The sequence below is a fragment of the Somniosus microcephalus genome, chromosome 1 (assembly GCF_052327205.1).
Source record: "Somniosus microcephalus isolate GS21.2 chromosome 1, FLI_Smic_1.0, whole genome shotgun sequence".
NCBI lineage: Eukaryota > Metazoa > Chordata > Chondrichthyes > Squaliformes > Somniosidae > Somniosus > Somniosus microcephalus.
In genome coordinates this window covers 407,929,228-408,061,864 of record NC_140987.1, presented here as the reverse complement: position 1 = coordinate 408,061,864, position 132,637 = coordinate 407,929,228, and the positions used below count along the sequence as shown (strand labels likewise).

The window sequence follows — 132,637 nt, the reverse complement described above, 5'->3', positions numbered from 1 at the left end:
AGCGTGCAGTGGGGTTTGCAAGAATAGCGGGCTTCCCCATGGTGCAGGGCGCCATTGACTGCACGCATGTGGCTTTGCGGGCACCTCTTGAGCATGCCGAGGATTACCGCAACCGGAAGGGCTACCATTCCCTCAATGTACAGCTGGTGTGTGACCACAGGCAGCGCATCCTAGCTGTCAATGCCCGCTTTCCAGGCAGCAGCCACGATGCCTTTATCCTGCGACAGACAACTGTGGCTGACATGTTCCAGGCACAGCCTCCCCCAAGAGGATGGCTTATCGGGGACAAAGGCTATCCTTTGTGTACCTGGCTCATGACCCCGCTCCGCGCGCCCACGACCCCTGCTGAAGAGGCATACAACGAGAGCCATCAAGCGACGAGGAACCTCATAGAACAAACAATCGGCATGCTCAAGCAATGGTTCCGCTGTCTCGATCGCTCCGGGGGAGCCCTCCAGTATTCGCAGGATCGAGTCTCCCAATTCGTCGTCATTTGCTGCATGCTGCACAACCTGGCTATCCGCAGGACTCAGGCACTGCCACCTCACGTTGGACCACCACCTCAGGAGGAGGAGCAGGAGGAGCATGAGGACAACGAGGACGAGGAGTACCAGCCCAGGAGGGACGCACAAGGTCCAAGGGCCGCCCGTCGTCGGCTTATTGAACGTCACTTCTAGGCCCCCTGTCAGGGAATGGCTTGTGCCAATGATAGAACATGATTGCAGCCGCTCCGCAAGCCCTCAGCCGGTTAAGCCAACAAACACTTCAAAGATCAAACATGGACAATGTGAATAAATAAAATGCTTTATTGTACAAACTCTGGGCCCTTCCCACATGAAAACCAAAAACAGAGGAAACCCCCAAAAAACAGTCAAACACATTACTCGCTCCCACAACCTGGGGAGGATTAACAAAATAGGGCAACTAAAATGGCCGTCATTGTCGGCCTTCGTCCAAAACAAACATCACATCATCGGCCTTCAAAAAACTAACATCCAATTCTCGGCCTCAAGAAACAAACACAAATGGCCACACATTCGAATATTTGGCCCGCTAGGGCGATGCCTTGGCTATCTTTGGGTGGCCCCTGCCCGCCCTGCTGCTCCGCCTCAAAGTAAGGCCATTGGCTGCTGCAAGGCTGGGGGCAGGCTCCTGAGGGGCACATGTCGTGATGGCAGATGCCCTTGGGGGTCGGCCTAGTCGAGGTCTGGGCGTCGAGCGGCCGGCTGTTGATTGCTGCAGCTGTGGCTGGCCAGCATCAGTCGCTGCAGCAGCTCCTGGCAGCTCCAGTGGGGGAGTGGCAGTGGCGGCTCGAGGAATGGCGGCAAGCTGGCGGATGGCAGGCGCTCGCTGGTCGCCTGAGACACTGGCACTCGCCCGGGCCAGCACTGCAGCATGCGCACCAATCTGCCGAGGGACAGACCGATGTGCTGCTGCAGCGCGCCGGGTGCCCTGGCGATGCCTGGCTGACACAGCGAGTGTGGCAGCAGTGAGTGCCCGTGTTGACCTGTTCACTGCCCGCAGCAGAGCAGCCAGTGACTGGACGGCACCACTAATCACCTGGCCAGTCACTGCAAGATCTGCCCGGTATTCCGCCCGACTGGTGGCCTCTAAGGGCCCGAACTCGGCCACACTCCGAGAGAGGGAATCGATGGACTCAGGCAACCGTGACACTACCGCCATGAGCTCCGTGTGCCGGCGCTCCGAGTCCGCGGACAAGTCTTCGAGGCCTTCCATCTCCTCGGCGAAGAGCATCTCCTGACTGGAGGCCGGACTCTCCCTCTGGGGAGAAGGCCGCCGAGCTGGCCGACCCTTCCTGCGTTGCTGGAGGCCGCTGGGCCCAGCAATTGGACTTCAGTCCGACGCATCCCCCCTCTGGGGAGAAGGCCGCCGAGCTTCCACCCCCCTCCCACCTTTCTGCAGCACGCAGGTCCCAGGAGCTCCCCTCCCCTTCGACACTTCCGCCACGCTGCCCTCCAGGGAAGACATGTCCCCTACATTGGCCTGGGTGGCCGCGGCTGAGGGTTCCCCTGATGGGCCGCCTTCCTCTTGCTCCTCCTCCTGCTCCTCCTCAGAGGGTCTGTCACTGGCAAGTTGAGGGACCTCCTCTTGACCATCTGAAAGCAGGAAGGCACAAGAGTAGCTTTAGAGTGAGGAGAGGGCGTCAGTGCGGGATGCATGAGTGGTGGCATTCAGCGCATTGGTCGGACAGTGGCAAAGCATGTAGATCTGATGCGCAAGTGGGACGAGAGAGGTGCAAAAGGTGATGTCCTTACCATTGCTTCCCAGAACAGGGTCGGCATCTCCACATGCAACGGGCCCAATCACCCGGCGACCCATGAGGCGCTCCACGCGATGTTGCAGGTCAGTGAGTGGCTGGATATGGGGTCGTCCTCCCCCGGTCGCAGTCCGGCTCCTGCGATTATTCGCCAGCTTGGCCTGCAAGAGAAAGGACGGCCTCTAAGTACAGTGTGTCGCCGTGATCTTGTGTGCACTGCCTCCCATGGTGGAATAGCCTGGCCAGTGTGTCGCCATGATCTGCTGTGCACTGCCTCCCACGGTGGATTAGCCTGGCCAGTGTGTCGCCATGATCTGCTGTGCACTGCCTCCCATGGTGGAATAGCCTGGCCAGTGTGTCGTCATGATCTGCTGTGCACTGCCTCCCATGGTGGAATAGCCTGGCCAGTGTGTCGCCATGATCTGCTGTGCACTGCCTCCCATGGTGGAATAGCCTGGCCAGTGTGTTCAGTGCAGAATGTGCAATTGATGCTCATGCCTGTGCCATAGCTGCTGGATGAAGGCTGGCCATTAGAGCTTTCAGGTCCCTTTGCCCATAATGTGAGGTGCACATGCAAGGATGAGGAGGTCATTGGAAAGGGTACTCACCCTGACAATGCGTGTGAGGTCATTTATCTTTTTGCGGCATTGGGCATCGGTCCTGGGGACGTCGCTGTTGGCTGACAGCTTGCTGGCGACATGCCTCCAGGCTCTCCTGTAGACGCGGACCGTCGCCTTCTTGCCATTGTCCGGGTACAAAACATGGCGCCTCTTCTCCACAGCAGCAAGCAGCACACTCAGATCACGCTCTGAGAAGCGCTGCGCACGTTCACGGGCCTTCTCCATGTCTTCAGGCGATATTTGGGTCCAGCAGCAGTGTTCAGGCCTAGCTGGAGGGCTCCACTATCCAGGGCGTGGCAGCAGACACAGTCGACCCTTCCCCCTTAAGAGCTGGCCGGCGCCAGGGTGTCTGCTGTCAGTCACGAGATGGCCGCACCTGCGCTGCGCCCGGCCTCGGCGCTATCGATCACCACCTCCGGCTTAGCGCCCAAAGAGAGGCGTCCAACAGCAGTTTTAGCGCTCGCCCGAACTAGTAGGGCGAAGCTAATGAATATCGGAGAAGTGGCCTAGATTTGGAGGCGGCCGCTAACTTTCGCGGACGCCCCACTTTAGCGCCCCAAAAGTGGCGTCAATGAATTTCTAGGCCATAAGATTCTGAGGGGGATTGACAGGGTGGATGCTGAGAGGATGTTTCCTCTAGTGGGGGTATCTAGAACTAGGGGGCATAGTTTCAGAATAAGGGGTCGCCCATTTAAGATGGAGATGAGAAGGAATTTCTTCTCTCAAAGGGTCGTGAATCTTTACCCCGGAGAGCTGTGGAGGCGGAGTCACTGAATATATTCAAGGCGGAGATTGACAGACATTTGAACTACAAGGGAGTCAAGGGGTATGGGGAGAGAGCGGGAAAGTGGTGTTGAGGACAAGATTAGATCAGCCATGATCTTATTGAATGACGGAGCAGGCTCGAGGGGCCGATGAGACCATAATAGATAAGACCTTAAGTTTGGGTTCAAATGTGAGGTCCAAGGAGTTGGATAGTGCAGTTGGCTAGAACAACTTCATGACCTGAGTTTCAATCTAGCCAAGAATGAAGAGTTGAAGGTCTCTCAAATTTGACAGGAGACTGGATGGCACTGGTACACCAAGAATGATAAGGTGTATCCTGGCCTCCAAATGATGCAAGCAGTTCCCATGATGGAGAGGGATGGGTGGTGGGGGTGGCGGGGGGGGGGGGTGCGGGTCAAGGCCAAGGGAAGCCCCGAAGATGGGCACATTTAAAAGAAAAAAAATCTGCATCAGTCCCAGAGCACTCCACCGGGTTCACTTGGGAAACCCTGCCCCAAAGTAGGCAGACACAAGTTTCCAGTAGCATGGGGAAGGAGAGTGCTGGAAATGCACAGATAGCGGTGTGAGCACCTGCTGGCCCTATGCAAATAAGGTGCCCTCTTACCGACCTCACAAACTATGGCATGGTCAGCACTGGAGTCCTAGCAGAACTGCTGGGATCGTGGCTCACTGATTTTCGCAACCAAAGAATCTTTGGATAGTTGGATGGCCCTGATGATGTAGCCAAAATTGAGAGATTCACTGTGCAAGGAACCACGTGTTAACTCAAGTCCTCTTGCTCTGTGTCACCACATAGTGAAATACCACAGTGCAACACTAAAAGTAGCATCTTAAATTCAGTACCAGTATCTCCATTTAAGTATTTTCCAGGGGTGTCAACAGATTAAACAACACTGGAGCAATGAATCTGCTGCACTGAAAACATTGGAAGCACTCTCATGGTGAGTCCCAAACTCTACCTCATTCCATCAGTAAATTATATGTAAATTGTAACCTCTGGATCAACCCCACAAAGCCCGATATTGACAGAAATTCCTATTCTCTCTTTATCAAGGCAGCTCAGTTTTCACCTCTGGTTACTATCATGCTTGTACTGTGTCTGTTGATTTTGTGAGGGGGTTAACTTTCCAAGTGATTTCATGTACATCTCCATAACCATCTTCACAATGCCAAGCATGCCTTGGAACATAGGGCGCGATTTTGCCAGCCCTGGGGAGGCAGGTATGGAGGCGGGACTGCCGGGAAAATGGCAGAATCTGGGGGCGGGTGCCCAACCCGTCTCCGTGTCATCTTGCCAGGAGGCGGGTAGCCGTCCCGCACCGGGTCCCATCTCCTTGGAGGCGGGAAGAGGATTAGTGCCATTTATCTGCCCGTTAACAGGTAGTTAACAGGCAGATAAGAGGATTATCCCCATTTTACCCACACAAGTGCGGGCTTCCTGAAGGCTCCGAACCCCGCCAGGGTCACCAAGCGAGCAGTGGGTCTGCGGGGGTCGGAGGGGTACAAAAGTGCACTGTGAAGGTAAGTGATGGGTGCAAGTGTGGAGAGGTGAGAATGTGAGGTAAGTGGAAAGTGTTAGTAAAAGTTTACTTACCTTTGTTTCCTTCCTACAGGCTTCAATCGGTGGGTATGTGGAGAGTCTCGCACCTCCGCGGCAGAGATGACAGATGGCCGTTGCACTCTCCAATGCAACAACCATCTAATTTCTGCTAAATAAAGAGGTTTGATGAGTCTTGAATTCAAGAACTCATCAAACTACAGAGAATGTCAGTGTTTGACAGCTTCACAGAGCTGTCAAACGATGACAATTCATCTGTCAAAAATTTTTGACAGATGAAATGTCATACATTGACGTTCTCTATAATCAGCTTTCCCTTAATTGGCCTGCTAAGCCCACTGGGCGGGCTTAACAAGGTCAATCAAGGGAAAATAGCATGGGTTGGCCAGAAGTTGATGGAGGCGGGACTAAAACCTGACAAGTGGGAGTCCCGCCTCCAAAAGCTCCCCATTGGCAAAATCCAGCCCATAGCTCCAATCCTCTACGCTGACCTTCTGTCTATGCATTAAACAGTTTGGAAACCTGTTGCCTAATATATCTTCTGTCCATCTTCTTGTTTAAAAAGGAGCAAACCACCATTAAAATATTTAAAACTTTTGCAATTTGATGTCCACACCTTTGCCAAACCCCGTAACTTTTTTAAAAAATAATAAACTTCTGAGTGGCCTGCTGTGATGCCTTTAAGGACCTCTGGTTAGGCTGCTCAACACCAGCTACCAATGAGTGGAGCAGGCTCGATGCATTAGCACCTAAAATTGCATCAAGGATGTACGTATGCCATAGGACCCCGATTAGCATAATGGACTGAGGCTCCCTCCCGAAACAGACTGGCGCCTAGGCCGCCCATGCGAAGGCTCACAGGAAAATGGCTGAGGTGGGAATAGGGCGGTAAGTACAGAATCACGATTTTACGGACCACTATCATGCGGAGGAGCAACTTAAAATTGGCCTTTAAGTTTTACCCCACTCTTTCAAATCTGTTGTCTATAAAAGTTTGTTATAATGCATTTTAACCACAAGAATGGTTGTTGTAATATCCCACTGTTAGCCTGTAATATGAAGGACTTTATTCAAATAATACTGTACATTGCTAGAGGGATACTTTTTTTAAGGTCTTGCACCATAAAGGTATTCAGGTACAGTACATTCTTCTTGCTGCATGTTGCTCTCTGTGCACGTACTCACATGCATATACCCGTGTCTGTAGATTGAGTTCTGGGAACTCAGCACACGGTATTCCAGAGGAAGATCATGTTACAATGTTCTTTTCCCTGTCTGTTGGACATTTATGCACAACGTGCAGTGCAACTGTGGTTTGAAGTTACAATTTGTGATCTGTTCAAAATTTAGCAAGTATTAAGAGACCATTTAAGGATGTCAAGCACCTCAAGTCTCCCACTGTTTGAGCTGCAGACTCACCAGTGTAACTGCAAACAGTGAGAGACCACCTTTTGAAATGTTATGTTTAAAGTTAATGAATTCATTTTTTTTTAATGTTTGACATTCCAACAGTAGGGAGCTGAGCTCTAACTAAACATTCAGGTACTTTTGCAGGCATTCCGTTTGCCCAAATACAGAACAGTGAAGGCTTGGTAATTTAAGTTGATGCTATATACGACCATACAAAAAAAGATAGGAAAAGACCAAGGCCGTGATTTTGCCGGTGCTCAGAGGGCGGGTTTGGAGGCGGGTCAGAGGTTAAATTCGGTTTGATTGACGGCGGGTTCCGAATCCGCCATCAACCCGCCTCCAAACAGCTTTCCCATGTGTTGGGTCCCTGATTTGCGAATGGACCCGACACCTAGCGGCGGGAAGTGGATTAAAGGCAATTACCTGCCTATTAACAGGTCCTTGCCAGTAGTGTTCAGCCTGTTTTTGGATTTTCCCGCTTTTGGGTCGGCTTTCCCAACGTCCAGACACCACGCCAGGTAAGTGTGGCGTGTTGTGAGTCTGCTGTAATGTTTGTGGAATGATGACAGCTGCAGAAGTGGTGTGAAGGATCCAATGTTGCATATGATGGGCTAAAAATTGAGTAGTGCCCCATTTGGGGCGCTAACTTCGCCGGGGCGCTATTTTTAGCGCCCTGGAAAAATTAGCGCCCCACGCTGGAAATTGAGTGGTTGCGCCCCAAGAGGGAAGTGGGGCACTAATGGAAGCTCCCTGCATCCCTCTTGGGGGCGCTGCGAGTCAATATCGCGGTGCTATGTGGCGCTACAGCACGTCGCGCCGCGGTATTGCAGGCCTTCCTCCTCTTCTTAAAGGGGAGGGGCCTTGCGCAGCGTGACCCGGGGCCCAGCTGGGCCCCCGGGGATCGGGTGTGCCGGCAAAAGAGCCCGGCACTCAAGAGAAGTGCTGGGCTCTTGGAGCGCAGCCGGCACTCCGTGGGGGGACGTTCATGAGGCCAGGGATGGGAGCGCAGGCAGGTGCTGGCAGGCAGCCAGCAACAAAAATGGCCGCCCGGCACCTCGCCTTTAAATTGCGTCTCCCCGGTGTCTTGTTTTACACACTTTGGCCTAGAAATTAGGTATGGCCCCGCCAGCTCAGTTGCACCCAAAAGTTTGCGCAGCGCCCGGAGCCCGTTGCACCCGCCAGAAATTAACTTTTAGCGCCCCAAGTCGGAACCGGGCGCTGTTCCAGGGTGTGCCCGCCTCCGCTTGGGGCGCTGAAAGTGAATTTCAGCGCTCCAGCTGCCGCTGCGCCACCCGATGCGGTGCGGCAGGCTGGGGTACTGCAGGCCTCCTCCTTCTCTTAAGGAGGAGCTGCCTGCAGCCGTGAGATCGCCGCTGGATTCTGCCGGCAAATGAGCCCAGCACCACGGAGAAGTGCCGGGCTCGCGGGAATCAGCCACCAATGCCATGGGGGGGGTGGTGTAGGAGGCCGGGGAGGGAGGTGCGGGCAGGCGGCTGCCGAAAAAGCGGCCGGCCGCACCTCCACCTTTATGCGCCCCACTAACGCTGCATGAAAGCCGTGTTTCACGAACGTTATTTGCGGCCGCTGCGGAAGAGGCGGCTGCAACTGAATATGGGCGTCGGGCCGGCATCGGGGTGGAACCGGGGCGCTGCGCACACCGATGACGTCATCGGTGCCGGCGCAGCGCTACCGGCTACCGCCACCATTAACGCTGCACTCAATTTCCGCGCTACCAACCCCGCCGGCGCAGAAGACCACTTTAGGCGCTAAGTGGGCGCAAGGCCCACTGAATTTCTAGGCCTTTGTATAAAAATAATAAATTGCAGGACAACGGTCAAAGTAACTTTTCAGTAACTTTGCTTTTCAACAGACCCGAGAACATCAACTCCACATGTTGCTTGAACTTGCGCCATTCTCCAGGTAAGTTCAAAGATTCCCAATCCATTCGAGGCAAGGGAGCTCCAACGATGTCCATTTTACAATCCCTATTCTGACACCATGTCTTGTTTTACACACTTTGTATAAAAATAATAAATTGCAGGACAACGGAGTATTACAGTTTAACTCTTTTATTAAGCATTAGGTCTGTGATCTTAGTCATAGCAGCACCAGTGGGGGAAGAATGGCATTAGGACCCCTAGCCTGGGTCTTCCAAACAATAGTAGTCCTTACAGATGCCTGCAGGCCAATGACAACTCAGCATGTGATCACATGTGAATAAAATAGGTATTCCTTACAGATGCCTGAGGGCCAATGATAATTCAATATGCAAATGTTACACCCGGCTGCAGGTAGGCTCCCCTGACCCCGTCAGACATAGCATTTGGTGGTAAGTCAGGGGGTGCTCCCGAAGATCGTGGCTGGGGCGCGAGCGGGGCGCTACCGGTACACTGCTAACCTCCCACTGAATTTCGCAGGAGGTGTGGGCGGCGACGCGCCTGAGCGCTTGTTGCTTTGCACCCCGTTAGCGCTCTAAGAGGTGCAAAACAACCCAATTTTTCCCCCGGTGAGTTTTAGAGCAAAGAAAATGTTGGTTACTGCATTTTTAAAACATTTACAGATTTCTTTAGCTTACAAGTTTTTTAATCCATGTCCAGTGCCACCTCACTGGAAGAACCTGTCTCACCAGTGACAGATTGCTTCAGTCACCTCACCTGCAGCTGCCATCTATTCCAGCATATGGAAGGAGTAATAGGAGAGCCTGGGTGCAAGGGGTCACCTTTGTGCAGTGATTGTCAGTATTTTCTGCACCTCAATGCTGTCAAACACTGAGAAATCAACTGTCAAAATAAAATTGTGCGTGGTCCCTTTAAGGAAACTGACAGCTGACGCGTCATCAAATGACGTCATCAGACCCGCTTCCTGGTAATTGGCCGGTAAGCCTGCAGGGTGGGCTTAACAAGGTCAATCAAGGTAAAATCACGTCTGTGGAGCGGAAGCAGCTGGGGGCGGGACTGGAAGCCGGAAATCAGCTGTCCTGCACCCAACCCAACACCAATGACAAAATCATGGCCCAACTGTTTCATTCAGCCTGTTCTATCCAGACATGGTGCAGCCCATGGGCACCACCAACCTCGCAGGAGAGGCAAAAAAAAACTACCTTAAGCTAGCTTGCACACTCCCAAAGCCAGTTGCAATCTGGTACCTGCTGTATAAAAAGACCATTTGTATTCTTCCCGTGGTTTGATTTTAATAACTTCTATCTAAGTCCAGTGGTTAATGCCAAGCCCCACTCCTCCTCTTTGCACTGACCAGCACTACTGGCTCTGATTGCAGGCTCCACACACTGTGAGCAGCTCTGTATACTGCAGGCAGACACTTTGCCCCTTCAAAAATGTCTAAATCCATCACTGCAAAAATTGTACTTATGTACTTGTTTTTTTCCCTCTAATGCAGCTGATGGAATATTGGATATAGCTGTAGATTAAGTTCAGTTCAGCTTAGCTCTCACTGCAACTATTTATTTTTGTATGCCATATATGGGCCATTGGGTTTCAGTTTTTGCAGAAAAACCAAACTGAATTGTGGAAGGTGATCTCATAATAGTAATAAAAATCCTGAACACAAAAGTAATAAAAAGGAATATAACTTATTTGGTTGCCTTGACTCAGTAGCCTTGGCCATAGAGTGTTATTCAGGGTCATTTCAGTTGTGCCTTGTTCTTGGAGTTGTCAGTTTTTTGAAACTGTTCATCAGCATTTGAGTCTTGTAGGTTGGCACGTATGAAGTAGAACATCACAAAGGCTCCTCCACTGGATAGAGATAAAAGCTAATAAAGGATCAATCACACTAATAGATGTAGTCTACAGACCACCCCATAGTGGAAGGGAGGTGGAGGAAGAAATATGCAAACAAATTAGGGAAAGTAGTAAAAAACATAGAATAATCATCATGGGGGATTTCAACTACCCTGATATTAATTGGACAGAATTGGTAGGTAAAGGGGATAAGGGAATAGAGTTCCTACAATGTGTACAGGACTCCTTTCTAACCCAGTATATAAAAAGCCCAACAAGGGAGAATTCATTATTAGATCTAGTGATGGGGAATGAACCAGAGCAGATAACAGAATTAAAAGTAGGGGAACATCTAGGCAATAGCAACCATAATATAACATGCTTTAAGATAAAAATTGAGAAGGACATAAGTATGACGAAGACCAGGATAATAGACTGGAGAAAAGCTGATTTTGAGGGGTTGAGACTAGAACTTGGGAAAATAAAATGGACAACAATATTGGCAAACAATGACATAGAACAGCAAAGGGAAACATTTAAAATGGTGTTCAACAGAGTCCAGGAAAAATATATGCAGCTAAAAAAATACAAACTAAACACTAATGGGACACAGTGGATGAATAAAGCCATAAGGGAAAAATTGTGGGTAAGGAAAGAGGCATACATTAAATAGATGGACAGCAGGGGAGAGCATGATAAGGGAGAATACTAAGAGATTAGGAGAAAAGTCAAAAAAAATTAGGAAGGCATAGAGGAACTATGAAATTAAGTTATCAAGGAACATAAAACAAAATAGTAAAATATTTTACAGACACATAAATAAAAAAAGGAAGGTCGGGATGGGAATAGGACCACTAAGGGATGGTCAGGATAATACCACAGGCAGCGATAGAGAGATGGCAGAAATATTAAATAATTACTTTGCTTCAGTATTTACCAGGGAGATAGAACAGGTGAACATGACACTGGAAGGTGAGATTAGAAATGAAATTAAAAAAGAGGAGATATTAAATAAACTAATCAAACTCGGAGGAAAAATTCCCTGGTCCAGACAGATTACATCTGCGCATTTTAAAAGAATCTAGGGAAGAAATAGCAGAGGCATTACTACACATAGTTAATAATTTGTTAAAAAAAGGTGTAGTGCCAGAAGACTGGTGGATAGCTAACATAATACTTATATTTAAGAAGGGAGATAGAACATGTCCAGGGAACTATAAACCAGTCAGCTTAACATCGGTGATAGGATAATGGAACCCCAATAAAGGAGAAAATAGAAGAACATCTAGAAGCCAAAAATATAATAATGAATAATCAACATGGATTTCAAAAGGGAACGTCTTGCTTGACCAATCTCATTGAATTTTTTGAAGAGGTAACAGAGAGAATAGACAAGGGTAATGCAGTAGATGTAATTTATCTAGTTTTTCAAAAGGCCTTCAATAAGGTACCATATAATAGACTAATGAATAAGGTCAGAGAATGCGGTGTCAGGGGACAGGTAGCAGGCTTCAAGGCAGAAAGCAGAGAGATGGGGTATAGGGTAGTTATTTGCAATGGCAGAAGATGGGTAGAGGTGTTCCACAAGGATCAGTGCTGGAACCACTGTTGTTCACAATTTATATTAACTATTTAGACTTTGGAATCAAAAACACAATTTCTAAATTTGTGGATGAAACCAAATTGGAAGGGGTGGGGGGATAGTCAATACTGAGGAGGACTACAACAAATTACAGGAGGACATTAATAAACTTGCAGAATGGGCATATAATTGGCAAATGAATTTCAACACAGATAAATGTGAGGTATTACATTTTGGTAGGAAGAATAGGGAGGTCATTTATTACTTGGAGGGTGTGAGTCTAAGTGGGGTAGAGGAGCAAAGTGATCTGAGTACAAATACACAAATCACTAAAAGTAGTGATACAGGTTAACAAGGCCATTTAAAAAAAAAAGCAAACCAAGCACTAGGGTTTATTTCTAGAAGGAAAGAATTGAAAATAGTGAAGTTATGCTAAACTTGTATTGAACCTTGGTAAGACCACACTTGGAGTACTGCGTACAATTCTGCTCGCCATATTATAAAAAGGGTAGAGAGGCACTGGAGAGGGTGCAGAGAAGATTTAAAAGGATGATACCGGAAATGTGAGGGTTTACCTATCAGGAAAGGATGAACAGGCTGGGTCTCTTTTCTCTTGAAAAAAGAAGGCTGAGGGGTGACCTAATAGAGGTCTTTAAAATTATGAAAGATTTTGATAGAGTGAATACAGAGGGAATGTTTCCACTTGTGGGGAAGAGCATAACTAGAGGCCCTCAATATAAGATAGTCACCAAGAAATCCAATAGGGAAATCAGAAGAAACTTCTTTACCAAGAGGGTGGGGAGAATGTGGAACTTGCTACCACAGGGCATAGTTGAGGCAAATAGTATAGATGCATTTAAGGAGAGGCTAGATAAGCATATGAGAGAGAAGTGAATAGAGGGTTATGCTGATAGAGTTAGAGGGAGGAGGCTTAAGTGGAGCATAAATGCAAGCATGGACTGGTTGGGCCGAATGGCCTGTATCCTATGTAATCCATACCCAAGTGGCAGTAGAAAAAAAATAAAGAAAAGCGGTGCAGAAATGTCCTGTAAAATGCTGAAATTACTAGTCTTTGAATTTCTGTAAAAGAGAAAACACATCCATTCCCAATCATTTAATCAATCACCACCTCTTTCCTCAAGTAAGCACCATCTCTTTAATAAGATTTTGTGCAATGATAGAACAGGGAAGTGGCATACAACTCAATATTAAAAAAGGTAGAAGTCACCTTGGAACATCTGATTAAAAAGGAACTTTCATTGTATGTTCTATACAGTTTGTTTAATACAAAAAACTGGATAAAGGGATCAGTTGTCAGGCTCCCCCAATGGCTCACTGTTTATCCAGTAAATAGTTGGGCAAAATACATCGCTCTATATATAGAGTGGTACTTCTGTCCTTCTGTCTGTCTGTCTGTCTGTCCGGCTATACACTCTCAAGTTATAGAGCGTACCTACACGTGCGTTACATCAAAAGAAAGCTTACGATTCCGGAACGGTCATAAGCATATTTACTTTTCGGTCGGACAGAAATTGCACCCACGGTATCCAAAAAACTTTCAAAATTCCGCTCATTACCGCTCATTATTCAAAATTCCGCTCATTATCCGCTCATTAGCATCGAGTGACGTCAAGGTCGACCAATCGTACAGTCGAGCGACCCGACGGTCGACCAATCGCTGCGTCGCGAGGGCGGGTTCGTCGCGCGGGCCGTCCTAGAGTCGAGTGACAGGACAATTGACCAATCCTACACTTCAGTGACCTGACGGTTGACCAATCGGTGCGTGTGTGGGCAGGCCTAATCATTCTCAACCGAGGGGAGTGGCCGCCATCTTGATTCCAAACTCTTTGTTTCTTTTTCCCACTTTCTGCATGTTTCTTTTCAAATCTACATTTCCAGCAAAAAAAAAAGTTGCTTTTAAAACACAAATTGTTTTTTAAAAAAGTTAATTAATTTGTACATCTTTTCTCTAACTTCTATAATTTTCCTACCTTTCACCGTTTTTGCAGGCCTGGAAGCCTGGGCCTCTGTTGCCCAGCCACGTCCGAGCTAGGCACCGCCCCTCCCGCTGGGCCCGCCCCGCGATTGCCGCCATCTTGGTAAAGGCTGGCGGCGCGGGACCGGGCCGAGCGTAGCCATCGCCGCCATTTTGGTAAAGGCTGGCAGGGCGGGAGGGAGCCTAGCGGGAGGTGAGTTGTGGTCACCGCGGGGCTCGGGCTCAGCTGATCGGGCGCTCATCAGGGGTCGGCCCGCAACACATCGACCGGAGGAGCGGCGGCTCTCTCACTCCTTCGCCCCCACGGCTCGGGCGGGGGGCCGGTGCTCGGGAGGGCAGGGCTTGGGAGGCCGGTGCTCGGGAGAGCGGGAAGGGGGGCAAGGGTTACCCCGGCAACGGGGCTCGGGAGGGCGTGGGGTGGGGCTCGGGAGGCGGGGCTCGGGCTGACCGGGGTGTAGGATTCGAAAATTTTCATTATATAATCACACAAGACAACAGGATTAATAATACAGCTTTATTGACCAAAAGAAGCTTGTACAGATAAAAACCTTTGATAAAAGGGCATACAAAATGGCCGCCGGACCTCGTGATCAGTTTCTTGGACCATTTGATTTCTGTTACTGCAAGCCAGACAGGCTTATGGATTGAGAGCAGTAAGCCCGCGAAAGCCAGTATCGGGAAACCGAAACTCAGGGAAACAGCATACATATTCAATTGGATTCTAAGCACAAGACAGTTTCAGGCAACAGGATGGGGCCCATCAAGATATGGGCGGACAATGAATGAACACTTAAACCCATTTAATGTACAAAGGAGAAACCGTTTAACAGCCATCAAGGGAAATCTCCAGACCGATCAATATGCGAACCGAGTTACGGTGACAAAGGAAAAGACATTATCGGCCAGGAAGGCCAGTTAAGCTATCACCGGCTCCCGTTACAAGACAAAGCGCCCCTGCAGAGATTTCTGCCCGCCAAAAATATTACAAAGACTGGACTATGATCTGGCGGGAGATAAGGCTGGCCCAAAAGGGTATAACTATGGATTTTGAAAAGTCCATCAGCGCCTCTTCTACCTCGGTAGCTTCGGAATTCGATCAGGACGTTTCTTCTTTTAAAGACGCTTCGGACGGACATTTCGGAAAAGGACAACGTGGTCGGTGTTCAGCCAGACAAGGCTCGGCCACGACGGGAAGACGACGAGAGTGGCCCGGGTACCGTTGTCGGGAGAGCATCGACGACCCAGGCCGAAGAAGAAGACACCCTGAGGAAAACCGACGATCCAGGCCGGAGAAAAAGGACATTCCGGGCCTAGCACTCCCGTGCCTCAACATCCCATTCTTGGGGTTTTTCCTCACTGGACTCTCCCATGTGCATCCAGTTATTCAACTTCACATTGGTGGCAGAGACTGCTCCATGAATCCAAATCCACAACAGATTTAACTGATTCATCCTTGACGAGCGCTCATCAAGGCTGTGTCCACTGCCTCATCGCCGGAGAAAGAGAGAGAGAAAAACAAGCTGCGCCAGAAGTTTCCAAATCCACGTGACGACGGAAAGCTGTGCCGAAAGGCTGCGAACCCCCTCTTTTGCGAATCTGAAAGTGGTGAGCATGATCCCGAGTTCCTCAAGTCGAAATTTAGTTTAGGTATAAGGGGAGGGAGAGGGTAAGGGTAATCATAATGTGTTCCCCCCTTTTTCGATGTGCCGTGTGTTTCCCATTTCCATGGAATCAAGTTTATAGATATGTGCATGCTTGTAGTCACTTTGATTTGTGCTTATGATATGTATTTTGTAATGCTGCAAACTGTTTAATAATAAAAGCATCCATTTCGTGCTATTCAACCTGGTCTATTGAGTCTTTCTCTGCACTACAGTTCCCTGCACCTAAGTCCAAGGTCTAGAACCGTAGGGAAGAGTGGGTCGAACCACTCAAGGGTAATTATTGCACGAAGCCTGGTAGGAGACCAGAACGAGCAAGAGAAACCCCCTACAGAAATGGCGACCGCGGCAGGACCTTGGCAGCAGGAATGTAGCGTGTTAGATCAAGGTTTAAATAAACTAAATGTGATGGATGAGAGGATAGCGGATTATGTTTTTGGGAAGGTGAACCTTACAAAACAGTGGATATCTGACCTGTTAAGAGATAGGCGCCCGCTAGACGCAGCCATCAAGTGGACAGAAAGCAAAGAGCACAAAAGATCTGTAGAAAAGGCGGTCTGGCTGATGTATTACAAGAAGCAAGTCCAGCTTTTGGACCAGGTCGTTGTAGCACAGACAGCCCAGATCAAAGGGCTGCTTACAGAAGTAGAGGAAAAGGTTGCGGGAGGTCAGAAACTGATTCAATCGCTCAACGCGCTGAATCAGGAACGCCAATCCGCAACCCACCGCCATGAGACCCGGATAGAGTATTTGGAATGTCAGGTCATTGAGGCCAAGGCCAGTGAAGGTAGAATGAGAGAGAGATGTTTCCGCCTAGCCAAGCAGGTAGCGACACAGGAGGAAAGTATCTTGGGGGCCAGGGCAGCCTATAAGATGGCCATGCAGGATAGGTCTGAGAACACCGACCATAGCGCTTGCCACCGGGAACTAGGGGACCTGAGAACGGCCCTAGCCAAGGCAAACGGATTGGTGTGTCTCATAAACCCACCAGCGAGCCAGCTACTGTTAGCCAAGGAATCCAAAAGACCGATTCCACAAGAGACAGTTAGGGTACCAACTCCCGAGCCCACAGCACCTCCTGCCTATGATGAGTCTTGGACTCCGGGGAAGGAAACGGAGGAGTCGGACACAGGGGTTCTTGAGGTAGAGCAACACCAGGTAGTAGGGTCGGGACCGGCGCTGATGTGTCCCACGCGACACCAGAGGCTCAGTCCGAACGAACAGGATGGCGCGGATGGACCCCTTGTGAATCAGATCATAATGCCCCATAGCGCACGACAGCTAAGGTAAATGATCAGTGACATCACAAAACTCTCCGAGTCAGGAGATCCCTCAGTGCATTTTCGGGACGTGGAGCAAACCGCAGCAGTTAACGACTGCGACGGGGCCAAAATGTCCAAAATGCTGCTGTTCTCCCTGGACAGCTCACTCCTCCAATGTCTCCCTGACGAGAGCAAGAGAGGGCGAAAAACGTACGAGGAAATACGGAATGAGATCCTGGAGATTATAGGGGAGGGTGATGGAAGTCCGTTCCTCCGATTGGAAAGGACGATACAGCTAGAGGGAGAACCCCCACGGGTTTTCGTCGGAAGGTTGAGGCCAGTGTACCGGCGCAGCTGCCCGGGAGGACCGGACCGGGACGCGCTAAATGATGACCAAAGGGCTCATTGGCTCCGGTGTCTGGTCGCCAATTGCTTGCCGTCGATGAGGGAGCAGGCCAAAGCATGGTTTGACCCCACTAACCCCCGCTCCACGGAGGAAGTAGTACTTGATCAGCTCACGATAGGTTACAGGAACAACAAGAGTAGGAGTGTGCCTTCCTCAAAGGGAAAGGTGCATGAGGCGAGGCCTGCAGCTCCTGCTAAAAAGGAATGGCATCAGGAGGGGAATCGCGCCCCCCAAGCCAAGAGCAGTTGTTACGGGTGTGGAAAGGAGGGTCATTGGCGCCGGGACTGTAGAAATCCGTGGAAGGAAAATAGAGGGAAATTTCCCGCAGTCCAAGCCCAAGCCCAGACCGCTGCCCCAGCACCAGCCAAAAACCAAACCGTAGCTCCTGCCCCAGCACCAGCCAAAAACCAAACCGTAGCCCCAGGAGCTGGTGCAGTTGTGGATCCCGCTGCGATTGAGTCGATTTTACAGACAATGCGGTCTCTAATGACCTCGCAGGGGAAGGTGGCAGTTGTCAACAACCCTGTTGCTCCCCCAGCCCCAACCGCAGCGCCCCAATGACTGAAGCCCGCGCAGCCCGTCTACCTGTGTCCGCTCCGTTATGGCGCGTGGAGAAGACCCGTTGTGGAGATGGAGGTGGAGAAGGAAAAGGGTAGTTACCTGTTGGATACGGGAGCATCATGCACCGTGATCCACACAGCTAGGCCTTTTGCCTCACCTCTATCTACCCAGGCTCCATTCTCAGTAGCGGGTTTCACAGGCAGAGAACAGGCTGGAGCGTACTCCATCCCGCTCTCCATTCATTTGGGAGCACTCCACACCACATGGACGTGCATCCTATTGAAGTGGAATGAGGGGGGTGGGAAAGGCATCCTCGGGGCTGATTTCTTGGTGGAACACGAGATCCTCGTGGACCTTAGAAATCACTGTCTCTGGGGAGCCGAGAATGGGTTAGGTAAGGTAGTTGTGATCCCAGGGAAGGGAGAAAAGGGGACCCTGTGTACCATGAAGCCGTCAGGGGGTTACAACCTCGAGCTTCTGGTCGCGTACGTCCCAACGGACTTGCAAGCGTTTGTGTCGGAAAATCTGACCGCGTTTGCCACCCACAAGCACGACTGCGGGAGGGTCACCGGATTTGAGGTCAGCGTAGACGGAGACCCCATGATCCGGCCCCAAAAGCAGTATAACTTCCCCAAGGAGGCAGAACCCGACATGGAGACAGCAATATCTTCCTTGGTGCAGCAGGGCGTATTGAGACAAATAGCCACTCACGTGAACTCCCCATTATGGCCGGTAAAGAAGCCGGACAATTCGTGGAGGGCCACGGTGGACTATAGAGTCCTCAACAGTAACATCCCGGCCTGCGCGCCCACGGTAGCAGCAGTTGCCGACCTAATAGGGAGTATTCCAGCATCAGCGACCACGTTCACAGTGTTGGATATCTCGAACGGTTTTTGGTCCATTCCGTTGCGGCGGGAGGATCAGTACAAGTTTGCCTTTACTTTTAAAGGGCAACAGTACACTTGGAACTGCTTGCCACAGGGTTTTCACAACAGCCCCAGCATTTTCCATCAATGCATGGCGGGATGTTTAAAAGAATTTAGCCAGCCCAATCAGATAGTGCAGTATGTGGACGACTTACTCCTGTTCACGGACTCAAGGGAGGAGCATGGCCCACTATTAGCCGAATTATTGGAACTGCTAGAAAGGAAGGGTTTCAAAGTAAACCCAAAGAAAGCCCAGATCGGCCAGCAAGAGGTGAAATTCCTGGGTCTGGCCATCCGCGCTGGAGAAAGGGCCATAGATAAGGCTAGACAGGAATCGGTGCAAGATCTACCGATCCCTAGCACAGTAACGGGTGTAAGGTCCTTTTTGGGGTTGACCGGGTACTGCAGGGATTTCATCGAGGACTATGCAGCCACAGCAGCCCCGCTACTCCGACTCTTACACAAGGGAGTCGAGTGGTCTTGGGATGAGGGGTGTCAGGCAGCATTCGAGAAGTTGAAAAGGGATCTGCAGACCGCGCCAGCCTTAGGGGCCATAGATGGGGGAGAGGAGTTCTTCCTGGAAGTAGCCGCTAGTGGGGACAGCCTGAGCGCCGTGCTGCTCCAGGAGCGACACGGCAAGCTGAGACCAGTGGTCTATTCCTCCAGGGTACTCACGGATGTGGAGAGGAGTTTTTCCAATTGCGAGCGGCATCTCCTGGCCACGCATTGGGCTGTGAACAGATCAATGATCTTCACAGGAACCTCTCCCATCACTCTCCTCACCCATCACACCCCCACAAAGATGCTTCTGGATGGAAGGATTAAGGATGGGACTGTAAGCAGCGCCCGGATTGCGCGCTGGACCCTCCTCCTTTCCCAGATGGATCTCAAAGTTAAAGGTCTCTGCGAGCCGAAGCTCGCAGCCAACATGGTATATCCCGGGACAGCCCATCGGTGTTCCGTCGAAGGGGTATGGGAGGTTAACATAGGTTTACGGGCCGGGATACACCCCACAGGCCGCGAGATCTATGTAGATGGTTCCAGCACGGTATCTGCTGGTGAACGACTCACAGGGTGTGGAGTTTATGACCCTGCGGCAAACATTGCCTTGGCAATTAAGCTCCCCAGCATTATGAGCGCACAGCAAGCTGAACTGTCCGCGGTGGCGTACGTGGTCACCCACCCCGAAATCTTCCCGACCCCATACACTATTTGCTCGGACAGCATGTTCACGTGCAATTCGTGTACGGAATACCTCACCATCTGGTCCCGCCGCGGATATACCTCCGCGGACGGACGGCCTTTAACAGTTAAGCCCTTGCTGGAAAAGATCCTGGCAGCTGTGGGGGAGGAAGGGGAGGTGTTCATCCATAAGGTGAAGGCTCATTCCACCACAGAACCCCGCAGTCAGGGTAACCAGCAGGCGGATGCGCTAGCCAGAGAGGGTGCCCGCAACGGCATTCTCTGGGACCCCTATGGACCCGGACCCGTGGCGGCGATCCAAGGCGGGGAGGGGACTCCAGGGAACACAGGGGTGACACCGCCCCTAGACCTAAAAACCGTCCAAACCCTGGATCCCGCCCTCAAAACGGTCCTAAAAGCCATTGCTGAGGGCAAGCAGGTAGAGGGTCCGTACAGTACGGCAGCCCTCTCAGTCAAGGAAGGCATGCTGTTCCGAGAGGAGCAGTGGGTTGTGCCGCAGCAGCACCGGAGGGAATTCCTTCAACTGGCCCATGAGGGTCCAGGGGCAGGACACCCCGGGCCTGAGGTTACTTGGCAATGGGTAGAGCAGGCGGGATGGTGGCCGGGACTTAGAGACGATGTCCGCGAGTTCTGTGCGAGCTGTCTTGTGTGCGCTGCAAACAACCCAGACCCCCAGAAAAGGAAGGTGCCCATGGGACACATCAGGAGGGTAGAGGGACCGTGGCAGTCGATTCAGGTCGACTACATAGGGCCCCTGCCTGCCGCCCAGGGTGGGTATAAGTATTGCCTTGTTCTGGTGGATGTGTTCACCAAATGGGTAGAAGCTTTCCCGTGCAGAACAGCTGCGGCACTGGGTACTGCCAAGATCTTGATCCGGGAAGTGTTCTCACGGTGGGGACTCCCCCGTTTTGTTGAGTCCGATCAAGGGAGTCAGTTCACCGGTCAAGTGATGCAGAACACCCTCATGCTCTTGAGCATTGAAGGGAAGTGGCACGTAGCGTACAATCCCCAGTCATCCGGGATTGTTGAGCGCATGAACCGGACCCTCAAGGAAAAGCTGAGGAAAGAGACAATGGGCTCGCCCCAGAAATGGGCGGAGGTCCTGCCTTTAGTCCTCATGGGGATCCGAGCCAGCCAGTCCAAAAGTACGGGGTACTCCCCGCACGAATTAATGACTGGGAGGATCATGCGAACACCCACCCATGTACTTGCCCCGGTGCTCACTGAGGGCCAACTCCAAGAGGTGAAACGAGACAAGTTCGTCCAGACCCTTTTGGAGCGCCTGAAACAGATTTATGGGCAGGCGGCTGGGAACATGGGAAAACAGCATCAGGGCAATCGACTGTTGCTGGAACCTCGTAAGCAACAAGAGTGGGAAGTCGGAGACCAGGTCATGGTTAGGAACTATGCCCGGGTGGGAAGTTTTGAACCACTGTACATGGGGCCTTACAGTATTGTAGACAAGGCCAGCCCCATGGTTTATGCAGTGAAGGTGCCCCGACGTACAAAATGGTTTCACATTAACCAGTGCAAACTGTTTAAGGCGGGTGCACAAGGGCCAACAACAGTGGCCAGGTCTGAGGACAAAAATCCCCAGCCTGCGACAGAGTCACAGACCACACAGGCTGGAACAGTGGCCTGCGTGAGGGGAGGAGTCATCCCATTGGAGTGGGAGGTCTCCCCCCTGATTTGGGATTCGGACGGGGAGGAGGCCGAGCAGCTCGACCCCGCCCTTGACCCGATCACGGAGGAGGATGAGTCAGAGGACGAAGATTCCGCCCTCGACTCAAGCTTAGGGGAGGTAGGGATTGGGGGAGGAGACTCACTACCTGTAGGGACAGGTGAGGTGGAGTCGGATACCACAAATCCCGGCCCCGGGGGGGCGGAGCCAGAGGGAAGGGAGCCGGAGCCGGCAGCTGTGGTGGAACCACAGGCTGTGACGGTGAAAGTCCCAACCCCCGGTCCGTCAGCCCTGGGAGCCTCACCCAAGGCAGCCCCTCGTAGGTCGACTCGAACGCCCCAGCCCAGAAAGCAATGGTCCAACTCTCCCTATCTTGCCCAACCTCGATACAGAGCAGCCCGAGAAAGGCACGATTCCCGTTCAGCAGCGACAGGCTGCGGGGGATCAAAGCAAAAGCTCAGTGCAGCCCCGCCACAGGAAGCGGCGCGCTGCAGCCCTCACAGGAATTAGGTAGGCCGCCCGAAGGAGGGCGGCGCTGTATATAGGTTTAGGTGATGATGTTAAGTATAAGTCATTTTAGTGTTAGTTTAAGATGGGAAAAGTTTGAAATGACGGAATGTTTAAAGGATAGTTTTCAAAGTCTGCCCAGTATGTGTGGTTGTTTAGAAGCGGGGTCAAGGGACCCGCGCGTCCGTTTAATTAAGCCAGTGTGGTAAACCACTGTTATAGTTATCACTGTATATTGTTCTCACTGTTCTCACTGTCACATCACTACACGAGGTCGCCTCTTGTCGCACTGTTATACCTGGGCTGACCACCTCCGACTCCGCCCATTACCTGCCCAGGTATAAAGGTAGCTGACTGGCTAGTATTCCTCCCTGTTGGATCGGATCACCCACGAGGGTGGGCTCTGTTATTTAGCCAATAAAAACCTTCAGTTACGTTCTTAACTCGTCGCCTTTTATTGGACTAATTGATAGGCATATCAATTTTATTGGCTAAATTTTAAAGATGTCTGATAATGAACAGCAACAGCAAGGAGCTCACCCAGCAGCACAGCAACAGCAGCCTCCAGACAACGGGCCACACCAGCCGGCTTGGCTGCAAGCCTTGAAACCACCATACCTGGATCTAAACCCACAGGCACCAAACGCAGCCCTCAACTTCAAACACTGGCTGGACTGCTTCGAATCCTACCTGGAAGAATCCGGCGCCCCGCAGAGATCCAAACTAAGACTTCTGAACGCCCAAGCGAGCCCGAGAGTATACGCACTCATACAGGACACGACTACGTACGAGGCCGCTATCAACCTACTGAAACAGCAGTACCGCAGCCCGGTAAATTACATGTACACCAGGCACCTCCTAAGATCCCGCCCGCAACAGCCAGGAGAGTCTGTAGCTGAATTTTTACGGGCGCTAAGAGCACTCGGCAGGAACTGTGACTTTAAAGCGGTGACGGCTGTTGAAAATACGGAAGATAATATCCGCGATGCCTTTGTGAAAGGCCTACGGTCCGACTACTCACGGCAAAGACTGCTTGAAGCTAAAGACCTCGACCTGGACAAAGCTGAAGCCCTCGCTCTCTCCCTGGAGGTGGCCCATCAGGACCAGGAGGCGTTTTCCAGGTACTGCTCGCGACCCTGGGACTCGGGCCCGACCCCTACCGCAATACCCTTCGCAGCGCCGCCCCCGGGACCTACCTCAGCGTCGGCGTCCCGGACCCGACCGGGCCCGCCACCCCCGGTACCGGCTCCGACATCGGGCACCCGCGATCGGGCCGCCGGCTGCTTCTTTTGCGGCCAGGAGAAGCACCCGAGGTCGCGCTGCCCAGCCAGGAACTCTACCTGCACAACCTGCAGGAAGAAAGGCCATTTCTCTAAGGCCTGCAGGAGCGGATCTTCAGAGGCCAGCAGTGCCTCATGCGAACTGTGGGGGCGGCCATCTTCTTTCACGGCAACTGAGGCCAGTATCCCCACACGTGAGTCATGGGGGCGGCCATCTTTGATCAAGGCAACCGACCCCAATAGTGCCTCATGTGAGTTATGGGGGCAGCCATCTTCTCCGCCATTTTGTCCTACCTCGTGGGAGACGCCATTTTACACACCACGCCCGACTGCCACCGGGCCCCCGGACCCGACGACCGCCTCGCCCGCAGACGACAACGACTCGCTTACCTACACGCTAGCCTCCGTCACTCTGGATCAAGCCCGCCCACACCACCTGTCCAAGTCGATGATGGACATCAAAGTAAACGGCCACGCCACGACCTGCCTGTTCGACAGCGGAAGCACGGAGAGCTTCATCCACCCAGACACGGTGAGCCACTACTCCCTCCCTGTCCTGCCAACGCGCAACCGAATCTCGATGGCATCGAGGTCCCACGCCACGGACATTAGCGGCTACTGTGCTGTGACCTTGTCGGTTAAGGGTACAGAGTATAAAAACTTTAAACTCCTCGTCCTCCCCCAGCTCTGCGCTGCCGTCCTACTAGGGCTGGACTTCCAATCCCACCTCCAAAGTGTAACCCTAGCATACGGTGGACCCCTCCCCCCACTCACAGTCGACAACCAGCGAAGGTTAAACCGCCCACCGCGTAACACCTGCAGCCTATCCACCCTCAAGGTGCCGCCACCTTCCCTGTTCGCTAACCTCACCCCCGACTGCAAACCCGTCGCTACCAAGAGCAGGCGGTACAGCGCTGGGGACAGAGCTTTCATTAGCTCTGAGGTGCAGCGTCTCCTGAAGGAGGGCATCATCGAGGGGAGCAACAGCCCCTGGCGTGCCCAGGTCGTGGTCGTTAAGACCGGCGATAAAAATCGCCTGGTCATCGACTACAGCCAGACCATAAACAGATACACCCAGCTGGACGCATACCCCCTTCCCCGCATATCTGACATGGTCAATCAGATTGCACAATACCGCGTATTCTCGACCATCGACCTTAAGTCGGCCTACCACCAACTCCCTATCCACCCCGAGGACCGCCAGTACACCGCCTTCGAGGCGAATGGGCGCCTATACCACTTCCTTAGGGTCCCCTTCGGTGTCACCAACGGGGTCTCGGTCTTCCAAAGGGAGATGGACCGGATGGTTGACCAGAACGGACTGCAGGCCACATTCCCCTACCTAGATAACGTCACCATCTGCGGCCGCGACCGGCAGGACCACGACGTGAATCTGGAGAAATTCCTCCGTACGGCCCAACGGCTGAACCTCACCTACAATAAGGAGAAATGCGTGTTTAACACAGCGCGCCTTGCCATCCTTGGCTGTGTAGTAGAGAACGGAGTCATCGGCCCCGACCCCGAAAGAATGCGCCCCCCTCATGGAGCTACCCCTCCCCCACTGTCCAAAAGCACTTAGGAGAACCCTGGGGCTTTTCGCCTACTATGCCCAATGGGTACCCAATTATGCGGACAAAGCCAGACCCCTCCTGAAAACCACATCCTTCCCCCTCACGGAAGAGGCGTGCGCGGCCTTCTCCCTCATTAAGGGAGACATAGCCAAGGCCACAATGCACGCAGTGGATGAGTCAATCCCCTTCCAAGTGGAGAGCGATGCATCCGACTTCGCCCTAGCCGCTACCCTTAACCAGGAGGGTAGGCCGGTAGCCTTCTTCTCAAGGACCCTACAGGGCCCCGAGACCCGACACTCGTCGGTCGAGAAGGAAGCCCAGGCAATTGTGGAGGCAGTACGGCGCTGGAGGCACTACTTGGCAGGCAAACGATTTACCCTCCTCACCGACCAACGCTCGGTTGCCTTCATGTTTAATAACAAGCTGAGGGGCAAGATCAAGAACGACAAAATCTTGAGGTGGAGAATCGAGCTTTCCACCTATGATTATGAGATCTTGTACCGGCCCGGTAAACTGAACGACCCCCCTGATGCTCTTTCACGCATTACATGCGCCAGCGCGCAAAGTGATAGACTTCAGACCCTCCACAATGACCTCTGCCACCCCGGAGTCACCAGACTCTACCATTTCATTAAGGCCCGCAACCTGCCATACTCCATCGAGGAGGTCAGGACCATGACCAGGAACTGCCAGATCTGTGCTGAGTGCAAACCGCACTTCTATAAGCCGGACAGAGCAAGCCTGATCAAGGCCACCCGCCCCTTCGAGCGTCTGAGCATCGACTTCAAGGGGCCCCTACCGTCATCCGACCGTAATGTGTACTTCCTCAACATCGTTGATGAGTACTCCCGTTTCCCCTTTGCCTTCCCCTGCCCAGACATGACCAGTAACACGGTCATTAAATGCCTGAACAAACTCTTCGCCTTGTTCGGGTTCCCGAACTATATACATAGTGACCGGGGCGCCTCCTTCATGAGCGAGGAACTCCGTCAGTTCCTATTGGAGAGGGGTATTGCAGCAAGCAGGACCACCAGCTACAACCCCCGAGGGAACGGCCAGGTGGAAAGAGAGAACGCGACGGTATGGAAGGCCACCCTCTTAGCCTTAAAGTCTAAGGGCCTCCCAACCTCCCGCTGGCAAGAGGTCCTCCCGATTGCGCTGCACTCCATCCGGTCACTACTTTGCACTGCCATTAACACCACCCCCCATGCCCGAATGTTTGTCTTCCCCAGGAAGTCGACTACGGGAACCACCCTACCAACCTGGCTGACCTCTCCGGGACCCGTCTTGCTGCGAAAGCACGTGAGGGCCCATAAAACGGACCCCCTGGTCGAGAAGGTGAACCTCCTGCACGCCAACCCCCAGTACGCCTATGTGGCTTACCCAGACGGACGGGAGGACACTGTCTCCTTACGAGACCTCGCACCCTCACCCCCCCCTCCCAACCCCCCGAGTCCAGCCGAGGTAGACGGCATGCCGGAACCCCACGAGCCTTTGCCGACTACGCAGACACCAGCTTTAACACCGGATAATGTAACACCGCCGCTGCGACGATCGGAGAGGCTAACGAAGCCTCCGGACAGACTGACATACCAGAGCTGGTAATACACTTCACCCCGCCGGACTCTAATCTAAACAAGGGGTGAATGTGGTAAACCACTGTTATAGTTATCACTGTATATTGTTCTCACTGTTCTCACTGTCACATCACTACACGAGGTCGCCTCTTGTCGCACTGTTATACCTGGGCTGACCACCTCCGACTCCGCCCATTACCTGCCCAGGTATAAAGGTAGCTGACTGGCTAGTATTCCTCCCTGTTGGATCGGATCACCCACGAGGGTGGGCTCTGTTATTTAGCCAATAAAAACCTTCAGTTACGTTCTTAACTCGTCGCCTTTTATTGGACTAATTGATAGGCATATCAGCCAGCACCTGTTGGGAGCCTGGCTACATCATCTTGTCGATTACAGGAACCAGGGATACAATGGAAAGGATTCTCGTAGGGATCGCGGTGATCGGGTGCGGGCTGGCCTACCGGGGCCGCACCAAGGACGTCATCGTATTCGGGTGTTCCGGGGACACAGCCCCCATCACGACGGATGGGACGGGGAAGCGAGAGGTTGAGGAAACCGCCACCTACTTCCACCAAGGGAGATGGCCAGGATGGCTGGGGACAAATTCTACGGAATACTCCAGCAATTTCGGTTTCGCCTACCAAGAGACTTCATTAATGTGCCCTCGGGTGAGGATCCTTGCACCCAGAGTCAGCGTTACCGTGGGAAAGAAGATCTGTTTGGTGTGTAATGGGAACGTACCACTAAGTCGATGGTGGTGGTTACGAAAGCTGGGAAAGGACATGAAAAACTCTACTATCGAGTGGGAGCGACTGGGTAACAATACCCATCGGACAATTACGGGGACTCACGGACAATTACGTGTGTGTTGGGACAAATGGTGGGAACCAGATGAAGGAATATATGTCTGTATGTGGGGTTTGAAACGCGTCTGCCCCAAGGGCGTATCCATCTTTTTCCAGAGGCAGTGGCAGGACGAAGGAAAGGGGATGAGATGGGATGTCAGCAATCGGGCGTGCGGAGCCCCATACTCCCCGATTCCGGTAAACGCCACTGAACCCATCACCCGCCCACGCAAGCCCCTGCCCACGATCCCGGTAGCACTAGCCCAGAAGGAAGGGTGCCCCACCACCACAAAGGGACCCGGGAACGGGTTAGTATTGGTACCCACCGGTCAGGTGCTGTACCAAGGGGTACACTACGCGGTGGCCTCAGTGATTTTAAACCTCACTGAGGTACGATTGCCGGAGTGGTGTCCCAGAGAGACGGAACAGTTGTGCCAGGTACTGTTAACCCGAATGTTCAGACAATTTTACGAGTTTGACTTTGCCGACATCGACAAGGCCAAATTATACACCACACCACAGGAAGTTTTGGATCGGGTAGGGAGGCAAAGAAGGGGTACTGTAAATGACATTTTCACTGCTTTTAACACCGGAACGTCTGTTGTCAACGCTCTAGACAACGTGGAGCTGCAGACACAGATCAATGGTTTAAAAACCCAGTTGAGGAACATACTGACAAGCGAAAATAAGGTCGTGGGTTCTGAGCTGCATGAAGACCAAGCCATGACACTACATTTAAAGGAAATAATTGCTGAGCTGGAGAAACACGCTAGGACAGTAAATGCGCTCATTAAGGAGGATCGGAATGCGTCCGATCAGGCTGCGCAGAACGAGGCTTGTGTGCTATACGGGGCGTGGTTACTGGGCGAGGGCCGCAGTAATCTGGAGGATTTAAAACAAGGTTTGGTCCCGTCCTGGATCAGCAACAAGCACTTGCAAGCGCTCCACCCTTTCGAGAACGCATTAAGTCCGTGCCAGCTCAGACTAGCTGCAGAGGCGTACCCAGTCCCAGTGGACTGCGGACGCTCGAACCACACTATCATGGGAATCGTAATAAGGATGCCGGTGTTGGGTCCCGCAGCAAGGCCCGCCCCGGTATACAGGGTGGAGAACATTGGAGTCATTCAGGGGGGTGCGCACATTCGTTACGCAGTGGTCCCGCCTTATGTCATCAGATGGGAGCGTACAATGACAGGCACCGACCTCTCGGGGTGTCGTAGCCGGGGAGCACACATCATCCTGTGCCCCCAGCATTTGAATGCCTTTTTGAAACCACAGTGCGGATTCAGAGCCACTAGCGCGAAGCCGATAAATTGCACCATGGAGGCAATGGCAAAGGACCATGTGCCCCCGCAGGTGGCATATATCGGAGGTGGGACATGCTGTGTCACCACTGCAGCGCCTCACTACCACCATGGACAGCACAAGGGGTGTCCGGTCAGTGACAGCAGTTTCTGTTTCAAACCCAGGGCTGAAGTTCAAGTGGCACAACAACGGATTGTCCCCATTCCTACACCCTCCACCGTTCACCTCACTGTAAAAGAGAATTTCACGGACTTGCAGCGATTCGTCGCGCATTTTGGTTATGTCATTCCCCCTCTCCCCGAACACCTCACCAAGATTTTAAAGGCCGTTATAGTTTCACAGAAACATTTCTACACACTGGAGCAGAAGACAATAGAGATAGGGAAAGACATATTGGATATAGTCACCCCACCATGGTGGGACCTGTTCACCAATATAGAAATCCCGGCCTGGATTAGAATAGCATCCCACATCCTAGTAGTATGTCAGGTTTTAATTGTAATATTTTTATTGTTCGTGCATTGCAAGAGAGGCAAACGCCTCCAGAGGCACGAGAACACAGGAGAATGGAGAGAACGCTATGTCCGAGTGGGGGAGGAGGACACCCCAGTGTAAACAGCTAGCGTTAAAAGTTACAAGGCGTCCCTCCATTTTTAGATTTACAGACACTGCAGGGTTTAAGTGTGTGAATATTGTAATGTTACAGCCGTTTTGGTAAAGTCTGTTTTTTTGATTAATAAAAGGTGTATGCAGGTGGTGCAAGGAGCATTGGGCCCTTCACATCTGAAAGATTAATGTGTTATAGTTTAAGGTAATACTGCCTATGATTGTCCAATTGTACACAGGGTAATTTTCTGAAATGGGAACTGCATGTGTCATGGGGGTCATAGATAGTTAATTACCGGGAATGTTTGGACGTGAGGAGTCGGGAAAATTTGCTCACCAAGGATTCTTGATACTGTAAGCAAGCTATCAGTATCACAGGGCAGACTGTAAGATTCGAAAATTTTCATTATATAATCACACAAGACAACAGGATTAATAATACAGCTTTATTGACCAAAAGAAGCTTGTACAGATAAAAACCTTTGATAAAAGGGCATACAAAATGGCCACCGGACCTCGTGATCAGTTTCTTGGACCATTTGATTTCTGTTACTGCAAGCCAGACAGGCTTGTGGATTGAGAGCAGTAAGCCCGCGAAAGCCAGTATCGGGAAACCGAAACTCAGGGAAACAGCATACATATTCAATTGGATTCTAAGCACAAGACAGTTTCAGGCAACAGGATGGGGCCCATCAAGATATGGGCGGACAATGAATGAACACTTAAACCCATTTAATGTACAAAGGAGAAACCGTTTAACAGTCATCAAGGGAAATCTCCAGACCGATCAATATGCGAACCGAGTTACGGTGACAAAGGAAAAGACATTATCGGCCAGGAAGGCCAGTTAAGCTATCACCGGCTCCCGTTACAAGACAAAGCGCCCCTGCAGAGATTTCTGCCTGCCAAAAATATTACAAAGACTGGACTATGATCTGGCGGGAGATAAGGCTGGCCCAAAAGGGTATAACTATGGATTTTGAAAAGTCTATCAGCGCCTCTTCTACCTCGGTAGCTTCGGAATTCGATCAGGACGTTTCTTCTTTTAAAGACGCTTCGGACGGACATTTCGGAAAAGGACAACGTGGTCGGTGTTCAGCCAGACAAGGCTCGGCCACGACGGGAAGACGACGAGGGTGGCCCGGGTACCGTTGTCGGGAGATCATCGACGACCCAGGCCGAAGAAGAAGACACCCTGAGGAAAACCGACGATCCAGGCCGGAGAAAAAGGACATTCCGGGCCTAGCACTCCCGTGCCTCAACATCCCATTCTCGGGGTTTTTCCTCACTGGACTCTCCCATGTGCATCCAGTTATTCAACTTCACATTGGTGGCAGAGACTGCTCCATGAATCCAAATCCACAACAGATTTAACTGATTCATCCTTGACGAGCGCTCATCAAGGCTGTGTCCACTGCCTCATCGCCGGAGAAAGAGAGAGAGAAAAACAAGCTGCGCCAGAAGTTTCCAAATCCACGTGACGACGGAAAGCTGTGCCGAAAGGCTGCGAACCCCCTCTTTTGCGAATCTGAAAGTGGTGAGCATGATCCCGAGTTCCTCAAGTCAAAATTTAGTTTAGGTATAAGGGGAGGGAGAGGGTAAGGGTAATTGTAATGTGTTCCCCCCTTTTTCGATGTGCCGTGTGTTTCCCATTTCCATGGAATCAAGTTTATAGGTGTGTGCATGCTTGTAGTCGCTTTGATTTGTGCTTATGATATGTATTTTGTAATGCTGCAAACTGTTTAATAATAAAAGCATCCATTTCGTGCTATTCAACCTGGTCTATTGAGTCTTTCTCTGCACTACAGTTCCCTACACCTAAGTCCAAGGTCTAGAACCGTAGGGAAGAGTGGGTCGAACCACTCAAGGGTAATTATTGCACGAAGCCTGGTAGGAGACCAGAACGAGCAAGAGAAACCCCCTACAGGGGCGCTGTGCTCGGCTGGGCCATGTCAGTGCGTGGGGCGGCACAGAGCTCCGCGGAGCCATCGCCGGCAGAGGGGAGAGGGTCTGCTGGCTCCCCCCTCCCTTTCTCGCTTCCCCCTACCTCCCTTTCTCCATTCCCCCCTTCCCCCCCACACCCTTCCCACCCCCCCACACACCCCCTTTCCCCCCCACCCCCCCTCCCCCTTCCTCCCTCCCCTCCACACACCCCCTTTCCCCCCCACCCCCCTCCAACCCCCCTCCCCCTTCCTCCCTCCTCTCCCCCTCCCCCCGTCGCTCTCTCTCTTCCCCCCAGTCGCTCTCTCTCTTCCCCCCCCAGTCGCTCTCTCTCTTCCCCCCAGTCGCTCTCTCTCTTCCCCCCAGTCGCTCTCTCTCTTCCCCCCAGTCGCTCTCTCTCTTCCCCCCAGTCGCTCTCTCTCTTCCCCCCAGTCGCTCTCTCTCTTCCCCCCAGTCGCTCTCTCTCTTCCCCCCAGTCGCTCTCTCTCTTCCCCCCAGTCGCTCTCTCTCTTCCCCCCCAGTCGCTCTCTCTCTTCCCCCCAGTCGCTCTCTCTCTTCCCCCCAGTCGCTCTCTCTCTTCCCCCCAGTCGCTCTCTCTCTTCCCCCCAGTCGCTCTCTCTCTCTTCCCCCCAGTCGCTCTCTCTCTTCTCCCCAGTCGCTCTCTCTCTTCTCCCCAGTCGCCCTCTCTCTTCCCCCCAGTCGCCCTCTCTCTTCCCCCCAGTCGCTCTCTCTCTTCCCCCCAGTCGCGCTCTCTCTCTTCCCCCCCCCCAGTCGCTCTCTCTCTTCCCCCCAGTCGCTCTCTCTCTTCCCCCCAGTCGCTCTCTCTCTTCCCCCCAGTCGCTCTCTCTCTTCCCCCCAGTCGCTCTCTCTCTTCCCCCCAGTCGCTCTCTCTCTTCCCCCCCAGTCGCTCTCTCTCTTCCCCCCAGTCGCTCTCTCTCTTCCCCCCAGTCGCTCTCTCTTCCCCCCAGTCGCTCTCTCTCTTCCCCCCAGTCGCTCTCTCTCTCTTCCCCCCAGTCGCCCTCTCTCTTCCCCCCAGTCGCTCTCTCTCTTCCCCCCAGTCGCGCTCTCTCTCTTCCCCCCCCCCCCCCCCCCAGTCGCTCTCTCTCTTCCTCCCAGTCGCTCTCTCTCTCTCTCTCTCTTCCAACAACAACATGCCCTCAAAAATCCCTCGGCACCGCCGGGCACTTCAGCTAGTTACTAGGAAACTACCTTGCTGATCTCAGTCAGGGTGACGATAGTAGTGCTAGAAAGCAGCCTCCATGGACTGGTCTAGCTGAGGGGCAAGAATTGTAACCAGGATGCCTGTTCCTGATGACTGTCCAATAATCCTGCTGGAAGTTAGAACCACAGATGTCTACAACAAAGAAGCCCTTTATTCTTGTATCTTATGACATCATTTATAGAACTCAAATGCTATATTCTTCTAATAGAGGGAGAGGCTCACGAGTGGCGTGTGGAAAAATCCGAGGTATGAGATTTTCAGTCACGAGTCAGCCGCAGACCCAAGCCATCATCGCAACCCGAAATAGATATGTAAAATCAACAAGTAAGACATGGGCAGGACTAAAAGCCTGTTGTAAAACTTTGGGTTGGCTACATTCCAGGGCATTTCATCAGTTTGCAAATGCTATTGCATTTACCTGAATGGTTTGGTCCCCTGTATTCGAGTGTCTTCGCTGGCACAAACAACATTTTTAGAATACAAAATAGTTAAAGTATACTTATTGATGCCCCTTACCTTCTCTCCATGCTCACTTATTCTTGAGTGTTGTTTTGACAGTTACCAGGCCAGTGCCCTGGAAATCAGCTCCTGTAGGAGCAGATGACCATGTGCTGATATATTTATGAAATAAAGATCTTTAAATGTGACTGCACAATATGGAAGCCTGACATGTTTGGCCTAATTTCAAAACACAAAAATTAAGTCTTCAAAGCACTTTCATGCCCCTGAAGAGCCCCACAATTATACACAACGAAACTGAAAAATGACCATATTTTGTCTTTGTTAATGTGTGATCAACTTTAAAGTGCTGCACAAGAGCAACACTCAGTTCAGCCACAATAATCACCGACATTCAACCTGCACAAAAGGACCAATCAGCAAGTGCTTGCAGGGCTAGAACTAGAACCCTGCATCAAATATGGTGCCGCACTGCACACACCTCTGTATGAATAAGTTGCTTTTGAAAAATTTCACTTATCCTCGTACACTTGTCATCCTCCTGAGGCACACATCCTTACCCGCATTCGCTTTGGCTTCCGCCAGGTCCCATCATGACATTGTGATGCAGGAATATATTGCCCAAAGTTACCTCATCTACTGTAAGACTCCAACATCTGAAGGAAATTACCTATAACTTAAACTAGATCAAGTAATTAGTTAAAAAAAATAAAAACTATAAGCTTAGTTGATTAAATATATACATTCTAATTAATTAAATAAATAAAACAAGGTTAGATAGGGATGGCAATGCAGGAGGTGTGCCATAACTGCAGCATGTGGGAGTTTGTGGAGAGCATCGCAATCCTGGACAACCGCATTTGCAGTAAGTGTCTGCATCTCGAGGAACTTCAGCTCAGAGTTGTTGAGCTGAAGTCTGAGGTGCAGACATTGCGGGGCATCAGGGAGGGGAAGAGAGCTACCTGGACACTTTGATCCAAGAGGCAGTCACACTCCTTAGGCTAAGTAGTGGTACAGGTCTGGTTAGCGGTCAGGGACAGGAGGGTGTGAGTGCGAGTCAAGTAGGTAAGGGGGCCCCAGGTGCAGTGCTGGAGGAGCTTCAGCCTTTGCCCTTATCCAACAGGTATGAGGTTCTTGCTACCTGTGTGGATGAGAGCAATGTCTGCAGGATGGATGAGCAAGCTGACCACAGCACTGTGGTACAGGAGGCCATTCAAGTGTGGGGAGTGAAAAGGAATGTTGTAGTGGTAGAGGACAGTATAGTCAGGGGGATAGATACTGTTCTCTGCAGCCGTGACCGGGAGTTCTGAAGGCTGTGTTGCCAGGGTTAAGGACATCTCTCGGCTGGAGAGAATAGCCAGAGAATCACCTGCAACAGCTTCTCTTCCCGCTCCTGCATCGTTACCTCTAGTCTCCCCCAAGGATCTATCCTTCACCCCCTCCTATTTCTCATCTACATATTACCCCTTGGTGACATCATCCAAAAACACAGCGTCAGTTTCCACATGTACGCTGACGACACCCAGCTCTACCTCACTATCTCTTCTATTGACCCCTCCATGGTCTCTAAATTGTCAGACTGCCTGTCCGACCTACAGTTCTGGCTCCAGCTCAACCGCTGCTGAAACCCTCATCTATGCTTTTGTTACCTCTAGACTTGACTATTCCAATGCACTCCTGGCTGGCCTCCCACATTCCACCCTACGTAAACTGGGTCATCCAAAACTCAGCTGCCTGTGTCCTAACTCGCACCAAGTCCCGTTTGCCCATCACCCCTGTGCTCGCTGACCTACATTGGGTCCTGGTTAAGCAGCGCCTCGATTTCAAAATTATCATTCTTGTTTTCAAATCCCTTCATGGCCTCACCCCTCCCTATCTCTGTAATCTCCTCCAGCCCCACAGCCCCCTGCGATATCTGTGTTCTTGAGCATCCCTGATTATAATCGCTCAACCTTTGGTGGCTATGCCTTCTGTTGCCTAGGCCCTAAGCTCTGGAATTCCGTGCCTAAACCTCTCTACCTCCTTTAAGACGCTCCTTAAAACCTACCTCTTTGAGCAAGCTTTTGATCACCTGTCCTTATGTGGCTCGGTGTCAAATTTTTTGTCTTAAAATACTTCTGTGCGGCGCCATGGGACGTTTTACTATGTTAAAGGTGCTATATAAATACAAGTTGTTGTTGTTGTTGACATACTCAAATCCGAAATTAGAGTCTTAAACTTAAATAAACATAGGTATGAGGGGCGAGTTGGCGAAGGTAGATTGGGAAATTAGATTAAAAGGTATGACAGTAGATAAGCAGTGACAATCATTTAAAGAAATATTAATGGGACTAAAAGTCGATAAATCCCAAGGACCGGATGACTTACATCCTAGGGTTTTGAAAGAGGTGGCCATTGGGATAGTGGACGCATTGGTTGTCATCTTCCAAAATTCTATAGATTCTGGAATGGTTCCTGCAGATTGGAGGACAGCAAATGTAACCCCGCTATTTAAGAAAGGAGGGAGAGAGAAAACGGAGAACTACAGACCTGTTAGCCTCACATCAGTAGTTGTGAAAATGCTGGAATCTATTACAGGAAACTCTTTGGTATCCGGCACTGACGGGACCGGGATGGTGCCAGTTGATTAAAAATTCCAGATAAGGAAGAAGGGACATGGAGTGACAATGGCCCAAGGTACGAGAGCCCCGTAGCATAGCCAGAAGTGCTGGAGCCCCGATCACACAGCCAGAAGTGCTGGAGCCCCGTAGCACAGCCAGAAGTGCTAGAGCCCCGTAACACAGGTACAGGGGACCCGGTTACATGGCAAAAGGTACAAGATCCCCGGTTACACAGCCGCAATTATACAGTATATGGAAGCCTCAAAACCTACTCCTGAATTTTGCCGGTTATTAGAGAATTCGGCTAATTAGGTGCCATTTAAACGAGAGTTTCCTGTATAAAGGATGCAATAACTGGGCACTTAGAAACTAATAGTAAGATTGGGTAGAGTCAACATGGATTTATGAAAGGGAAATCCTGTTTAACAAACCTATTGGAGTTTTTTGAGGGCGTAACTAGCGGAGTAGACAAAGAGGAACTGGTAGATGTGGTGTATCTGGATTTTCAGAAGGCCTTCGATAAGGTCCCACACAAGAGGTTGGTGAACAAAATTAGGGCACATGGAATTGGGGGTAATATACTAGCATGGATTGAGAATTGGTTAACAGACAGAAAACAAAGAGTAGAGATAAAGGGGTCTTTTTCAGGATGGCAGGCTGTGACTAGTGGGGTACCGCAAGGATCGGTGCTTGGGCCCCAGCTATTCACAATCTATATCAATGATTTGGATGAGGGGACTAAATGTAACATTTCCAAATTTGCTGATGATACAAAGCTAGATAGCAGTGTCAGTTGTGAAGAGGATGTGAAGAGGCGTCAAGGGGATCGCAACAGGCTCAGTGAGTGGGTGAGAACATGGCAGGTCGAATATAATGTGGATAAATATGAAGTTATCCACTTTGGTAGAAAAAAAGGAAGGCAGAGTATTTCCTAAATGGTGAAAGATTGGGGAATGCAGATGCTCAAAGGGACCTGGGTGTCCTTGTACATGAGTCACTGAAAGTGAATGTGCAGGTGCAGCAAGCCATTAGGAAGGCAAATGGTATGCTGGCCTTCATTACAAGAGGATTTGAGTACAGGAGTGTAGTGTATGTACCTTGAAGAAGGAACTATATTCTGCAGCCCCTGTATACTGCAGTACCAGTAGTGACCACCCCTGTATATAAGCCTGTGTAGTAACTTTGTATAGTAGTTCCAGTTTTGTCTCCATTCAGTAAACACCTGTTATAACCAACTTCTGCAGTCCGTGTCTCAATTATACACGGACGTTACAAGGAGTAAAGAAGTCTTACTCCAATTATATAGGGCCTTGGTGCGACCACACCTGGAGTACTGTGTACAATTTTGGTCTCCTTACCTAAGGAAGGATATGCTTGCCATAGAGGGAGTGCAACGAAGGTTCACGAGATTGATTCCTGGGATGGCGGGACTGTCATATAAGAGGAGATTGAGTAAACTAGGCCTGTATTCTCCTGAATTCAGAAGAATGAGAGGGGATCTCCATTGAAGCATACAAAATTATTACAGGGCTTGATAGGGTGGATGCTGGGAGAATTTTTCCCTTGGCTGGGGAGTCTAGAACCAGGGGCCACAGCCTCAGGATAAAGGGTAGGCCATTCATGACTGAGATGAGAAGAAATTTCTTCACACAGAGGGTGGTGAATCTTTGGAATTCTCTACCCCAGAGGGCTGTGAAGGCTCAGTCATTGGGTATATTCAAAACAGAAGTCAATAGATTTCTGACTAGTAAGGTCATCAAGGGATATGGTGATAGGGCCAGCGAATGGAGTTGAGACAGAAGATCAGCCATGATCTCATTGAATGGCGGAGCAGGCTTGAAGGGCCAAATGGCCTACTCCTGCTCCTATTTCTTATGTTCTTGTATTCCAAAATCGCAACTAATATACATTCCATTGAGAAATTAAAACTCCACGGGAAAAGTGATCCATCCGTGGCTGACTAAAGAAGTTAAGGATAGTCTTAGATTAAAAGAAGATGCTTATAATGTTGTGAAGAATAGTAGTAAGCCTGAGGTTTGGGAGAGCTTTAGAAACCAGCAAAGGATGACCAAAAAAGTTGATAAAAAGGGAGAAAATAGAATACAAGTGTAAACTAGTGAGAAATATAAAAACAGATTGCAAGAACTTGTACAAGTATGTAAAAAGGAAGAGAGTAGCAAAACTAAACACTGGTCCCTTAGAAGCTGAGACAGGAGAAATTATAATGGGAAATAAGGACATGGCAGAGGCTTTAAACAAATATTTTGTATCTGTTTTCACTGTAGAAGACACAAAAAGCATACCAGAAATAGTGGGGAACCAAAGGGCTAATGAGAGTGAGGAACTTAAAGTAATTAAGATCAGTAGAGAAAAAATACTCGAGAAACTATTGGGACTAAAAGCCGACAAATCCCCTAGACATGATGGCCTACATCCTAGGATTCTAAAAGAGGTGACTGTAGAGAGTGGATGATTTGGTTGTGATCTTCCAAAATTCCCTAGATTCTAGAATGGTCCCAGCGGATTGAAAGGTAGCAAATATAACCCCACTATTCAAGAAAGGAGGGAAGAGAGAAAACAGGGAACTATAGGTCAGTTAGCCTGACATCAGTTGTCGGGGAATTGCTGGAATCCATTATTAAGGAAGTGGTAACAGGGCACTTAGAAAATCATATGATTAGGCAGAGTCAACATAGTTTTCTGAAAGGGAAATCGTGTTTAACAAATTTATTTGTGTTTTTTGAGGATGTTACCAGCAGGGTAGAGAAAGGGGAACCAGTGGATGTAATATACTTGGATTTCGATCAGGCGCCACATAAGAAGTTGTTATGCAAGATAAGGGCTCATGGAGTTGAGGGTAATATATTAGCATAGAGATTGGTTAACGGACAGAAAGCAGAGTAGGGATAAAAGGGTCATTTTCAGGTTGGTAGGCTGTAACTAGTGGGGTGCCGCAAGGATTATTGCTTGATACAAAACTAAGTGGGAAAGTAAGCCATGAGGAGGACGCAAAGAGCCTGCAAAAGGATATAGAAAGGTTACGTGAGTGTGCAATAAGGTGGCAGATGGAGGATAATGTGGGGAAATGTGAAGCTAGTCCCTTTGGTAGGAAGAATAGAAAAGCAGAATATTTTTTAAATGGTGAGAAACTATTAAATGTTGGTGTTCAGAGAGATTTGGGTGTCCTTGTACAGGAAACACAAGAGTTAGCATGCAGGTACAGCAAGCAATTAGGAAGGCAAATGACATGTTGGCCTTTATTGCAAAGGGGTTGGAGTACAAGAGTAAGGAAGTTATGCTACAATTGTACAGAGCTTTGATGGGTGTGGCCACACCTGGAGTACTGTGCACAGTGTAGGTCTCCTTATCATAGGAAAGATGTACTTGCCCTGGAGGCAGTGTAGAAAAGGTTCACTAGATTGATTCCTGGGATGAAAGGGTTGTCCTATGAGGAGAGATTGAGCCTATACTCTCTGTAGTTTAGAAGAACGAGAGGTGATCTCATTGAACATAGGAACAGGAGTAGGCCATTTAGCCCCTTCAGCCTGTTCCGCCGCTATTCAATGAGATCATGGCTGATCTGCGACCTAACTCCATATACCTGTCTTTGCCCCATATCCCTTAATAAGTATGCTTAACAAATATTTATCTACCTCAGATTTAAAATTAACATGTGATCTAGCATCAATTGCCATTTGCGGAAGAGTTTTCCAAACGTCTTCCACCCTTCGTGTGTAGAGGTGTTTCCTAATTTCACTCCTGAAAGAAAATAAGTGCTGGAAATACTCAGGTCAGGCAGAATCTGTGGAGAGAGAAAGAGAGACATTTCAGGTTGATGACCTTTCATCAGAACTGGAAAAAGCTACGAGACACAACAGATTTTAAGCAAGTGCATGGGCAGGGAGAAGGGAAAGGAGAATTTAGGCGTTTTTTTTACACTCTTTTAACCCAGATCCTGCCACTGGTCGCCAAGAGGTATAAACAGTTTTTGATCCTAGCCCAATTGCTAGACGGACGGTTCGAATTGTCCCCGCATTACGAAAGTTCTATACCCGGGAATTATTATTCAGAGTGTAAATGAAATAAGTCACGGACAGGAATGCTTCGGTGAAAAATCAAACTTATATTTAGTTGGTCTAACATACACTAGCTAAAACATGCACTACTAAACGAAATCACTATCCCTGTGGAGAATAAAATCCAGATTACAATCAACATACATACAGTACAAAACTGGAGACTATAACAAGCAGTAATTCCCTTATTGCTATGGTGGACGCTAATTCCACCCCTACCAACGAATTAACCAGTCGCATAAACCCCTTCGCCTGGCTGAATCAAACGAAGCTTCCCCCCTCGGAATAGCCCAAAAACTTCACTTCTGAGAGACTATGCTTACCCCGGTTTCGATCGCTCTACTCGTCGGCTTCTCTGGTACTTCTTGTCTTGTTGGAGCAGGATCGAGAGAGAGAGAGTGGTGGAAAAAGAGTCTGTCTTTATAGGGGTCTGGCTTCCCCTATCTTTTCCCGCCAATCTATAAAATCCATTTGCTTCTGAGCACTCCGGTGCTTAATCTGTGATGAGTCTTCCTCAGACCCATGCATATTGGATTAATGGCCCTAAGTCTGGGACATATCTTTCGGTCTTTGTGTTGGAAAAATTCTAAGCAGTGATGGGTCATCGTCGGACCCATGCGTATTGGATTAATGGCCCTAAGTCTGGGACATATCTTTCAGTCTGTGTGTTGGGAAAACTGGCTCCCTTCTGGCTGGGTGAGGCCAGTGGGTTCATTGTTCTGCTTCTCTTCTGAGATGGAAGTGAGAAGTGCTTTGCATATTAGAGTGGCTTTTCTAATCGGGTTCAATGGCCCCCTTCCTTTTTCCAGGACTGCCGGGCGACCCCATACATACTGGATGCAGGACAGTCCTTTTGTCACAGCCAACTGCCATGCGTTCTCTGGAGTTTTAACAAACCAGTCTTTCACTTATCTGCACAGGGCGATCCCATAACAGGGAAAATACCCTCAGAAAAATCCCCAAAAGTCCACAAAAATTTTCCTGACCGCATCCATTCTTCAGAGACTTTGCGATCTCTTCAGTCCCCCGTTTGATGCTTTCCTTTCCACAAAGCATCACTCGATGAGAGAGCAAAGGCCAAAGTCTCCCACAAGTGAAGCTGTTTCCCTGATTTTACATTTTAAAACCCCAGAACTGTACCCCTTACTGCGTGTCATAGTTCCCCTCTACCGCATCAAAACATCAGCGAAATGGCTTCTTACAAAATACAGAACATTAATAAAATCCACAGGACGTTACCAAAAAGTCACCGCGCACATCACACTACAGCATTGACAGGTGGTGACACATTACAAAAAAAATGCAACAGCGCACATTGCGCAATACAGAGTGCAAAACTATAACCAGAATACAATACACTTACAGAACTTTGGTACATTACAGGTTTTGCAGGGAGAAACCATCATCAACACAAATCGAATTACACCTTTCCGGATCGATCTAACACCCCTTGCCACCGCGCTTGGAGCATCTGGCTCCGTCGCCTGCAGCTGGTGTAAAACAAGTAGCTTACAAGCAACAATTGTATGATAACTAATGCATGGGAACAGATGCAGATCCAGGGAGGAATCTCTATACTCAGACCGATGTCCCACCATGGTGGCAAGACAATCCCTTTGATCTCCTCCCCCACTTCTACTGTCTTTTGCTCTAAAGTGTAAAAATATTTCTGGGAGAGTTCAACGCTCTTTATTAACTCAGTGAGGTGTTCCGGCAGAAAAGCAATCGGGTACCTGAAATGCTCCACATAGTATGGTTGGACCGCCCGCAATCTACAGGGACAGGGTAGGCTTCAGACGCTAAACGAAGCTGGCATGGGCTCAACGAATTGCTATACTGGTGCAAGGTGGCGAGATGCTTGTTGCTTAACCATGAAGGGACGCAACCTTACCTCAGGTCCTCCAGGTTACTGCAGCCCTCGCCCAGCAACCATGCTCCATACAACACACACACACACACCTCATTCCGTGCAGCCTGCTCGGAGGCGTTCCTGTCCTCCTGTATCAAATCATTAACAGTTTTAGCGTGCCTCTCCAGCTCTGCAATGACCTCCTTTAAATGAACGGTCATTGCCTGGTCCTCATGAAGCTCTGAACCCACCTCTGTATTCTCTTCCCCTAGAATCTTACGCAGTTGGTTCTTTAACCCAGTGATCTGCATCTGGAGTTGTGCATCATCCATACTATTAATAATACCCGTTACTGTACTGAACGCGGTGGCTACATCGTTCCAGGTCCCTCTTCTCTACCTCCCGAACCCCACACTATCCCCAACATTCAGATTATAAAGCTGTTCTTTCTCTACATTTCCATAGTCCAGTTCATAAAATTCCTGAAACATCACTTTCAACAGAGCTTCATAAAGCTTCTCCGTCTTCCTTGGACACCACACAGGCAGATGGACTTCAGTCAGGTTCAGGATCACGGATGCCACGGTGTAGTGCACGTTCTGAAACAACACTTTGTCAGTAGGGATTAACACCAACCCATTCCCTGAAGCCCTGATGGTGGCGGAACATCCATCTACAGTTGTCTGTACCGTCAGGGCTCTGGGTGGGGGCTTCCTGGTGTATGAGATGAGCTCTGTGGTGTTGATGGTGTTCGGGGGTTTTGGGATTACACAGGAATCTACACTCCAATCCCAACCGATCCCACCCCTGGCGTCCTGCCATCGCCTGCTAAATGCGATTGACACACCCGCTGGGCAGATCTTTTTCGACCCCCACATACACACATAAATCCCTTCCTCAGATTCCCACCACTTATCCCAACACTCATTCACTCCTCCCTGAGAACCCGTGATTGTCCGGTACGTGTCATTACTTAGTCTTTCCCAGGCAGCTGTCTGGTCCCCTGTATCCACGCTCAGTTTCCTGAGCCACCACCACCTTCCCAGTGGAATGTGTCCCCTACAGCTAAGGCACACCCATTTACCCTCTGTTACCCTAACCCGAGAGGCGGTAACCCCTATTCTCGGGCATGGGATGGACGCTGCACCATAGGTGAACTCGTCATGGCTGGAATACCGGGTGGAATTCGACCCCAGCCATCCAGGCCATCTTCCCTCGTGGAGATAGACGCTCGCCCCATCCTTCGAGCCACCTCCTGTGGTCACGGTCGGTCCGTCTCCACCGGTGCAGCCGAAGACAACCGATTCCTCGGTGTCGCCCCTGTGACTCATGCTGGCTTCACTCATGACGATCAGGACTACCATGGCTGACTTCATCTTGTTCTTAGGCGTTCCCTGAAAACACACAGAATGCAATGTTGTCCTTGGGTGATGCCTCACCTTTCCAGACGCAACTACACACGATTAAAATCCAAACTATACAGACAAGCTAAGACAACAGACAGGAGAGAAAGAAGTTATGTACAGCGCCACCCGTCTCCGGGTGGCCACACTAGGTCTCCTCGACCCTGGGCCTCTTACGACTCCGGCTTCCTTCGTTCACCGGTGTGCAAGGAGGCGTCCATGGCACCCTCGGCCGTGGGATCCTGGCACTCCTTCTCACTCCTGCCCCCACAGGCGGAACGACTGGTCCCTCTGTGGGCTCCTCACAGTCCCAGATTATGGGCTGGAGACCCACACCTGTAGCGCAGCTCACCACTCTCTGCTGTTTCCTCCTCTTATCAGCTCTTTCCCCAGGGTTAAAAAGCTTGCACTGATTGATATGGAACCACTTAGTGCATCGGGGCATTTTTACCGCATATACCATTGGACTCACCCTATCCACGATACTGTATAGCGGTTCAAAAGTCCCTACCTTGGCGAAGTTTCTAGCCATTACTTGATCTCCGACAATCCACTCGTGGTGCCTCTGAGGCTCAAGCAATAAACGATTTCTATGACGTTGCTTCCCCATGTTACTGGCAGCCTGCCAATGGATCTGTCTGAGATGCTCAAGCAAATTCTTAACAAACCTGTCCCGGTTCACCTCTCTCAACTGACCTTCCGTGAGAACTGGGCCAGTACATGGCTGGGCGTTCTCATGACCCTGCCAGTCACGAGCTCATGCGGGGAATGCCCTGTGCTTCTAGATGGGCTGGCTTGGACCCCCATCAGAACTAACGGCAAGACCACCGCCCATTTTCTAGGCGAGTCTCCCGTCTCCTTCCGTAACCTTTCCTTGATGGTCCTATTCATTCACTCCACAATCCCCGATGACTGCGGGTTGTGTGTGACGTGCCATTTACCCTCTACACCTAGCATCTTCAGAGTCGCCTGCATGACTGCCCCTGTGAAGTGACTCCCCTGATCGGACTCCACATACTGTGGTAGCCCCCACCTAGAGAACACTTCTCTCACTAGAATCCTTGCGGTCCCCAAAGCTGTGGCTGTTCGGCATGGGAACCCATTTAGAGAACACATCTACCAGGACCAGGCAGTACTTGTAACCCCCCTGAGCAGTGGGCAGTGGTCCAATATAAATCGACCTGTATGGACTGCCATGGTCCCTCCACTCTCCTAGTGTGTCCCATGGATATCTTCCTTTTCTGGGGGTCAGGGTTGTTTGCAGCACACACCAAGCAATCCGCGCGGATGTCCTCCCTCAGTTGTGGCCACCACCCTGCCTGTTCCACCCGTTGCCAGGTGGTCTCCGGCCCGGGGTGCCCCGCTCCTGGACCCTCGTGGGCCAACTGAAGGAATTCCCTCCAGTGCTGCTGCGGAACTACCCACTGTTCCCCTCCGAAAACCATCCCTTCCTTTACCGTAATACCTGCCACTCCGTATGGACCCTCTACCTTATCTCCCTTAGCCAGCATCTCCAGAACAGTCTTTAGGGCGGGATCCCGTGCCTGGACCATCTTTAGGTCCGGGGCCCATGCTACCCATGCACTCCCTTGGGTCCTACCTCTGTCTCTGATCGCTGCTACCAGACTCGACCCATATGGATCCCAAAACATGCCCATACGAGCACCCTCTTTGGCCAGCACGTCGGCCTGCTGGTAGAAACCCGTGCGGGTTTCTGTCTTAGAATGGGCCTTGACTTTGTGGATATAGAAATCCCCCTGGGTTCCTATCGATGTTAGGATCTGTCGCAACAATGGCTTGGTTGCTAGGGGTTTCCCGTCTGCAGATGTGAACCCGCGACGAGACCAAATGGCTAAATATTCTGTACACGAATTGCTCAGGCAAATCGTGTAGGGTGTAGGGAACTCTTCGGGGTGGGTAACCACATACACCACCGCCGACATTTCAGCGTGGTGCTCGGGAGTTTAATGGCCTTGGCAACACCTGCCTTTGGGTCAAAAATCCCACATCCAGTGATTCGCTCCCCGGCCACCACTGTACTGGACCTGTCTACATAGATCTCGCGGCCTGTGGGATGGATCCCAGCCCCAAACCCTATGCCTACGTCCCATACCCCTTCAACAGAACATTTGTGGGCCACCCCTGGGTAGATCAAATTTGCGGCGAGCTTGGGCTCACAGAGGCCTTTCACACTCAAATTCATCTGAGAGAGCAATAAAGTCCAACGAGCAATGCGTGCACTGCGCACCGTGCCGTCCTTTAACCTCCCATCCAGAAGCATCTGAGTGGGCGTATGATGGGTTAAGAGAGTTACCGGGGACGCCCCCGTGAAGATTTGTGATCTCCTCGCGGCCCAATGTGTGGCAAGCAGGTGCCTCTCACAATTGGAGTACCCCCTCTCTACATCTGTGAGGATTCTTGATGAGTATACCACAGGCCTCAGCCTGTCATGCCGCTCCTGGAACAGCACTGCGCTCAAACTGTCCCCTGTGGCAGCTACCACCGAAAAGAACTCCTTTCCCCCATCAATCGCTCCTAAAGCTGGTGCGGTCTGCAGATCTCTCTTCAGACAACTAAAAGCTGCCATGCAGTCCTCATCCCACTCCCAGCCCACTCCCTTGTGGAGGAGCTGGAGTAGAGGAGCTGCCGTAGCGGCATAGTCTTCTATGAAATCCCTGCAGTACCCTGAGAGTCCCAGGAAGGATCTTACCCCCGTTACCATGGTCGGGGCAGGTAGCTCCTGTACCGCCTTCCTCCTCGCCTCATCGATGGCCCGCTCCCCAGCACGCACGGTCAGCCCGAGGAATTTTACTTCCTGCTGGCCGATCTGTGCTTTCTTGAGATTAACTTTAAACCCAGCTCCCTTTAACAGACTCAGTTCAGCCAGCAGTGGGCCATGCTCCTCTCCCTCGTTGGAGAACAAAAGCAGGTTGTCCACATACTGCACAAGCTGCTGCGGTCTGCTAAACCCTTTTAAACAGTTGGCCATACATTGGTGGAAAACAGAAGGACTGTTGTGAAACCCTTGGGGAAGGCAGGTCCATGTGTACTGCTGACCCTTGAAAGTGAATGCGAACTTATACTGGTCCTCCCTTTTGAGAGGGATAGACCAGAATCCGTTCGAAATGTCCAGCACCGTGAATGTTTTCATGGATGCTGGGATACTCCCGATCAGGTCGGCTACGGCTGCGACGGTGGGGACACAGGCTGGGATGTTCTTGTTAAGAACCCAATAGTCAACAGTGGCTCTCCATGAATTGTCCGGTTTCCTAACCAGCCAAATCGGAGAGTTCACATGGGTCACTATGGGTCTCCACACACCCTGCTCAACCAGTGATCCCACTGCCGTCTCGAAATCCGCCTCTGCCTCTCTGGGGAAGTTGTACTGTTCCTGTGGTCGGGCCATGGGGTCGTCTCCTACTCTGACCTCCACCCCTATTACCCTCCCACAGACGTGCTTGTGTGTAGCGAATGTCGCGAGGTTGACTCGCACATCCGCTATGTACTCCGCTGGGGTAGACGTGACCAAAAGTTCAAGGTCATAACTACCCTTGGGCTTCATCGTACACACGGTTCCCTTGCCTTGCTTCCCTGGTATAACTACCACCTCCTTCTCCTTTCCCGTGCATACTGCCCCCCAAAGACAGTGATTCCGGAAATCCACCAATATCTTGTGGGCCAGTATGAAGTCTGCCCCCAAAATGCCTATTCCCTCCCACTCCCACCGCATCAGGACACATTTCCACTCTGTATGGAGTGTGCCCAGATCGATGGCTAGCGGGATGGAGAAAGACCCAGCCTGTTCGTTCCCGGTGAACCCTACTAAGTTATGTGGGACCCCGCTCGATAGAGGTGATGTGGTCGGGTTATCCGCATAAACAATGGTGCTTGAAGCTCCAGTGTCCAGCAGCTTCTCCACCCCCATTTTCACGCATGGTCTCTTCCAAGCATCATAACTTAGTGGGCACAGGTAAACGGGCTGAGAAGCCCCTAGTCATGGGTCGGGATTGTTCGGGGCGGATGGGAGTACGCTGCCTGCTGCCGCGTCCACCCTACCCTGCCCTGTCGGAAAGACTGCGTGGAGAGCAGCCACTAATACCGCAAACGGATCAGTGCTGCTTCCTGCCACAGCTGCGGCTTTCTGCACTGGCGCGGGAGGATCCCCTTTCCCGCTCCTTTTGTCAGAGACTGGGCAGTCTTTCCTCCAGTGCTCCTTACTCCCGCACCTATAACAACCCTGCTTCTTCTCTGAGCTACCCCCTTCCTGGCGCCACTCTCTTCTAACGTTGCCTCCACTAGGCTTTAACTCATGTACTCTGCCCTTTGGTTTATCATCCTCACCCCTACCATTTTTAAAAAAAGTTAACTGCCGGAACACACTCTCTTCTGTGGTCTGGGGGTCCCTGGAATCGAACCACCCCTCTGCTTTGGCCTTGATCCTGGGCAGGGTCCAGGGTCCTCAGCCAATGAGCCCTAGGCTCCCCCTGCAGCTGCACCCGGTCAGGCACCCCCGCACAGGCACTCCAGTAGACGGGCCAAAGCCTGTCTGCGAATGCCTGCGGTGCGTCCCCAGCTGACTGCAGTGTCCTTTCCACTCAGGAGAAGGGACTTCCATCATCATTGAGGCCCATAACCTCTAGGATAAATAAAATTAGAGAGTTAAATGCGTGGCTCAAAGCCTGGTGTGGGAGAAATGGGTTTTGCTTCTTGGGACACTGGCACCAGTACTGGGACAGGAGAGAGCTGTTCCGTTGGGACGGACTTCACTTGGCCAGTGCTGGGACTAGAGTCCTGGCGAATCGAATAACTAGGGCTATAGAGAGGGCTTTAAACTAATTAGTGGGGGGGAGGTTTTAAGAAAGCGAAAAATAAAAATGACAGCGGAGAAGGCAATAGAGCAAGGTAGCAGTGGGGGAATTAAAAACCAGAGCGTGTCAGGAAGTGACAGAATGTATAATGATAAAGGTAAAGTAGTAAAAGGGGTAAAAGCAGGAATAAATTGTCAGAAAACATATTTGAAAGTTCTTTATCTGAATGCACGCAGCATTCGTAACAAAATTGACGAGTTGACGGTACAAATAACTACACATGGGTATGATCTGGTGGCCATTATGGAAACATGGCTGCAAGATAATCATGACTGGGAACTAAACATACAAGGGTATTTGACAATTAGGAAGGACAGACAGGAAGGAAAGGGAGGTGGGGTTGCTATGTTAATCAAGGATGGAATCACTGCAATAGTCAGAAATGATATTGGGTCAAAGGATCAGGATAGTGAAATAGTTTGGGTGGAGATAAGGAATAATAAGGGGAAAAAAGTCACTAGTGGGCGTAGTCTATAGGCCTCCTAACAGTTGCAACTCTGTTGGTCGGAGTATAAATCAGGAAATAGTTGGGGCTTGTAATAAGGGAACAGCTATAATCATGGGGGATTTTAACTTTCTTATTGACTGGACTAATCAAATTGGGCATGGCAGCCTTGAGGAAGAGTTCATAGAGTGTATTAGGGACAGGTTCCTTGAGCAGTACGTAACTGAACCAACCAGGGGACAGGCAATCTTAGATCTGGTCCTGTGTAATGAAACAGGATTAATAAAAAATGTCCTAGTAAAGGATCCCCTTGGAATGAGTGACCATAATATGGTTGAATTCCAAATTCAGTTTGAGGGTGAGAGAGTTGGATCTCAAACCAGCATACTGAGCTTAAATAAAGGAGACTATGAAGGTATGAGAGTAGAATTGACTAAAGTGGACTGGGGAAAACAGATTAAAGTGTAAGACGGTAAAAGAGCAGTGGTCTACATTCAAGGAGATATTTCACATCTTTCACGATAAATATATTCCACTGAGGAAAAAGGGGAGTAAAAGAAAAGACAGCCATCCGTGGCTTAGTAAAGTAATAAAGGATAGTATCCGACTGAAAACAAGGGCATATAAAGTGGCCAAATCTAGTGGGAGGATAGAAGATTGGGAAGCATTTAAAAGCCAGCAAACAATAACTAAAAGATTAATTAAGAAAGGGAAGATAGATTATGAAAGTAAACTAGCAAAAAATATAAAAACAGATAGCAAGCGTTTCTACAGCTATATAAAAAGAAAAAGGGTGGCTAAAGTGAACGTTGGTCCCTTAGAGGATGGGACTGGGAAACTAGTGGTGGGGAACATGGAGATGGCAAAGACGCTGAACAAATATTTTGTATCAGTCTTTACAGTAGAGGACACTAAAAATATCCCAACACTGGACAAACAGGGGGCAATTTGGGGGGGGGGGGGGGTTGGAGGAGCTAAAGACAATTAAAATCACTAAGGAGATGGTACTCAGTAAAATAATGGGACTTAAGGTGGATAAATCCCCCGGACCTGATGGCCTACATCCTAGGGTCTTGAGAGAAGTGGCGGTAGGGATTGTGGACGCATTGGTGATTATTTTCCAGAACTCCCTGGACTCAGGAAAGGTCCCGGCAGATTGGAAAACTGCTAATGTAACATCCTTATTTAAGAAGGGAAGTAGACAAAAAGCTGGAAACTATAGACCAGTTAGCCTAACATCTGTGGTTGGCAAAATGTTGGAGTCCATTATTAAGGAAACAGTAACAGAGCATTTGGATAAACATAATTTAAATAGGACAGAGTCAGCGTGGTTTTATGAAGGGGAAGTCATGTTTGACAAATTTGCTCGCATTCTTTGAGGATGTAACATACAGGGTGGATGAAGGGGAACCAGTGGATGTAGTGTATTTGGACTTCCAAAAGGCATTTGACAAGGTTCCACACAAAAGATTACTGATCAAGATACGAAATCACAGGATTGGGGGTAATATACTGGCATGGGTGGAAGATTGGCTATCTAACAGAAAACAAAGAGTTGGGATAAATGGTTCATTCTTGGGCTGGCAATCAGTAACTAGTGGTGTTCCGCAGGGGTCAGTGCTGGGACCCCAACTCTTTACAATCTATATTAACGATTTGGAGGAAGGGACCGAGTGCAACATATCCAAGTTTGCCGACGATACAAAGATGGGAGGGAAAGCAATGAGTGAGGATGACATTAAAAAACCTGCAAAAGGACAGACATGCTAAGTGAGTGGGCAGAGATTTGGCAGATGCAATATAATGTTGGAACGTGTGAGGTTATGCACTTTGGCAGAAAAAAATCAAAGAGCAAGTTATTATCTAAATGGAGAGAAACTGCAAAGTGCTACAGTACAAAGGGATCTGGGGGTCCTGGTGCATGAAACACAAAAAGTTAGTATGCAGGTGCAGCAGGTGATCAGGAAGGCCAATGGAATCTTGGCTTTTATTGCAAGGGGGGATGGAGTATAAAAACAGGGAAGTCTTGCTGCAGTTATACAGGGTATTGGTGAGGCCACACCTGGAATACTGCGTGCAGTTTTGGTTTCCATATTTAAGAAAAGATATACTTGCTCTCGAGGCGGTTCAGAGAAGGTTCACTCGGTTGATTCCGGAGATGAGGGGGTTGACGTATGAGGAAAGGTTGAGTAGGTTGGGACTCTACTCATTGGAGTTCAGAAGAATGAGAGGCGATCTTATCGAAACATATAAGATTGTGAGGGGGCTTGATCGGGTGGATGCGGGGAGGATGTTTCCACTGATGGGCGAGACTAGAACTAGGGGGCATAATCTAAGAATAAGGGGCTGCCCTTTCAAAACTGAGAGGAGGAGAAACTTCTTCACTCAGAGGGTAGTAAATCTATGGAATTTGCTACCCCAGAGAGCTGTGGAAGCTGCAACATTAAATAAATTTAAAATGGAGATAGACAGTTTCCTAGCAGATAAGGGAATTAGGGGTTACGCGGAAAGGGCAGGGAAGTGGACGTGAGTCTAGATTTGGATCAGCCATGATCCTATTGAATGGCGGAGCAGGCCCAAGGGGCCGTATGGCCTACTCTTGCTTCTTATCCCCTCTAACGTACCCTGCCTCCTCTTGCTACCCGCTGAGAGCGACTGGTACAACCTACTATCCAGGGAAAATAAAAGTAATTTGGCTGTCTCGACTTTGTTGCAATTATTGATCCCCCCCCCCCCCCACCTGCTCCACATCCATTAAATGGACAGATGGGGCCCCTGTGCTGGTCAGTGTGGTCAGGTTAGAGACCATTGCCTGCAGCTGGGGGTCATATACGGTACCACAAAGTCACTCTGCAGTGCTCCTTGCTCTTGACCGCCTACGGGCGCACTGTATTTCTGCTGCCGGACAGGGCACATGGGTCCTGGCCCCACACTTCGGGCCGTGGTCGAGCGTCCTCCTCTGCCTTACATTCCTCCTTATCTCCCTCCTGCTCTTCCTCATCTACCCGGGCCATTCCTGGAGCTACCAAGCAGACCATCCCTTTGGCCTTAGATACAGCATCGGTCAAATTCTGGATATCTGCTCCTGGCAATGACCATGATTACCCGTATCAAACCCTCCAGTGCTGGTGACTCTGTAGGCCACCTGAATATCCTTCAACTGCTCTCCCAGCACCTTTACCTCACTCGACAAGCGAGCGTTCTCCTCCCTAACCACCCTCTCGTTCCCCTTTGCCTCAGTTACCTGGCATTGCAGGAACTCCTTATGGTTACGGAAGATTTCCTCCTGGCTTATTCTTCCCTGCTTCTCATCCCTTAGCTCCATGCATAACCTGCTCCCTAATACAGCCCTTGCGTCTGACTGTGCCTCGGACTCCCTGAGCTCTGCTTCTAACTTAGCAACCTGCTTATCTAGCAGTTGCACTTGTCTTTGTAGACAGATGAGCCATATCGCCTTTTCAATGCTGCGCCTATGCTCCTTTCCCTCCGTCCATTCTGCCACTGCATTCACCGGACGCTCAGCACGCAACAAGCCTAGCACCCACTTCTTAGTGACGTTAACCTTCTTAAACACATATGAAGAAATCCTTTCCTCCATTTGGGATCTTTCGCCAGAAGCGCTGTCCATGACTGATCTACACTCCTTTAACCCAGACCCTGCTGCTGGTTGCCAGGAGATGTAAATGGTTTTTGATCCTAGCCCAATTGCTAGATGGATGGTTCGAATCGCCCCCGCATTACGAAAGTTCTATACCCGGGAATTATTATTCAGAGTGTAAATGGAATAAGTCACAGACAGGAATGCTTCAGTGAAAAATCAAACTTATATTTATTTGGTCCAACATACACTGGCTAAAACATGCACTACTAAACGAAATCACTGTCTCTGTGGAGAATAAAATCCAGATTACAATCAACATACATACAGTACAAAACTGGGGACTATAACAAGCAATAATTCCCTTGTTGCTATGGTGGACTCTAATTCCACCCCTACCAACGAATTACCCAGTCGCATAAACCCCTTCGCCTGGCTGAACCAAACGAAGCTCCCCCCCTCGGAATAGCCCAAAACCTTCACTTCTGAGAGACTATGCTTACCCCGGTTTTGATCGCTCTGCTCGTCGGCTTCTCTGATACTTCTCGTCTTGTTGGAGCAGGAGGAGCAGGAGCGAGAGAGAGAAGAGCGAGAGAGAGAGGAGCGAGAGAGCGAGCAATATGGTGGAAAAAGAGTCAGTCTTTATAGGGGTCTGACTTCCCTTATCTTTTCCCGCCAATCTGTAAAATCCATTTGCTTCTGAGCACTCCGGTGCTTAATCTGTGATGAGTCATCCTCAGACCCACGCGTATTGGATTAATGGCCCTAAGTCTGGGACATATCTTTCAGTCTTTGTGTTGGAAAAACTGGCTCCCTTCTGGCTGGCTGAGGCCAGTGGGTTCATTGTTCTGCTTCTCTTCTGAGATGGAGGTGAGAAGTGCTTTGCATATTAGAATGGCTTTTCTAATCAGGTTCAATGGCCCCCTTCCTTCTTCCAGGACTGTCGGGCGAACCCATACATGGACAGTTCTTTTGTCACAGCCAACTGCCATGCCTTCTCTGGAGTTTTAACAAACCAGTCTTTCACTTATCTGCACAGGGCGATCCCATAACAGGGAAAATACCCTCAGAAAAATCCCATAAAGTCCACAAAAATTTTCCCAACTGAGTCCATTCTTCAGAGGCTTTGCGATCTTTTCAAGATGAACGAACAAAAGGGAAGGTCTGTGATAGGGTGGAAAGCAGGAGTGATTGTAATATATGTGGTGTGGAGATGCCGGAGTTGGACTGGGGTGGACAAATGTAAGAAATCACACAACACCAGGTTATAGTCCAACAGCTTTATTTGAAATCACAAGCTTTCGGAGCGCTGCTCCTTCTTCAGGTGAAGTGGAGAAATGCATAAAGACACAGCTTATATAGTCAGAGAATCATGTCAGATGTTTACAGGTAACCTTTCCAACTGCCATTTATCGCACCTCGGCAGAGAGATAATCACAGCAGTCAAAGGTGTGAATGGTGTCCAAACAGGTCAGTCAGGGAAACATTACATCAAAGAACAATGAGGTGGGGTCACAAGGGGTAAAATATTGCAGATGCTGGGGTCTGTATGAAAAACAAAAAAAGACAAAAAACATTTTTTTTTGGCTGGAAATCACAGCAGGTCCAGCCGCATCCGTTTAGAGAGAACAAGCCAATGTCGACTCGAGTCTGGATGACCCTGCATCAGGTGGGGTTACATGTAGTGTGACATGAACCCAAGATCTCGGTTAAGGCCGTCCTCATGGGTGCGGAACTTGGCTATCAGTTTCTGCTCGACGATTTTGCGTTGTCGTGTGTCTCGAAGGCCACCTTGGAGAATGCTTACCCGAAGATCGGAGGCTGAATGTCCTTGACTGCTGAAGTGTTCCCCGACTGGGAGGGAACACTCCTGCCTGGTGATTGTTGCGCGGTGTCCGTTCATCCATTGTCGCAGTGTCTGCATGGTCTCGCCGATGTACCATGCTCCGGGGCATCCTTTCCTGCAACGTACGAGGTAGACAACGTTGGCCGAGTCACATGAGTATGTACCATGTACCTGGTGGGTGGTGTCCTCACGTGTGATGATGGTATCTGTGTTGATGATCTGGCATGTCTTGCAGAGGTTGCTGTGGCAGGGTTGTGTGGTGTCGTGGTCGCTGTTCTCCTGAAAGCTGGGTAATTTGCTGCGAACGATGGTCTGTTTGAGGTTAGGCGGCTGTTTGAAAGCGAGTAGTGGAGGCGTGGGGATGGCCTTAGCGAGGTGTTCGTCGTCATCGATGACATGTTGAAGGCTGCGAAGAACATGGCGTAGTTTCTCCGCTCCGGGGAAGTACTGGACGACGAAGGGTACTCTGTTGGTTGTGTCCAGTGTTTGTCTTCTGAGGAGGTCTATGCGATTTTTCGCTGTGGCCCGTAATATATGTGGGTAGAACAAATGAAGGACAGAGACACAAAGGGCAGGATTTTCATTGAGCCGTGGAGGCAGGCTTGGGGGGGGGGGGGGGGGGGGGGAAAACCCCCAAAAGCTGGCGGGTGGGACCCGGTGGAACCCCCCGCCCCCTGCCTGGTTCCCAACTCCGAGCAATATTAACTCAGGGGTGTCTGATGGTCCTGACTCCGTCCCGCATCCAACAGGCGGGACTGGTCTTTAAGGCCCTTAATAATCACTAAATGGCCTCTATAATCCTACTTTAAAAGGCCCTTGCAAATTTAACCCTTTTCCCACGTAAAACACGCCTGGTGGGAAACACGAATGTGAAACCTGGCGGGAGCACTATTGGATTGCTGACTATCAACTGCAGGTCAACCATTAAAGAGGAGATTTGATCAGCCATTATTTGCAGGTAGCAGGACTTAGTGGTCTCAGGTCTGGGGCAACTTTTACAAGGCTTAACCACACCTGTGGAAGGTTGGAGCCTCACACCCATCTCGAGTGTGACCTCCTGGGAAACCCCTCTCGCCTCCGTCACTCAGCGCTTCCTCAACAGAGGCATATACCAGAAGCATGGGAGCCATTTATTTCCTTCCCATCTGGGCATTAGAGGAGCTCGAGCACCAGCCGCTGCGGCAGCAGAACTAGGAACAACAGCAGCACCAGCAACAGCAGCGCCAGGCTGCTGCTCACCCACCTGAAGCTGCACAGGCCAGAAGGGGCCAGCACCTGGAAGCCCGTCAGCGCAGGAGATATCCCCCAAACAGGGTCTACAGATGCAGGGTCACCTATCTCAACATGTGTGAGCAGCAGTGCCAAAGGCGGCTCCAACTTTCGTGAGAGGTAGTGACTGACATCTACGCAATGCTACAGCAAGACCTGCTGCCCAAAGGACCAGGTGGACAAGCATTACCAGTGGCCGTCAAAGTCACCACCGCACTCAACTTTTTTGCCTCAGGCTCATTTCAGGGATCAGCAGCAGACATCAGCGGCATCTCCCAGGCGGCCGCACACACTTGCATCATGCAGGTAACCGATGCCCTCCTTGCCCTCACGCACAATCACATCCATTTCACCAAGGATCGAGCAAGTGTCACGGCGTGAGCGGTTGGATTAGCTCATCTGGCAGGCTTTCCATGGGCGCAGGGTGTCGTTGACTGCACACGTGGCCCTTAAGGCACCCCATCGCAATCCAGGTATTTTTGTCAACCGCAAGGGCTTCCACTCCCTTAACGTTCAGCTGGTGTGTGACCACAAGAAGGAAATTTTGCATGTTTGTGCCATGTACCCTGGCAGTTACCATGACACCTTCATACAGCGCCAGTCTAGTGTGCCTCCGCTATTCGGTCCACCAGACAAACTTAATGGATGGCTACTTGGAGACAAGGGCTATCCCGAGGACGTGGCTGATGACACCATTGAGGAGACCATCCAACGAAACTGAAGAGAGCTACAACTCCAGCCACATGTCCACCAGAGCCATAATTGAGCAAACCATCGGTTTGCTGAAGTTGCGCTTCAGATGCCTGGATAGATCAGGTGGAGCCCTGCAGTACTCAGCAGCCAGAATCGTCATGGTTTGCTGTGCACTTCACAACATGGCACAACGTCGCGGCTTGCAGATTCCTGAGGACCAAGTGGCTCCTCACATATCCTCCTCAGATGAGGAGGAGGGGGGCAAAAACAAACATCCTGCAGAGGCCCATCAACCAGCGGCAGCATTACGCGAGAACATTGCTGCCCAAGATGCAAGGGATGCACTCATCCTGGCCAGATTTGCTTAGCCTATTCAATCAAACACTTTTGCCTCTCAGCTTTTTACCAGAGCATTGACAATGGCCAAGAACCAGGGGATTCCTAGCACTCTGACCACCATACTGACAGTTGCAAGTATTCCTAAGGCCTCAATGTGGAAGTCCCAATAGCAAAATACCAGACACCACAACTGCAACATTTGCCATCAGAAGTTTTATGTACAATTATGACGTGATGGCATTTTTACACTAAACACAAAATTCCACCCAAGTGACTACTTGTGCTTTATCTTCCTCTTACGCATGCTCCTACGTAGTGCTTCCCCTGTGGCTTTAGCAGATGTGGAGGCCCCTTGCTCACTTTCCGGCTGCTCCTGTCTCGACACCTTTGGCGGGCGTCCTCTGGGGTTGCGAGCCTGTGAGGACTCGTCAACAGTCTGCTGCTCCTACGGCTGTGCAGGGGTTAAGACGTCTATCTCACTTGGGTGTGGACTCCGGTGGGGCTCTGACCGAGGGCTCTGCAGTGGCATGGAAATGTGAGCGCTTGGAGAGGAGCCCTCACTTCCTTGAGGTATGCCACCAACCTCCCTCTCATGGATCAGGTCCCCCTCAGTGCCTGCAAGTGGCTGGAGAGCACCTTGCTGCACATCAGGGGGGCCATGGGGACCCGTATCTGAAATGGCAGTCCTACTCAGAAGGACTTCCATGAAGGTCTGGTTTCTCTGTTCAATAGATGCCCATCGCTCCTCAAGAGATGTCATTCTATTCTGAACAATGACCATAGTTGTAGCCCTCCTCTCCTCTACGGTAGCCAGCATTACCATGGAGGTAGCAATCATTTCCACGGAGGTAGCCATCCTTTCCATGGTGATGCATTCATGCGCCAATGACTCCACAAAGGCTCTGCTCATGTTCGCTATAGACTCCTCCATTCGCTCCACACTCGCAGCGATCCTAGAGACAAAACCTTCCAGAGACTCCTGCATCTGTGCCTGGAGTTCCATCACCTCTGATCTTATGGATGGACCCAGAGGCAGAGGGTCGACATGCTGCTGAGCCGAGCTGGCAGAGTCTTGCGCCCTCCGACTAGGACTCTCCACTGCTGTCCCTGTCTCCACAATCTGCTGATGCTCACTTGTGAGCTGTGATACACCAGGTGACAACACTACTGTATGTCCTGAAAGTCCCACCGAGGTGTGAGTGTCTGCGCTGGTGCTGGGTGCGCTGAATTCTGGTGACACTGCGCCCTCAGAGGTTGCAGCTTCCTTGGCGGAGTCTGGCTGCTCAGCCTCTTCTTCCTGGCTAGGGGGGACGGCTGCTTGTGATGGTCCTGTGGGGGAGTAAAGGAAAGAGTCAGAGATGTTATGCAAAGGCTACATGCACATAGCTTTTTGCAGATGCTCATAAGTCCATCTGTTACAGCTTCACAATCATTATCAGCGACTCATGCAATGTCAAAGAGAGAGATGGGAAACTTTTCTGTCACCAGCTTGCTGTGTTGCACCCGTCTGTCCGTCCCCCATGCGCAAATCATCCTCTATTCCCATAATTTCCAGGACGGCCTCCTCCCAGGGGGTCAGGTGGGCTATTTAGGCTGTCCCTCCTCCGGTCCTGGCTCGCTATCTTTTGTTGTGAGCTCTCTTTTCCTGCAATGAGGGAGACAAGTGGAGGTTGAGTGAGAATGAAGGCGTGAGTGTAGAGATTGCATAGCATAGATACTTAGGAGACAAAGATGGAGTGAGGTTGCAAGACCAAGGGCCCTCCCTGTGTGTTCCCAGTTGTGTTCAAAGCATCAGAGTGATAGGGAGTGTGAGGGCTGCATGGTGGAATAGTTATGTGAATGTGAGCATAGAGAGAGGGAATGGGTAAGGGTGCATGGATGTCAGTGTCAAGTGGGATGTGGAGGAAGAGATTGCTAAAGCTGAGTGCTGGTGAGGAAAGGCAATGGGGATCAGATTGAGGGTGATGGGAAATTCATACTCACTTTTTCAGTGTGAAGGTCATGAAATCTTTTCCTGCACTGTATCCAGGTTCTGCGCGTGACTCCCAAGGAGTTGACCTCCTCAGCCACCTGCATCCACACTGCCTTGGTCCGAGTGGGAGGCCTCTTCCTCCCCGATGAAGGGAAGAGCACCTCCCTGTTGGCCCTAGCCCCATCGACTAATGCCTGCAGTGCCGCCTCGTCAAAGCATGAAGTGCTTTATTGGAAGGAAAGGAAGTTCTGGAAAGTTCCGAACAAAGAGAGCTAAACTTAACAGAATACCCAACCATTTATCTCCTGTGACAGCGCCACCACAGGTGGGAGGAGAACACAATACATAACAATCTTGCCCTCCCGCTTGTCATTTTTGCTGCAGCTCCCTCACACTGCAGTCAAGAAGCTTGGCAGTCTGCAGAAGAAGCAAGGCTTGCTGTGGACCTTAAATGCAGCAGCAATGAGGAGGTCATCGGAGGGGACTTTCAGTCATGAAAAACCCATTTGCAAAGGCTTCCCACATGTTGGAAATCAATTGGCCAATTAAGTTAAAATTACATCAATCTCCCACATCTATTTAGATTCGTGTGGGAAACACGAAATTCAGATAACATGACACCAGCCCGCACCCGAGTTAAAAACCAGCCCAATGAGTTGCTAGTCCATGTGTTTGCTTTATTAGGCCAGAGCGATCTGAGCATGCTCATACTAAACCATGTGACACACCATGTGATAATACATTACACTGCTTTCCCCTTAAAAAAATGTCTGTATTCTCCTCTCAAATACAACAAAACTATGGTCCCACCTTTCCCAGCATTACAAGTACCACATAACAAAAACTAGTGGCTTTTTTTCTTTTAAATGTACTACAATTCCAGTTTAGGTTTGCGGAGCCTTCCTGATCTCGTTACAGAAGGTTTTGGTGTTGTACCAATTTTGGGGCTGTTTTGTTTTGGTTCTAAACTCAAAGAAGTAGATACCACCACTCTGTTTCCCCACTTGATACAACCTTGCTCACAAGACAGTTCAGTACGACGGTTATGGAATGGTTTCAATTCTGTGTCCATACACTGATCAGTCCATCCAGTCAAGGTGTTTTCATGCACTCTTTTCAGTACGGAGTCCTTTTGAGTCTCATCTGCATTCACGGGAAAGTCTTAGTCAGCTGCACCCAGCGTGAAAATCTCACTTTCACTCCCAACATGAGTCTTCATGCGACAACCTGGACAAGGCATCTGCGATTGAGTTTTGCTTTGAAGTGCGATATTCAATCATGTAGTCATATTGTGACAACACTTCCCAATGTTGCATTCTTGATGGGGCCATTGCAGGGATGGCAAATTTGGGCCCCAATATTGCCAAGAACAGTTTGCGATCGGTTATCAGGGTAAACTTTCTGCCAATCAGGAACTGTTGGAATTTCTTGATTCCAAATACTATGGCGAGTGCTTACTTTTCAATTTGCATGTAGTTTCTTTTGCTTTGAGGGTTTGCGATGCGAACTCGATTGGTTTCTCTTGGCCGTCATCCATTACGTGGCTTATGACAGCTCCCACACTGTAGTTAGAAGCATCACACGCTATCTTAAGCTCACGCTCTGTGTCGCAGTGCACAAATAGAGCATCACTAGAGAGACTTCTCTTACAAGTGTCATAAGCTTCCTGTTGCACTTTCGTCCACTTCCACTGGACATCCTTCTTGAGGAGCTTGTGCAATGGAGCTAACATGGTCACTAACTCAGGTAAGAAACGTGCATAGTACTGGACCATTCCAAGGAATGGTCTTAATTCAGACACGTGGCTTTGGAGCATTGATGACAGCATCAACCTTTTCTTTAACTGGTTGCAAGCCATTTGCATCACTTTCAGACCAAGGTCCACAACCTCGGGCTGCACAAAAGCACATTTCCTCCTTTTCAATTTGACATTGTGGGAATTCAACCTTTGAAGCACTATATCGAACACTTCTAGATTTTCTTCCTCGCTGCTTGTTGTGACCAGCACATCGTCTTGATTGCATAAGCAATTTGGAACTCCTTGCAAAATCTTATCCATGGTAGCTTGGAAGATTTTGAGGGCGGACTTTACGCCATACGGCAGTTTGGTGTATGAGTACAGTCCCTTGTGCATGTTGATGGTGAGATACTGTTGACTCTGTCAACATTCAGCTGAGTGTAAGCATGCGACAGGTCAAGCTTGGAGAACACCTTTGACCCAGAGAGTGCTGCATACAAATCTTGGGATGTTGGTAATGGGTACTGCTCATCGTCAACTGCTTGGTTGATAGTAACTTTGTGCTCGCCACACAAGCGCATGCTTTTGTCTGCTTTGGACACTACCACAATTGGGGTAGCCCATTCACTTTTTAGTAGCACTCCATTTTCTCTAGCTCTTCCTCCACCTGACTTTTCAATGCATAGGGTACCGGCCTTGCCTTACAATAGACAGGCTTCACATTGGACTTGATGTGGATATGTGTGTCATACCCAGTGATCCCTTCATAGCTGTCTGAGAATATGCTTTCGTACTTCAACATTGTATCGAGTCACTGCTTTGAAGCATCTACACTAAAGATTTTTTTCCAGTCTAGTTTCAACTTTCTCAACCAGTCATTGCCCATGAGAGTTGGCCTGTTGTTGTAGCTCGCTACAATAGGCAGCTTTACTGTGCTGAACTGTACATTCCATTTATCCACGTCTCTAGGATTTCTCCAGAGTAGGTTTATAACTCTATGGTGCTCTTTGTAAGTGGTACTTGATTAAACTTACTCTCATATGTCCTTACATTACAATCGTGACTCCACTTCAAAAAGTACTTCATTGGCTGTAAAGCGCTTTGAGACGTCCGGTGTTTGTGAAAGGTGCGATATAAATGCAAGTCTTTCTTTCTCTCATGATAGAGCACTCTGCCGCCATGTCAATACACATCAATATATTGGTCGTTAAAAGTTTTGTACAGAAGTCTTTCTCATGACCGCTAGCTGTGCCGCTAGTGGCATAGATACTGTAGATACCTAGCTCTTCAACATCAGGTGTGTTCACTTCAATATTTGTTGTCGCTGCTTTGCATTGCCAGTGGACTGGTTCTTACTTCCTGCTTTAGATATAGCTTTCCCTGGGGAGGGGGAAAGAGTGTAGGTTTATCAATGTTCCGTAGACATCTAGCCCAATCTCTGTTAGAAAAATTACTTTTTTACATTCACGAATTACTTTATTTTGAGCTTGATAATTTTCATCTGCACCTTTGGTCTCAATAATGTTATTGGCCCTAAAAAACATCTCTATCCGCTCAATGCAAGAACTGAATGGCTCGTGAGCTTGGTCATACAGGCCGAGGCTTCCAATGAGTCCCATGGGTGTGGCCATGATTGTCCTGATCCCGTCGAACAGTGACTGAGCACGCTACCCCTGTACCTGTGAGAATTAATGCCGCTGTTGCTGTGTATACATACATGCGAAGGCAAAGCACAGATGATTCTGCATCAGCATGAACAGTAAAACATCGCAAAAAATTCAGTTTAGGTGCCACAAATTCACCTTAAACTTTTCCACCCAAAGGTTGAACACTGTGTCCTTCCATGATCCCTAAAAATGGCTTTGGGATCCTATGCTCGGTGCCAAAATGTAATATATGTGGGTAGAACAAATGAAGGACAGAGCCAGGAGGAGTTGCTAGTCTAAGTGCTTGCTTTACTAGGCCAGAGTGAATGGAGCATGCTCATATTAAACCATGTGACAAACCATGTGATAATATTACAGCGATTAAATGACAAATGGTATGATTGCACAAAGCAAAAGGAGATGTTAATGGGACAAGTAAAGAAACAAAAGATGGGTCTAGATGAGGTGTAAATGGGTATAGCAGAATCATCAACAGCTGCCATCTGAAAAAATAGGGCAGAGATTATGGACTGAAATTGTTGAACTCGATGTTGAATCCAGAAGACTGTAAAGTGCCTAATAGAAAGATGAGGTGCTGTTCCTCGAGCTTCGTTGGAACAGTGCAAGAGACCGAGGACAGAGAAGTCAGAGTGGGAGTGGAGCAGAGAATTAAAGTGACAGGCGACCGGTTGAGGAAAAGGAAAACAATTCAGAAGCACTAATATGAAAGGTGGCATTGTCAGAACAGATGCGACTGAGATGGAGAAACTGGGAGAATGGAAGAGTCTCCTTACAGAAAGCGGGGTGGGAGGAAGTGTAGTCCAGGTAGCTGTGGGAGTCAGTGGGCTTATAGTGGAGGTTTGCCAATAGCCTATCCCCAGAAATGGAGACAGAGAAGTCGAGGAAGGGAAGGAGTCAGAGATGGACCATGTGAAGGCGAGGGAAGGGTGGAAATTGGAAGCAAAGTGAATGAAATTTCACAGTTTAGGGCAAGAGCAGGAAATAGCACCGATACAGTCATCAATGTACTGGAAAAAAGAGGTGAGGGAGGGGGAACCAAGTAGGACAGGAACAAAGAATGTTCCACATATCCCATGAAAAGGCAGGCATAGCTAGGACCCATGCGGGTACCCATAACACCTTTGATTTGGAAAATACAAATCCCTGGTTAGACCACATCTGGACCACACTCCTGAAAAGGTCTGGCTCTAATTTTTTAGACTAGAGCCCATAGTCCTAAACTCCCCAACTAGTTTCTCTAGCTACTTTATCTGTTCCCCTTAATATCTTGAAAACTTTGATAAAATCACCCCTAAACCTTCTAAATTCCAGAGAATATAACCCTAATTTGTGTAATCTCTACTTGTAATTTAACCCTTGGAGTCTGGGTATCATTCTGGTAAACCTACGCTGCACTCCCTCAAAGGCCAATATATCCTTCCTAAGGTGTGGTGTCCTGAACTGCTCCCAGTACTCCAGGTGTGGTCTAACCAGGGTTAACGTCTGGGGTAGCATCACGTGCTCCTATCAGTGGAGAGGCCTCTCTTCCACGCTGTAATGCCAGCAGTGGCTATCTTCAGCTCATTACCATACTGCTCCTGCAGCAACTTCCTGGCTTCTATGTATCCCCGGTCGGGTCTCGTGTCCACAGCTTCTGACCAGGTCTTGTGGTTTACCACTGGTGTACTGTCCCAGGTAGTACAACTTATCACTGCTGCTCTCTGTTTTGGAGTCAATGGCTTGTTCGAAGGATCTGATGAAGGGCTTATACTTGAGTGGGTCGCCTTGGAACACTGGTATGTCTCTTTGAGGGAGCCGAAACAGATTCTGTTGTTTTACAAGCATCTCTGTAATTTTGTTCTGATGTTGCATCACTCGGTATAGGCTTCTCCCTATGTCTTCAGGCCTCTGGTGGTCATCAGCAGGGTCTAGTCTAGACCGTCTGGGGTAGCATCACGTGCTCCTATTAGTGGAGAGGCCTCTCTTCCATGCTGTAATGCCAGGAGATGGCCTTCAGACTCTTAACTCTTGAAGGTGCCCTGGATCCAACTCTGTGACAACATTGACTGGCAGCATTCGTTCATACCACCCTGTGAGCCTTCATAATCTTCATACACACTCAACTTGGCATCCGAGACCGCAATAGCTGTTTTTAGCTCCAGCTGTTCTTTCTTTGCCTGCACTTGGGCCTGCAGTTGGGCCTCTTCCCGTTCAAGAGCTTGCTTCTCCACTAAAAATGCTGCACGCGCCATCAACGCTGCCCGTTCAACCTCCTCTCTCATGCGTTGCGACGAGCATGTGGTAGAAGCGACTGACCGGTGTCCAGAAACAGAGCTACCTTCTTTTCGATTTTTGCTCAGTCTGGCTGAAGTCTCTGAAATGCTATCATCTGGTCCGACTTCATCGCCATCTTTATCTTTCTCTGCTGTATCAGCATCTTGACGAATCTTTAACATCCACTGTTCTGTGGCCTTGACATAGTCCTTAATGCTGGATGATTTAAGATCAAACCAGTTGTAATCAGCGTTTCCCTCTTCTTCAGACAGAAGTGCTAATACATCTTCATTTACATTAAATTCTTCATGCAACTTGGAGAAATCATAATGCATTATGTCTTCAACTTTCTTAATATTAGCATTATCTTCCATGAGACAATCAATTATCTTCATTTTTCCAGTTATCTGAGCTAATTTAGCCCTCCTTGCACCTATGCTTCTATGTAACTTCTCTTCCATTGCTTTTGGGGTGAGCTTTACTTCCCTCTTTTGGCCAACAATCCTTCTGGCTGGGGGAAGCTCCTCACGGCTCCATAAGGCCTCGGCCATTTTACCTGCAGCTCTTATTTAGCTTCTCAATAGAATGAACAAGGCAAGTAACAGTCACTGTACCTTCGCTTTCTTACATTGTCGTCTGGCTCCGTGACCATTCATGTATACGTTCGCCGACAATTCCGTCCTTTCCTTCTTAGGGAGCAAGTTTTTGACTAATGTAGTGGCGCTTCGTAATTTCCAAACATGCAGCCACTGAGCTTTGAGGCTTTTAACAATGAGTAGACGCGTGTCGAAATAAAACGTTCCAAAACGTAACTGTCTTTAAACTGTTTACTGTAACACCTTACAAACAGAATTACAAAGCAAAACATGTTTAAACGAACATGGTCAAAAACTGTATTGCTCCAGCCCTCAAAGCTTCTGCCTCCTTCAGCCTCGTGGTGCTTTTTCTGTAAAATGGCTGGATACCATGTGACAAGCTTAAGGACTGTACCATTGTAGCAAGAATAAAGGGGGTATCTCAGACTATACTATTGGAACAAGAAAATAGGGGGTTTCTCAATACAATAAGTCAGCCAGGTAAATTAACTATTATACTATTTAACCAATATTTTAAAGTATTTTCTTTCTTAAACTTTCATGACTCTTACATTCCGGCCCCTAATTGACTAGGCACATGAAGCATATCAATTACTCAAACATTCTTAAGAGTCATAAACTAATGAGTTCAACATATTTACAATATAAATGTCCACTTTTTTTTTGTTCAGGAACCTTTCACGCTGCTTCTTGTAGCAGGCAGAGCTTTGTGATCGGTCTTTCCAGGGTCATGTAACCGTCTGCAAACAATGCATTCAGAGAGTATTTTTCTTATTACAGAATTAGCTCCTGGAATCCAGTATCTTTGTCTTAGCTTCGCAAGCACGTGGTTCCTCCCACTGTGTCCAATACTCTGGTGTATATGCTGAAGAATGAGTAGCAGCAACCCAGAGGTCCTTAGAAAGGATAGCAGGATGCTTGGCCTCCTCTGGCATAGCAGATTTGTTTGGTCGCCCTCCCACCCTCAGTACTCCATCTTGCAGTGTAGGGTCCAGCTTGTAGATATGACTACCTTTCTTGATTGGAGTATTTCGCTGTAAAGCTTCGATTTCTTCTGGATATCTTTGTCTTTGACTGAAGCAAACTATCTCCATCTCAGCCTTGGCCAAATCCTCCACGGTCAATGAATTCTTACCCAATGTGGTCTTGTGCTGGTGCATATATTGCTGTAGAAGCATTCTCTGCTTATCAGGGTTACTTTCAGACTGATGGATAGTGGCTCGGTACTCTTTTCTCTTACCGCTCAGGTGTAGCAGCAACTCTTTCAACCTTAGAAACCATGCAACGGCTTTCCTCAACTGGTGCCATCCTGAGGAATGGTTAACAAGCTTGTTCACTGTGTCAAAGTTCTCTTTCGTAGTTATGAGATTTGCTGTGACTGATCTCTTGACTTCGTCGTCTTCAGCAATCTGACTTGGCATATCTGGTCTTTCTGGCCATGATCTCTGTTTCCAGCAGATAACTTGGGCCTTGTATCCAAGTTTCACTCCTCATGAAGTTTTCAGCCTTCAATCCCTGTGAGGCTTGATCTGCTGGGTTTAATGAGGTGTTTACATACCTCCATTGAGATGGTTGTGTAGCTTCTCTAATGGATGAGATTCTGTTTGCTACAAAGGTCTTGAAGCGTATCTTCTCATTCTCTATATACTTCAGCACCATCGCGCTATCCGTCCAGAAGACACATTCTTCTAATGGGAGCTGTAACTCTTTCCGTATCACCTAGTCAACTTTAACTACAACAACCGCTGCCGTCAACTCCAGTCTCGGGATGGTGACCTGCTTCAGCGGAGCCACCCTGGATTTCCCCATGAGGAAGGCACAATGTTTCTGGCCCTGTTGATTTGTCAGCAAGTAGCTATGCCATAGCCGTCCTCACTGGCGTCCGAGAAATTATGTAGTTGAGCCGTCTTTGTAACTCCAAAACTCACAGGCTTGATGCATCTACTGACGTTGAAGCTAGAAAGTTGTTGCAAATCTGCAGATGTTAGGCTAACTGGTCTATAATTCCCTGGTTTCCTTCTCTCACCATTCTTAAAGAACGGCGTGACATGCGGAATTTTCCAATCTAAAGAACGGTTCCTGAATTGAGAGAACTTTGGAAGATTCCCACTCAGACCTCACCGTCAACGGCCTCTTGTATTGTTCCACGGAAGCTCAGCGTAAGCTCGAGGAACAGCATCTCATCTTTCGATTAGGCACTCTACAGCCCTCTGTTTAGCCCAGAGTTCAACAATTTCAGATCATAACCTCGGCCCCTATCACACATACCATATACTACATATTTTCTCTTTTTTTTAAATCCACACTGAGCTTTTTCCTTCCCTCCCACATGGCAGCTGTCCTTCATTCTTTCAGGGCCATTCACACTTCATCCAGAGCCATCCTTTGTTCCTTGAATGTCTCCTGCTTTCTACCTTGTTGCTGACCTTCCCTTTTGTTCTTTCATCCCTCCCCCTTTTCCCAGCCCCTACTTGCTTTAAAATCTATCCCCTTTCCTGTTTTTTTCTTCTCCAGTTCTGACAAAAGGTCTTCGACCTGAAACGTTAACTCTGTTTCTCTCTCCTCGAATGCTGCCTGGCCTGCTGAGTTTTTCCAGCGTTTTCTGTTATTTTGGATTTCCAGCATCCGCAGTATTTTGCTATCGAACTTTGGAAGATTATAGTTAAGACATCTGCAATGTGCTCACCTACTTCCTTTAAAACCCTGGGATGGAATCCATCTGGTCCTAGGCATTTGTCACTCTTTAGTAGCATTATTTTCTTCATTAGTTATTTTGCTTACGTTAATTTTGTTGAGTCTCTGTACCCGATTCAATATTAGTTGCCTTAGGATTTCTGTAAATACGGAGTAATTATTCAACATGCCCACCATTTCCTTATCATTGACAATATCACTGCCAATATCAGTTTAAGGGGCCAACATTGCTCCTGACCACCCTCTTTCCAAATATAATTGTAAAAAAAAAAAAAGTGTTGATTTTGATATCCCTTGCAAGTTTCTTTTCATGCTCCCTTTTGTAGCTCTTACTATCTGCTTGGTCACCCTTGGCTGTTCTTTGCACCTTTCCCATTTGCCAGGGTCTATGCTATTTTTGTATACCTTTTCTTTGTTATGTTGTCTCTTACTTCTTTAGTCAGCCATGACTTTCTTTGGCAAGTAGAGCTCTTGCCCCTCAGGTGTATAAAAATGGTTCTGCATCACATTAAATTCTTTTTTGAATACCTCCCACTGATCGGTCATTTTACCCATTAACAGATTTGCCCAGTTTACTCGGTTTCATCACATTGAAGTCAGCCTTACCTAAATCTAGAACCTTAGTAGCCGTTTCATGTTTCTCCCTTTCAAAACATTGCTTTAAACTCAATCATGTTATGATCACTATTAGATTAATGTTCATGCACTGTTAAGCTGTTAACTAAATCGGTCTCATTACTAAATCTAATATGGCATGCTCCTTGTTGATTCTAGGACATATTGGCCGGAATTTTCACATTGCAGAGCGTGCGGTTTTGGGAGCGGGTTTTGGGAGCGGGTTGACAGTTAAAAGCACTGAAATTGACAGCACATTGGAAACCTGCCTTCATCCCGCCGACTTCCACATTTAACTGGGGTGCATTTCGAAGCATGCCATGGACCCACTCGGGAGAGGCAAGTGACCTCATTGAGGTAGTTACCTGCTCGTTGAGACCCTCGAGGGTTTTTAAATGAGGTTTCAACTTTTACCGCTTGTGCATGGGATTCATGGACCTCAGGAAGCTTGCCTGTGAAGGCAAGGCGGGAGCTTAGTGGCCATTGTGGTACTTTACGTGACAGCTGGAAAAAGCACAAATATACACACACCTGCTTCCTTGCCCAAGCGAAAGGCTCTTGCGGACACCATTTTGTGCAGAGATTTTGCTTTCAGGAGTTTCCAGTTGATTTCTGCAACCTGGGAATCCACTCACCACATTGGAGGATTGTGCCTCTGATCACTTTACCTGCCATCTATCAGATCAGCATGGGTGCCACTTATGCTGTTTCACCATGGACCTCAGACTTGGACCAAAATGAGCCCCAGCACCAACCACATCAGCAGCCTGCTCACAGACCTGATGCTCCACAGGAGGAGATCAGCACAGGGGTGCACCGCACCGGAGGCAATATCCCCAACACAGGGTATACAGGCAGAGGATGAGCTTCCTGGACATGACTGAACAATAGTGCTTCAGGAGGCTCAGGCTATTGCGCCAGGTCGTGGCAGACATTTGTAGCTTGCTGGATCAAGACCTGCTGCCCAGAAGACCTGGTGGACATGCCTTACTAGTGGCTGTCAGTCACCACTGCCCTCAACTTCTTCACCTCAGGCTCCTCCCAGGGATCTGCAGCAGACATTTGCTGCAGCTTGCAGTTGGTCGCCCACAAATGCATGACCCAGGTGACCGATGTCATGTTTCACAAGTCAGCCACTTATGTACACTTTGCCATTGATGAAGCCAGTGTAACTGGGCAGGCATTCTGCTTTGTGGCTCTGGCTGACTTCCCACAGGTGCAGGGTGTCATCGACTGTACACCTGCCCATCAAGGCACCCCTAAATCACCCAGGAGGGTTCGTGAACCAGAATGGATTCTACTCCGAGTGTGCAGCTTGTCTGCAACCACCAAAAGACCGTCATGCGCCAGATTTCAAGGGAGCAGTCAAGTCTTTCATTAAAGAAATAATGGAGAAATTAATGGGACTAAAAGCAAACAAATCCCATGGCCCACATCTTAGGGTTTTTAAAAGAGGTGGCTACAGAGATAGTGGATGCATTGGTTTTGATCTTCCAGAATGGTCCCTGCAGATTGGAAGGTTGCAAATGTAACCCCACTACAAGAAAGCAGGGGGGAGAAAATAGTGAACTATAGACCAGAAGGAAGTTGTAGGCTTACAAGAGGGAGTCAAGCCTGGGATGGTAGCAGGAGAGTAGGAAGGTCAAAGAGTAATGAAGGGTGGGGGGGGGGGGGGGGGGGGGGTAGGGATTTGGGAGGGCAGAATATCAGGAGAAATGAACAGCAGCATGATGACAGGAGAGGGAGTCAGGGGCCAAAAAAAAAAAAAAAAAAAAAAAAAAAAAAAAAATTGGGAATATGGAATTGGATAAGTACTTGAAGGAAACAAATTTGCAGGACTACAGGGAAAGGGTGGGGAGTGGGACTAGCTGAAGTGCTCCAAGCATTCTATGATTAGAGTAAAGGCAATTTACTCTTAATTATATTAGGGCCCAGTGAGACCACACCTGGAGTATTGTATAGTTTGTCTCCTTACCCAAGGATGGATATACTTGCCTTAGAGGGAGTGCAACAAATGTTCACTGGACTGATTCCTGGGATGGGGGGAATTGTCCTGAGGGGAGAGATTGAATAGACTAGGCCTATATTTCCTAGCATTTAGATGAATGAGGGGTGATCTCATTGAAATGTATAAAATCAAGGGGCTTGACAGGGTAGATGCAGGGGGGGGGGGGGGGGGGGGGGGGGGAAGGGGGTTGTTACCAGCTGGGGAGCCGAGAACAAGGGTCAATTTCAAAATAAGGGGTTGGCCATTTAGGACAGAGATGAGGAGAAATTTATTCAAAGGGTTGTGATTCTTTGGAATTCTCTACCAGAGGATGCTCAGTTAGTGTATATTCAAGACAGTGATAGATTTTGATAAGGGAACCAGGGCTATGGGGATAGGGCAGGAAGGTGGAGTGGAGGTCAATGTTTGCAGCAACTTTTGCATGAAGTGAAGGAGCCTCTTCATAACATTGCATAAAATCTCATTGCCAAGCCAATCCTGTTCATACACAGGGCAGCATCCAGCAGGGAAAACTGGATATCAATTCCTTCCTTGTCCAAGGACACTGAAGCCAATTGTGGTGGCCCAATGTCTCCCATCACCACCAGTCCAGACCAGGGATGGCAGCCAGTGTCACTCCAGTCAGTAATTTATCCAATTAGCCTACTGCAGAGGGAAGACTGATGTTTTACTATTAAAATCCAATTTAGACAACTTAGAGAATCCACCAGCACGATGGGACATTGCTAGTGCTGAGTAGTGAAAGAATATTTAAAAAAGGATTTACATACTGCACTGGGTAGATAACTTGTTTACACGCTCAATCTCCATCCACCTCAATTAGCAATAGTGAACAGAAGGGCTCAGTGGTACTGCATAGAAACCAGCCTGGGTTTAAACATACAACAGGGGGCTCAATCTGCCCAGAGAATGCAGAGATGCCCAAGGGGTAACTGGGCTTATCCAAGCAGGATTCAAGTCTGATAGTGGGATGTAGTGATGGGTTAGGGTGGGGGAAAGTACCGGAAAAGGGGAGAAATGAAGGTGGCATAACAGTGACAGGAAAGGGAGGAGATAGAGAGAAGGGGAGAAAGAAAACTCAGTGACAAGATTCTGAACAATAAGGAAAACAATTGGGAATCTTCATTTAGGCAGACTAAGTTTATTAATAAATAAATAGCAACAATAATACAAAGTCAGCTTCCTGGAGCACCATCACAGGAGAATCTGTTAAATGTCAAAATCCTCACTACTGAAAAAGTTCCAGGGGCACATCACTCAAGGCAGTCCTGAATAGTCTAAAACTAGGACTGGTGCAGAGGAGGAGGGAAGAGGACCAGAAAGGCCAAGACCATTCAAGGTGTGCACTGTCAGCTAATGGTAACCTAGTATTTGAAGATGGGGGTGCAAGGAGCAAATGACAAAACCAAGAGGCAAAGGCACATTTTCTCTTCTGTTCAATTGCCAATATTAAATCCATGGAAAGAGCCACTATCTTTAATATAACACTTTAAAAAGTATTACAGGGGCAGAGATAAGGGGAGGAAAAGTAAATTTTCCATCAAACCATAGATTTAAGTTACCAACAAATCCAGTGTAGATGGCCATGAAAAGGGAGTGGTTATTAGGCCAAGAAAAAAAAAAAGTGTGAATTTGGATCTCAAAACTGGTCAACAATCCCACTCCACTTGCATCTTTAGCACTTCACTCTGAAGTAACTTGTACAAAAAAGGCACAGCTCAGGCAAAACTCCATTGGGGTTACCATTACTGCTCACTCCTCCCCAATTCAGTACAAACATGGACAAGAATGTCCAAGTGGCAAGGCTGTAAAAAACAGGACGTGGCATAGACAGATACTATATTGGGCTCCACCCAAGTGATCACAGACTAACAAAAATAGAAAAAAGTAAAAAACTACAAGCTGCAGTTTAGCTACAGCACAAAAATAGATGTGAAGTTGGGACCAAATAGCAGTGCAGGCTCATTTCTCTACTTAACCCAAATTAGACTGCCTACTTTCTAAAAAAGGGACCATTTCTCATTTCCTGTGACCAAACATTTTAACTTCTAACTTAAGTCAGCATACAGTAAAGTTACATAAATGCTTGTGTGAACAGGGTGATTGTCAATTTCAGATGCCAACTACAGCAGTGCTCAGATTCACTGCAAGTGAGCAATCATTTACTTGCAACAGGACTGTAATTGCCTCTAATTATAGGGGACGTGGCCCAGATGTAAGAGTTGCTAGATGCAGTTTCATGGGTGAATCCATTCCCATCCGGTACAGACTGTTGCAATCTGCCCATCACCAGTGGAAAAGTGGGTGGCCAGAGGAAGACATGTCCCAAGACATGTCTGGATTGAGTGGGGGAAGGAGAGGCCAGTGAAAACAAAGACAGCCCAGCTGCACGGTGCACAACCACTTTAAAAAACACATTTCCCTGTATTTCTCCCCCTCGAGCGCCAGTGTCACGTCAAACCAGGAGCCAGAAACTGTCTTTGTACAGGCGGCTGGACTGTGCGTTTATACATAGCATTATGCTTCCATGGTCAGCAAAATACAAAAAAAAATTAAAACCAATGCCATCTGCCATCTGAAATTCAAGGCCCTGCTGTTACTAGGTTTAGAACCAGCCTCAGCAAAAGGGAATTGAACAAAGACTCAATATTCAGAGGGGGTAGGAGACAGTAATAGAATGAGAACAATTCAGGGACTGATCGATATAAAACACTTCCTTCTAGGAGGTAGAATGACCATCACTAACAGCATTTCACACCAGCTACAAGTCATTGAGCACGTGCAGTGGTCACCCTTCCAGCTCCTGGCCCAGAAAGCCAGTTTGTTCTTCAATCCAAGCGATATTCTCCAACCCCCTCCCCCAAAAGGCAGTGATCCAATTATTGTCTTTTACTTTGTACAAGCAGAACAGCCGGTATTACTAATGTGTTGCGAGAGTTGCTGGGATGAGATAATGTCGGGGTCTGGAGGAGTTGTGTCACCATCTTCAGCTTTGAGGATGTTCTCCACAAGGAGACGAGCGGATTCCTCAATATGGATATTGTCCTGAAAAAAAGGAAATTGTATAAAATGGTTTGAGAAACTACAGATTGCAACATTAATCCTACTTGGATTTTAAACTCCTTCCAGACAAGTACCTAGAAAGTGATTGCTAGATGGACAAGCAATTTGTTATCTTTTTTATAAATCATAAAGACCGACCACAACTCCAACAGCACATCCATCTTTGATCCTTCAAGGTAGCCAAATTCATAACATTTCTACTCAGTTTATAGTGAGGAGTAACTGAACTAGAGACTACAAAAAGGTGCAGTGTTTGGAATTAGTTGATCACAGATGATCAATAGTGTGACAATTGACCAAGTACAATGCTAATAAAGGGTACCACCCAAAAATGACAAAAAAAGCCAACAGACCAGTTTTCCAGCATTTTCTATTTGAGCTCCAGCATTTACAGTTTTCCTTTTGATTTCCTTCCCTATTTTAGCCTTTTCATTAGCCACAAAAAAAAGTGCAATGAGGTTGCTGCTCCCAATCACTATCCAGTGACTTCTGCTGATGCAGATGGGTGAACCTTGGACCAGAGCAGAGCAGGTTTGGTGATCAAACACTCTGGCCAGGCCAATTGGCTACTCCCCACTATATAGAATGCACTTGAGACAGACATATCCAATTAGGAAATCACTTCAGGAGGCAGAGAAGTGCTTTGGACAATAGTACCTCAAAGCTCAAGTGGAAGAGGAGCAGAGGGAGGATGATGTGCATACATATGGATCATTAAAAAGTGGCAGACAAATGAGGCTAACAGAATCCTTGTATTCTGTGCTTTGATACAAAACCAACAAAGGAGGTAATGTTGAACTTGTGCAGTTAGTCCACAAATAGAGTACAGTACACAGTTTGGAGATCCCATTAGGTGCAGTGTAGATGCACCAGGATGTTACTAGGGATGAGTGGTCAGTGACTGAGAATGGAGAAGTTAGGCTGCTTTTTTACCTCCTCCCCTCACCCCTTGAGGATTTTAAATGGATAAACCAGGTCAATTTATGCATTGATTGCAGTACCAGCCATGGCTCAGTGGGTAGCACCCTCACTTCAGAAGGTTGTGGGTTAAGTCCCACTCGATACTTGAACACAAATCTAGGCTGACACTTGAGGGAGTGCTGCACTGCCAAGGGGTGCTGTCTTTCAGAAGAGGTTAAACTGAGGCCCCATCTGCTCTCAGGTGGATGTAAAAGATCCCATGGCACTATTTCAAAGAAGAGCAGGGGAGTTATCCCTGGTGTCCTAGCCAATATTTATTCCTCAATCAACATCACTAAAACAGATCACATTGCTGTTTGTGGGAGCTTGCTGTGCGCAAATTGGCTGCTGTGTTTCCTACATTACAACAACGACTACACGTAAAGTACTTCATTGGCTGTAAAGTGCTTTGGGACACCAGTGGTTGTGAAACGCTATATAAATCCAACACCTTGTTCCATCAGAGAGACAAGTACAAGGCTTCATGGCAGCACCCTCATTCAAGCACTGGCATCTGCTGGACTAAGTCATCGTCTGAGCGAGGGACCGCAAGGATGTCCACATCACCCGTGCCATGACAGGAGCGGTGACTGCTGGACAGACCACCGCCTAATCCGCTCCATCAATGTAACCCCAAAACAGCAGCGGCAATAAACAATGCCGCAGGAAAATTAACGCTGGAGCACTCAAAGACCCCGCTAAGAAAGCCCTATTCAGCTTGCACTTCACAACCCGACGACTCCGAGGTGCAGAGACAGTGCCCACAGCATCTGGTCTGCACTCAAGGCCTCCATAATCAGCACCCATGAAGAGACGCTCAGTCACTCGACAAGGAAACACGAAAACTGGTTTGACGAGAATGACCAGGAGCTAATAAGCTGCAAGGCATTTCTGATCTGGAAACCGCAACAGAACAAAAGCAAGAAAGCAGTTCTACAGAAGCCTGAAGGCAGAGGTCCAACAAAAAACTCGCGACCTAAAGAACAGATGGTGGGTGGAGAAAGCGCAGGCGATCCAGCAGCTAGCCGACAACCACGACGTGCGTGGATTCTTTAGCGCAGTCAAGACCATCTACGGCCCAAGCACCCAAGGCCCTGCAGGCCAAGAATGGAGGGGTACTCAAGGACAGGGCCTGCTGGAAGGAGCACTTCGAAGATCTCCTTAACCACGACTGTCTTCGACATGTGTCTTCAACTCCATCCCACAGCATGCTACCCACCACTATCTCAGCACAACCCCAGCCTGGCAGGAGGTTGAAAAGGCCTCAGGAGCAGATGGAATCCCCGCCGAGGCACTAAAGCATGGCGGAGAAGCACTACTGGTGCAAATTCATGAACTCATTTCATTTATCTGGAAGGAGAAAAGCATGCCAGGGGATCTCAGACGTCGTAATTGTGACCATCAAGAAAGGTGGCAAGTCCGATTGCGGTAATTAGAGGAGTTTCCCGGCTATCTGCCACAGGTAATCATCGCAAGCATCCTCCTCAAGCGCCTTCTCCGTGGTCGAAGAGCTCCTCCGAGCCGCAATGCGGATTCCGCCCACTAGGGCACAATGGACATGGCTCGTCAATTACAAGAGAAATGCAGGGAACAGCACCAACCACAATACATGGCCTTCTTTGATCTCAAAGGCCTTCGACACTGTCAACCCTGAGGGATTATGGAGTGTCCTCAAATTCAGCTGCCCTCAAAAGTTAGTCACTATCCTCCTCCTGCTTCACGACGACATGCAAGCGGTGATCCTGACCAACGGTTCCACCACAGACCCAATTCATGTACGAACCGGGGTCAAGCAAGGAAGGCTGCATCATTGCACCAACGCTCTTCCTTGCTGCAATGCTCCATCTCACCTCCAGTAAGCGCCCCACTGGAGTGGAGCTAATTTACAGAACAAACGGAACTGTTCAACCTCCGTCGCCTCCAGTCCAGATCCAAGGTCGTCCCATCCACTATCAAATTACAGTATGCAGACAATGCTTGCATCTGCGCTCACTCGGAGGTCGAACTCCAAACCAGTGTCAATGCCTTCACCGAAGCGTACGAGTGCATAGGCCTTACACTAAACATCCGTAAGACAAAGGTCCTCTACCAACCTGCCCCCGCCACACAGTACTGCCCCCCGATTATCAAAATCCACGACAAGGCCTTGGACAACGTGGACCACTTTCCATACCTCGGGAGCCTACTGTCAACAAGAGCAGGCGTCGACGAAGTCCAACACCACCTTCAGTGCGCCAGTGCAGCCTTCGGTCGCCTGAGGGAGGGTTTGAAGACCAGGACCTCAAACCCGGCACTAAGCTCATGGTCTACAGGGCAGCAACGATACCTGCCTTGCTGTATGCCTCAGACATGGATCATGTACAGCAGGCACCTCAAAGCACTGGAAAGGTACCAGCGCTGCCTCTGCAAGATCCTGCAAATCCATTGGCAGGATAGGCGCACCAACGTCAGTGTTCTTGCTCAGGCCAACATCCCCAGCAACATAGCTTTGACCACGCTCACAGCTCCGAAGGACAGGTCACATTGTCCACATGCCTGATAAGGGACTCCCAAAACAAGCGCTCTACTGAGCCCCAGCTGGCCAGAGGAAACACTTCAAGGACACCCTCAAAGCCTCCTTGAAAAAAAAAGTGTAACATCCCCACTGACACCTGGGAATCCCTGACCCAAGACCGCACAAAGTGGAGGAGAAGCATCTGGGAAGGCGCTGAACAGAGAGTCTCTTCACTGGGAGCAAGCGGAAGCCAAGCGCCGGCAGCGCAAGTCAACCCAAGCACTCCACCCACCCGCCCCTTCAACCACCGTCTGCCGGTCCCGCATTGGACTGATCAGTCACCTGCGAACTCATTTTTAATGTGGAAGTCAGTCATCCTCAGTTCCGAGGGACTGCCTAAGAGAAGATATAAATGCAAGTCTCTTGGTCTCTTTTCCATTCACAATTATTAATTGTTATCATCTGGTCACAAGGTGGCGCTGCACTTCTACAGTAGCAAGTCATGTTGCTGCACAAGCCTGGTCACTGGGCAATGATATAGATCTCTGGCACGTCACAACTACACCAAGTGGCTAGTCTCAGATACAACAACCTCAAACCACCTCAGAGCTCACTATATTAGGTGACAAAAATGAGCACCTACAATTTGGTTCTATTAACAGACCAGATAGATATTTGGGAAATTTGAGAATGCTAGAATAAAGTTACAAGCAATCAAGTCAGAATTTTTTTATTTACATAATTAGTTTATGGGATGTGGGAATCACTGGCAAGGCCAGAATTTATTGCCCATCCCTAGCTGCCCTTGAGAAGCTGGCGGTGAGCTGTCTTCTTGGACCACTGCAGTCCACATGGTGAAGGTACTCCCAGTGTTAGGTAGGGAGTTCCAGGATTTTGGCCCAGCGATGAAGGAAAGACAATGGGCCAGTAATTTCTGTCCCAACGCGCGAGTATGGTCGGGGTACTCACGCATCTAGCCAGAGGAAATGCTGGTTTTCAGCATGCACAGCGCATGCAGGGAAAACCGGCATTTCCTGTCCTCTGAACGAAGGGGTTCAGAGGCAGAACGCACACGACTGCACAGGCAGCGCTGTGCGCAGTAAAATTCCTTTTTTCCCCCCCCCAAAGTTGCACGTGTAAAGGCCTCCGGTCTTTACGCATGGAAAAACAAGATGCAAGTATTTAGTTTCAGGTAAGTGGGCTTTTAGTACAATGTAGAAATTTCCCCCCCCCCAGGTTTGTTACTTAAAGAATTTACAGGATGGCAAGTTTAGTTTTAGACACTTAAAAAATTTCAAAAAGTTGATTTATTTATAATTATAAACAGTTTAAAAAAATGTTTTAATCAGTAGGATGTTTTTTAAAATTTTATTTAAAGTTAAAGTAGTGTTTTGGCAGCCCATACTTCGAGTTTGACAGCTCTTACTGTCAAACTCATGAATGAGTTTCCCTTCCCCTGATTGGCTGCACAGTGCTCACCTGATCCTAGCCGGCACATCGCACTAACTACGCTGTTGGATCAGGTTAGCACATCGCGCCGACAGCTGATCCGGGCCTGTGACAGGAAATGCAAGCAGGCCCAGGCTTCAGATGTCGGCACGCAGGGAGTGCGCAGGTTGGGGGCTTGCATGCACGGCAAGCCCCCGATCTAATTTCAGGGCCAATATACTTCCAAGTCAGGACAGTGTGCGACTTGGGAGGGCAACTTGGAGGTGATGGTGTTCTCATGTGCCTGCTGTCCTTGTAGGTGGAAAAGGTCACAGGTTTGGGAGGTGCTGCAGTGCATCTTGTAGGTGGTACACAAGTGGTGGATGAGGTGCTGATCAAATGGGCTGCTTTGTCCTGGATGGTGTTGAGCTGGTGTTGTTGGAGCTGCATTCATCCAGGCAAGTAGAGAGTATTCCATCATACTCCTTACTTGTGCTTTGTAGATGGTGGAAAGGCTTTGGGGAGTCAGGAGGAGACACTCGCTGCAGAATACCCAGCCTCTGACCTGCTCTGGTTGCCAGTGTTTGTGGCTGGTCCAGTTAAGTTTCTGGTTAATGGTGACCCCCCACCCCCCCTAGGATGTTGATAGTGGGGGATTTGGCAATGGCAGTGCCATTGAATGTCAAGGGGAGGTGGCTAGACTCTTGCTTGTTGGAGATAGTCATTGCCTGGCACTTGTGGCACAAATGTTACCTGCCACTTAGCCCAAGCCTTATGTCATCCAGGTCTTGTTGCATGCAGGCATGGTCTGCTTCATTGAGGAACTGTGATTAATTTTGCATATTCATATACACAAGTTACAAGCATTAATCAAGGTGTGTGATACAGCAACTACAAGTGGATGTGACAGGCAGAGAACTTTATCCTTTCTCTAGATCTCCTGAAAATGTTTTAACTAGAAATAAAAAGGGGGGGGGGGCGAGGACAGTATTAAACACACAATTCCATCACAACACAAACAAGGAGGTTTGCATCAAGACAGAATCCATATGGATTGCACCAAAGAACAGGAAGGGAAATGATCATTGAATGATTCTTGCTTGTGATGCACAGAGACCAATAGGTTTAGTCTGACAAGGTGAAAAAATATTAGGAGGGCTAAAATGGGAATATGAAAAAACTAGCAAATAATAGCAAGATCTTTTCTAAGCATATAAATTTATATTGTGAGGTAGGTTATTCCAAGATAGGGACACAGCAACTATGAGGGAACAATACATGTCCATGTGACCTGGAGGATAGTGTTACCACAAAATTGCTGCTTGTCCAAGTGGTAGAGGTCACAGGGGAAGGTGGTGCCAAAGTGCTGAGGGTGGATAGAGTCCAGTGGCAGGGGCCAACACGTCTTTCCTAGATTGTGTCAAGCTTCCCCCCCCCATTTAAATGCAAACACTGGTGTAGTGTATTGATTGAGAGAGTTTGACAGTCAATATGGTAATGTACATTGCATGATGGGAATTACCCAGGAAAACAGCAGCCAGCCATTTTACACAATAAAGGGAACATTGCAGTTATAAGCCTGTCTGCCTGATTCTATGCTTTAATGTGTTCATACAACATTGGCGACGAGGATAACGAACAAAATTATTTTAGATAGGTAGCTGCCCAAGTTTTAGTTAGCTAGGATGGAGAAGACCGGCATTCAAAATTTTGCATGCTTCGCCGAGCTAGCCACGTTGGGTCCAAGAAGGACGAGGTGGTGAACGTCTTGAGCTTTATGCCGATGGCAAAGGACTCATCAACAATACCTCTACAGGTGCCACAAAGCAAAGAGCAGAGCTCTACTTCTACACCTAGCAGGACCAGATGTCCAGGATATCTTGGACTCTACCGGACACAGGAGAGCCAGCAGACTACACAGCGGCAGTTAGTGCTTTGAATCACTACTTCGTGCCCCAGGTCAACGCAGCATTTGACAGACTTTTCATAAGTTGTCCCAGAAGACAGGCGAGACTAACAATTTACTACTCACTTGCGGCAGGCTGCTAAAGACTGGCTGGGGGGGGGGGGGGGGGGGGATGCAGATAATCAAATAAGAGACGCTATCCTGAGTAGGTGCACGTCAGCCTATGTGGAGGAAATTGCTAGAGGAAGGGCAAGGTCTAACGCTCGCCTGCACATTATAATTGGCCTCAATGTGAAAATGTCAAGGAGCAGATGTCAGCCATGTCATGTACAGAGAAGGCAGAGACAGATACTGTTCGTCCTGTTACACAGAAAAGAGGGTATTATGCGAAAAACTCGACAGAGAAACCAAAGGGAAATGGCGATAGGAACAAAAGGAAATGTTAGATGTGGACACAGACCACATGGGCAGAGATCCAAACTGCCCAGCATGCAGACAAATATAAGTGCGAGGGAAAGGATCATTTCTCCAAAGTATGCCGCACAAAGGGTACAAAGAAAAAAAGTGTGAACAATGTAGAGGAACAAAATGACTTTGCATTTGCTGTTACTGGAAATAACGTGACAGAGACTTACCTTGTGTGTGGGGGGGGGGGGGGGGGTAAACCCGAGAATGTTAATTGATTTGGGTGCAACTAGTAATGTGATAGATGAGAATACATGGGAAGGATTAAAGTCAGAACACATCAAGTGTCAGTCTCATGTCCCTAAGACAGAAAGTTATTCTCTTATGCTTCTAGCCAACCACTGTCAGTTAAAAGGTGTATTCACATGTGGGCTTACAATAGGTAAGAGAACTGAGCATGCGGAGTTCATTGTGGTTAAAGGCCATGGAGAGCCGTTGCTAGGAAGGGAGACATTTTTAAAACTCCCAGTTTCATGGCTAAGTGCAGATGTCTCAGCTGTGGTAGATGTAAGACAGCTACTAGAATAGCAGTATCCAAAGGGGTTCCAGGAGTAGGAAGGCTGAACACAAACCAGATCAGTTTGTATATCAACCCACAAGTGAAGCCTGTGGCCCAGCCACTCAGGTGTATACCAGTCAACTGTAAGGGGGGGGGGGGGGGGGGGGGGGGCGCAGTAGAAGCCAAAATAAAACAAATCGAGGGACATGATGGAACCTGTAACTGGTCCCACCCCATGGGTAAATCCTGTGGTTATTGTACCAAAAGCAGATAAGGATGTAAGGTTATGCCTAGACATGAGACAAGCAGACCAGGCAATATAGTGAGGGAACGATATCCAATCCCCACTGTTGGAGATACTCCAAGGTATGAACGGCTCGACAGTGTTTAGTAAGCTAGACCTGAAATGGGGTTATCACCAGCTAGAACTGATGCCCGAGTCATGAGAAATCACAATTTCGCAGTACATAACAGAGTATACAGGTACAAGAGGCTGATATTTGGTGTATCTTCACCTAGTGAGCAATATCAGCACGAGATAGCTAATGCCTTAGCTGGAAGAGAGGGTGTTGAAAACATCTCAGACAACATCATGCATGCACACGACCAGGCAACACACAACAGATGCCTGCATGCTGTCATGACCAGACTAATGGAAAGTGGACTGACACTAAACTCAGAAGTGCCAATTCAACATGGACCGATTGATTTTCGTGGGAATCCGGTTGTCTGAAAAGGGCATCAGACCAACAGCAGAGAGAGTGCGAGCGGTGGCAGAAGCTCAGGAACCAGAGAATGTTAGAGGTGAGGAGTTTCTTGGGACTTGTTGGGTACAGTAGCAGATTCATCCTGCAGTTTGCAACGCTATCAGAGCCACTGCGACACCCGACGAGAAAAGACATTTAAATTTGGATCACAACAGAGACAGTCAGTGCACTCAAGGAAGAGTTGGCTAGAGCCGGCACTTTAGCATATTTTGATAAGGACGCACCAACCAAGGTGATAGCAGATGCCAGTCCTGTAGGTTTAGGCGCAGTACTAGTTCAGGACCAACAGGGACAAGGTGCCAATATGCTATTTAAGTCATAGTTTAACAGACTGAGGAAATACTCAGAGGCCTTGGCTCTTGTATGGGCTTGAGAGGCTGCATCCATGTGTATGGCTGAAAATTTAACTTGGTAACTGACCATAAGCCATTACAAGTAATATATGGCCCACACTCTAAACCCTGTGCCCATAGAGAGAGATGAGTACTTAGATTACAGCCGTACGATTTAAAGGTGATACACATTCCAGGCAAGCAAAACATTGCAGACCCACTGTCAGGATTGCTGGGGGAGACAGCAAAACAGGAGACATTCTCATGGCTCAGATGAATATGTGAGATTTGTAGCCGTGAGTGTGACACCAAAAGCACTCACCACTAGAGTTGGAGGAAGCCTGCTACTGACCCAGAGCTGATTGAGGTACGGAAGGCAATCACAAACAGACATTGAGAACTGTAAAGCTTATGCAGCAATTGCAAATGAGCTGTGAGTAGTGAGGTACCTAGTTCTTCAGGAAACATGCATTGTGCTACCCAGTGTTACATGCACAAGCCCTGGTGTTAGCACATGAAGGACACTTGGGAATAGTTGGAACAAAGCAACATCTCAGAACCAAGGTTTGATGGCCTGGCATAGACAAGGCAGCTGAAAAACACTAAAGCGTGCCACAGCAGTCAGATAGTAGCCAGACCCGACCCACCTGAACCGTCGAGACCAACACCATTACCAGAGGACCCCTGGCAGAATGTAGCTATAGACTTACTGGGACCCTTGCCATCCAACCACTCCATTCTTGTGGTAGTTGATTATTAGAGTCACTATGAATACGACATCATGACCTCCACAACAGAGAAGGTTATTGATAGTTTAGAGTCAATCTTCAGCGGTCATGGTTTGCCAATCACCTGTAAATCTGATAATGGTCCCCAATTCAGATCTGAATTATTCAAAGAATACTGTGAAAACAACAGGATCAAATACCTGAAAACGACAGCAAAATGGGCTCAAGCTAACAGAGAAGTTGAGTGCCAGAATGCATCGCTGATAGAGAATCAGAATTGCTCAGTCAGAAGGACTAGATTGGAAACGTGAACTTAGAAAATGTGTGACTGTGTACAGCAGCATTGACCATGCCACGACAGGAAAGAGCCCGGCAGAGCTGCTCTTCAAACAGAAAATGAGGAAAGCTGCCAGACATGGAAGTACATGACCAGGACACAGAACAAAAAGGCAAGTCCAAACTGTACACAGATGAACAGCAGAGAACACAATACTCAGGTGGAAATTGGCAATACGGTGCTGGTACGGCAGGACAAATTCACCATTCCTTTTAATACCACACCCCACAAAGTTGAGTAAAACGGAGTCAAGTAGTAGACTCTCCAGACGGAGCACGCTACTCGAGAAACACTGAAGAAATACAGAACCAATGGACCAAAGGAGACACTCCATGAGCAGGAGAAAACACAAGGGACTGAGGACAGTATAGTAGACCCTGACAGGCAATACCCACTATAAAAAAAAAAGGGGCAGGCTTAGTGCTGCAGGCTGAGTGCAAGTCACATTGAGTTTAAGTAGAGTTTGGTAAGTGGCAGAGTTTGGGCAAGTGGGAGGTGAGGGGGTGCTTTTTGCTTCCCTCTCAGGCTAATCCAACACTGCGGAAGCGGAGCAGCGAGACAATTCAACCAGACAGGTCCCCTAGACAGCATTCACGAGGGAGGTTGGTGATCAGCTGGTTGGTAGGTCCTCTTCCATACCTTTAAGTTGGGAAGTCCTATTAGTGGTGTAATATTATCTATATCAGGGCAGAGGGTCTTCATAACTAATAAGAAATTTAATTACACAGATATGGGTGAACAGGTGATGTGTCACTGTTGCAAAATGTGGGAGCTGGTGGACCCCATTGAGGCTCACGGTGGTTACATTTGCAATAAGTGTTTGCTGCTAGAGGAACTCAAGCTCCATGTTAAAGAGCTTGAGACCGAGCTTCAGACACTGCGACACTCGGAGGGGGAGAAGTTCCTGGACTCCGTTTCAGGAGGTGGTCACACCTATGAAATTAATTACTGCAAATGTAGTCTGTGGTCAGGGACAGGACGCTGTGACTACGAGTGAGGAAGGTACAGGGATCCAGGATGTAGTGTTGAAGGAGCTGCAGCCCTTGCTCTTGTCAAGCAGGATCGAGGTTCTTAATCTGTGAGGGCAGGAGCAGGGACTACAGGGAGGATGAGCAACCTGGCCACAGCACTGTGGTACAGGGGGCCATTCAAGTGGAGGGAGTAAAAAGAAATGTTGTAGGGGATAGTATCATTAGGGGGATAGATAGGGTTCTCTGCAGTCAAGAGCGGGAGTCCCGAAGGCTGTGTTGCCTGCCTGGTGCCAGGGTTAAGGACATCTCTTCTGGGCTGGAAAGAAACTTGGAGGGGGAGGATCCAGTTGTCGTGGTCCATGTTGGTACAAACGACGTAGATAGGACAAGGAAGGTGGTTCTGTTAAAGGAGTACGAGCAGCTAGGGGTCAAATTAAAAAAAAACAAAAAAAAACACCTCAAGGGTAATAATCTCTGGATTATTACCTGAGCCACGAGCAAATTTGGCTAGGATAAATAAAATAAGTTAAATGCGTGGCTCAAAGACTGGCGTGGGAGAAATGGGTTTTGCTTCTTGGGACACTGGCACCAGTACTGGGACAGGAGAGAGCTGTTCCATTGGGACGGACTCCACTTAGCCAGTGCTGGGACTAGAGTCCTGGCGAATCATATAACTAGGGCTGTAGAGAGGGCTTTAAACTAATTAGTGGGGGGAGGTTTCTAGAGAGCAAATAACAGAAATGACAACAGAGAAGGTCATAGACTTAGGTAGCAGTGGGGGAGTTAAAAAACAGAACGTGTCAGGGACAGAAGGTATGGAGTAAAAGTAGTAAAAGGGGAAAAAAAAAAAAAAAACAGGAACCAAGTGTCACAAAACATATTTGAAAGTTCTTTATCTGAATGCACATAGCATTTGTAACAAAATGAATGAGTTAATAGCACAAATAACTACATACAGGTATGATCTTGTGGCCATTACAGAAACATGGCTGCAGGGTGACCATGACTGGGAATTAAACATACCAGGTTATTTAACAATCAGGGAGGACAGGCAGGAAGGGAGGGGAGGTGGGGTGGCTATGTTAATAAAGGAAGGAATCAGAGAAATGGATATTGGGCCAAAGGAGCAGAATAGTGAAACAGTTTGGGTAGAGATAAGGAATAAGGGGAAAAAACCACTAGTGGGTGTAGTCTATAGGCCTCTGAACAGTTGCAACTCTGTTGGACGGAGTATTAATCAGGAAATAGTTGAGGCTTGTAATAAGGGAACAGCTATAATTATGGGGGATTTCAACTATCATTAACTGGACAAATCAAATTGGTAGAGCAGCCTGGAGGATGAGTTCATTGAGTGTATTGGGGATGGGTTTCTTGAGCAGTATGTAACTGAACCGACCAGGGGGCAAGCAACCTTAGATCTGGTCCTGTGTAATGAGACAGGATTAATTAAAAATGTCCTAGTAAAGGATCCCATTGGAATGAGTGACCATAACATGGTTGAATTCCATATTCAAGTAGAGGGCGAGAAGGTTGGATCTCAAACAAGCATGCTGAGCTTGAATAAAAGGAGACTATGAAGGTATGAGAGTGGAATTGATTAGAGTGGACTGGGAAAAGAGATTAAAGGGTAAGACAGTACATTTAAGGAGTTATTTTAAAACTTCCAAAAAAAATATTCCACTGAGGAAAAAAAAGTGTAAAAGATAGCCATCCGTGGCTAAGTAATTAAGGATAGCATCTGACTAAAAACGAGGGCATATAAGGTAGCCAAATCTAGTGGGAGGATAGAAGATTGGGAAGTCTTTAAAAGACAGCAAAAAGTAACAAAGATTAAGAAAGGGAAGATAGATTATGAAAGTAAATTAGCAAAAAATATAAAGATAGCAAAAAAGTTTCTATAGTTATATAAAAAGAAAAAAAGGGTGGTTAAAGTAAATGTTGGTCCCTTAGGGGATGAGACCAGGAAATTAATGGTGGGAAACATGGAGATGGCAAAAACACTGAAGAATTATTTTGTATCAGTCTTTACAGTAGAGGACACTAAGAATATCCCAACACTGGACAAACAGGGGGCTCTAGGGGAAGAGGAGCTAAATACGATTAAAATCACTAAGGAAGTGGTACTTGGTAAAATAATGGGACTCAGCCGGATAAATCCCCTGCACCTGATGGCTTACATCCTAGGGTCTTGAGGGAAGTGGCGGTAGGGATTGTGGATGCATTGGTAATAATTTTCTAAAACTCCCTGGAATCAGCAAAGATCCCGGCAGATTGGAAAACTGCTAATGTAACACCCTTATTTAAAAAGGGTAGTAGGCAGAAGGCTGGAAACTATAGACCTGTTAGCCTAACATCTGTGGTTGGTAAAATGTTAGAGTCCATTATTAAGGAGACAGTAACAGGACATTTGGATAAACATAATTTATTAGGACAAACTCAGCATGGTTTCATGAAGGGGAAGTCATGTTTGACAAATTTGCTTGAGTTCTTTGAGGAAGTAACATACAGGGTGGATAAAGGAGAACCAGTGGACATAGTGCATTTAGACTTCCAAAAAGGCATTTGACAAGGTGCCACACAAGATTATTGCTCAAGATAAAAAAAAAACAGGATGGGGGTAATATTCTGGCGTGGGTGGAGGATTGGCTCTCTAGCAGAAAGCAGAGTTGGGATAAATGGTTCATTCTCAGACTGGCAATCAGTAACTAGTGGTGTTCCGCAGGGGTCAGTGCTGGGTCCCCAACTCTTTTTACAATCTATGAACGATTTGGAGGAGGGGACCGAGTGTAACCTATCAAAGTTTGCAGATGATACAAAGATGGGAGGGAAAGTAGTGAGTGAGGAGGACATAAAAAACCTGCAAAGTGACATAGACAGGCTAAGTAAGTGGGCAGAGATTTGGCAGATGGAATACAATACTGGAAAGTGTGAGGTTATGCACTTTGGCAGGAAAAATCGTGGAGCAAGTTATTATCTTAATGGCAAGAAACTGGAAAGTACTGTAGTACAAAGGGATCTGGGGGTCCTGGTGCACGAAACTCAAAAAAGGTTAGTATGCAGGTGCAGCAAGTGATCAAGAAGGCCAATGGAATGTTGGCTTTTATTGCTGGGGGATAGAATATAAAAACAGGGAGGTATTGCTGCAGTTGTACAAGGTATTGGTGAGACCACACCTGGAATACTGCATACAGTTTTGGTGTCCATACTTAAGAAAAGACATACTTGGTCTCGAGTCAGTACAAAGAAGGTTCACTAGGTTAATCTCGGGGATGAGGGGGTGGTCATATGAGGAGAGGTTGAGTAGATTGGGACTCTACTCATTGGAGTTCAGAAGAATGAGAGGCGATCTTATTGAAACATATAAGATTGTGAAGGGGCTTGATCGGGTGGATGCGGTGAGGATGTTCCCAATGATGGGTGAAACTAGAACTAGGGGGCATAATCTTAGAATAAGGAGCTGCTCTTTCAAAACTGAGATGAGGAGAAACTTCTTCACTCAGAGGGTGGTAGGTTTGTGGAATTTGCTGCCCCAGAAAGCTACATCATTAAATAAATTTAAAACAGAAAGAGATAGTTTCCTAGAAGTAAAGGGAATTAAGGGTTATGGGGAGCAGGCAGGAAATTGGACATGAGTCTAGGTTCAGAATGGTCATGGCCCTGTGGGTAGTGGAGCAGGCCCAGGGGCCGTGTAGCCTGGTTCTGCTCCTACTTCTTGTGTTCTAATTCTGTTAGATTTCAGGAGATGGTTTTATTCCGGTTCCTGGCTGGGGTGGAGATCGCCTTTACAGAAGGTAAGTACTGTAGAAAATATAGGGACAGAGTGATCTCCTGGAAGAGTTTCGATCGCCTAGATGGGTCGGAGGGGAATTTCCCAGATTTTTCTCCCAAATTGGCCATTGGTTTTTTAAAATCTGGTTTTGCCTCTCCCAGGAGATCACATGGGTTCGTGTGGATGGAGTGATAGAAGATTTGAGGTTAGGATCAGATCAGCCATGATCTTATTGAATGGTGGAGCAGGCTCGAGGGGCCGATCGGCCTACTCCTGCTCCTATTTCTTATGTTTTTATGACACCAATGACACAGGCAATACCCACTGACACCAACATGTCAGACATACCCAATACAGCCAGACCTCAGGGTTAAAAGAGAACCCCAAAGACTGTCTGATTATGTCACAACATAAACTGAGAACTGCATGGGTGATGTTAAATGTTTAAACCTGGGAATTTAGTTGCATGTAAGACACAAGTTTGTAAAAAGTTTATAAACCAAATAAAAGTTATGCAGTGTTACTGTAAGCAACTGTTGGTAAACTGCAAGTTTGTTTCCAAGGAAAAGGGGGATATCGTGTATTGATTACCGTATTGACTAGTGTCAAACTCTGCATTGCATTATGGGAATTACCCAGGAAAATGGCAGCCAGCCATTTTACACAATAAAGTGAACATCACAGTTATAAGCCTGTCTGCCTGATTCTATGCTTTAATGCGTTCATACAACTGGCTCTAGTTCAGAATCCAGGTTTAAGAGAACTATTATAAATCATGTCAAATGAGATGGGGATGCTGCAGCTACTGACCAGAGGGGCTTCAGCTTGAATGGCATACATTGGTGGGTGAGAAATTGTAGGTGTGGAGGGGTCCTAAATGTTTAGTGTCCAAGGCCTCAAGAATTTTTAATCCCGCTCTGGTCAGTGCTGAATTAGATGATCAGACATGTGAATTTAAAAATATAATTTCACTCATTTTTCCCTGGGGTGGGTTGAGAAGGAAAGTCCTAGTTGAAAATATTTGGCTTTAAATCTCTGGATTTAGAACTTGATTTTGTCCAATAGATTGTAGTGTTTGGCCTAAAGGTGATTGTACAACTAACAAAGTCACAGCTGGGGAAGATCTCTACACTGGCTGCAACATGCTCCAGCTTTCTGGAAACTATTAGGAGAGGTACGTCTGTTTAAAAAAGATTTAAAATATTTTTCAAAACACAAAGCACCATCTCCACCCTACAGGAGACTCGATGCTTATAGAATACTCCTTGTGGGAATCAGCAAGACAAAAGCTATGCGAGCCCAGAGACAAAATGGCAACTTCAAAAGTGCCCTTTTTACAAAGATAATCATCTTTCTCAGCCCATTTACTCAAGAAGTCATCCCTTCTCCAAGGGTAGCAATTTTCTTAATGAAAAACCTGTGTGGAAGTTTAGAACCACAGGCTGAAGGAGGGGAAAAAAAAAAAAAAAAAAAAAAAAAAGTCAAGATTGGGTTTTTAAATATGGTGCGTTGGAGTGGACCAGAAGCTTGTTTGTTTGAATGAGGGAATGGAGAGCTAGATAACGAGTTCCACAGTTTTGAAGTCCTAGGAAAGGAGTTAGAAGTAAGAGAAGAGTTAGATTCTCACCACCCCCCACCCCACCCCACCCAATTAAGGATTGTGGATTATTGCAGTACAGCTCCCACTATTGATTAGACCAACTCTTGCCTTTGCTTGAGGAAGGTGCCAGGGGAAGTTCAACTCCAGGTACAGCAGCTCTCATTGGAGGAACACCATGCTCAATAAAGAAAACATTAACCAAGTGAGCTCATTTTAGGAGCACTCGAGAGCAGCTCAGGCATTATCCCAGTCTAGACCGGCATCTAACTAGACCGGCATCTAACTTGATCTCAGGCTATTCAGTCAAGTGTTTACTTTGGTTTATTGATTCTATTGACAGTTACTGGGGATAAGGCTCAGTATTGTTTGCAATTTTCCTGAGATTAGATATTCACACATCTACATTGATTAGCCTCCTGATTCAAAGATGCTTCCCTCAATTAAAAAAGTCAACTAGTAAATTTAGAGATCCAACACAAAGCTAATGGGCAACCTCAGACTACCAATGCTGCTAATACAGTATTGGTATGCTTTCAGGAAGTAAAAAAAAATACAATCTAGCCACACTGTTCCAAATTCAACATCAGGTTCTTTTTCTACTTCCCAGCATTTCTCATTTGCTACAATAACTCCTCTCCGTGCACTCCCAGGTCAGTTGCAGTACTAGATAGAAGCAAAGTAAAGCTCCCTCCACACTACCCATGTACTGTGCTTCAACACCTTCCCAAAACCAACAGCAACTCCATACAGCCTAGTATGGCACTTCCATTTCTCATACTAGCCAGCTGTGTGGTACGCAAGTAAAATCAGTTAGTGCCATATTAGGCAAGGTTGCAATGTAGGCACATGTCCACTAGGAAGGAGAGTCTGCCTAAACTCATTGCACAAGAAATTTTTATAGCCATAGACTATCACATTCTGGTTAAACTTGAACTCAGTTCCCAGTGGTTAACAGACTAGGTTTTAACCCAACTATTAAGCGACCACCACTTGCACACAACACCCCCCCCCCCCCCCCCCCCCCCCTCAAAACAAATCTTACTTTTGCTGATGTCTCAAACCAGGCAATGAAGCCATTCTCTTTGCAGAATTGATCCAGCTTGGGCGGAGTGTTGGTCAGTCCATCCTTGGTCTGGTCACATTTATTTGCCAATAAAATTGCAGGCACTGGATTGCCATTCTGCAGCCTCACTTTAGTGTCGAGATCATTCTTCCATTTTGAAACCGCTTCAAATGTTGATGCCCTGGATACATCAAAGACTATAAATGCTCCCACTGCCTCCCGGTAGTACACTCTAGTCATGTTACCAAACCGCTCCTGCCCTGGAAACAAAGAGAGTCAAGTTTTAAAGAATTGTATTTTACCACCACCCCCACTAAAAAAATTTAAATTGTGCACACAACAAACTAACCCTTCAGCTTTGGGAACAGATTTTGAATCCACCCCAACAGATCAATTACAATCTTTTGCTTTAATGGGGACAAAGACAAGTCATGTGGGCGATTGAACAGTCATACATGCATTGGGGAAAGCAAAAAAAAAGGCAGGATGAGCAATCACTTGAACTAAGGTTGCAGTGTGGCATACAGGAGTTGAATATGCAGAGCAAAAATGCTACAATGCAAGGTCCAACCCACAATTCTGCACATTAGCAGCCAGTTTCAGCAACATCACCACAAGGAGGGCAGGACAGTCACCTGGTGTCATGGCACCCTTCTAAGCAACTAGTAGCACCAGCAGCCAAGGCTAGGCAAAGCACTGACTCCAACCCTCAAATACAAGCACTTAATTTCACTTCAAAATATTTAATACTTGGGACCATCCCCCCCCCCCCAAACTGTGCATAACATTGAACAGATGGGAACACATGCAAGTCTCAAGCAGCCATGGTTCTTGCTGCAAGTGGACATGTAGACATTGGGAGACAATGACAGGATCAGTCTTTGCTACAATTTTCCCCAACCAAGGGAAATAGAGGCAGAAAAGCCTGTAGAATCATCTGGAACAGCAAGGTGGTGTGCAAGAAACTCTCATTTATTAGAGTGGCAAGTATTGCAGAGGACAGCAATTCACCACCAACTGTGGACAATACTCCAGACCCCCACCCCCAGTCAGGCTCAGAAACATTGCCCAGCCTGCTAGCTCTACTGCTGATGTTAGTCCAGGTCTTCCACATTGGAGTCAATAATACCTCCCAGCCAGCATACAAAATGTACATTTGTCATTTAGAACATGGCATTGAAACTTTATTGCATCTGAACTGGGTACAAATGCAACAGTCATTAGATAATCAAGCAATACAGTGCACAGCAGTTTCATTTTGCAGATGAGCAAAAGCATTGTACGCATCACTCTTTGCCCAGTGAGTAGCAAGATTGGTGTTACGCCAGGAGTTTGCAGACATGCAATACATTCACCAATGGGCTTTAATATAAAATTGCACAACTCCCATTTTTCATGGATCCCCAAAAAAATTGGGGGGCAGGGGCAGAAATAGCAGTTGGAAAGTCATGGATCTCACTGCAGAGCAGCACTCCAATCAAGTTCCTGAATTTCAGTCTAGATTCTGGAGAGCCAGACAGAGAGGAGGGGGGGGGGGGGGGTTCCAAGCATCATCTAAATCCTCAAAAATATCAGTAGCCTTCAGAGTTACAGGACAGATAAAGCAGCATTTGTTGCAAGTTGGTTGTTGCCCTTTTAAGCAGTTCACAGAAATCTGAAGCAACCTGGTTGTCCGCCAGTGAAACAAGTCAGTCGGCAGTGTCCTCATCATAGAATCTCAGATCATGGGACAGATCTAAAAGAAGATTAACTGAATTCTACTTGATAGAACACAAGGCATGCTATAAGGCAGCAACACAGTAAAATACTGCAAGCCAGAGTCAGAAATGGCTGCCCTAGACAAGCCAAAGGAAAAAAACCTCCTAGATTAAAGCTACAAATTCCTCTTCATAGAAACCCACATCACTACTCCAGACAAAAGCTATCAATAGCCTTTTTTTTTAAATAAAGCTGCCAACCCAAAAACTTACAACTAAAACAGCCCAGAATATAGTTCAATGACCAGAGCCATAGTTCCAAGATGACAAGAGATTAAATTCGGTTTTTATTACCTGGAATTGTAGGATATCTTGGAGTGGGGAAAAAGAAATTTAACAAAATAACCTTTTGCAGTTCGGTTTTACAAAGCCCCTTTGGGATCGAAGCTCATCACATGTTTGAAAACAGAATGCAATGGAAGAGAAGCTTGTTACAAGTGAAGCTACACATATTCAACATCCCCTCACTTGCATGTTAGAGGAAAAAACCAAGTACTTTAGAAATTCTTCAAAGGGGGGGGGGGGGGAAAACCATGAATGAAGGGGGCAACATTTATTTTGTAAAATGGAGGGGGGGGGGGGGGGGGAAAAAAAGAGATGAGCAAAGAAAAATTGCTCCCCATGGCAATCAATTCAAGTTTCTGGTACTTTTGTCAGCATTTCTAAACTGAAAAATTCACTCTGGAGTGAGTTTATTCTGAAATAAAAAAAGCAAATTACAAGTTATATGGCAAGTATAAAGCACAGCAGGCCTACTTGTACAAGTATAGCATAACTGGCTGATGTAATGTAAACAATTGGCCTTGGACCTTGCACACATGCTGAAGAAAATCCTTGTTCTATGCTGATCCCTGTTGAGCCAAGGCAAAAAAAAGTTTGAATACATGCAAAAAATGTTCATCTCATGCAGCTTATTTCACCCCACCCCCATGCTGGAACCAACATACATATCCTGGGGGAAAAGAGAATTTTAGCTAGTCTTGTTTCCAGGTTCATGAAAGCCACTAAAAACCAGGAGGGTTCCCCCCCCCCCCACTAATGATCTCAAAGCAACAGACATACCCCTATATTTCCCCTCATGAGCGTAAACCATTAACTCAATCTTGCATTGGTTCAGGATTGAATGTCAATTGCTGTTGATATGCATCTCAGTTTGAGGCAAAAAAGGAAGCATTATTGTCCATGTTGCTGGTTTAGATATAGGGTTAAACCGAATTAAAATTAAATTAGGTCAGTCAGTCAGTGTCTCTGGCCTGATGAAATATATCAGCAGATACTTGTATAGAAACAGAGATAGGAGTAGGCCATTTAATGAGATCATGGCTGATCATCCAAATTCAGTACCCTGTCCCTGCATTCTCCATATCCCTTTAGCCTCAAGAAATATATCCAACTCCTTGAATATATTTAATGAATTGGCCTCAACTGCCCTGTGTGGCAGAGAATTCCACAGGTTCACCACTCTGGGTGAAGAAATTCATCAGTCCTAAATGGCTTACCCCTTATCCTTAGATGGTGACCCTTGGTTCTGGGTTCCCCTGCCATCAGGAACATCCTTCCTGCATCTAGTCCTGTTAGAATTTTATAAGTATACACAAGAAAGGCCTAGATGTGCAAAAAGTTTATTGCTAGATTGCCATCATTGTTCTTAGATGAGAACCTCAGCTCACTGAAAAAATTTTGTTCCTAGGAATAAAAAGTATATCTATTCAGATATACTGGATCTAAAACCTGCTGCCAAACAGACGGTTTTAATTTCTTTGCTTCAGGGCAACTGGTAAAACTGAATTTTGTGAAGATTGACTGAAATAGAGGAAAAAGTTGCAGAAAGTTGGCAGGGAACCTCACTAAATGTTAGTCAGCAACTTTGCTTCAGGTCCCATTTTACTTTGTGTTTCAGCGTGGTGTACAGGAATAGCTTATTTTCTAAATATGGGAGGAGAAAGTTTATTTATCCAGCAGCCTACAGCTGAAGCAATGGTCTGCTAGAGTGCATTTTCCAAAGTCTATAGTTTCTGAAGTCACAATCACATGCAATACATTTTTGCAGAGCACCCCTTTGTCATTATATCCCATGTTTCTTGAAGAAACAATTTTTGCACAACTAATTTTAGTGTAGATATAGCTGTTTACAGACTTCAGCATTTAGTCACTTTAGCTGTTTCAATTCTGCTCCCTTACACTTCTGGGTTTAATGTTAAGTCCAATTCTAACTCATGGCTGGGAAATTCTTTGGATCTGTTCCCACTTTGCTGCCAGCAAAGTAACAGAAAAGTGTGCGTTTCCACCACATTCCTGGTTAAAGAAAGTGAGTGAAGTGCAAGCAGATCAGAGGAATTTTCCTAAAGAACAGAAACAAATAGCCAACACATTACCTTGGTTTATAAAGCCAGGACACAAATACTTAGCCCAGATCACTGCTCCAATTTCCTGCACAGAACAAAGCAGGAACAGGTTTCAAAGTACTCTGGTCCAGCCCAGAATATAATGCTCCACTTGCTGTGCTGAATGGCTATAAATCTTTTGTAAAGCAGATGCAGGATTAGATGGGGTTGGGGGGGGGGGGGGGGGGGGGGGGAAATTAAGTCAGTGAACATCAGGGTCAAGAACCACCTAGGAGGCTGGTATTCCAGACTGCAATTGTGGAATTTTCTCTTTTAATCCATGAAGGTGGGATTCTGATGAGCTTGGCAACTGAGGAATCTTTCCAATAGTGGAAACAGATGAAGTCTTGACAGGTCACTCATAGCTCAAGAACACAAGGAAAGGGATCTCAAAATATGGGGTAACTAGTGGGATTAAGATGGTGGGTGCCCCCCAAGCACTTAATTATGGCTTTGGACAGCACACAAAAAAAACACAAGGGTCATCTGTTCCAATTGTTGAATTATCATCTGGGCACCCTGGTGGATGCCAGCTTTAGCCTGGATACAACTCAGGATCATAGTGACAAGAGGCAAATGGCACCTTTGGTCTTTCTGCCAATGTTTTATTGGAAGTTAAGTTTGCAACATCCAGCAAAGGTTTAAAATGGTTTGGTTAATTGAACAGAAGTACTTCTCTGGCCTGATTGCAAGATCCACAAACACGAGTTATTGCATTGTTGATTACAGTACATACATGCCTGCTGTGCTGGTACAAAGTTGGTGAAAAATAAGTTAGTCTGGAAGGTTACAGTATATGCCAAATGTGCACCAGTTGCCCAGGTCACTAATTTTTCCTTCCTTCTCCCACCCCCTCCACTTTATACAAAAAAGTTGCACCTTTACCAACATCCCTTTAGTTTTACCCCAAAACATACAAGTGATATAATGGCAAGACTAATAGTGCTCACTGTTAAGTGCAAATGCTACAGCAGATTCAAGTGAGGGCAGATGCAGTTAAATGTGGAAAGTTGCTGTTGGAGATGCATTGATCTGCCGTTAGCTTCATGAAGTGGAATCTCACTGGATACACAGCTGCTTGCCCTGTTCACTCAGATCCTGTAGAAGGTGCTGTGCTGTTTCTATTGCACACTTCAGGGCAAAAGTAGACATTAAACAGGCAAGGTGAAGTCCAACTAACAGCAGGGATCATTTGTTGACTAGTTACAGGAATTTTTGGGGATACCTGCAGTTTGTTACAACAACCAGCTCATGTCCCATTGCATGCTCATTAGAACCACTTGTTTTCCACACAGGTTATAAGGCTATTGTTTCAAATTTTAAAAAAAAGTGATCCAAAAATACAAGTCCAGGAATCCTATGCAATAAAATTTGAATTCAACTTACTCCGCCACAGCCATTTTAAATGGTTGAAAGGTTTCTAGGTTGGCAATGTTCCCATTAAGCTACACAGCTGGCAGTGGTCTGGAGGTCCCATGCACCCAACTGCACACGCACAGAATTTTGAATGGGCTGCATGCCCCAAAAACATTGGTTGGCATGTATTCATCCCATAGAGTTCTTTAGTACTGCACCCAAACCACAGGTGATACATATGCATTATAAAAGATCATGGGTTATTGTTAAATTAGGGATCAATAGTAAATTGCCCGGCTAAGTCTAGGACTAGCATTATGAAATACATTACGATGAATATATTAACCAGTTTTAGAATGCAGTGGCATGTTAAAAAATTTAACACTGGTCATTGACAAAGAACCTCTTCCTGGTCTGTAGGCACTAGTCAGCAGATAAGGTGCAATAGTTGGACCATGAGTCAGTACATCTGCCAGGCAGGTTGCACAGCACTGCTTCATAATCCTTACCCTACATTTGTACTGTACTGTGTAGAAAGTGAACAGGAAATTGGGACACCCAATGCTGATGCTTAGATACACATTCTGCAGATGCTGGTCACCACTTGCAATTTCCAGCCTAGAGTAAAACTAGCTCACTATTGCATCTGTCCTTTTCCCACAGCTGCCCCAAAGGTAGCAGAGCAAATACTTGCTTTGCAGGTAGGGGAATTGAGTTTCAGGTGGTGCATCAATATTGTTACACTAAAGACTTGAGTTTTGATGAAAGGTACTAAATATTTCAAACATTTTCTGTTTTTCAAACCTTAATAACAGAAGGGGTGATATTAGCAATAGTGGACAAACATTTGATAGGTTGGTCACATTTCAGGATTGTGACCATTTCCCCCCACAGAATGGATTTGAGAATTCACTTTTAATGCTGATTTTTTTTAAGCAATATGCATACTAAAGTTTGCCCAGAATAAAATTAATATGCTAAAATAGAAGTTGTTCTCTTCCTACCACCCAAGAAACTAAAATGATTCATTAGCTTGACTGAGTAATCAAAGCACCTCCCACCCAGTGTTGGGACACAAGCGCAAAATCAGAATGCAAAAGTTAATTAGCTCAAGTCATGCAAGATGAGTCAATTAAGTGAGGTAGTGTAGACTGTATGGGGGGAGAAATTCAGTTGCTTTGCGCTAACAGGGCACAAAGCAACTAGCACCCAGGCGCGGTGCCACCAATGCCTCCTGCAAAATTCAGCAGGTGGCTAGCGGCAGCAGTAAGTTAAAGCCCCACTGCTGGCGATGAAGTCAGCCATGCGCAGCACCCTGCTCGCAATCTTCAGTAGCGCTCAGACTTACTGCCAGACACTGTCCAATGGGGTCAGGTGGGCCTATCTGCAGCAGTGCTAATTAAAGGGAGTGGTGCTGGGTGGCCATTTTTGTTGCTGGCCACCTGCCAGCACTTGCCCTCACTGCCATCCCCAGCCTCCTGCACTCCATGAGCCCAGAAACTCGAGTGGCAGGCTCTTGCCAGCACGCCAATCCCTGGTGGCCCAGCTGGGTCCTGGGTCGCACTGCATAAAGCCCCTCCCCTTTGGGGGAGGGGGGGGGGGGGTGGAAGGCCTGCAGTGCTGCAGCACGTAGCGCCACGATATTCCCTCACAGCACCCAAAGAGGGAGGTGGGGCGCTACCACTCAATTTTGGCCGCAGGGTGCCAATTTTCTCAGGGTGCTAAAAGTAGCACCGGCGAAGTTAGCGACCCAATGGGGGCACAACTCAATTTTTCCCCCTATTAGTTTTATTATGCAAAGGGAAGTTGCACTAATGTAACTAAGCGAATCCAATTATAACTACTGCTCTGTACATTTACCTTGCTGTGGAATAAGGCAGCTTAACTATTTGAACCAAGTCTCCTCTATTACCACTCAGTTCACCATCTGAGATTGAAGTATATGTGCAAAAGACATGGTATCCAGTTCAGCTCGCAGGAGGGAAGGGGGTGTTCATAGTCACTATTACAGATAGAGATTAAACGCTCAAAAAGTTCAGAATGCTCAGATGCCACTGAACCCAAGACAGACCCAAATTTATAAACTGTATGCTATAGGATTTTATGATGCCAGTATTTTAAAAACTGACATGAACATAGGATATACAGCACAAAAACAGGCCATTCGACTCAACTAGTCCATACCTGCATTTATGCTCCACTCAAGCCACCTCCAGTCTTTCCATCAGCATAACCCTCTATACCCTGCTCCCTCATATGCTTAACTAACCACCCCTTAAATGCATCTATACCATTTGCCTCAACCACTTCGTGGTAGCAAGTGCCACAATCTCACCATTCTGGGTAAAGTAGTATCTTCTGAATTCCCTATTGGATTTCTTGGTGACTATCTTAAGAACACAAGAATTAAGAGTAGGCCATACGGCCCTTTGAGCCTGCTCCGCCAGTCAATAAGATCACAGCTGATCATTGACCTCAACTCCACTTTCCTGCCCAATCTCCATATCCCTGGATTCCCCTAGAGTCCAAAAATCAATCTCAGCCTTGAATATACTCAATCTATAGCCTTCTGGGGCAGAGAATTCCAAAGATTCACAACCCTTTCAGTGAAGAAATTCCTTCTCATCTCAGTCTTATCCTGAAGATTGCCCCCTAGTTCTAGACACTCCAGCCAGGGGAAAACCTCAGCATCTACCCAGTCAATCCACTTCAAAATCTTGTATATTTCAATGAGATCACCTCTCATTCTTCTAAACGAGTGTATAGGCCTATGCTACACAATTGCACCTCATAGGATAGCCCTCATCCCAGGAAGCAATCTAGTGAACCTTCATTACACCGCCTCCAAGGCAAGTGTATCCTTCCTTAGATAAAGAGACCAAAACTCTGTAGTACTCCAGGTGTGGTCTCACCAAGGCCCTGTACAATTGTAGCAAGACTTCCTTACTCTTGTACTCCAACCCCCTTGCAATAAAGGCCAACAAGCCATTTGCCTTCCTTATTGCTTGGTGTACTTGCATGCTAGCTTTGTTTCTTGCACAAGGACACCCACATCTCACCAGCTCCTATTCTCTACTGCTAACCGTCTTCTTAAACCCCTCTCTCCTTTCTCCTCCACCCTCACCTCAGGATTACAAATATGAGGAGCTCATGGACTTCTGTCTCCAAGATTGAGACCATCCGTTCAGCTGCCTCTGCCACTTCCCTTCTTTCCCCTAGCCCACTGGGCCAAACTTCGAGATTTCCTCCCTGCCCTAACATTCTTTCTCCAGTTTCTCTCCAATCTCCCCTCATGACATCTCTGCACTCATCTTGTCCACAAGACCATCTACTGCTCCCTCGACCCTATTCCCACCAAACTGCTGACCACCCAACTCACTTTTCTGGCTTCCATGTTAGCGGTTCTCTTGCTTCAGGTACAGTCCCCCTCAAATCTGCCATCACCCCTCCTTTTATAAAAAAAAAAAAAAACCTTGATCCCTCTGTCCTTGCAAACGATCACCCCATCTCAAACTTCCCTTTCCTCAAGTCCTTGAATGTGTTGTTGCCTCCCAAAAATCAATGCCCATCTTTCCCTCAATGCCATTGTTTGAATCCCTCCAATCAGGTTTCAGAGCTTGCCACAGTACCGAAATGGCTCAGTCACAAATGACATCCTGTGACTGTAACAAAGGTAAACTATCCCTCATCCTTCTTGACGTGTCTGCAGCCTTTGACAGTTGACCACTCCATCCTTCAATGCCTCTCCACCATCATCCAGCTGGGTGGGACTGCACTCTCCAGATTCCATTCTTATCTATCCAATTGTAGCCACAGAATCACCTGCTTCTCTTCCCACTCCCGCATTGTTACCTCTGGTGTCCCCCAAGGATCTATCCTTGGACCCCTCCTGTTTCGCATCTACATGTTGCCCCTTGGCCACATCATCCGAAAACACCACATCAGTTTCCACATGTACACAGACAACACCCAGCTCTACCAGACTATCTTCTCTACTAGTCCACGGTCTCTAAATTGTCAGACTGATTGTCCGACAGTTCTGGATGAGCAAAAATTCTCTAATTAAATATTGGGAAAACTGAAGCAATCGTTTTTGGTCCCTGCTAAAAACTGTTCCCTAGCCACTGACTCCATCCCTCTCCATCTGAGGGGTTGAGCCACACAGTTCACCACCTTGGTGTCATATTTGACCCTGAAATGACCTTCCGACCACATATCCACAGCATAACAAAGACTGCCTACTTCCACCTTTAACATAGTCAGTCTCCGCCCTTGCCTCAGCTCATCCGCTGCTGAAACCCTCATCCATGCCTTTGTTACCTCTAGACTTCACTATTCAACACTCCTGGCTGGCCTCCCACATTCTACCCTACATAAACTAGGTCACCTAAAACTTGGTTGCCCGTGTCCTAACTCACACCAAGTCATGTTCGCCCATCGTACGCGATGACCTACATTGGGTCCCGGTTAATCAAAGCCTCAATTTCAAAATTCTCATCCTGGTTTTCAAATCCCTCCATGGCCTCGCCCCTTCCCATCTCCAAGCACCTTCAGCCCCTCTAATTCTGCACTCCAACATCCCTGATCAACATTGGTGGCCGTGTCTTCTGTTGCCTAGGCCCCAAGCTCTGGAATTCTCTGCCTAAACTTGTCCACCTTGCTACCTCTTTCCTCCTTTAAGACACTCCTTAAAACCTACCTCAAGCTTTGTCACCTGCCCCAATTTATTCTTGTGGATCAGTGTCAAATTGCATGTCGTAAATACTCCTGTGGCAGCACCTTGGGACTTTTACTACGTTAAAGGTGCTATACAAGTACAAGTTGTTGTTGAACACCATTTAAAAAACTGTTTCTATTCTTCCTACTGAAGTGAATAAACTTACATTTCCCTACATTACACTGCATCTGTGACTTTATTGCCCACTTAGTCTATCTACACCCTGTTGCAGACAGTTCTCCTCACAGCTTCTATCCCACCTAGCTTTGCATAGTCAGCAAACTTGGATACATTAGATGGTCCCTTCATCTAGGTCATTAATATAGATTGTAAATAGCTGATCCTTGCAGCACCCCACTAGTTACAACCTAAAAAAGACCAGTTTATCCCCTCTTTTCTGTCTGTTAACCAATCCTCTATCCATGCTACTATATTACCCCCTACCCCATTCTATTGATGGCCTCTAGTTATGCTCTCCCCCACAAGTAGAAACACTATGTACTCGATCAAATTTTAATTTTAAAGACCTTACATCAGCCTTCTCTGAGCCTGGTCATCTTCTCCTGATGGGTCTACCTTGCATTTCTGGTATCATCCTTGGAAATCTCTGCACCCTCCAGTGCCTCTATCCTTTTTATAATAGAGTTCAATGAGGTTGGTCAAGCAAGACTTTTCCTTTTGAAATTCATGCTGACTATTAATTATACTTTTGCTTTAGATGTTTCTATTTTCTCCTTTAGTAGGGATTCCATTATTTTTTCTACCACTGATGTTAAGCTGACTGGTCTATAGTTCCTTGGACATGTTCCATCTCCCTTAAATATATTAGGTATTGCATTAGCTATCTGCTAGTCCTCTGGCACTACCCCTTGTGCCAACAAATTATTGTTTAGTAATGCCTCCATCTTCTCCTTAGATTCTTTTAAAATGCATTGATGCACTCCATCCAGACCAGGGGTTTTATCCTCAGAGTTTGATTAGTTTATTTAATATCTCCTTTATTTTAAATGCAGTTCTCATTAATAATCCCATCATCCAAGGTCATGGCCACCTGTTTGCTCCCTATTAAAACAATAGGAAAATGCATCAATTAAGTAGAGAACCATCAAGAACAGCATTATCCTTTTAAAAAAGTCACTTCCAATCTTTACTGCTCTTGACCAGATTTATTTTCTTATACTGGAAAGTAAAAAAAGGCATGATTCCTGTAAGGTATACATTGGTGTTCTGATGCTTACAAAGCAAGATTGCCACTCTTCAATTCCCCATGGGCATTGACTGGTACAATCCAAAAAGTGCAAGATCTCACTGGTTACTACTCAAACACTACAACAAGGGTATCCAATGTTCTGCCTTGGGGGGCCATATAGGAGGAGTGATGCATAGCCACTGGCAGCTGCATATGAAGTCTAAACTAAAAAATATCCTAAACCTGCACATTAAGATTTGTTACCAAAGAGACAACAGGACCAACATCCTTTTTCAAACATCCAGGCCTATGAAGCTCAAACCAGTAACAAGAAATAAGTGCAGTCACTTGTAGGGTGGTGTCTGCATGTGGCCTGCAATTTAGACATCTCTGCACTACACCTACAGCTCAACCACAAGCCAGCCAACACCTGAGCAACAAAGTTCACATTTACAATTTTAGCAAAAACACCTCTACATTTAATTTCCAAACCCTGGCAATTCTCCAAGTACACAGTGACAGGAGTGCACAAATAATACCAGGGAATAGCCAGTTCATCTCAGGACTGCAAGTAATCTTAAAGAAAATTATTCACCATAACAAAATGGCTGGGCATAGCCTAGAAAGTTCCTTGGAGAAGCCAAAGCTACATTTCTAGTATTTGTTATTTGCCCCCAAACTGTACAACAAATAAATGCTGGAAATAGCAAGTCAGGTCAGCAATTGTGAATAGAAAGAACAATGTTTCAGGTATATCCTTCAACAGCAAGTTCCAGAAGTCATTACTGCATCTTAAGGTGTTTTGCCTCAAGACCACATGCAGCCAACAGCAGGAGAAAGTGAAGGGCCTCCAACTGACCAGATTGGAGGCCAACCATCAACCAGGGAAAGCCTTCTTGTTAAACAATAGCTGACATGATCTAAAATACAAACAGTGGACATGTAGGTAAAAACCATTCACCATTTTAGGAATTAGTCCTTCACAGGGGTACCTGCACAGATATACCCAATCTTCCAATGCACAAATAAGCACTATTGTAACAATCACTACAATTATTCATATAGTACCCTTGTGGCAAAAATATTGGATTTTTGTTGATATTGAATACACCTTATTTCCCCCCACCCCCTTTGCCCCATTAGCAGCCATCTAGGTCAAGCTTTGGAATTTCCTTCCTGAACCCCTCCATCTCATTTAAAGATCCTCCTTAAAACCTATGTGTTTATCAAGCCAGATTTCACAATCATATGCCAGTCAAAGACTGGCTATGCATTTAATATTGATCGGGGAAAATGTAGCTGTGTGTTTCAGCATAACCTCAAAAGCAGTCTGGACTGTATTCCTGTGGGAGGCCTGCTGTCTCGAGAATGCCAATTTGCAGCAAACAGAAAAGCTCTAAGCTTGCGTCAGTCAGCAGAGAACTGGGTTTGTTTTGAGACTACAGCAAGTTTCTCAGCACCAAAAAAAGTGATCTTCTGTTTTAAAGTTTAAGTAGCATCAATAGTTTTTGTAGTGAAAAAAGTATATGATTCACTGTTCTATACTGTAGACAGTTTTAAACATAAAAACCAAAGTCTGTTGTTTCAGAACCCAAGTCTCAGAAGAGTGTATGTTCAGTCCACCTAGCAAAAAGGAGAATCATTTTGCAGCACAAGATACATTCCACTGCCAGTGTACAGAACAGCTCTGTTCCTGCACTGTACCCAAGAATCACAAAAGTGCACTTCAGATCTTGGGAGTTGCAAGGTCAGTTATGGGAATGGTGAGCGATGCAAACCAAGAAAATATCTAGTGTAACACCCCCCCCCCACCCCCCCCCACAAAAAAAAACCACAGCCTTTAACAAAGAAATGCTCCAGTACCACAAATAGGGGCAAGGAAATGAGATGCTGAGCAAGGGCAGGTGACCAAAGCAGCAGCTGAAGACTTTGCCACTAATGGCAGGTTGAAACAGAAGGTGGTGGCGAGGGAAGGAGGGGTGGGGGGGGGGGAGAAAGGAAGAGGAAAAAAGAAAAATGCACAGGAGACAAGAGTCAGAAGAACAGCAGTCAGGCAGGAGTATGGAACTGGAGGAGATTGCAGAGATAGGGTGGAACATAGCCAGAGAAACAGACATTTTGAATTTAATGCACTCAGGATAGGAAACCAGTGCCAGATGGTAAAGGCCAGGAGTGATGGGAAACTTATTGTAGAGCAGGATGTGTGTTTAACACACTCACTCCTCCAAATTGTCAAAGTGGTGGTGTCTGGGAGGTGACAAAGACACCTTGATCACACCATTAAAAAACAGATCCAAGCAATTAGGGAGTAGCAGCTACAGGTTTAAAAGGGCTAAAATTCCATGGTAGGCTGGTGGGGATGTTATTGGAAACCATAATGGACAAAATAAATTTACATTTGGAAAGGCATGGATTAATCAAGGAGAGAGTCAGCATGGATTTATGATGGTAAATCTCATCTGATTAACTAGTTTGAATTCTTATGAGGTAACAGAAGGTTGATCAAGGTAGTGCAGTAGATGTATATGGACTTTCAGAAGTGCCACACAGTCTTAAGATGGAAGCCCATGAAATCAAGGCAAAGTAGCAGGATGGATACAAAATTGGCTCAATGACAGGAAGGTGGATGAATGACTGTTGTTCAGACAGAGATGGTTTTCAGTGGTGTTCAAGGGACAGTTTTGGGTCCATTACTTTTTGCAATTTTTATAAATGACCTAGTCTCAGGTATAGGGAGCAGTATTATAAAGTTTGCAGGTAATACAAAACTTGGCAAAGTAGTAGGTCATGAGGACAGTTGCAGGCTTCAGGATGACGGACAGGGTGGTGAAATGGGCAGAAGCATGGTAGATGGAGCTCAATGCAGAGAAGTGTAAAGTTATGCACTTTGGGAAAACCAATATGGAAAGACAGTATACTATAAATGGCATGGTTTTGAAAGCATAGGGGAGCAGGGAGATCATGGTGTCCATTTACACAAATCCTTAAAGGTGGCACAGTAAGTTGATAAGGTGGTTAAAAAAGCATATGGATTACTTGGGTTTATAAATAGAGAAATAGCATATCAAAGCAAAGAGATCATGCTACAATGTTAATCACCGTTAGGCCTCAGCTAGAGTATGCTGGACAATTCTGGGCACCTCACTTCAGGAATGATGTAAAGACATTAGAAAGGATAGAGAGGAGGAGGTTTACCAGGGATGAGGGACAGTTATGAGATTGGAAAAGTTAGGACTGTTCTCCATGGAACAAAGGTGGTTAGAGGTGACCCAATAGATTTTCAAGATGAAAGACTGAGAATAGGGAAAAGTGTTGTGTATGTACCTTTGAGAACAGACTTTATACTGTAGTACCGGCAGTGACCACGCCTGTATATAAAGCCGTAGCAGGCTTCTGTACTTTGTTCCAGCATACCCTCTGTTCAGTAAACACCTGTTATTATTGTTCTCCTGCAGTCCGTGTGTTATTGATACGCGGACAAGACACTGGCGACGAGCAGGTTCGAACTCACCTGCAGTACTGCATCACCTCAGGGATCCATCCCTGAAAAGAAGCTTCTTGGAGGTCGAAGTCAGAGCAATGGGCATCGACCGCAGGCAACCGCCCAGTGATCCATCGGAGTTCAGAGAATCGCAGGGGAGGCTGTGGAGAGCTGGGCTTGGCTCCCCAGTCAAGGTGTTCCAGCAAATTGTGCTGGTAGTGCATTGACCTTCTGGACTGCGGTGGGCTTGAGCTCCTCTGCAAAAGGTGCCGTGCAGCGTCGTCAGGAGGAAGAGAGGGTGGAGCGCACAGGGTGTGGTCGGTGCTCAAGAACTGGGCAGCGTAGAGAAAATAAAACGAGGGGAAAGGAAAAGAGACACGCCGAAGCCACGGGGCGCCGCCATTACCCTTTAGAACGCTAGGAGCAGTGTTGGCAGCAAGGGGGGGGGGGGGGGGGAAAAGGAGGAAAAGCACAGGAGGCGCCATTTTATTCCATGGGGGGGGGGGGGGGGGGGGGAGGAGGAGGAGAAGCAAAAGTGCGGGAGGCGCCATTTTAAACCACCCAAGATGCCGAAGAGTGGCAGTATCACTGCTTTCGACAACGAAATAGAAGACTGGACCACATATATGTGGAAAGAATTGAAGTGTACTGCAAGGCAAATGAGGTGGCCGATGGAAAGAAGGCATCAGTATTATAAATTTGATGGGCGCGAGAATGTATGGCCTATTGCGGAATTTAATTACCCCAGCTAAACCAATGGAGAAAAGATTTGAAGAGATTGTCAATATCTTACAGGAACATCTAAACCCTACACCGCTGCTGATAGCAGAAAGATTCAAGTTCCATAAAAGAAACCAGCACAAAGAGAGCAACGCTGACTATCTTACGGAACAACGCAAGTTATCGAAGCACTGCCAGTTCGGAGCAGGACTGGCAGACACCTTAAGGGATAAGTTTGTCTGTGGGCTCCAGAGTGAAGGAACCCAGAAACGACTACTTTCGGAAAAGGACCCGACGCTAGAACAGGCTTTCAGCGTGGCAGTATCCTACGAAGCAGCAGCACGGGGAGCTGCGGAAATACAACAGAAACCACAAGAATACAGCGCTAACGAAATGGCATATGGAGCAGAAAAGTGCTATCGCTGCGGCAGAACAACCCATGATCAGAAGGACTGCTGGTTTAAGGACAAAGTATGCAGGCAATGTGGGAAAGTGGGACACATAGCAAGAGTCTGCAGGTCGGGAAAGAAAACCAACACTAAAAGAACTAAGGAAAAGTACAAGAAAGTAAAAAAAAATGACAGACAGTAGTTCAGAAGATCAGGAGAGTGATAATACTCCGGGAGCAGGAGACTAAGTTGTCTAAAGTTACACAACATGATTGCAAAGGAGGATCACTGAACCATTTGGGTCACCCTCATGATAGCAGGGTCCCAAGTAAAGATGGAATTGGACACAGGATCAGCCCTAACTGTCATGAATCGACAAGACTATGAGCGGCTATTCTCACACATACCCTTGAAGGACACGTCCATTGTATTGAAGACATACACGGGGCAAAAAGTCTACCAGAGGAAAAATAAGGGTGCCTGTTAAAAACAACGGCAAGGAAACACAAACTATCTATATTTACTACAAGATGGAGGGCCACCATTATTGGGACGTGAATGGATCTGAAAAATACAATTGGATTGGCATTCCATTCAGGCGCTAACTGTGGCTGACAAAAATGATGTCGTCACACCTGGATGACTGTCAAAAATTCTAACTGACGTGAAAGAGGTGTTCCAACAAGGACTTGGGACTCAAAGGAGTAACGGCAACGATAAAAAAAAACCCCGAAGATAATGCAAACCCAAAAATTTTTTAAGGCCAGACCGGTACTGTACACAATCCACCCAGCTGTTGAAGCAGAGCTGGAGAGTTCGGGTGTGCTGTCCAAGCTGGACTGGAGCGAGTGGGCCACAGCAATCGTTCCTGTAATGAAGAAATCATTGAGCAGCACGCCTGGGGAGCCGAAGAAGGTTCGCATCTGTGGGGACTTCAAGGTAACTGAACTCAGTCCTGCACACAGTACAATATCCACTTCCACGGATAGAAGATATTTTCACCTCACTATCTGGAGGGAAACGCTTTACAAAGATTGATCTGGCCCAAGCGTATCTACAAATGGAGGTGGAAGAAGCATCTAGGAAATACCTCACGATAAACACAAAGGCCTTTACTAGTACAACCGACTGGTATTCGGGGTAGCATCAGCCCTGGCTATTTGGTAGAGGGCGATGGAACAAGTCCTGCAAGGGATCCTGGGGACCCAGTGTTATTTGGATAACATCCTGGTTACGGGCGAAAATGACACTGAACACCTTGCCAACCTGGAGCAGGTGCTCACTAGATTACAAGAATATGGGCTACGAGCCAACTGCCCCAAATGAGTTTCAGGAGACAAATCTCGTATTGTGGCCACATGATTGATGAGGAGGGGTTACATAAGTCCCCAGACAAGATTGAGGCAGTAGTCAAGGCTCCAGCACCAGAAAATGTGTCGCAACTGAGGTCATTCCTTGGGTTGGTGAACTACTACCATAAGTTCTTGCCGAATTTATCGACAATTCTGCACCCACTGAATGCCCTGCTGCAAACTGGAGTAACATGGAAATGGAGTAACATGGAAATGGAGTGATGAGTGTAAGCGTGCCTTTCAGAAATGTAAATGCCTAATCACTTCAAAGAGAAGTATTGGCCCACTACAATCCAACACTACCGATTCAGTTGGCAGGTGATGCCTCTCCCTACGGCATCAGAGCGGTGCCATCACACAAATTCCTTGACAGTTCAGAGAGGCCAATAGCCTTTGCGTCGCACTCGTTAACCTCAGCTGAGCGTAACTACACCCAGATTGATGGAGGCCCTCAGCCTGGTGTGGGGGGGTGAAGAAGTTCAATCACTATCTGCACAGGCAGACATTCACCCTACTGACTGATCAGCCTCTGGTCTCCATTTTTAACCCAAAGGAGGGCGTTCTGGTGATGATGGCGCAATGGCTGCAAAGATGGTCCCTTTTTCTAGGGGCACATCAATATGACAGAGTACAAGGGTACGAAACAGCATGGAAACGCTGATGGGCTGTCGCGCCTACTGTTGCCTACGGTAGAGGAAGCACCTGCAGTGGACCCTGTTGAGATATTCCATGCGACCATAGTCGAATGTCTACCTGCTACAAACTCAAGTATAGAGAAGGAAACCCAAAATGACCTGACACTCTCTCAGGTCTATGATTTGACAGTGAAGGGATGGCCAGCACATGGCGACTCACTGTTGCCAGCATTCTCGCCAAGGAGAGAACAGCTGTCAGTGTGCCGGGGGACCTTGATGTGTGGATCCCGAGTGGTAATTCCACCCAAGCCTCAGTGGGTCAGCAGGAACTCAGCGGCAGCAGCAGGGCTATAACAGTCCCAGAGACCAGGTAAGGCGTACTAGTCTCCAGTCTGGGAACTCGGAGGGAAGGAGGTAAAAAGTAATCCAAGTGTGACGTCACCAGAAAGCGGGTAAGTGATTGGTAAGTATTTCTCCCTTTTTAAGCTTAAATCTCTTTGGTTTATACTTTAAGGTGTGATATTCACCATCTAGAATCAGGGCAGAGGATATTTAAGAATAATATTAATAAATTTAATTAATTACATAGAATGGGAGATCAGGTGATGTGTTGCTGCTGCAATATGTGGGAGCTGGTGAACACCATTGATGCTCAGTGATCACATTTGCAGTAAGTGTTGGCTGCTCGAGGAACTCCGGCTCAGTGTTGAAGAGCTGGAGTCTGAGCTTCAAGCACAGACACATCAGGGAGGGGGAGAGTTACCTGGACTCGATCACGAGGTAGTCACACCAATTATATTAATTAATTCAGATGTAGTCCGTGGCCAGGGTCAGGATGGTGTGACTAGAAGTGAGGCAGGCACGGGGATCCAGGAGGTAGTGTTGGAGGAGCCGCAGCCCTTGCACTTGTCCAACAGGTTCGAGGCTCTTACTCTGCGAGGATGGGAACAGGGACAGTGGGGAGGATGAGCAACCTGACCACAGCACTGGAGCAGGGGGCCATTCAAGTGGGGGGGGGGGGGGGGTGGAGTTAAGAAATGTTGTAGTGGTAGGGGATAGTATCGTTAGGGGGATAGATAGAGTTCATTGCAGCCGAGCGAGAGAGAGTCCCGAAGGCTGTGTTGCCTGCCTGGTGCCAGGGTTAAGGACATCTCCTCTGGACTGGAGAGAAACTTGGAGGGGGAGGATCCAGTTGTCATGGTCCATGTTGGTACCAACGACAGATAGGACAAGGAAGGAGGTTCTGCTGAGGGAGTTTGAGCAGCTAGGGGCCAAATTAAAAAGCAGAACCACAAGGGTAATAACCTCTGGATTACTACCTGAGCCACAAGCGAATTTGGCTAAGACAAATCAAATTAGAGTGTTAAATGCATGGCTCAAAGACTGGTGTGGGAGAAATGGGTTTTGCTTCCTGGGACACTGGCACCAGTACTGGGGCAGGAGGGAGCTGTTCTGTTGGGACGGGCTTCACTTGGCCAGTGCTGGGACTAGAGTCCTGGCAGGTCATATAACTAGGGCTGTAGAGAGGGCTTTAAACTAACTAGTGGTGGTGGGTGGGTGGGAGGTTCCTGGAGAGCAAATAATAAAAATGACAACAGAGAAGAAGAAGAAGGTCATAGACTTAGGTAGCAGTGGGGAAATTAAAAACCAGAGCGTGTCAGGAAGGGGCAGAAGGTAAAGTAATAAAAAAAAAGGGCAAAAGCAGGAACTAAGTGTCACAAAACATATTTGAAAGTTCTCTATCCAAATGCACGTAGCATTTGTAACAAAATAGACGAGTTAATGGCACAAATAACTACATATGGGTATGATCTTGTGGCCATTACAGAAACATGGCTGCAGGGTGACAATGCCTGGGAATTAAACATACCAGGCTATTTAACGATCAGGAAGGACAGGCAGGAAGGAAGGGGAGGTGGGGTGGCTATGTTAACAAAGGAAGGAATCACTAAGAGAAATGATATTGGGTCAAAAGATCAGGATAATGAAAGTTTGGGTGGCGGTAAGGAATAATAAGGGGGAAAAAACACTAGTGGGCATAGTCTATAGGCCTCCGAACAGTTGCAACTCTGTTGGACAGAGTATCAATCAGGAAATAGTTGAGGCTTGTAATAAGGGAACATCTATAATTATGGGGGATTTTAACTATCATATTAATTGGACAAATCAAATTGGGCAGGGCTGCCTTGAGGATGAGTTCATTGAGTGTATTAGGGATGGGTTTCTTGAGCAGTATGTAACTGAACCAACCAGGGGGCAGGCAACCTTAGATCTGGTCCTGTGTAATGAGACGGGATTAATTAAAAATGTCCTAGTAAAAGGATCCCCTTGGAATGAGTGACCATAACATGGTTGAATTCCATATTCAATTAGAGGGCGAGAAGGTTGGATCTCAAACAAGCATGCTAAGCTTGAATAAAGGAGACTATGAAGGTATGAGAGCGGAATTGAGTAGAGTGGATTGGGAAAATAAATTAAAGGGTAAGACGATACATGATCAGTGGTGTACATTCAAGGAGTTATTTTACAACTTCCAAAAAAAATATTCCACTGAGCAGAAAAGGGTGTAAGAGAAAAGACAGCCATCCGTGGCTAAGTAAAACATAGAAACATAGAGATAGGAACAGGAGTAGGCCATTCGGCCCTTCGAGCCTGCTCCGCCATTCAATGAGATCATGGCTGATCTTCGTCTGAGATCATAGCTGATCTTACCAGTTCAGTACCCCGTCCCCGCCTTTTCTCCGTAACCCTTAATCCCCTTAGCCTTCAGAAATATATCCAATTCTCTCTTGAAAATATTTATTGAATTAGCCTTCACAGCCCTCTGTGGCAGGGAATTCCACAGGCTCACCACTCTGAGTGAAGAAATTCTTCCTCATCTCTGTTTTAAATGATTTGCCCGCTATTTTTAGACTGTGGCCCCTGGTTCTGTGCTCCCCGGCCATTGGAAACATTCTCTCTGAATTCAGCCTGTCCAGGCCTGCCATAATTTTATATGTTTCGATGAGATCCCCTCTCAATCTTCTAAACTCCAGTGAGTACAAGCCCAAACTATTCAATCTCTCCTCGTAGGTCATTCCCACCATTCCAGGTATCAGCCTGGTGAATCGCCGCTGCACTCTTTCCATGGCAAAAACATCCTTCCGCAGATGGGGCGACCAAAACTGTACACAATACTCTAGATGCGGTCTCACCAGCACCTTGTACAGCTGTAGTAAGATATCCCTATTCCTATACTCGAACCCCCTTGATATGAAGGCCAACATACCATTTGCCTTCTTAATCGCCTGTTGCACCTGCATGCTCTCCTTCAGTGACTGGTGCACAAGAACACCCAGGTCCCTCTGCACTTCCCCATCTCCCAATCTATTGCCATTTAGATAATAATCTACCCTCCTGTTTTTACCCCCAAAGTGGATAACCTCGCATTTATCCACATTATAGTGCATCTGCCACGTATCCGCCCATTCTCCCAACCTGTCCAAATCGCACTGTAGCCTCCTGACATCCTCATCAGAGCCCACCCCTCCTCCTAGTTTAGTGTCGTCAGCGAATTTGGAAATATTGCATCCAATTCCCTGATCCAGATCATTTATATATATTGTGAACAGCTGGGGTCCCAGGACAGATCCTTGCGGCACCCCGCTGGTCACTGCCTGCCACTCCGAAAACGAGCCGTTTATTCCAACTCTCTGTTCTCTATCCACGTTAATACTTTGCCCCCAATCCCATGAGCCTTAATTTTGCATGATAATCTTTTGTGTGGAACCTTATCGAAGGCTTTCTGGAAGTCAAGGTACACCACATCCACTGGCTCTCCCCCATCTATTTTACCAGTTACTTCCTCAAAAAATTCCAGCAGATTAGTCAAACACGATTTACCCTTTGTAAATCCATGTTGACTCTGTCCGATCCTTTCCCCATTTGTCAAGTGCTCCGCTATTTTATCCTTAATAATGGACTCTAGCATTTTGCCCACAACCGATGTAAGGCTTACTGGTCTATAATTCCCTGCTTTCTCTCTACCCCCCTTTTTAAATATTGGGGTAACATTAGCTACCCTCCAATCCACGGGTACTGTTCCCGAGTCAATGGAGTTCCGGAAGATGATCCTTAGAGCATCTGCTATCTCCAGGGCCACCTCCTTAAGTACCCTAGGATGTAGTTTATCAGGCCCCGGGGATTTGTCGGCCTTCAGTCCCCTCAACTTACCCAACACCATATCCCTAGAGATACTAATTTCTGTCAGTTCCTCCCTCTCATTAGTCCCTATGTTTGCCGATATTCCTGGGAGGTTATTTGTGTCCTCCTTTGTGAATACAGAAGGGGAAGGAGCTAAACACGATCAAAATCACTAAGGAAGTGGTACTCGGTGAAATAATGGGACTTAAGGCAGATAAATCACCTGGACCTGATGGCTTACATCCTAGGGTCTTGAGGGAAGTGGTGGTAGGGATTGTGGATGCATTGGTAATAATTTTCCAAAACTCCCTGGACTCAAAGGTCCCAGCAGACTGGAAAACTGCTACTGTAACACCCTTATTTAAAAAAAAAAGGGCAGTAGACAGAAGGCTGGAAACTATAGACTGGTTAGCCTAACATCTGTGGTAGGTAAAATTTTGGAGTCCATTATTAAGGAGACAGTAACAGGACATTTGGATAATCATAAATTAATAGGACAAAGTCAGCATGCTTTTATGAAGGAGAAGTCATGTTTGACAAATTTGCTGGAGTTCTTTGAGGAAGTAACGTATAGGGTGGATAAAACTAGTGGACAGTGTATTTAGACTTCCAAAAGGCATTTGACAAGGTGCCACACAAGATTATTGCTCAAGATAATAAAAAAATAAAAAAAACAGGATTGGGGGTAATATTCTGGCATGGATAGAGGATTGGCTATCTAACAGAAGGCAGAGAGTTGGGATAAATGGTTCATTCTCAGACTGGCAATCAGTAACTAGTGGTGTTCCACAGGGGTCAGTGCTGGGTCCCCAACTCTTTTTACAATCTATATTAACGATTTGGAGGAGGGGACCGAGTGTAACATATCAAAGTTTGCAGATGATACTAAGATGGGAGGGAAAGTAGTGAGTGAGGAGGACATAAAAAACCTGCAAGGGGACATCGACAGGCTAAGTAAGTGGGCAGATGGAATACAATACTGGAAAGTGTGAGGTTATGCACTTTGGCAGGAAAAATCGTAGAGCAAGTTATTATCTTAATGGCAAGAAACTGGAAAGTACTGAAGTACAAAGGGATCTGGGGGTCCTGGTGCACGAAACTCAAAAGGTTAGTATGCAGGTGCAGCAAGTGATCAAGAAGGCCAATGGAATGTTGGCTTTCATTGCTAGGGGGATAGAATATAAAAATAGGGAGGTATTGCTTCAGTTGTACAAGGTATTGGTGAGACCGCACCTGGCATACAGTTTTGGTGTCCATACAGAAGACATACTTGCTCTCGAGTCAGTACAAAGAAGGTTCACTCAGTTAATCCCGGGGATGGACATATGAGGAGAGGTTGAGTAGATTGGGACTCTACTCATTGGAGTTCAGAAGAATGAGAGGCGATCTTATTGAAACATAAGATTGTGAAGGGGTTGGATCGGGTGGATGCGGGGAAGATGTTCTTGAAGATGGGTGAAACTAGAAGGCAGTCTTAGAATAAGGGGCTGCTCTTTCAAAACTGAGATGAGGAGGAACTACTTCACTCAGAGGGTGGTAGGTCCATGGAACATGCTGCCCCAAAAAGCTGTAGAAGCTACATCATTACATAAATTTAAAACAGAAATAGACAGTTTCCTAGAAGTAAAGGGAATTAAGGGTTACAGGCAGGAATTTGGACATGTGTCTAGGTTCGGATCGGTCATGGCCCTGTGGGTAGCGGAGCGGGCCCGTGTAGCCTGATCCTGCTCCTATTTAGTGTGTCTAATTCTGTTAGATTCAGGAGATGGTTCTGTGATAGTGGATTGGCGGTTAGGATCAGATCAGCCACGATCTTATTGAATGGCAGAGCAGGCTTGAGGGGCCGATTGGCCTACTCCTGCTCCTATTTATGTTCTTATGAGAGATAGAGTGCTCAATGAGCTTCATGAGGGTCATCTGGGAGGGGTAAAAATGAAGAGCCTAGCCAGGGCATTTGTGTGGTGGCCGGGAATTGATAAAGAAATCGAGGATATGACCAAGAGATGCACAGGATGCCAGAAGGTCCAAAATGCTCCACCACAGGCCCTGCTACACCCATGGGAGTGGCCCTCATCTCCATGGCAACAGGTACACATTGATTTTGCTGGTCCATTTATGGACTCAATGTTTTTAATCACCGTGGCTGCACATTCGACATGGCCAGAGGTCATCAAAATGTCCTCCACCACCACAGAGAAAACTATTGCAGTCCTACAGACCATCTTCGCCAGGAGTGGCTTGCCAGAACAGATTTGCTCCGACAATGGACCATAGTTTGTGTCTGAGGATTTCAAGAAATAATGGGGTAAAACATTACACATCTGCCCCATATCATCCAGCCACAAATGGATTGGCTGAGAGGTTTGTTCAGACCTTTAAAAAAAAAAAAAAAGCAATAAAGGCAATGTATAACAACGACATACCACTACAACACAAGGTGGATAATTTCTTGTTTGCTTACCGGAATGCGACACATGCAGTCACCAACCAAGCTCCAGCCATAATATTCTTCAACCGAAGGCTAAGATGTCACCTGGATTTGCTCAAACCAAACATAAGACTAGGTGTTGAGGATAATCAATTCCAGCACATCAATGAGAAGCCAACCAGGAGCTTCAAGATAGGGCAACCAGTCTTGGCCCGCAACTACCGAACAGAAAAATGGTAGCCAGGCACGATATGCACACAGCAGGGACCACTAATGTACACAGTGGATGTTGGAGAGAGCATCATGAGACGCTATGCTAACCAGATTCTAGAGTCACAGGAACAAGTCAAACCCATACCACAAGCATGCACACCTGGTGATGAGCCCGAAGTACAGATTGCATCTACCTCAGAATCAGTGGTATTGGAAGCTGACGAACCAACCAAATGACAATGAGCCAGGATCCACTCCGCCACAAGAACAGGCTACTCGAGAAAGGCACTATCCAGTCAGGATCAGGAAGCCTCCTCAAAGACTGAATTTATAAATGATTACTTCAGTTGATGTATATAGTAGAGAAAATTGTAATTGTAATTAGTTATTATTTAATTGTTAAATGAATGTTATGTACTGTTTACCTAAAAAGGGGAGGAATTGTGGTGTATGTACCTTTGAGAGAACTGACTTTATACAGTAGTACCGGCAGTGACCACACACCTGTATATAAAGCCATAGCAGGCTTCTGTACTTTCAGTTCCAGCATACCCGCTGTTCAGTAAACACCTGTTATTATTGTTCTCCTGCAGTCTGTGTGTTATTGATACGCAGACACTACAAAAAGTATCCGGTCAAGTAGGTCATAACTAGAGGGGAGACTCAAAAAAAAAATCACTGGAGAAAAAAAAAAGAGGGGAGACGAGTTTTCCCACCCCCCCACCACTCAGTTGTCAGGATCTGGAAAGCTCCCTGAAAAGATGGTGGAAGCAGATTCCATAAATAATCTTAGTGAGTTGGACAGGTACTTGAGGATGAGGAACTTACAGGGTTATGGACAAAAAGCAGGGATGTGGGACTAAGCATGCACAGGTACGACAGACCAAATGGCTTCCTTCTGTGCTGTAATCTATGATTCTATGAATTTGCAAGCTAGATCCTTGGTCTTTAGTTTAACACAAGGCCTTCACTGCAGCAATGTGGAATTTCCAGGCACTGCTGTGTACACAGGACAGTAACATTTCCTATTTAGGAAGTTAATCTAAAGTAAACAAAACATATCAGCCCTCATAGGGCAGTTTTGAAACAAGCCAGGTTTAAAATGTTCAGCTCTTAAATCATGTAAACTGTCTGAAGCAAAGATTTGGATCAGGATGGTTAAAAAGCTCAGCTCAAAAGCATTTTCTTTTGCCCCACAGAACTCTTCACCTAATCAAGTGCCCTCCAGAGTGGACACAACTCCTGGCTTTTGGGGTATTGTGCAGCAGCAATCTGAAGAAAGGTCAATTTCACCTCAAGTCCAGAACTAAATCCTTGCATTTGAAATTAGAACCATATAAAATGTTACTAGAGCAAAAGGTCAAATATGAAGATTTAATTTGTGACTGGAGATAGGGAATTATGGTTCACAAAACTATAATTCCCTTTTCAATTAACTTAAACAATCTTCAAGAGTTGTTTTTAGGCAGAGAATTTCACATTCTATGCACCCTTTATGTGCATGGATTTTGAGTGTACAAGGCAAATTTCCACAGGAATTTACTGATCTCTCCCATAATTTCAGAAACCCCTATAAAAACCTGTGTAAACCTTCCTTCTAAATCAGAGATTCTTAACCACTGGAGCTCACATATCCATGCTATTACCAAGACCACCTATTTCCACCACCTCCAGAACATCACCTGACTCAGTTTTGCCTCAGCTCATCATCCACTAAAACCCTCATCCATGCCTTTGTTACCTCTAGACTTGACTATTCCAATGCACTCCTGGCTGGTCTTCCACATTTTATCTTCTAAACTTTAGGTCATCCAAAATGTTATTGCCCATGTCCTAACTTGCACCAAGTCCCATTTACCCATCACCTGGCACTTGCTGACCTACACTGGCTCTGTTAATCAATGCCTCAGTTTTAAAATTCTCATCCTGGTTTTCAAATCCCTCCATATCTCCAATCTCCTCTAGCCCCACAATTTCAATCGCCCCACCATTGGTGGCTGTGCCTTCAGCTGCCAAAGCTGTAGAATTCTCTCGGAAAACCTTTCCACCTCTACCTCCCTTTCCTCTAAAACCTACCTCTGACCAAGTTTTTGGACAACTACCCCAATATTTCCATGTGGCTTACTGTCAAATTTTGTTTTAGAACACAGTAAAGCACCTTGGGTGGTTTTATGATGTTAAAGGCACTATATAAATACAAGCTATTGTAGAGTGCCCCTTTTGTTAGGCACTGACCAGTTTTACATATATGCCAATCATCAGCCTTTAAAGCTGACATCTGCATTTTACAATAGTCACACACCATCCCAACTTGGAAATGTAGCACCATTTAGTCACTGGGTCAAAATCCTGGAACTTATTTTTAATCACTTAAGCACCAAGAAAAGCAAATCTATACCTGATGTCAAGAGTTGGAGAATTTTTTCCCTCTACAAAAAATAAACATTGAAAATACCCTAAAGTCAGAGTTACACAGCAGAGGCCCTTTGGCCCATTGTGTCTGCACCAGCCATCAAGCCCTGTCTATTCTAATTCCATTTTCTAGCACTTGGTCCATAGCCTTGTATGCTATGGTGTTTCAAATGCTTATCTAAATGCTTTGTGAATGTTGAGGGTTCCTGCTTCTACCACCCTTTCAGGCAGTGAGTTCCAGATTCCAACCACCCACTGGGTGATAAAGTTTTTCCTCAAATCCCCTCTAAACCTCCTGCCCCTTACCTTGAAACTATGCCCCCTGGTTATTGACCCCTCTACTAAGGGGAAAAGTTCCTTTATACCTACCCTATCTATGCCCCTCAATTTTGTACACCTCAATCAGGTCCCCCCTCAGCCTTCTCTGCTCTAAGGAAAACAACCCCAGCCTGTCCAGTCTCTTCATAGCTGAAGCACTCCAGCCCAGGTAACATCCTGGTGAATCTCCTCTGCACCCTCTCCAATGCAATCACATCCCTCAGTGTGGCAACCAGGACTGCACAGTATGCCAGCTGTGGCCTAACTAACATTTTGTACAGCTCCATCATAACCTCCCTGCTCTTATATTCATGCCTCAGCTAATGAAGGCAAGTAACCCATATGCCTTTTTAAACCAGCTTATCTAACTGTCCTGCTGCCTTCAGGGATCTATGTACATGCACGCCAATGTCCCTCTGATCCTCTGTCCTTCCTAGGGTCCTACCATGCAGTGTGTATTCACTTTCCTTTAGTCCTCCCAAAATGCATACTCACTTTTCAGGGTTAAATTCCATTTGCCACTGTTCTGTAACATCTAACCAACCCATCTATAGTGTCTTGTAGCCAGAGGCTTCCCTCCTTGCTATTTACCACTCCACCAATTTTCATATCTGCAAACTTAGTGATCATACCTCCTACATTCATATCAAAATCATTAATGTACACTACAAACAGCAAAGGACCCAGCACCAATCCCTGCAGTACACCACTGGACACAGGCTTCTAGTCACAAAACAACCTTCGACCATCACCCTCTGCCTCTCGCCACTAAGCCAATTTTGGATCCAATGTGCCAAATTGCACTGGATCCCATTGGCTCTTATCTTCTTGACCAGTCACCCATGTGGGACTGTCAAAAGCCTTACTGAAGTCCATGTAGACTACATCAACTGCACTACCCTCATCCACACACCTAGTCACCCCCTCAAAAAATTCAATCAAATTGGTCAGACATGATCTCCCCTGACAAAGCTATGCTGACTCCCTGATTAAGCCCTGCCTCTCCAAGTGGAGACTAATTCTGTCCCTCAGAATTTTTTCCAATAATTTCCCTACCACTGATGTTAGGCTCACTGGCCTGTAATTCCCTGGTTTATCACTACTACCTTTCTTGAACAATGGTACTACATTAGCTGTTCTACAGTCCTCTGGTACCTCCCCTGTGGCCAGAGGTTCTGAAAATTTGTGTCAGTGCCCCTGCAATCTCCTCCCTTGCCTCACACAGCAGCCTGGGATACATCTGATCTGGGCCTGGGGATTTATCCACTTTTAAGCCTGCTAAAACCTCCTCCCTCTCAATGCTAATTTGGTCAAGTATATCACAATCCCCCTGCCCGATTTCTATGCCTACATTGTCCTTCTCCATGGTGAACACAGATGCAAAATATCCATTTGAAACCTCACCTACATCTTGCGGCTCTACACAGATTGCCAATTGGTCCCTAATGGGCCCTACTCTTTCCCTGGTTATCCGCTTGCTCTTAATATACTTATAACACCATGGGATTTCCCTTTATTTTGCCTGCCAGTGTTCTTTCATGGCCCCTGCACTTTTTTTTTTTTTTTTTAAATAAAAAAGTATCCCCCTGCACTTTCTATACTCCTCTAGGGCTTCCATGGTTTTTAGTCCTCCCTCTCTTTCCCCCCCCCCCCCCCCCCCCAAATCCATTCTTGTATATCCCTTGACATCCAGGGTTCCCTGGTGCAGTTAGGGAAAGAGTTAAAATGACATCACTGGCAGTTTCACTGAATGGTGCAAGAAAGACAGGTGCCAACATGAAAGGCCATATCTATAAAGATGCAGTCAAGATAGCTGACCTTGAGAAAAGAATGCAATTAAGTGGAGTCAGGATGTCCAGCATGTCAACTGCCTTGAACAGCTTTATTACCTTGGTAATTAAAAGATACCTTTCAGCAGTTTGAGTGATTGATTGAAGAGGCAGCTTACACATGTTTACATTAAGATTTGTAACCAATCCATGAAGGTGCATGCAGGCCAAGAGCCAATCAGGTTGCAGGAATAAATTTAGCATGAGCCAGACAGGCTTATTTTAATGGATAAGAATGACATGTTTGCTGTAACAATTTGGAGAAGTCTGGCTAAAGACAGAGCAGACTGTCTCCCCACTGGTGTAATAAAGACAACTTGACTATCGATCTAAAACCCTTGTGTCAAGTGCTGGTTTAAAATACTCAACACTTGGGTTTGTTGGTCCCACCCTTGACCTTTATGGGAACATGTTGGCGTTTTACTCTATTTCCTTTCTGAAAGACTCCCGCTGCTCTGATGTGGATTTTCCTACAAGTAGCTGATCCCAGTCCACTTTGGCCAGATCTTGCCTTATCACATTAAAAATCAGCCATCCCCCAATTTAGAACTTTTATTTCCAGTCCACCTTTGTCCTTTTCCATGACTACCTTAAATCTCACCAAATTATGGGCAGTCACCAAAATGCTTTCCTACTTACACTTCTACCACTTGCAAGGCTACATTCCCTAGAATTAGCTCCAGTAACATCCCTTCTCGTAGGACTTTCTACATGCCGACTCAAAAAGCTCTCCTGGATGCACTTTAAGAATTCCGCACCCTCTAAGCCCTTCACACTGACTATCCTAGTTAATATTGGGGAAGTTGAAATCCCCAATCTATTATTTCTACACTTCTGAGATTTGTCTACATATCTGTTCCTCCATCTCCCCCTGACTGTTTGGGGGCCTACAGTACACTCCCAGCAAAGTGCTTACCCCATTTTTGTTTAAGTTCTACCCATATGGTCTCATTAGAGGAACCTGCTAAGATATCATCCCTCCTTACAGCAGTAATTGACTCCTTGATTAATATTGCAACACCCCCTCCTCTTTTACACCCCCCTATGTCTCACCTGAAGATTCTATACCCTGGAATAGAGCTGCCAGTCCTGTCCTAGAGATTACAACCTTTTGAGGTCCTGCTTTTGAATCTGCTACCTAAATTCTTGTTGCAGGATCTTGTCCCTCTTTCTACCCATGTCGTTGGTACCAATGTGAACCACAACCTGATTGTTCGCCCTCCCCTTCAATGCCCTGCAGCGACATCCTTTATCCTGGCACCAGGGAGGCAACATGCCATCCTGGAGTCACATCTGCAGCCACAAACATCTATCTGTTCCACTTATGATAGAATCCCCCATTACTATTGCTCTCCCACTTTTTTCCTCCCCTCCTGTGCAGCTGAACCACTCGTAGTGCCATGGACTTGGCTCTTGCTGCATTCCCCTGAGAAACCATCTCCCCAATCAGTATCCAAAACAGAAAATCTGTTGGAGGGAGATGGACCCAAGGGACTCCTGCACTACCTTCCTAGTTCTTTTACACTGTCTGGCGGTCACCCATTTCCTATCTGCCTGGGCACTCTTTACCTGCAGTGTGACCACCTCGTTAAACATGCTAGCCACGAAGATCTCAGCTTCGCGGATGCTCCAGTGACTCCAGCCGCAGCTCCGAAACGCGGATTGCGAGTAGCTGCAGCCGGAGACACTTCCTGCACGTGTTCACCCTGGACACCTAGTGTCCCTGACTTCCCACATAGCACAGGAGGAGCACGCCACACAGTTGAGCTGCCCTACCCTTAATTTACTCCCTTTAAATTAAAAAGATTAAATACACTAGAGACCTTACTTCCCTTTAAACACTACTTACTCTAAACTGGAGCCCTTACTTTGACTAACGACTGGACTGTAGAAATGCTCACCAGGTCCTTCTTACCAATCAGCTCCTTCCCTGGTTGTGACATCACTTTAGTGGTTTCAGTTGTTGTTGGACTACTCCCGCTGACTCTTTCCTTGGTGTACAAGAACCAATTTCTACAGGGTGAAAAGTTAGGAAAAAGGCAAAGCAAGGGAGCTCCTCCTGCCACTCCTCACTTGACTCACCCAACTCTCAGCACTGTTCAAACCACTCAGTGCAAAATTGCACTTCAAAGCCTGTTTTTATTAGGCCCAAAACAAAGGAGCTTGCTGGGTTCTGCTACAGGAGAACCAGTTTAATCTAGTTTCCCCAATTAACTGCCTTCAGCTGCTCTGAATTGTAGGCCTTGTATATCCCTGCTTAAAGCTGGGAAATTTAGATTTTAAACAGTAAATGTGAAACAAACAAAAAAGTTTGATTTCAGCAAACAGTTAAGACTCCGACTCACCCAACTTGCAGCACTTGTTTAAACCACACCCTCTGGTCCATCCAGCCTGTCCACACAATTGCAATACCTTGTGCATCACAATATTTACACTAGCTCACCCAAAGCCATGTGATCCACTAGGTGAGATGAAAGGCCTAGGTTTTAATCTGGGTTTCTGAGTATTAGAGAAGACTACTTGATGGAATGTTATATTTTAGAAGCCATTTTTAACTAGCTGTGGTTGTGCCAGTAATTCCACAGGCCTGTCTTGGCCTGTACAGCTTGATGTCAGCCTCCAGTCTTTAGCACTGTCTGCTCATTCAGACATGCATCATTTGAGATGAAGGGAATATTTTTGGCATTGGTTCTGGAGGCCTTAAATACCACTTGCTTATTTGGGCCAGTAACGTCATAATTAAACAACCTTCTACTGTAAAGTGCAGGGGCATACTTAAAGAAATTAGGAAGGCGAGGAGGGGCCATGAAATAACACTGGCGAGCAAAATAAAAGGAAAATCCTAAGATGTTTTATAAGTATATTAAGGGCAAGAGGATAACCAGGGAAAAGGTAGGGCCCATTAGGGACCAAAGTGGCAATCTGTGTGTAGAGCCAGATGATGTAGGCGGGGTTTTAAATGAATTTTTTGCATCTGTGTTCACTATGGAGAAAGATGATGTAGACATAGAAATCAGGCAAGGGGACGGTGACATACTTGAACATATTAGCATCGAGGGGGAGGAGGTACTAGCGGTTTTAGCAGGCCAAAAAGTGGATAAATCCCCAGGCCTGGACGAGATGTATCCCAGGCTGTTGTGTGAGGCAAGGGAGGAGATTGCAGGGGCTCTGACACAAATTTTCAGAACCCCTCTGGCCACAGGGGGAGGTACCAGAGGACTGGAGAACAGCTAACGTAGTACCATTATTCAAGAAGGGTAGCAGGGATAAACCAGGGAATTACAGGCCAGTGAGCCCAACATCTGTGGTAGGGAAATTATTGGGAAAAATTCTGAGGGACAAAATTAGTCTCCACTTGGAGAGGCAAGGATTAATCGGGGATAGTCAGCATAGCTTTGTCAAGGGTAAATCATGTCTGACAAATCTGATTGAATTTTGCGAGGGGGTGACTAGGGGGGTGGATGAGGGAAATGCTGTGGATGTGGTTTACATGGACTTCAGTAAAGCTTTTGACAAAGTCCCGCATAGGAGACTGGTCAAGAAGGTAAGAGCCCATGGGATCCAGGGTGCCTTGGCGCGTTGGATCCTAAACTGGCTGAGTGGCAGGAGGCAGAGGGTGATGGTCGAAGGTTGCTTTTGTGACTGGAAGCCTGTGTCTAGTGGGGTACCTCAGGGATTGGTGCTGGGTCCCTTGCTGTCTACATAAATGATTTGTATGAGAATGTAAAAAAGGTATGATCAGTAAGTTCGCAGATGACACGAAAATTGGTGGGCTGGTAAATTGTGAGGAGGAAAGCCTCAGGAAGATATAAACGAGTTGGTCAGATGGGTGGAAAAGTGGCAAATGGAATTTAACCCTGAAAAGTGCAAGGTGATGCATTTTGGACAGACAAATAAGGCAAGGGAGTACACAATGAGTGGTAGGACCCTAGGAAGTACAGAGGGTCAGAGGGACCTTGGTGTGCATGTATAGATCCCTGAAGGCAGAACAGGTAGATAAGGTGGTTAAAAAGGCATATGGGATACTTGCCTTCATTAGCCGAGGCATAGAATATAAGAGCAGGGAGGTTATGATGGAGCTGTACAAAACGCTGGTGAGGCCACAGCTGGAGTACTGTGTGCAGTTCTGGTTGCCTCACTATAGGAAGGATGTGATTGCTTTGGAGAGGGTGCAGAGAAGATTCACCAGGATGTTACCTGGGATGGAGTGCCTCAGCTATGAAGAAAGACTAAACAGGCTGGGGTTGTTTTCATTGGAGCAAAGAAGGCTGAGGGGGGACCTGATTGAGGTGTACAAAATGATGAGGGGCATAGATAGGGTAGATAAAGAGGAACTTTTCCCCTTAGTAGGGGGGAAAATAACAAGGGGGCATAGATTCAAGGTAAGGGGCAGGAGATTTAGAGGGGATTGGAGGAGGAATTTTTCACCCAGAGGGTGGTTGGAATCTGGAACTCTCTGCCTGAAAGGGTGGTAGAGGCAGGAACCCTCAACATTCAAGAAGCATTTGGATGAGCACTTGAAATGCCATTGCATACAAGGCTATGGACCAAATGCTGGAAAGTGGGATTAGACGGGACAGGGATTGGACGGGACAGGGATTGATGGATGGCGCAGACACGATGGGCCTCTTTCGGTGCTGTAAAACTATGACTCTATGTACATCAGTTTCTTTAAGCTGTAGAACAGTAGTAGTAGAACAGGGAGAGACTGTGCAGGACTACTTTTTTTTTCCCTCTAAAAGTGTGACTGGAGTCAGTTCAACTTTGCAGTCAAAGCCTGCAAGTTTTCAGAACTCCAAGGGTTAAGTGGTAAACGCACAGTTCTTTGGGCTGTTGAACCAGACAAATTTAAAGATCCAGATGACCACCCCAGCCTGAGAAAATAAGAGTTGTATAACGTTTTGGGTTGGAGAGGGGAAATCAGCATTGCTTTTGATCTCTATCTTCCTTTCTTGGCACATGAAGAGCAGGGATGTTCTCCTGATGTCCTAGCCAACATTTATTTCCCCACCACCCCATTTACTCTCTCGTATTGCCATTTGTGGGATTTACTGACTTCTCAAAAAGTGAGTCATTGGCTGTAAAACGCTTTGAGACGTCCGGTGGTCGTGAAAGGTGCTATATAAATGTAAGTCTTTTTTACTGTGAGCATTAACACCCCCCCCCCCCCCCAACCAATAATTAGAAACAAGGACGAAGTTTCCCCACATTTCGAAAAGCTAAAGTGAAAGACATTCTCGGGAATCCCAGCTTTCCTCCCCAAAAGATGCTAAAATACCAGGAATATTTATGGCATCAGTGTATCGTATCAAGAGTTGAAACAGATGCACTTAAATGAGGACAGTATAAACTAAACTGAATGGGTTTCCTTGTTTTAAGACTGCGCCAAGCTCGTGAATGCCATTGCTAACGATTTTTAAACCGCGGAGTGGTCACGGGTCCTCTGTTCACACGGCTCCAGAACGGGCTCCATACAAGCACCCTCCCCTCGGGACATGTGGTCACTATTCCCCAGCCAAAGCCCGCTCAGCAGATCCATCAGTCCCATCCCTGGAGCTGCACTGACTGGACCTAACCTCCCACTCCCACTCCCCCACACACACACACTCCAGTACCAGGATTGGTTACATTATCTCAACCTACACACCGTGAGCCAGGGTAGGTAGCCCTGCATTTATATTACAGCGGTCACCACCCGCAGGTCCAATGCAGGTGAAGCCAGTAACGCCGAGTGGCCTGGTCCGCCCCTGTCGGCGTCTCCTTCCCCGTCCCTGAAGTGAAGGAGGCAGAGAACAGCACCACTCATCCAGCCCCGTTCATTGGCAGCTCGCAACTGGATTCCAGGTACACGGCTCTATCCCACTGAACCACACCCGCCTCCAATAGAGCCGGATGCCTAAATAGTTAAGGACTCGTGAAATTTCACAGCCAGTCGCAAGTTTGCAGTAACTGTTTACTGAGGAGGCTGCAATAAACCAAAAGCTCGAGAAACCTAAAGTCATCATCACTCCACCGTTCAGAAATGGAGAAGCGATGGCCCGAGTCTGGGAAATGTCGAGCGGGATGAGCCAACAGGATTCACTCACCGCTAATTTTGATTGCTTTAAAAGCAATGTCTTAAAGCAATGCCACTTATCTAAGTAGTTAGGCTGTTCACAAAGGGACATGATTTTTTTACATTATGGATTAGTCTGAAATAATTAAGTTAAGTTAAGAGAAGGATGCATCATCAAATTCTGCAAAACACCTTTTAAATGACAATTCAGGAGAAATATCCTTCAAACTAGTTAACGCTTGTAGTGTATAGATTCAGACATTGAGAAACTGCATCGTTAGTCTTCCTTTACCTGCTATATCCCAAAGTTGTAGCCGAACGACTGTGTCTTCTTCCCAATGTAACACTTTCAGGGCGAAGTCTACCCCGATGGTGGCTCGATAATGTTGGGAGAAGATCTGATGAACGTACCGCTTGATGATGCTGGTTTTTCCAACGCCCAGGTCTCCAATCACTAACACCTTGAACAGATATTCTTTTTGTGCTTTCTCCATTGATGCGCCAGCCAGCCTCTCGCTCAGCTACTCCTCCCACACACTCGCTCTCTTTAAATACGCTTTGATCAGCTTCAAACTCGCGAAACAAACTTTACTCGCTGGTAGTCTCCACGCATGCTCGCTGTTGAGTATTTGTATCATTTCTCGTGTCTTGACCCGCCCCTCTCTCAGAGAAATTTAAAAGGGCAATGTCTTCAGCCACCGCCTATCAACTTGCCCACCGTGGGCCCATCTCTTTCAGCTTTAATTGTCTGCACCAGTTACACGTGTGACTATGCACTCGATGAACAACCTTGTGGGTCAGTGATTGCTAAACACGCATTTATGGAGCCTAAACAGGGCGGTTTAAAGGAAAAAAATCCTTTGGAAGATCTCTCATGGTGTTGCTGAGGAGCAGTTCCGAACCTGGAGTTTCTAATGACCTGTCACAGCCTAAACACAGCAGTGTGGCGAATGGCATAGATGTATTTAAGAGGAAGCTGGATAAATACATGAGGAAGAAAGGAATAGAAGGATATGTTGATAGGGTGAGATGAAGTAAATCGAGTGGGAGGAGGCTGGTGTGGACCATAAGCACTGGCAAAGACCCCTGCCTTGTAGGCATGAGGGCTTGTGACTTTGTACAAAGAGCTGAGACTTGAGCTCTGTAAATGTGATTTACTGTAAAATGTTCAAATTTTAAATTAAAAAAAGCACTGGCAAAGGGGACTGAATGGCCTGTTTCTGTGCTATAATTTCCATGTTATTTATTTGTTTATTCTTCCCTCCTCTCCACAAAATATTTTTCTCATTTAGATGATTATAAAAAATATTTTACTCCCACACACCCGATCTCTTTAAATGTCCTGCGCTTTGATCAGTTTCAAACTCTCAGCTCCAACCTTAAGATCATCATTAAGATGACAAAGGAGGTATTGTTGTATGGCTGAGGTTGAACACCAACTTTCTGATGACTCCTATCTCCCTCGGACCACAGCCTCACTACTGAACTCCAAGCCATCATTCCCCAGACCATTGCCAATTTCATCTTCTCCTGCACCACTGTCCACGGCCCCAAACACGCCAAACAAGTGAAACAGCAATTCACCTGTACTTCCTCCAATCTAGTGTACTCTATTCACTGATCATAGTGTGCTCTCCTCTACAATGGGGAGACCAAACGCAGATTAGGTGCCTGCTTTGCTGAACATCTTCGTTCTGTCTGGAAGTGTGACTCTGACCTCACTGTGGCTCACCACTTAAGCTTCCCCTCCCATTCCCACTCTGACCTCTCCATTGTTCGAATCCTACACTGTTCCAATTGAGCTCAAAACAAGCTTTAATCATAATATCTCATCTTTCTGCTGGACACACTGCAGCCCTCTGGTTTTAATAATGACTTCAGTAACATCAAGCCTTAGCTACACCCTCCATTTTCTTCACAGCAATGGGTACTTGCAATGTGTGGAGGATCTGCATGTGTCCAGGGTGCAGGGTCTATTTTGTCTGGACCGGTGAAGAAATGCCAGAAAAATGGCCAATTCCCAACAAGTGCCTCCCCAGGGGAGCACCACAACAATAACTGGCTCTAACAAACTAAAAACACATGCATCCAGTGCGAATGCGATGCTATTCCCATCATCAAAAAAAAACCATGTATCATTGCGGTGCCCACCAGTCTCAAAAAGCTTAAAGGTAACCCATGGACATTGCATGATTCCGTTCCAGAATCACCCGGAACAAAAGGTCAGAGCATCCTATCGCATCGATCTTGTGTTTCCTGGACCTGTGGATACCGATTTCTGCCAGATCAAGCAGCAGATTGACCAGGAGGTTCTCTGACCTGCTCGCTGCCTGCCCCCCCCCCTCCCCACCCCATGCACCGGGTTACCAAGGATAAAAATTGTGGGGGGCGAGGGGGGGGGGGCGGTGATGTGCAAGCAGAATTTTAAGAACAGCCCCTTCAAAAAGTGCAAAAGGCCTTCAACCTCCAGCCCTCTGCACACATGGGGAAAGCAGATTCTTCTTTGCTGCAAATTACACATGTGGCTTGAGTGTTTGTAAACTGGATTAGGAATTTATTTGAAACCATGACACCATGCAACAGTCTCCACCCCAAGTCCCCAGTGGTGCCAGGTTGGATCCCCAAATACAGGGCTTTCCACTGGGGATGTTTGCACTCATAGAGAGTCATAGGCCGCGATTTTGCCGGCGCTCAGAGGGCGGGTTTGAACGCGGGTCTGGAGTTAAAATCCAAATGATTGACGGCAGGTTGTGAACCCGCTGCCATCCCGCCTCCACGCACCTTTACAAAGTGTCAGGTCTGCGAGTCCCGATCAGACCCGACATCAAGCGGTGGGAGAGCCACTTAAGGCAGTTAACAGCTTGTTAACTGCCTAGATAATCTGATTTTAAGAGGCTGTTCCCATTTTACTACATTTTCAGTGTGCTGCCCGTCGAGCACCAAACACGCCAGCTGATTGTGCCGGATTCAGCAACTAACTGAATACTTGACAACTGCTCCTGCAGCATAAAAGTGGACCTGTAACATGGCTGACTTTCAGATGACAGAACTTTGTGTTTTGAGGTTTTGGAACACATTTTGTAGGTCTATTGAGCTTGTAAGTGTTTAAGCTGAGATCCGTATGCACTGTCAGCTCCTTGGAAAACCCTCTCCCCACATTGACTGAGCGCTTATAACATTTATTCCTCAACTGAGATATACACCAGCGGAACGGGAACCATTTATATTCTCTCATCCTGGTCCTCAGAATCGGAGGAAGAGCAGCAGAACCAGGCACAACAGCAGCAGCCACAACAGGAGCGCCAACCTCCTCCTCACCCACCTGATCCTGCACAGGGCAGAGGGCGTCAGTGCAAGGCTGCACCTCGCTGCAGGAGATACCCCCAACACAGGGTTAACAGGCCAAGGATAAGCGTCCTCAACATGACTGAGCAGCACTGCCAAAAGAGGCTGAGACTTTCACAAGAGGTGGTCGCTGACATCTGCACAATGCTGCACCAACACCTGGAGCCCAAAGGAGCGGTGGACACTGTCAAAGTCACCACCGCACTCAACTTCTTTGCTTCAGGGTCCTTCTAGGGATCAGCTGCAGACATCAGCGGCATCTCCCAGTCAGCCACACACACTTGCATCACGCAGGTGTTACCGATGCCCTCTTTGCAAAGTTTCAAAATTACATCCACTTCTCCATGGACGAAGCAAGTGTAACCACGCACTTTGCAAATATGGCAGGCTTCCCAAGGGTGCAGGGTGTCGTAGACTGCACACGTGGCCATCAGGGCACTCCATCACAACCCAGCTGTATTTGTCAACCGCAAGGGCTTCCATTCCCTTAACGTCCAACTGGTGTGTAACCACAGGAAGAACATTATGCATGTTTGCGCCAAGTTCCCTGGCAGTTACCATGACTCGTTCATCCTGCGGCAGTCTACGGTGCCTCAGCTCTTCAATCTGCCAACCCAACTTTCCGGATGGCCACTTGGAGACAAGGGCTATCCCCTAAAGATGTGGCTAATGACACTGATGAGGAGGCCATCAAACGAAGCTGAGGAGCGGTACAATGTGAGCCACATTTCCACCAGGAGCATCATAGAGCAAACCATCGGCTTGTTCAAAATGTGATTCAGATGCCTCGACAGATCTGGTGGAGCCCTACAGTACGCACCAGCCAGAGTCTCCAGAATCAGAAGAGGAGGAGGAGGAGGCGGCAGATGAGGTAGACCTTGTGGAGGCGGATGTGCCAATTCCACCAGCACACAACCACATTGTTGGCCGTGAGGCAAGGGATACACTAATCCATGCCAGATTCGCGTAAGTTTACGCATCAAACACATGTGGCTGGCACATGGAAGTGAGTGTCTGGCCGACCTTCTTAACACACCATACAGCATCTGTACAAAACACTGTGGTTTTCTATCACTCTTACCACCATCATTACAGATGAAAGGCGCCCTGACCCCTCACTGTGCAATTTCCATTTCTGAGCACACATAGGCCAACTCTTTGAATCTTTGCCATCGCATTTCTTTAATACAATTTAACTAACAATGAGAAACATAAATTTGTATGAGATCAAAACACCCAAGTGACTACCCTTGTGACTGTGTGTTAACTTTCTCTTACGCGTGCTTCTACATGGTGCTTCCCCTGTGGCTTCAGCAGATGTAGAGGCAGCTTGCTCACTTCTGTGCTGCACCTGCTTTGATGCCTTTGGCGGGCGTCCTCTGGGCTTGGAAGCCTGGGAGGGCTCTGCAACAGTCTGCTCCTCCTGCGGCTGTGCAGGGGCTGAGACGACCATCTCAGTTAGGTGGGGCTCTGATCGAGGGCGCCGCAGTGGCACGGGAGTGTGAGCACTTGGAGAGGAGCCCACACTTCCTTGTTGTCAACCACCAATATCCCTCTCATGGGTCACCTGCACTTCACTGCTAGCAAGTAGCTGGAGAGCACCTTGCTGCACATCAGTGGGGCCATGAGGACCCATCTCTGTACTGACAGTCCTTCATGGTGGAGTGAGTCTTTACATAGAGAGAGAGATGGTTAAGGGTGCAAGGGATGTAAGGCTAAGTCTACGTACCTCTGGTTCCTCTCCTCAATAGATGCCCATCTATCCTCCATTTACGTCCTCCATGGAGGTTGCCATCCTTTCCATGGCAGCACTTACATTCGCCATTGCGTGCATTACTCATGTTTGACATGGACTCCTCCATTCTCTGCACACTCGCAGTTACAGTGGTTGCAATCCCTGTCAGAGACTCCTGCACTTATTCCTGAAGTTCCAGCACCACTCGCTTTCTGGATAGCCCCAGAGGCACAGCGTCCACATGCAGCTGAGCAGAGCTAGGTGCGACCTGCGGCCTCCGATGAGGACTCTCCACTGCTGTCGCTGTCTCCGCCATCTGCTGATGCTCACTTGTGAGCTATGTTACACCAGGTGACAATACTACTCTATGTCGTGAATGACCCACTGAGGGGTGGGTCTCTGCGCTGGTGCTGGGTGCGCTCATTTCTGCTGACGCTGCTCCCTCAGAGGCTGCAACTTCCTCTGAGGAGTCTTCCTCCTGGACAGTGGGGAGGGGGGCTCTCGGTGGTCCTGTGGGGGAGTAAAGGCATGAGTTAGACATGATATTAATGTAGCAAACACATCCCATTGTGCAGATGATCAGAACTCAACCTGTATGAACATCAGATGCCATATCAGTCACTCATAAAATCTAAATGAGCGGGTTGCAAATCTATTCTGTCACCAGCTTGCTCTACTGTGCCCATCTCTCCGTCCCCCACTTCCAGCTCCTCTGCACCTCCGACGATGTCGATAGCAGCCTCCTCAGCAGTGGTTAAGTGCACCATGGAAGCTGGCCCTCCTCCTGACCGCCCCCCCCCCCCCCTCTCCCTCTTATTGTGGGTTCTCTTTTCCTGCAATGAGGGACACATGTGGAGGTTGAGCGAGAATGTTGGAGTGAGTGTAGAGAATCCATAGCATAGATGCTTAGAGGGAGACAAAGATGGAGTGAGATGCCAATACCAAGGGCCCTCCCTGTGCATTGTTTGTTGTTGCCATTGCATAACAATGATAGCAAGTGTGAGGGGTGCATAGTAGAATGGTGGAGTGAGTCTTTACATCGAGAGAGAGGGATGGTTAAGGGTGCAAGGGATGTAAGGGTAAGTTGGGATGTGCAGGAGTAGGTTGACAATGCAGAGAGCTGGTGATGAGAAGAGATGGAAAGCACATTGAAGGTAAGTGCGATGCTATACTCACTTTTGCTGAGCGTAGCAGATCATTGAATCTTTTCCTGCACTGAACCCAGGTGCGACCACACAAAAACCTGGCACTAACATTCTCAGCAATTTGCAGCCAGGCTGCTTTGGTTTGCTGAGGAGGCTTCCTAAGTCCATTGGAGGGGAACAGGGCATCCTTGTGCCCTCTCACTCTCTCCACAAGAGCATGGAGGGAGTCATCATCGAATCTTGGAGAAGTCTTAGTTCTTGAAGCAATTATCTTGCTATCAGTAACACGGAGAAGCAGCAGAATGTGAATGAAACACCACAAGGCTGCATGGGCCCCTCAAATGCCGCTGAATCGAAGACGTCAGCAGAGGCGAGCAGCAGACCCAAACCTACTGATTGGGCCGGGCAACGCGCACGGTGCGGCTGAAACCGGCAGCAGGACCAGAACCCACCAACCCGACATGAACCCGCCTCCTATGACAAAATCGCGGCCATAGAGTCATAGTCATTACAGCCCAGAAGGAGGCCATTCGGCCTATTGAGTTCGTGCCGGCTCGCTGTACAACAATCCAGTCAGTCCCATTCCCCCGCTCTATCCCCGTAGCCCTGCAAGTTTATTTCCCTCAAGTGCCTATCCAATTTCCTTTTGAAATCATTGATCGTCTCCTCCTCCACCACCCTCGTCAGCAGAGAGTTCCAGGTCATTTCTACTCGCTGCGTAAAAAAGTTCTTCCTCACATCCCCCCTGTATCTCAAAACCTTAAATCTGTGCCCCCTAGTCCTTGTACCAACAGCTAATGGGAACAACCTTTCTCTGTCTACCTTATCCAAACCTATCATAATCTCCAACAAGCGAGAGTCTAACCACCTCCCCTTGACATTCAACGGCATTACCATCACCGAATCCCCCACCATCAAAATCCTGGAGATCACCATTGACCAGAAAATTAACTGGACCAGCCACATAAATACTGTGGCAACAAGAGCAGGTCAGAAGCTAGGTATTCTGCAGCGAGTGTCTCACCTCCTGACTCCACAAAGCCTTTCCACCATCTACAAGGCACAAGTAAGGAGTGTGATGGAATACTCTCCACTTGCCTGGAT

The 132,637-nt window shown here is 47.4% G+C and overlaps 2 protein-coding genes across 2 annotated transcripts; one reads left to right on the top strand and one right to left on the bottom strand.

Moving 5' to 3' along the window:
* Nucleotides 1-14,404: 14,404 nt before the first annotated feature.
* LOC147125169 (uncharacterized) lies at nt 14,405-31,134 on the top strand. The gene is made up of 2 exons (XM_085998561.1): nt 14,405-15,572; nt 26,999-31,134. Exon 2 carries the CDS (start codon nt 27,013-27,015, stop codon nt 29,365-29,367), a length of 2,355 nt encoding a protein of 784 aa, XP_085854687.1. The 5' UTR covers nt 14,405-15,572; nt 26,999-27,012; the 3' UTR covers nt 29,368-31,134.
* Nucleotides 31,135-70,630: 39,496 nt separating this feature from the next.
* On the bottom strand, nt 70,631-125,932 carry LOC147125168 (ras-related protein Rab-38-like). Its single transcript, XM_085998553.1, has 3 exons — nt 125,601-125,932; nt 89,871-90,151; nt 70,631-72,554 (listed from the first exon to the last, which is right to left on the bottom strand). The coding sequence occupies exons 1-3, from the start codon at nt 125,800-125,802 to the stop codon at nt 72,399-72,401; spliced, it is 639 nt and encodes a 212-aa protein (XP_085854679.1). The 5' UTR covers nt 125,803-125,932; the 3' UTR covers nt 70,631-72,398.
* Between the last annotated feature and the right edge of the window lie 6,705 nt (nt 125,933-132,637).

Coding starts and splice junctions, on each gene's coding strand:
- LOC147125169 (XM_085998561.1), top strand. CDS start 27,013: ATGGAAAGGATTCTCGTAGGGATCGCGGTGATCGGGTGCGGGCTGGCC.
- LOC147125168 (XM_085998553.1), bottom strand. CDS start 125,802: ATGGAGAAAGCACAAAAAGAATATCTGTTCAAGGTGTTAGTGATTGGA. Junction 90,152..125,600: donor ACAACTTTGGGATATAGCAG/GTAAAGGAAGAC, acceptor CTTTGTTTCCAG/GGCAGGAGCGGTTTGGTAAC. Junction 72,555..89,870: donor GGTTTGAGACATCAGCAAAA/GTAAGATTTGTT, acceptor CCTTTTTTTCAG/GACAATATCCATATTGAGGA.